At 54.1% G+C, this 138,966-nt stretch overlaps 5 protein-coding genes and 2 long non-coding RNA genes across 11 annotated transcripts; 5 read left to right on the top strand and 2 right to left on the bottom strand.

Moving 5' to 3' along the window:
* Positions 1-16,821: 16,821 nt before the first annotated feature.
* On the top strand, positions 16,822-17,867 carry TEX19 (testis expressed 19; the record flags this gene model as incomplete). Its single annotated transcript, XM_081219929.1, is given in 4 exon segments — positions 16,822-17,340; positions 17,342-17,452; positions 17,456-17,548; positions 17,550-17,867. Coding segments are annotated over 4 exon segments (1,041 nt in total).
* A 17,645-nt stretch (positions 17,868-35,512) lies between these two features.
* On the top strand, positions 35,513-37,704 carry SECTM1 (secreted and transmembrane 1). Its single transcript, XM_081219946.1, has 5 exons — positions 35,513-35,663; positions 35,848-36,162; positions 36,739-36,771; positions 37,024-37,187; positions 37,583-37,704. The coding sequence occupies exons 1-5, from the start codon at positions 35,576-35,578 to the stop codon at positions 37,595-37,597; spliced, it is 615 nt and encodes a 204-aa protein (XP_081076072.1). The 5' UTR covers positions 35,513-35,575; the 3' UTR covers positions 37,598-37,704.
* Positions 37,705-40,932: 3,228 nt separating this feature from the next.
* Positions 40,933-44,289, top strand: CD7 (CD7 molecule). Its single transcript, XM_081219943.1, has 4 exons — positions 40,933-41,117; positions 42,369-42,683; positions 42,926-43,059; positions 43,855-44,289. The coding sequence occupies exons 1-4, from the start codon at positions 41,048-41,050 to the stop codon at positions 43,960-43,962; spliced, it is 627 nt and encodes a 208-aa protein (XP_081076069.1). The 5' UTR covers positions 40,933-41,047; the 3' UTR covers positions 43,963-44,289.
* Positions 44,290-74,450: 30,161 nt separating this feature from the next.
* Positions 74,451-77,381, bottom strand: LOC308607745. The gene is made up of 3 exons (XR_014014039.1): positions 77,203-77,381; positions 75,950-76,074; positions 74,451-74,561 (listed from the first exon to the last, which is right to left on the bottom strand). It is a non-coding gene; the product is annotated as an uncharacterized lncRNA (long non-coding RNA).
* A 521-nt stretch (positions 77,382-77,902) lies between these two features.
* CSNK1D (casein kinase 1 delta) lies at positions 77,903-112,822 on the top strand. Of its 4 annotated transcripts, none has more exons than XR_014014033.1 (10): positions 77,903-78,295; positions 84,781-84,891; positions 101,479-101,627; positions 101,899-102,127; positions 102,450-102,620; positions 103,424-103,572; positions 105,561-105,732; positions 106,319-106,458; positions 110,683-111,358; positions 111,469-112,822. XR_014014033.1 is itself a non-coding variant. In XM_081219913.1 (10 exons), the coding sequence occupies exons 1-9, from the start codon at positions 78,220-78,222 to the stop codon at positions 109,514-109,516; spliced, it is 1,230 nt and encodes a 409-aa protein (XP_081076039.1). In that variant the 5' UTR covers positions 77,905-78,219; the 3' UTR covers positions 109,517-109,548; positions 111,187-112,822. The 4 variants fall into 4 exon arrangements, 3 of the variants coding, with proteins under 3 accessions (XP_081076037.1, XP_081076039.1, XP_081076038.1); XM_081219913.1 differs by adding an exon at positions 109,484-109,548 and having other exon boundaries at positions 77,905-78,295; positions 111,187-112,822; XM_081219912.1 differs by adding an exon at positions 109,484-109,548 and having other exon boundaries at positions 77,905-78,295; positions 110,683-112,822.
* Positions 112,823-115,787: 2,965 nt separating this feature from the next.
* On the bottom strand, positions 115,788-127,669 carry SLC16A3 (solute carrier family 16 member 3). 2 transcript variants are annotated; one of them, XM_081219907.1, is made up of 6 exons: positions 127,535-127,669; positions 120,817-120,951; positions 119,462-119,765; positions 118,849-118,992; positions 117,787-118,551; positions 115,788-116,879 (listed from the first exon to the last, which is right to left on the bottom strand). In XM_081219907.1, the coding sequence occupies exons 3-6, from the start codon at positions 119,682-119,684 to the stop codon at positions 116,626-116,628; spliced, it is 1,386 nt and encodes a 461-aa protein (XP_081076033.1). In that variant the 5' UTR covers positions 119,685-119,765; positions 120,817-120,951; positions 127,535-127,669; the 3' UTR covers positions 115,788-116,625. The 2 variants fall into 2 exon arrangements, with proteins under 2 accessions (XP_081076033.1, XP_081076032.1); XM_081219906.1 differs by having other exon boundaries at positions 119,462-119,709.
* Positions 123,851-131,285, top strand: LOC308607743. Its single transcript, XR_014014036.1, has 3 exons — positions 123,851-126,136; positions 126,798-126,834; positions 128,806-131,285. It is a non-coding gene; the product is annotated as an uncharacterized lncRNA (long non-coding RNA).
* Positions 131,286-138,966: the final 7,681 nt, after the last annotated feature.

Below are 138,966 nucleotides of genomic sequence, written 5' to 3'. Positions count from 1 at the left end.
ACAAATGTGACTTTAAAGCTTCGCTCTGCATATAATGGGTTCATTATGTCTTGAAATAATAATTTTTCTGCAAGAACTCTTTCCCAACTGTATTACAAAATTACTGGGCAAATGAGTTTCCATAGGCAGAATCTGGCTTCATCGGGTCTCTTCACAGGTGCCCATCCACCCTGACCACAGACTTGTCAGAGACATATCCTGTCACTGCCCTGTCCCACCCCCCTCAAAAAAAATGCCTGGGAAAGAGAAAGGGGAGGGAGCAGGAATGGGGGTGGGAGGCGCACAGGCCTCGATGCACCCCTGAGAGCCTAGGCCAGCCCCTCCCAGGAGAGCAAAGACTAGGGGGAGGCTGGAGCTGGGCAGAAATGGCTGGCGTAACCCCACCTAGGGCTCAGTCTAGGGCTCAGTCGCGGGCAGAGGCTCCCTGGGGCTCAGCTGGGGGCACCTGCCCCAGAAGGAGGTTCCAGCAGGGACGCACCTGCTCGGCCAGCCCCCACCTCCACACCAGCCCAGGGCCCCTCTGCAATCAATAGCTAACTGTGCTTTTCCAGGAGACCCTTCCCTTGGTGCTGCTGCTAACGTTATTACTTGATTTCAGTTTCAAAAACAACATTTTCCCCAATCCTTGTCTCAAATACACAAGATCTGAGACCCAGCTGGAGGAATGAGGATCTCAATCAAACCAATTAAAACATGCCCAGGTCTCCAGCTGGAGGCGGGCCCCTATAAATTAACGGAGAGTCTCCAGCATCTGAGCTATCCACGTGACTGAAGTGCAAAGCTGGCATGAAACAGCACGGAGTTCGGAGAGGTCCCGACTGAAAATGCCCGAGCTCAGGAAAGCTGGATGCAAGGGAGAGGGAGGAGAAATGTCAAGTACACACAACGCTGTCTCTCTCAGAATCGACGTTGGGGTCCCTAGGGAAGCCACGTGGGCCTTCTGCCTTTTAGAGAGGTGCTGCAGGTCCAACACTGCCGTCTCCCAGGTCTCAGGGGCCCACTCAGGCTGGGTGACCTGCAGAAAAGGGCCCCAATTCAGGATCCATGAAACTGCACATTATGAGTGAAGAGGCTGGATGCAGAGGCCCTGAGAGCCCTTCCGGGGATGGCAAAGGTGGGAATCAATGCAGGAGTGAAGATGGAAACCCCAGGGGCTCCAGATTTCTCCTGAAAGCAGTACAGCCGAGGCCAGATGTCTTCACTGTGTCGGTGAACTCTAACTCCTGATTCTGTCCAAGTAACAGACTGTAGAAGCACCTCTCCCCTCAGCGTGGCCATCACTCTCCTCCCTGCCTCCCTGGGAAAGGAGGTCAGGACACCACCTTCTTCCTGAGGCCCTTCAGCCCCATCCATGAAAACAGCAGTGAGGTGCCTGAGCCCCCAGACTAATGGAGGGGTCTCTGCAGCAGCCAAAATCCAAGAGTGGGGGTCTCTGTTGCTACAGAAGAACAGAGGTGAAGTCTCTCCTGGGGACTTTCTTTGCCACCACCATCATCACCATCAACTTCATCACCATCTCCATCACCACCACCATCATCACCATCAACTTCATCACCATCTCCGTCACCACCACCACCACCAGCAGCAACAGCAGCATTTTTACCTTCAGTCAGTACATAATACACACCTGGGCACCCCCATCTAGCTCAAGCGACAGTATTTTTTCATATTTGCTTCAGATGGTTGTTTAAGGAAATAATGCATCCTCAGTCCTCCACATTCCCATTGTCCTCTCTCCCTAGAGGCACTGTTGGCCTGACCTGCAGAGGTTGGGAGGGACAAACTTCTGGAATTACCTTCAGCTGATGCAAGCGTTCTGTCCTCTGGGAACTGCAAAGGAAAGCAGTGAGGTTAGGGCCCCCCAGCAGGCAGGTGGGAGCAGGTCACGCAGGGACGAGTTGGGTGCCAGGACCTTTGGGGTCAGACCCGGCCCTTGCGCTCTGCCTCTGCTCAGTGTAGCTGATCTGGGGCCAGTGGGCCACACAGCCTCTCCCCCAGCCAACTCCCTACCCTCCCACCTCAGGGATCCCAAAACCCAGTCCGCCTTGCCTGATGGAACTGAAGGAAACTGAGGCAACCTGTCACAACCTGAGGGAACCCGAGAGAACCTGAATGAACCTGACAAAACCTCAGGGAAACTGTTGGAACCTGATGCAAGCTGTCAGAACCTGATGCAAGCTGTCAGAACCTGAACAAATCTGACCGAATCTGACAGAACCTGAGAGAGCCTGACCAAATCTCACTGAATTTGACAGAAGCTGACAGAACCTGACTGAATCTGAGAGAAGCCGTTGGAAACTGACCGAACCTGGGAACCTGAAGAAACCTATCAGAACATGACAGAACCTGAGAGAAACTGTCAGAACCTAAGGGAAGCTGTCAGAACCTGAGAGAATCTGTCAGAACCTGATGGAACCTGAGGGAACCTGTGAGAACTTGACGGAACCTTACTGAACCTGTCAGAAACTGATGGAACCTGAGGGAACCTGTCAGAACCTGACAGAACCTGAGGGATCCTCACAGAACCTGAGAGAATCTGTCAGAACCAGTCAGAGCCTGACCAAATCTAACAGAATCTGACAGAACCTGAAGGACCCTGACAGAACCACCCCTACCTGAGCTAACCCGTCTGGCCTGAGGCCACGCTGGACCACGTGAACTCTTCAGCCTCCAAGCCCCACACTCCACCAGCCCGCAGGCCCCAGACCCTCTCCTCAGTCCGAGGGGCTCTCTCCTGGCCGGGTAGCTCCCTCCTGTGGGCACCTGGGGGGAAAGGAGGGGACACAGCCTGCCTGGGTATATAAAGGGCCATTTCCCATAGTGCTCTGAGCTCATCTGCATATCTCCCATGAGCCTCAGCCCACCAGGAAATGAAACTGCTGAGTCATCCCCCTCCCCTGCAGGAGAGCCTGTGCAGCCCCCAGGGGAGGGCATGCCTGTTCCCCCAACCCTGTCCCTAGGGTGATTGTGCCTGTGATATTTGCTCCTCTGAGGGCTGAGAAGACTGTTCCCATCAGTGTTTCATTCTGCAGGTTTCTGAAATTGTGTGGGCAAGCGTATCTCTTATGGTCATTGTCCCTTCATGGGTCTCTTGGGTGACCTGCCTGGTCACGGGTCCTATCCTTCTGTGGTTAAAATGGATTCCTTCTTCGTATCCCTTGATTAAAGTTTCTTTATGAATTTCAGAAACTGATCAGTTGCCAATTATTTACATTTTAAGCACATTTCTGTCTCTTTGGCTTTTCACTTTTAAAATAAAGGCTCTTTATCTACAAATAATAATACAAGTAATAAATAAACGCTGGAGAGAGTGTGGAGAAAAGGGAAACCTCTTACATTGTTGGTGGGAATGTAAATTGGTGCAGCAATTATGGAGAAAATGTGGAGGTTCCTCAAAAAACTAAAAACAGAGTTGCCATATGATCCAGCAATCCCACTCCTGGGCATATATCCAGAGAAAACTATAATTCAAAAATATACATACACCCCAGTGTTCATAGCAGCACTATTCACAATAGCCAAGATATGGAAACAACCTAAATGTCCATTGACAGGTGAATGGATAAAGAAGATGTGGTATATATATATATACACACACACACACAATGGATTATTACTCGGCCATAAAAAAAGAACGAAATAATGCCATTTGCAGCAACATGGATGCAACTAGAGATTATCACACTAAGCGAAGTCAGAAAGAGAAAGACAAGTACCATATGATATCACTTATATGTGGAACCTAAAACACAACACAAATGAACATATCTACGAAACAGAAACAGGTTCACAGACATAGGGAACAGAATTGTGGTTGCCAAGGGGGATGGCGGATGTGGGAGCGAAGGATTGGGAGTTTGGGATTAGCAGATGCAAACTATTATATATACAATTTTTACAAATTGTAAAGTTTTTTGTTCCAATTCTGTGAAGAATGCCATTGGTAGTCTGATAGGGATTGCACTGAATCTATATTGCTTTGGGTAGTCTAGTCATTTTCACAATATTGATTCTTCCAATCCAAGAACATGGTATATCTCTCCATCTGTTTGTGTCATCTTTGATTTCTTTCATCAGTAACTTATAGTTGTCTTTTGCCCCCTTAGGTAGGTTTATTCCTAGGTATTTTATTCTTTTTGTTGCAATGGTAAATGGGATTGTTTCCTTAATTTCTCTTTCTGATATTTCATTGCTAGTGTATTGGAATGCAAGAGATTTCTGTGTATTAATTTTGTATCCTGCAACTTTACCAAATTCACTGATTCGCACCAGTAGTTTTCTGGTGGCATCTTACCATTTGTATACCTTCTTTGGTGAGGTGTCTGTTCAGGTCTTTTGCCTATTTTTAAATCAGGTTGTTTATTTTCTTATTGTTAAGTTTTAAGAATTCTTTGTATATTTTGGATACCAGTTCTTCATCAAATGTGTCTTTTGGAAATATTTTCTCCCAGTCTTTGGTTTGTCTTCTCATTCTCTTGACTGTCTTTTGCAGAGTCGAAGTTTTTATTTTTAGTTAAATCCAGCTGATCGATTATCTCTTTGATAAATTGAGACTTTGATGTTACATCTAAAAAGTCATTGCCGGGCTTCCCTGGTGGCGCAGTGGTTGAGAGTCCGCCTGCCGATGCAGGGGACACGGGTTCGTGCCCCGGTCTGGGAAGATCCCACATGCCGCGGAGCGGCTGGGCCCGTGAGCCATGGCCACTGAGCCTGTGCGTCCGGAGCCTGTGCTCCACAACGGGAGAGGCCACAACAGTGAGAGGCCTGCGTACCGCAAAAAATAAATAAATAAATAAATAAAAAGTCATTGCCGGACTTCCCTGGTGGCCCAGTGGTTAAGAATCCGCCTGCCAATGCAGGGGACACGGGTCCGAGCCCTGGTCCGGGAAGATCCCACATGCCACGGAGCAACTAAAACCATGTGCCACAACTACTGAGCCTGTGCTCTAGAGCCTGTGAGCCACAACTACTGAAGCCCACACACCTAGAGCCTGTGCTCTGGAACAAAGACAAGCCACTGCAGTGAAAAGCCCACGCACTGCAATGAAAAGTAGCCCCCACTCACCGCAACTAGAGAAAGCCCGTGTGCAGCAATGAAGACCCAACACAGCCATAAATAAATAAATAAATAAATAAATAAATAAATAAAATCAAAAGTCATTGACGTATCCAAAGTCATCTAGATTTTATCCTGTTATCTATTAGGAGTTTCACAGTTTTGCATTTTACATTTAGGTCTATGATCTATTTTGCGTTGGTTTTTTGTGTAGGATCTGTGAATAGACTCATATTTTTACGTGTGGATGTTCACTGTTTGCAGCACCATTCATTGAACAGACTATCTTTTCTCTACTGTATTGCCTTTGCTTCTTTGTCAAAGATCAGTTGACTATATTTATGTAGGTAACAGACACTTTTTTTTAACAGACACTTTTTAAAACAAAGACTTGTTTAGAGTCTTTTAGATATAATCAAATGTTAATCTTTAAAAAAAAATTTTTTTTTGTCTTTTAAAGTATATCCTACAGTTCCAAGGTCATGATATTAGTTTATTTCATCTAATTCTTACTCTCTAATATTTTTGTTTGCTTCTTGTATTAGTCAGCCAAGGCTGCCATCAGAAAATACCAGAGTGAGTAGCTTAAACAACAAAAACTTATTTTCTCACGGTTCTGGAGACTGTAAATCCTAGATTAGGGTGCAGGATGGTGGGGTTCTGGTGAGAGCTCTCTTCCTGACTTTCCAGATGGCTACCTTCTCACTGTGTCATCACATAACACAGAGAGGGAGATCTCTCTCTCTCTCCCTCTTATAAGGCCACAGTCCTATCTGATTAGGGCGCCACCCTTATGACTCTATTTAACCCTAATTATCTCCTAAAGATCCTATTCCAGATGTAGTCATATTGTGGATTAGGGCTTCAACATATGAATTTTGGAGGGACCAATTCAGTCTACAGCCCTTCTCTTTGCATTTTTATACAAAATGCAATTTAAGTCACACCCTCCCTGTGAATGGGGGTGGAGCCTGTGATTTGCTTCCAACAAAAAGCAGTGGTCAAGGTGATGGATGTCACTGCCTTGATGAGGTTACATTATGTGGCAAAGTGTCCCTTCTGCGATGACATTACATAAGACTCCTACACAGCTCTTGCTCTCTCCTGCTGGCCTTGGAGAGGGACACAGCCATGTTGTGAACTGTGGATGGGAACTGTGAGTGGCCTCTGGGACCAGCTGACAGCCAGGAAAGCCAAAGCCATCAGCCCTACAAGCACAAGGAAGTGAATTCTGCCAGCTAAGAGCACAGCCTGGCCAATACCTTGGTTGCAGCTGTGTGAGACCCTGAGCAGGGGGCCCAGCCAGGGCATGTCCCAACTCCTAACCCATGGAAACTGAGAAAATAAATGTGTGCTCTTTTAAGCCACTAAGTTTGCTAATTTGTTACGAAGCAAAAGAAAACTTACATTCACCCTTTACCAATGATAGCAGAATTCACACATGGGACACAGGCATCAGTGTCTTTTAAAACTCTGCAGGTGCTTCCAAAGTGTACACTTCAAGAACTAGTGCCTAGATCACTGGGTGAGGTTAGAACTTTTCACAGATATTGGGTCCTTTGATCCCTCCTCCCTCTCTGGTAAACGTGGTCTGAGTTCAGTCGATACCCAATCAAATCTCCACAGGGACCCCTCAGTAGCCATGGTCCTCTGACCACCTGATTGCCCCACCCTGTGACTCATACACCCCACCATGACCTGCCACAAACTGAATAATTGGTCCTGCCTCGAGTTCCTGACCCACATGGCCCTCACGGGGCCAGAGTCACGGTCGGGAGGCCAGCAGGGCCCAGAATCTGGCACCCAGACCTGTCCACTGCCCAAAGCCCACTCCTATGGGCCCGGGACACATGAGTTCTCACAATGGAGAAGGGGGAGAGAGAAGATGAGGGTCAGTGGGGCTGACAGACCAGAAGGGCACCAGGATGACTGCCCTGGTCAGTTTAGGGCCCCATTGCCCGGGGGGCTGGGCGCAAACACTGGTTGAAACCCGTGGAAGGAAGGAGACCGAAACCCTACCATGTGCCCCCAGAGCACCAGCGCCTTCGAGCTGCAGCAGAAGTTAGCAGTCTCACCCACTTGGCCTTCTGCAGCTCCTGAGGCTCAGAGAACATTCCAGAGAGGTTTGTGGGGTAGACACATTCCTGCTCCTTCTCTGGCTTGGTGACCTCCATCCTCAGGATAGCCAGCCATCACAGCGTTCCCAACCTGCTGTGTTCCCGGGCATGGCCCCTGCATCCCTGGATGGGTTCAGAGCCAGCCTGGGTCGGTGCCTTTCCCAGGCACAGGCTCTGCCAGCACGTCCGGGAATCTGACCTCAACATGGCCAGTCGTGCCCAGAGAAACCACCCAACCCACGAAGCCCTCAAGGCCCCACGGGCTTGGATGTGTGGGCAGGTGACCCAGCTGGAGTCAAGCCCTGACAAGGAAGAAAAGTGTGTTTAGACAATCAAGTGACTCACCAAATAAAACCTTCTTGAAAACTGTTGTAATAATCAAGATGAGGAAGGGATCACTGCCTATTCCAGTGAAGTCCAAGTACTTGGATCTTAAACATTTACGTCGTTGCTCTTATATTACAAAGCAAAGTCCAGCCCTTACCTCCAGTCTCCATATTTGCGCCAAGCATTTCAGTAGATTTTTATTGGCTTTTCCCTCTCATTCCTCCTCACAGGCAATAAAGGAGGAGATGAACAGTTTAACACTTTCTTGCCTCAATTCACTACAGAGAGTTCTTCAGAGGGACACTGCCTGTTGATGCAAAGGAAGATCTCTGCTTCCACGGGGAGCAGATACCCGGTGAGGCCCAGAGGCCGTGAGACACCCCCATTGCCGTGGAGAACAGATGTGCTCTGAAAAGTTGCCTGTCTGTTGATTTTCTATTTTTTTACTGACTTGCCCATAAAATTAGAGTTGTGTTTCCAAAAGGAACGGAAAGCCACAAAGACAAGGACGAATAATAATTCTCTGACCAACTTATGCTAATAAGACTCAAAGTCAGCCATAGTAATGAGTAAGGTTCATGAGTTTACTGTAAAATAATGTACAGAGCCACTGGTTTCTGTCTCTGCAATCCCCTGGGGTATAATTGGGGTCTCACACGAGTGGGGGCCTCTAGCACCATGCTCCAGTTTCCCTTAGAGGCACATACTTCTATAGGGACATTAAATTTTGAATGCCATGATAAATCTGAAGAAATAGCAAGAATCTTGGATTCCCATTTTCATATCATTTGCACCTAAGCGTGTGAGAGTCATTTTCATTTGTTTCCCTCTTACCATTAGAATTTTTTTTTTTTTTTTTTTTTTAAAAAGGCTCCTGGTAAAGCATTTCTTTATTTTTTAAATTAATTAATTAATTAATTTTTATTTTTGGCTGCTTTGGGTCTTTGTTGCTGCGCGCGGGCTTTCTCTAGTAGCGGCGAGCGGGGGCTACTCTTCGTTGCAGAGCGCAGGCTTCTCATTGCAGTGGCTTCTCTTCTTGCGGAGCACGGGATCTAGGTGCGCGGGCTTCAGTAGTTGTGGCGCACGGGCTTAGTTGCTCCGCAGCATGTGGGATCTTCCCAGACGAGGGATCGAACCTGTGTCCCCTGCATTGGCAGGCAGATTCTTAACCACTGTGCCACCAGGGAAGTCCCTACCATTAGAATTTTATAGAATCAAAGAGTTCAGCGGCTTCTGTTCTCCTTCTGTGCTGACTGGTCTTTGTCTCACATCCAGTCACAGCCCCATTGTCCTTTCTGCCTCCAGCTGCCACCAATTAGAGGTCTGACCTCAAAGGATACCTTCCCCCAACAGGCCTTTTGCCTTTTCCAGTCTCCAGGCAGCACAAGCTTCCCCAGGAGGGGGGATAACATATTGCAGATTGAGCCTCCTTACGCAGGGCTTGCCACGTGTCACACTGCAGGGACATGCCCTGTGTGTGGCCACACTCTCCACGACATCGCCCCCGACTTCTACCATCTGAAATTAAGGTGTTTCTCTGCTGAGGAGATTATTGTTAGCTCCCCCTCACTAAAATGGAGGCTGCAGAGCAAGAAATGGCACGGTTTTTTTACCCCCTGAATTCCTCAACCCAGGACAGGCCCTCAGCAGGCATCTGTCCCATGGGTGGGCAGGTGGGCTGTCAGTCCCAGCAGCAGGAGTCCCAGTGGGCTCCAGAATCCAGCTGCACTATGTCACTGCAGCTGGACCTCCACGTAGGGGGAGACATGCCCAGCCCTCCATACCATGTTGACCTGCCAGACTCAGATTTGGGGCTGAAAGTTCTGTGTTTCACCAGAATGAGGTAAATGATATTGTCAAACGATACTAACAGGCCATGTCTTATAGCAGGAACTTGGGCTGCAGGGTTTCCAGGGAAGGGCCGCCGTGGACACAGTGGGGCCACTGCAGGAGTTGATGCTACGATCCCAGCTAGGAAGAGGGCACATGCGGGAGGGGAATGCTCGTGGGAGACTCAACATCCCGGGCAGACGCGGGAAATCAGTTTAATTCTTCCTTCTCTCTTCTGCTACTGCTTCTCACAGCAAATGTGTATTTCGAGTCTCTGTGGCACCAACCATCTGTAACTGGATGAATTCATTTTCTTCTCAAGGGTTGTAGGAATGCCCTTTAGAAACATGGATGGTTTGTGCAGGTATTTCATTTTGGGAACATCTGGGCAGCAGAACCCTCTTCATATCTGACACTGAAGGGAGATTTTTTTTATCATTGTTTAAGCTTGTTCTGTCAGGTGTGGGGCATGAAAAGGGCCAGAACAATAGGGAAAGGAGGTGTGTGCTCCGAGAGCCTGGCTTTTCTCAGTCCCTTGGGAAGATGCTTGTGACAAGTTGTCCCAGAACTCGGAGCAGAGGGCGGCCTTGAGCCTCCACTTCTGACTCATGTGAGCTTCTAGGTCGGCCCCGTATGAGAAGTCGGCTTCTGAGAGCCAGGGCACTTCCCATGTGTCCTGAGAGGAAAGATGTTTCCAGAATTCCAGAGCTGGACGGGAACAACTGAGAGCACAGGATGGCTGAACAACATCCCCAAAAATGTCCACTAATCCTGGGACCTGTGAGTATGTCACCGCACACAGCAGAGGCTTTGCAGGTGTGATTAAGTTAGGGACCTTGACATGCGGTGGGGGTGGGGGTGGCCTGGACGCCAGTGGGACCAATGCATCACCAGCATCCTTACAAGGGGAGGGGGAGGGGGGCAGAGTCAGAGAGAGAAGGCATGAGGACGGAAGAAGAGGCCACAGATGATGCTGCACTGCTGACCTGGAGATGGAAGAAGGGGCCGTGAGCCAAGAAGTGTGGCTCCTCTAGAAGCTGGGACAGGGGAGGGAGGGATTTTCCCCTGGAGCCTCTAGAAAGAACCAGCCCTGGACCCACTGAAGACATCAGACCTACAGACTCTAAGAGAAGAAATTGTGTGGTTTTAAGCCACTGAGTTGTGGCAGCCACTGCAAACTCACAGGATGAACGTGCTTCTGCCTGGATGGTTCTGGGGACTCTGGAGTAGGGGACATTGAGACGTCCCATGTCCAATGAGCTCCCTGAGGTGGAGGCAGCCACATCGAGGGTGGCATCCAGAGCAGAGATGGGTGCCTCCCAGCAGAGTGTGACCAGAGCTAGGCTGGGCTGCTGGTCACTGCATGTGGGGACACGGGGAACACATGATGATCACTTGCTGGGGGATGTTCACCCTGAATCTGGCTCTTCTCACGGCTGCTGCAGCTGCTGGAGCCTCTGCTGCCTGGAAGTAACCATGGCAATGGCACGGCTGATGGATGTGTGTACAGCCGTTCAGGGTCTGAGTGCATGTGGAGGCTGTGGCTATGGGGGAGCTTCAGACACTCACGAGGATTGAAATAAAAGAACCTGAGGGTGGTTCCAGGGGCTCCGGAGTCATCCCCCTAAGGGCTCTGGGCAGCGGAAGACCCTGGGAAGGAGGTCCAGCCTTGCCATGGTCTCGCGGGACAGCACTCACCCCGCCATCCTATCCATTCACCGAGCGCCAGTCCCTGGCTGGAGTCTGGAGGTGTGAGGGTCCACAGTCCATGGCAGCGTAACAGGCAGGTGCTGGAGGGCGGCTGGGGGAGGTGAGCAGTGGGGAGAGCTGTGCTCAGGACTCCAGCCAGGAGGGGCTGGTCTAGACCCCACCATCACCCACAAAGCACTTCCAAGGGCTTTCAGTGGCTTCCAGAGGTGTGGTCATAGCACATATTTATTCTAGAAAATTAGGTGAATATGGAAATCTATGAAGAAAATTCAATAACTCACAATACCACCACCCAGAGGTAATCATGCTGATATTGTGTTTCCATTCTTTATATGCTTGCAGACATGTGATACCCAACATGTGTGCACAGGGCACCGATGTGCCCAGACGCATGGCACTTATGTGTGCACAGGGGCAGGAATCCACCGGCACGTATCACACCTGACATTTGCACACGTGGCCACAGATTTTTTTCTTCTACAAAATCAAGGCAATACTATGTACACACATAGGGACTTCCCTGGCGGTCCAGTGGTTAAGACTTTGCCTTCCAATGCAGGGGGTGTGGGTTTGATCCCTGGTCGGGGAGCTAAGATCCCACATGCCCCTCAGCCAAAAAAACAAAACATAAAAACAGGAGCAATATTGTAACAAATTCAATAAAGACCTTAAAAATGGCCCACATTTAAAAAATATTTTTAAAAATACTATGTATACAACTTACAACCTGCTCTTTTCTTTTCACTGGACAGATGCTGATCACTTCACAGCAGATCTTCTTTGAAGTTTGTTGTCTGTGGCTGTGTGTGTTCCATGGTGTGGCCGTATCCTGTGCATTCCTACCGGTGGACACTGATATTGTTTCCCAATTTCCACTCTTCACGTCGTTCCAAAATGGACCTCCAGTTATGCAGTTTTAAATTTATTCCTGTAGATATCAGCATCTTTGCTGACCTCTCGTGGGAATGCGTTGCAACCTTCCTGTTGTGCAGGATCATTCCCTTCTGTCTGTCTCATGATGTTCATTATTGTCTCTGTCCTTGGCCACTGCCTTTGGTTTCTGAAGAGACCTGCTGGGAGAATCCACGGGTCTGAGGCTCCCCAGGCTGTCCTAAGTTCTAGATCGCTCCTTCCGTGGACCCATCCGAGCATTCTGAAGGGTGCGTGGATGTTGGGAAGCCTGTGCCCATGTCTCCATGACACCGAGAACAAGTCGCTGTCTCTCCCAGCTTGGGAACTGCTCCAGAAGACTTGCCGGCCCCCAGTGTGGGAAACTGCTTCCAGAACCTCGCTCACGTCGTCCTAGCACTATGCTGGCCATTTGTTCCGGCCTGTCTTTGGACGATTGTGCGTCCTGCGAGGACAAGCGCTCAGCGCAGGGCAGGGGCAGTTAGAGCCTGTTGAATAGATGTGTGGATGGATCAATGAAAAGCCAATGACCAGAATTTTACAGATGTAAAAATAAAAACAAATAATCTAAAAAATGACATTTAAAAAACGAGTCCTCATAAAGAGAGATCTTAGTTAATCATGTCTGAATTCACTGAAGAAAAATTGATCGAAATATTGAGGATATTGTTTCTCTTGAGTAACCCTAACTCTGTTGTCAGGAATGATAAGATTTTTATAACAAACATATTTAAATTGTTATTGAATTCACACAGATTAAGAGCAAGTTTAATCATTTTCATCTAAGAAGTGATTATTCTTTGAAGAAGTTATAACATTAAAGCACTGGGTTTAATATATGAACACATGATTAACCTTTTTACAATTTTGAAAAAAAAAAATCAAGGACCAGATCCACAGGAAGCGAGACTGTCCTCTGATCCTCTGTGCTGATCTGGAGTAGATCCGGAGTGGATCCCTAATGCCGGGAGGGGGAGGGAATGGGAGGATGGGGGCTGCCCCCGCCAGGTGTCTAAGTGCCTTCACTCCCCTAGGTCTCACACACACACACACACACACACACACACAGCCAGGAGAGCCAAGGTGGGCAGTCCATTCCCACCCAGGCTCAGGGTCCACGAGCCAAGACTGTCACCTTGAATGCTGGAGTCCATGAGAGCTCATGGCTGAGGGCAGGCCCCTCGATGGTGAGCCCGTGTCGGGTGGCAGGAGAAGGTTCAACAGGCCAGGGTTCAGATGCCCACTCTTGGCCTCCTTGCTGTGGGGGCATCGCCCCCCAGGCCTCAGAACTATTCATCTGCTGGAGGGGACAGCGGGGGTCAGGTAAGGGGTTGGGGGCACAGGCTCTGCCACAGAGATATCCTGGGTGGAGTCAAAGCCTGACAACCCTGGGCATTGAGAAGGGAATGGGACAATATCTCTCCAAATGATCACGTTTTATGTTCTGAGTTTCCTCTCTGAATACAAATACAGAGACCTGAGTCAAAGTCAGTCCTCTGCTCTGGGTGCTTGGCCCAGAGGTGGTGATAAAGGCACGTATAGAGGACAGACTAATGCTGGGGAGGCAATGGCTTGCCAGGGTCAGCAGACAAGTGAGAAGTCACCAGGAGGGTCACTGCTATTTGTTAGTGTCCCAGCCCTGGGAGGGGCCAGAGAGGGGGCACCTCGTGTCCCTGCAGGTCACAGAATGTCCCTCTACCTCCAAGTCCACAGCTCTTCCAAACCACCAGAGGCAGCCACCTGTCCCTCACAGTCCCTGCCCAGCAGGCGAAGGCCAGGGGCCCCAGAGTTCCAGCCTCTAGCCAGTCACAGCACAGAGCTTTCCTTCCTTAAGACCATGGGAGAGCAAGTGCGCATCTGAACACGTACATGTGTATATGTGTACATGTAGATGATGTACATGTGTATAAAGATATAAATATTTGATAGTGTATGCATGTATAGAAAATAATGTGTAATATATAATATATGCAATAATGTACATATATATATAATAATGTAATCAAGAGGGCAACATCCATCACCTTGTCACTTTTGTTGGTTAGAAGCAACTCACATTTTCCCCTCCAATCATGAGGAGGGCATGACTGCCTGGGGGTCATCTCAGGGTGTCTGCCACATGCTGTGACATGGGATTTTTCAAACTCCTAAGACAATTTCAACATGCAGCAAAACTGGGGAACCACTGATCCAAGGAACTTTATTGTCATCTAATTCCAGAGTCAGGTGGTCTTCTCCTGCAGACCCAGATGCTGACCAGGAGCCTAGATGCAAACTTGTTCACTTGGGAACACTCGTCAGATGTCCTTGGGTAGATGTGGCAGATGCAGTTGGATGCACTGGTTGGAAATTTGCAAGGAAGGACTGAATGATGTGATTAATTTAGCAAATTATTAAAAAACCCATCTACAGGTGTCCCTCACTATCCAAGTAGAGCCTACCTATGAAATCTTTCATAAGCTGAAATGGCATAAAGCGATGAAACAATCACCTTTTTCGTAAAAGCAAAAATCCTCTTGGGATTTCTTTTGGCTAGCAAAAACAGGTATTAATGTAGGTCTTTCATAAAAAAGAAGTGGCGTAAAGAGAACTTTTGAAAAGCGAGGGATACCTGTACCTATTCTCTTGTATTACATTCTTTTTTTTTACAAAAGCAAATTACATTTAAATTAAAAATTAAGAAGCAAAAGAAACAAAAAAATGTGAAAGAATAATTTGAAGATACAAGAAACTAACATTGTTGTCTTGGAGAACTGAAGATGTTCTTTACAAAGACCAAAAAAATATTTTCTCAAAAGAGAGATTGATACATTCGACCATACCTACAGACTTTAAACAGAGTGAAAAGGTGAACCACAGAAGTGTAAGACGTGGGGCTTCCCTGATGGCGCAGTGGTTGAGAGTCCGCCTGCCGGTGCAGAAGACGCGGGTTCGTGCCCCGGTCCGGGAGGATCCCGCATGTCGCAGAGCGGCTGGGCCCGTGAGCCATGGCCGCTGAGCCTACGCATCCGGGGCCTGTGCTCCGCAACGGGAGAGGCCGCAGCAGTGAGAGGCCCGCATACCGCAAAAAAAAAAAAAAAAAGTGTATAAAATGTGGTTAAAACGTATTTTCAAAAAAGTGAAAGAGGCTTAAAGGCTCATTTAAAGAGCCTTTATTTTAAAAGTGAGAAGAGCCAAAGAGACAGAAATGTGCTTAAAATGTAAATAGCTGGCAATCGATCAGTTTCTGAAATTCATAAAGAAACTTTAACCAAGAGGTACAAAGAAGGAATCTATTATAACCACAGAAGGCTAGGACCCTTGACCAAGTAGGTCACCCAGGGTACCCAGGGATAGAACAATGACCATAAGAGAGACGCTTGCCCACAGAATTTCAGAAACCTGCAGATTGAAAGACGGATGGAAACAGTCTTCTCAGCCCTCAAAAGAGCAAATATCACAGGCACAATCACCCTGCGGACAGTGTTGGAGAAACTGGCCTGCCCTCCATGGGGGCTGCACAGGCTCTCCGGGGCGGGGCGGGGTTGGGGGGGAGGGGAGGAGACGAATGACTCAGCAGTTTCATTTCCTGGTGGGCTGAGGCTCATGGGAGATATGCAGATGAGCTCAGAGCACTATGGGAAATGGCCCTTTATATCCCCAGGCAGGCTGTGTCCCCTCCTTTCCCCCCAGGTGCCCACAGGAGGGAGCTACCCGGCCAGGAGAGAGCCCCTCGGACTGAGGAGAGGGTCTGGGGCCTGCGGGCTGGTGGAGTGTGGGGCTTGGACGCTGAAGAGTTCACGTGGTCCAGCGTGGCCTCAGGCCAGACGGGTTAGCTCAGGTAGGGGTGGTTCTGTCAGGGTCCTTCAGGTTCTGTCAGATTCTGTTAGATTTGGTCAGGCTCTGACTGGTTCTGACAGATTCTCTCAGGTTCTGTGAGGATCCCTCAGGTTCTGTCAGGTTCTGACAGGTTCCCTCAGGTTCCATCAGTTTCTGACAGGTTCAGTAAGGTTCCGTCAAGTTCTCACAGGTTCCCTCAGGTTCCATCAGGTTCTGACAGATTCTCTCAGGTTCTGACAGCTTCCCTTAGGTTCTGACAGTTTCTCTCAGGTTCTGTCATGTTCTGATAGGTTTCTTCAGGTTCCCAGGTTCGGTCAGTTTCCAACGGCTTCTCTCAGATTCAGTCAGGTTCTGTCAGCTTCTGTCAAATTCAGTGAGATTTGGTCAGGCTCTCTCAGGTTCTGTCAGATTCGGTCAGATTTGTTCAGGTTCTGACAGTTTCCCTCAGGTTCTGACAGCTTGCATCAGGTTCCAACAGTTTCCCTGAGGTTTTGTCAGGTTCATTCAGGTTCTCTCGGGTTCCCTCAGGTTGTGACAGGTTGCCTCAGTTTCCTTCAGTTCCATCAGGCAAGGCGGACTGGGTTTTGGGATCCCTGAGGTGGGAGGGTAGGGAGTTGGCTGGGGGAGAGGCTGTGTGGCCCACTGGCCCCAGATCAGCTACACTGAGCAGAGGCAGAGCGCAAGGGCCGGGTCTGACCCCAAAGGTCCTGGCACCCAACTCGTCCCTGCGTGACCTGCTCCCACCTGCCTGCTGGGGGGCCCTAACCTCACTGCTTTCCTTTGCAGTTCCCAGAGGACAGAACGCTTGCATCAGCTGAAGGTAATTCCAGAAGTTTGTCCCTCCCAACCTCTGCAGGTCCCTGTTGGATTAGGACCCAGTTCATCCCCCCCCGCAAATCCCCACGCCGGAAACACCTTTGTCCTCCTCCTGATCCTCCCCGTTCTCCTCCTCATTCTCACGCCCCTTCCTCCCTGCCCCCCAGCATTTCACTGTGGCCCCACCTGTGGGCCAGACTCCCAAAGATCCCAGCAAGTCCTGTAGGCGGCGTGGCCATGTGCCCCCCAGTCAGCATGCGGTGTGAGGCGGAGGGCATGTCCTACCTCCACACGTCCTGGAGGTATCAGCTTCAACATGGCAGCCAGCTAAGGGTCTGCTTCGCTTGCTTCAAGTCTGCCTTTCTGGTCCTGAGACAGTTGCTGGAGTTGCAAGACTGGGAAGATGAAGATTGGGACCCCGAGCTGATGGACCACACTGAGGCAGGGTCTGAGCAGGGGGCATCCCTGGGGATGGGACCAAGCTGGGGGCAGGGCCAAGGGCAGCCTGCACAGGGTGGGTCTGTGGACTGGGGGTTGGGCACCCTGGCGTCAGGCCCCGTGGAGTCAGAAGAGGGGGACCTGGGCGATCACTTTGTGCCCACCGAGCTGGATCCTCAGGATGCCACACCCCTGGGCCTGGGTGCTGAGGATGCTGACTGGACCCAAAGCCTTCCCTGGAGATTTGGTGGACTCCTTTCCTGCCCACACTGGCCAAGCCCTTCTCCTCCATGGCAGAGGTTTTTCAAAGTGGACCTGCTCCCGGCGGGAGCCCATGGTATTGGAGCTGGGCAGCACCCGGGCCACGGACCCTGTTGAGGCCAAGGCCTCATTACTGGACCTGCAGTTCATCTTTACCTGCATCTTTACCTAGCTCCGGAAGATGAAGCCAGGATGGGCCCCGAGGACCCCAGACCAGTGTTGGAAACTGCTGCTGAAGCCTGATGAGGTGAGGGTGGTGAGACTCCCAAGATGCACCCCAGAAGCAGGACCTGCACCAGTGGAGGCTAAGCATTCTGGAATCCTCTCCAGGCCAGAATGAAGAGCTGGTCCCTGCAGAGTCAGCCCTGCTTAAGAGGGGGTTCACCATCCTCTCTTATTCACCCTGGACCAAGAGGGAGGCAGAGGAGGGGGACTCGGCCTCTAGGCCACAGTCCTCCACCCAAGGATGGGATCCCAGCACCAGTGGGCCCAGAGGGCCTGGGGAGAGCCTGGCTGTCATGGGAGCCTCAGCCCTGGGGGAGCTGCCATGTTTCCAGACCCTCAGCCCAGGGCCCCTAAACTGAGGAACTGAGGCCCAAGTAGTCACCATTGTCCTGGCTTCCTCAGGACACCAGAAGCTGGGAAGGACTGACCCCTCCACAACAGCCAGGGTTGTTATTAGCAATTAGCAAAGGTTGGAGACTTGGGCCTGGGGAGGAAGAATGGTGAGTGGCCCAGAGACTGAGAAATGGGACCCACCACAGCATCAGGTGGAAGGGACCCAAACACCTGTAACTGGGAGAGAAGTTCTCTGTCAAATGTCATGGAGTTAGGAATTTGAGGCTCTTCAGGATGTGCTGGGTGAATGGTTGCCGGCAGTGTGTGAAGTGGGGAACAGCACACAGATCTGTGCACCAGCCCCACCCTGGCTGTGGGGAGGGACGTCTCAAGTGTGACACACTCCCAGGAACAAGCTGGAGTTTGGGGACCATAGGGACATGTGCTTGCCTTTACCCATTGGCCTCTGGGTTCCACAGGACCCAGTTATCAGCACTGGGGACTGTGCGGTGGGAGAAACCTTGTTTCAAATATTGGCAGTTTTATGCAGTTTGCCTATTTAGTTCCTGTTTCTTTGTGTGTCATTTTTAACTAAATAAAGTCATAGAGTTTTGCATCAAGTGTTGTCCAGAGCTCTTCCTCAGAAAGTCTTGGTTGGTTCTCCTTTCCTCTCCCTCTCAGGAACAGGTCAATCCTGGCAACTCCCACTTCACCAGTCACAGTTGACCAGGGTGACTAAGAAAATCTATAGCTTCCAGGTTAGTGATGGTTAGAAAGCCTGAAGGTGACCCTGTCTGGGTCTTTCCTATTTCAATTCCTGGGAAGGACAGAGGATTGGCCCAGAGAAAGTATTCCTGGAAGAGTGGAAGCAATGGTGAGCAGTGTCTGTTTTCCCTTTTTCCCCCAGATGGTCTGATAACCAACTGAATATCCAGTCAAAATCCCAGGCATGGTTTATGGAACTTTGGATCCAACACACACGAACACATTCACATTCACAGTAACTCACACCAATGACCTTGTGACATAGGCACGTGCCATACAGACCTTTGGGTGAATAGAATGTCAGTAAATTCTGGGGTCAACATTTCACATCTGTGTGATGACTGTTCTGTGATTGGTACTGGAAACCATCAGTCTCTAAACATTTAATGAGGCCTACTGTGCACCATGCACTGTTATAGGCACAAGGGGTATGTCAGTACAGAAAACAGATGGAGGAGGGTTCCATGGGATGGAGTTTCCACTCTAGGAAGGAAATGGGTGATAAAAAGACGTACCTGAGAAAGAGAATGTGGTGAATGAGGAGAGTCAGATGTGCCAAGGGAGGCACTGTGCGGGGAGCCTCCTATCCCTTCCAGCCACCTCTCCTTGTCTTATTTGCTTTGCCCACCTACTGACCTCTTGTTGCATCTCTCGTTCCAGGGGACCAGGACACTGCAGTGTGGAAGCATATCCACATGCCCTGGTCACATCTCTCACCAGAGCTCTAGGAGACCGGGAACCTCCGTAGTCCATCTTCTCACGCTCTGGTCATCATGCACTGAGAGACTGTCCTTTAAAAAATAACCTCCAGTATTGTTTGCTTATTTCAAAATAATGCATATCCACCGCCCAAAATTTAGGAAACGGGCTTCCCTGGTGGCGCAGTGGTTAAGAGTCCGCCTGCCCATGCAGGGGACACGGGTTTGTGCCCCGGTCCGGGAGGATCCCACATGCCATGGAGCGGCTGGGCCCGTGAGCCAGGGCCGCTGGGCCTGCGCATCCGGAGCCTGTGCTCCGCAACAGTGAGAGGCCCGCGTACCGCAAAAAAAAAAAAAATTTAGGAAACAAGTAAGAGGAAAATTAACATCACCGGTAACACAACTCTCAGAGTGCTATCGATGTTTGGTACGTATTGTATTATTCATTTTTCTGTAGATATTTAGAATTTTTTGTCTAAAAAATATATATTTTTTAGGGCTTCCCTGGTGGCGCAGTGGTTGAGAGTCCGCCTGCCGATGCAGAGAACACGGGTTCGTGCCCCGGTCCGGGAAGATCCCACATGCCGTGGAGCGGCTGGGCCCGTGAGCCATGGCCGCTGAGCCTGCGCGTCCGGAGCCTGTGCTCCGCAACGGGAGAGGCCACAACAGTGAGAGGCCCACGTACCACAAAAAAAAAAAATATATATATATATATATATATATATATATATATATATTTTTTTTTTTTTAAAGTGTGGTGTCTGCATGTTACTCTTAAGTAGGAAGAATGGCTTTGGGAGGTGCAGGAAGAGAGGGCCCGGGCACCGACATCCAGCTGTGGCCAGCACTGTTCTGAACCCTTCTGGGGTGGGATCTAGGTGGGGTGGGTATTATCATCTGCCCTGGGCAGGTCCAAAGCCTGGTTGAGGCTCAGAGTCCACTATTTTCCCTCATGGCCAGGGCTTCACCTTCTGAATCCAGAGTCTGTGACTGATCCAGAAGCCCCAGCGGGTTGTGTAGACCATAGTCCCTGAGCAGGAAAGGAGCAAATGTGTGTGAGCCCTTTGCCTGAAGGGGCACGGGGGTTTCCTCACCATATGCATGTCCTTGCCACTGTAGCCGGACACATTAGCAGATAACCTGTCGCCATTTAAAGGTGGGTTTCCGGGCAGCTGGGGACCAAGTTAGGGGGTGGGGGAGGTGGAAGCAGAGCCCCCTCCACCCCGGAGGGGGGGTTTCACCAGCAACAGCAAGGGCAGAGGCTGCCCTGTGGAGTCAGCAGAGACCTGCTTGGGAAGGTCTTTGACACAGCTTTGAGCAGCCCCGTGAGTGGGAGGCACTGGTGTTTCTTGGGGAGAGGTCAGGGAAAGGCCCGACAAGGTGCTCCGGAGGCTCAGACCTCTGGAAATGTTGCCCCCAGACAGGCCAGACCCCAAGCCAGTGACCAGGTCGGGCCCAGGGCGGGGTCTGAGGGCGCAGGGCGTCCCTCAAAAATGCCTTTGCATCTGGCTGACACTCCTCCAGCCTTTGGGGTTCCCAGCCCCATCTCACGGCCACACAGACCACCTGGGTTTACTGTGTTTGTTTCCCTGGAATGTAGCAATATTGTTTTTTTCTTTCAGAAAGTTTACGTGGGAGGCTAGCAGCCGAAACCTGATACCTCAAAACGTGCATCTCACCTCACACCTAAAAGCCGCCTCTTCTTGCAGAGGGTTCTGTTTTCAGACCACCTGCCCTCCAAATTCATGGTGAGCACAGCCACCTGCACGTGTGGGGAAAGGGTGGCCGTGGGTTCACCCCCTTGTCTCGTGGGTGTCTGAGGCAGGCGGGGTCACTGCAGGCTGAGTGGGGGGTGGCAAGTGAGGGGGCGGAAAGGACTCGGCTGAGTGGTGCTGATCTGGACAAAGACTCCCGCTCTGGCCCCACCTGAGAATTGGAGAGGCGGCCCCATGGATGTGCAACCCGTGAGCCAGAGACCCCTTTGCTTAAATACACCAAACATGAAAGACATAAACCTGGGATGCTCCTGGTAGATTTTCTTTTTTTCCCTCTCATCACCCTATAAAAATGTCATCTCCTTAAAAACACACATTAAAGGAAACTAAGGAAAAATGCTGAGGATTAAAAATTCTGGGCAAATCATAACAATGTGGCCTCAGCGACTGCTGGCCTGCCCTCATGGAGACCAGGCTCATCACTGTCTGTCATCGGAGTGAAAGGCTGAGGCTCTCCATGAATAGCACATTTTTCAGTTAAAAACAGTTTTCATATTCATTTCAGTTTAATCTGTTCATGTTGAAGTCAGAGCAAAACCAAACTTGTACAGAGAGAGAGCTGGGAGGGTCAGACATTTGACACAGGCACAGGCCACGTTGACTCAACTTCTGCTCCATGAGGATCCCATCCACAGGCCGTGGAGTGTCCTGCACTGGAGAAGCCACCGAACATACGTGGGCAGCTGTCGTCACCACCATGGATCCCACTGCTGGACACAGTGGGGGATGCCATGAGGGGCTATCCTGAAGGGATGCCAGGAAGGGAATCATGAGGGGACACAAAGAGGACACTATGAGGGGATAATCATGAGGGGGCCAGGAGGAGACACCATGAGGGTCACATCATCAGGGGATGTCATGAGGGAACATCATGAGATGCCGTGAGGGGGCAGCCATGAGGGGACTCCTTGAGGGGAGCCGTGACAGGACGCTCAGAGGGGATACCAGGAGGGGATGCCATGAGGGGACACCACCAGGCACACAAACGGCCCCAGGGGGGCAGCACAGCCATGCCTCCTGCTTTACCACCCTGGCCCAGCTCCTAGCTCCAGGTGGGTGGGCTTGCTCCTGGGCTCCTGCCAAGGCAGTGGGCTCTGAGCTGCCTCCCTTCTCCAGTGAAGGTGGGGGGAACATGCCCACCTCTTGCCAAATGAGGACCTCACCTGGAAGCAGGAGTGTGGATATGACAGCCCCTTGTGTGCAAGGACCCTTCTCAGGCGCCCCTGTCCCTGCTGTGCATTGCACTTTTATTTTTTTATTTTTTTTTATTTATTTTTGGCTGCGTTGGGTCTTCGTTGCTGCACGCGGGCTTTCTCTACTTACAGCGAGCGGGGCTACTCTTCCTTGTGGTGCGTGGGCTTCTCATTGTGGTGGCTTCTCTTGTTGCAAAGCACAGGCTCCAGAGCGCAGGCTCAGTAGTTGTGGCGCACGGGCTTAGTTGCTCCGTGGCATGTGGGATCTTCCAGGACCAGGGCTCGAACCCGTGTTCCCTGCACTGGCAGGCGGATTCTTAACCACTGCGCCACCAGGGAAGCCCTATCAGGAATATTTTAACCAAAGACAGTTGGTGTTGCTGTACTGATATCAAACAAAAGAGACTAAAATAAATTGGATGATTAGTGTGAAAAGGGTCATTATCTGATAACAAAGGCTCAACTTACCAAGAAGATACAGCAACTTAAATATTTTTACATCTAATAAAATAGCTTTCAAATATATGATAAGATTGCTAGAACTACAGGGAGAAATTGATGATTCCCCATCATCTGAGCCATTCCAACCCACCTCTCCCAATCATTGACAAATCAGCTTAAGCTGATAAAATTCGGCAAGTATATAAAAGATCTGTACTACCCCACCGATCACCTTGACGGGAGGGACCACAGAGGATACAAGGATGTCTCAAGGACCCCGAGGCATTTATGACAATTGACGTGCATGCGTGTGTGTGTGTGTGTGTCTCTCAACCGAGGCACAAAATGGCAAGGTGTCAAAGTAAGGGAGCCCAGAGAATGAGGGACAGAAGTTAGAACAAAGTTACAACTTGGCAACAAAAAGATAAACATCACAGCACTTCTGGAATATGAAGAACATGCTGCTGAATGTTCTTTTTTTAGTTAGATAGGAAATCAGAACTGAAATCTACAAATTCCTAGAACTGAGGGAAAATGAAACTCCACCTCTCAGCAGAGGCTGAGATTCTAGTGTGAAACTTCTGAGAGAAGAGAAGGGAAGACAACGAGGGAGCCCAGTGCCCTCCAAAGACGGGGTCCCAGGATGGTCTAAAAACGTGAAAGATGCACACCTTGGACAACAAGCATGTGTGTTTGTACAGACACAGAAAACTTCTAAAACGTTATATGAGGAAGTGTCCACAAGCGTTGCCTCTGGGAAGTAAACAGGAGTCCCAGGGAGATGACACCACAGTTCGTTTTAGCTTATCTTCTTTTTTTTTTTTTTTGCCGTTTGCGGGCCTCTCACTGCTGTGGCCTCTCCCGCTGCGGAGCACGGGCTCCGGACGCGCAGGCTCAGCGGCCGTGGCTCACGGCCCAGCCGCTCCGCGGCATGTGGGATCCTCCCAGACCGGGGCACGAACCCGCGTCCCCTGCATCGGCAGGCGGACTCTCAACCACTGCGCCACCAGGGAAGCGCTTAGCTTATCTTCTTATGACATATGACTGGTTTACTTTCGATACAAACTGTTTCATTTCAAAAGTGTAAATGCTTTATCAGGACACCCATGTTCATCAAAGTCCCAGTGGATCTCATTTTGTAGGGACGAGACTAAGCCCTCAGCTGATGCTCAAGGCCCCTCAGTGTGTAGGACCCTTCTCCCCTCCTCCTCAAACAGCCCCTGCCCAGGACCCCCCGTTGATCTGAGAGACCCTAGGCAGGGCTGGATGGGAGGGGAAGGAAGGACTGATTTGGGAGGTGGCTTTAGGGATCAGATGCTCCTTCCAGCCCAGGTGGGCATGATGGGCAAGGGGATGGCATGTGGTACTTTGGTCCCCAGGCCAGGTTATTTGTGAGGCCTTTCTCTAGTGCCTCGTTGGCCCTCGGGATGGGGCTGGGGACCCCAATCTCGGTGCCCCTCTGTGGAGGGGCTGAATTTCACACTGACCTCGGTGCCACCTTCCCATGAGGATGACTGGCTTTAAGGTTTATCTGCCCACTAGACAAAGGTTACTCCTTTGGCACGTCCAGGACTTTGTCCTGTTCTGCCTAGCTCAGATGCCAGGTTGTTGGTCAACCTTCAGGCCCAAGTCCAGCTGAAGAGGTGGCCCTTTTGCCCTCTGACCTCCTTGAAGGCTGAGATGCTCCACCTGTGGGACAGCTGGAATGTTCTGTCCTGTCCAGTCTGGGGCCCTCCTCTGCCACCCGCAAAATTCAAGGGTCCCCCAGAACTCAGCTCTGCATCCTCCTCTCTTTTCATGAAAGTGGGGCATCACCTACTCTGGCACCTCTCACTGCCTGCCTGACAAGGACTTTCCCACCCATGGGTCCACAGCCTGTGGGACCTCTCCCCTGGTGGCCTAGAAACATGTCTTTGTCCCTTACTCCACCCTGCCACCAGGTCACCTTGGGTTCTAGTGGAAGAGGGCAGTCCACGTGCCACCCAGCTGGCACTGAGCACTCCCAGGCTTCCTCACCCCACCTCCAAACCAGCAATATCTGTGGGCTCTCCCTTCTCCATACACCTCCGAGCCTTCCCCACCCCCATGGAACCACTGCAAGCACCTCCAGACTCGCTGCCTCCACCCCACCCCTGCCTTCCAGGCGGCTTTTGGAAGCTCAGGTCTGATGAGGGACGTCCCACTCTGGATAGAGACAAACCCCTTCTCCTGCCTCCCATCCCCTGACACAGCCCTGCACACGCCCCCTTATTTCTCATAGCCATTGACTCATGACTCCACTGCCCCAGGTGTAAGTTCACAGGACCCAGACTGCCTGCAGCTGCATCTGTACACCTGCCCCTCTGTCACAAGGAAGATGACGCTTGGCGAGTTTAAGCAGGTTGGTCAGTGGGGAGTGACAACGAGTGGATGAAGGGTCAGCAGCTGCCTCCTGGTCTGCAGTAAAGCTGGGCCTTGCTGATGAGCCCCCCAAGCTGGCAAAGCTGGACATGGACCAAGGATTCTGGATTCAAGTCCACAACACCTGCTTCCCTCCAGCAATTTGAAAAATGGAGACTAGAGTGAACAAAGAATGACTCAAACACCTCCGCCCTTCCCCACCCATGTAACGCTCACATATTCCCCTTATTCCCCACTTTCAGAGTCTCAAAGAGAAACTTTTATCTTAGTGATTTTTATAATAAGCACCAAAATCATCTGTACATGAGAAATGTACAAACCCCTGTAATGAACCCCTAGCTTCCAATGTTTCTCCAAGGTCAGCACCTATCGGCCTTCACCCTCTGGGAACGATCTCACACAGGTACGCCCCTAGGTCACCTTCGTTTGCCCACGATGTGTCTCCACACCCACCCTGGGTATGACCCTCAGTGCAGAGAGAGCTGGGAGGAGGAGCTCCTTCTGCTCGAGGGCTAATAAAGGGCAGTCTAACCTTTTAACTTTGACCACTGCGCCTCTTTATTGTGGTTCCTTATCCCTGTCTGCACCCCCAGTCCTACTTCCAAGTGGACCCAACTTGCATTTCCGACAAGTTGGAATCAGGCTCTGAGGAGTCTCAACAGGCAGTGCTCTGACCCTTGGGTGCGAGCCTGTGTGTGGGGGTGGTGCACACAGGAGGGGACTGGCAGGTCCCCTGATCCACGAAGGGCAGTGAACCCACCCAGCTCCCCAAAGAAGCATCTGTTCTGAGGAAGCTTGAGGATGGAGAACTCCAGGGATTGGCTCTCCAGAAAAACAACCACCTGCTGTTATCTTTAGAATGATCATCTAATGCAGTGTAGGAAATCACTACCAAGAAAATCATCAACTTTTCCCGTGAACTCCGGGCAGTTCCTGAAACTCGAGTGATTTCTCATTACTTGGGTTTCCTTCCTGAATATAGGACCTGGGTGCCCAGCCAACCTCAAGCGGATCCTGGATCCTCCTTCCCGCCTCCTCGCCTGGCTCCGCCCCGGGATCGCTCAGTTTTATCCGGCCCACAGCGCACAGACGAGCTGTAGCTGCGGGCGTGGAGGAGCCGGGCGCACCGGGACACTGGCCTCAGGTGAGGGGCTCGCGGGCCGAGAGAGGAGGCCCAGAGGGGCGGGGGCGGGGCTCCGGGTGTCGGACAGCTTGGTGCACTCAGGCACGCGCTGGGATGCAGACAACGGGGGCGCGGAGCTCCCTACCTTCAGTCACGCCGGCTGCCTCTTGCCACAGAGATGCGCCCAGAGCTCCGGGCCGGGGTCCGCGAGCCAGCGACCGGGGGCGCAGGTTGCACGCCGTGGGAGGGGACAGGGACTTCGCGTCGAGGTGGGGAACTGCGTCTCTGCAGGGCGTCCCCAGGCTCGGCTCTTGGAGGGGCAGAGAGGTGGCATCTCGGGCTCCCAGGCATCCACCCATCCGGACAGAGCCCCTCCTGCCCCCGACCACGTCTGTGGCGAAACGCATTCACGTCCAGGCCCAGCACGGCGGCTCTCCCACTCGCGCACACACGCTCACTTTCGTGCACACACTCACACTTGTGTGCACTCCCAGGGGCGCACACGCACACTCGTGGACTCTCACACTCACAGGCACTCAGCTCATTCACTCACAAACACTCGTAAAACAGAATGAAACCCCCCAGAGACTTCCCCTAAGGTGGTGTGGTGTGCTCAACTTCCCCTTTCCACGCTTCCCTTTCATTTTTGGTTTAACTGCAGCAGCAATCACTAAATTCAATTCACCACCCACTACTGATTAATGAGCTACAGTTTGAAAACCACTTTCCATGCCTGTGGTGCCAGAGCCCCTGGGAGACCTTCATCCCCAGGGACATAGTGATAGTGATAGTGAAGGTGGTGGGGAGGCGCTGAGGTCCCAGGAGGATACGACCAGCAGGTGCAGGGGGAGGAGGGTCCTCAGAGGAAGTGCCTTGTGGGGTTTTTTTATTATTATTTTATAAAGTCTTATGGGATATCCAAATGTATTTGTTTATTTAAAATATTTATTTGTTTATTATTTATTTTTGGCTCACACCGTGTCTTTAGTTGCGGCATACAGGATCCTTAGTTGCGGCATGCCTGTGGGATCTAGTTCCCCAACCAGAGATAGAACCCGGGCCCCCTGCAGTGGAAGCACAGAGTCTTACCCACTGGACCACCAGGGAAGTCCTCAGGAAGTACCTTGTGAACGAGTGAGAAGCAGCCAGGCAGAAAGGCAGAAGGGAAGGCATGTGCTGAGGCGGGAAAGGTTTTCAGGCTCGGCCCCTAGGCCTGGAGGACTTTCATGCCCAGTGGGGATTCCCTCCAGGCCACAGAAGCAGGGACAGGACATGGGCAGTGGCGCCCTGGACTGGGGCATTTCCTCCCTCTGAGCCAGGATTGGGACTCTGCGCCTTTTCAGCTATCTTCTGGAGGTGGTTGGTCGCCTCCCTCCACAGTGTTGGTGAAAAGCCGGCCGGGGCAGCATTGCGCTCACCTTCCCATGTAAACATCCAAGTACATACAAGTGGGTGTTACCGGAGCCTCTGCGGTAGGTGGGAAAGCTGTTCCCGCTGCTCACAGGTGCTGTGGGAATGGAGATCCCCGCTGACCGAGGACCCCTGTGCACCTGGCCAACCGACACCCTTGATTCCACAAACCTGCTGCCTCAGTTTCCCCAAGATCCTGTGGCAGGACAAGGTGCTGGCAATGGCATGCACTTCCCAAGGTGTTTCCCTGACCCCCAAATGTGAAGAGCTCCCAAGTGACTGCACAAATCCCAGCTGTGTTGCCCCATCTTGATATGTGCAGATGCCAGCACCCGTGCCCATGATTTGAGAGAAATCTGAATTGTTGCCTCGCTTTTCCCGATCCCAGAAGTCTTGGGGCCCCTCCAGTCCTTGCCCCATGCATGCAGTCTTCCTGTGCCACACCTGAGCCTCTGCCTTCCCACCCCTCACTTTCCCTGTTGTGCCCTGGCCTCCCTCTCTCCCATTTTTCTGTCCTTTGCAGCATTGGAGAAAAGAGGGGAGACTCAAGCAGAGGAGTGGAGCTGCCAAACTTAAAAACCCATCTGAATTTCAGATAATGAATCACTTTGAAATACAAGTATGTCGCAAATGTTGCATAGAATATACCTAGGTTTAAAAATAAGACAGCAGTGGAGCCCCAGACAGATCAAGGCAGCAGAATGTTCCTGAGGACATGGGGATGTCCCTCCATGCCCAGTCCAGCTCCGCCATCTCCAGTATAGCTCTTTGCAGACAGCCCTTCTGTGCTCTATAAGGTGGAAGTTTGTGTCTCCATTTTATAGATCTTGTTCAGTTGAGTTAAGACTTGTCCACAGTTTTGGGGGTCTGCCCCGAGCTGGAGGTCTGCCCAGCTCTTAGGCTGTATCCTCTGATGGTGAAGAGCCAGGCCCAAGGTGGCTGTGCTTTGGGGGCAGAGATGGGTGCGACCCAGGTGTTCTCTTATCTGGATTCTGGAATCATCCAGGGGCTTTCCCAGTGAGGAGAACCTCAGGGAGCACATGAAGTTTGACTGAGAGGTCCCCGTGAGGGCAGAGCCCTCCCATGGCCCGAGGAAGGCTCAGAGGAGACTGGAGGCTTTGGGCAGTGGGAAAAAGAGCCTGGAGTCCCAACCAGGGCCTGTCTGGGGAGCCCACAACTTCAGCAGCCTCTGGCTTCCCTCAGACAACATGACAGAGCATGGCCAGGGGTCATCTTTACACAGGTCATACCCCCTCAGGAGGACACCAGGCGTCGGTAGGAGGTCTGTGACACTTCCTGGTTTAATAGTCTTCTGGTCATTTCATTGTGTGTGACAACATACCTATAAATAGCACATCTAATGACTACAGATGGGTGTTTCTTAAGGTGAGGCTAAAATAGATACTAATGTTTAAACAATGAGTCAATGTAAAAAAAAATGGTACTGATGAACCTAGTGGCAGGGCAGGAACAAAGACACAGACATAGAGAATAGACTTGAGGACACGGGGGGTGGGGAAAGGGGAAGCTGGGGCGAAGTGAGAGTGGCATCGACATATATACACTATATATACATATAGACACGACCGAATGTAAACTGGATGGCTGGCGGGAAGCAGCCGCATAGCACAGGGAGATCAGCTCGGTGCTTTGCGATGACCTAGAGGGGTGGGATAGGGAGGGTGGGAAGGAGGCTCAAGGGGGAGGGGATATGGGGACATATGTATGCATATGGCTGATTCACTTTGTTGTACGACAGAAACTAGCACAACACTGTGAAGCAATTATACACCAATGAAGACGTATAAAAAAATAAATAAAATAATTGTTAGGATAATGGGGTATGTAGTGTGGTGAAAACCGCAGAGGTTGGGGCGGGAGGCTGGTGGGATTGGGAGACTGGTGGGCTGGCCTCACTAGGGTGTTTCCCTGGCAGGCAGGTGAAGTAGGACATACCAACACTGAGGGCAGAGGGTGGCAGGCTCGGGGAATCCCCGCACGCCTCTCTCAGAGGGCCCCCTCCTCATTGCTGGAGGTCCCCGGCTGTCCTCCCAGCCAACCTCTGGACCTCAGCCTGCTGCTTCCTTTTGCTTTCCTTTTACTTGGCAACGTACATGCTCCCTCCCAAAGTCCAGCCAGGCAGGTCAGCCTCTGTTATGTAAACACACTTTTGCTGAGGTCACCCCCTCTCCATGTCACCTGATCCAGGTGAGAACCAAGGCTGACCTTTACCCTCCCAGCTCATCTGAGGCCCCTGCTCAGGGCCCACCATGGGGGACTGACTGCACCCTTCATGGGAACGGCCCTGCAGGGGAGGCTGAGCAGGTCTGCAGGGATTAAGTACCTACTGTATGCAGAGCAAGTGGAAGGCCCTGAGGGGCCCTCCCCCCAGCACTGTATGTGTGTGTGTGTGTGTGTGTGTGCGTGCGCGCGCGCCCTGTGTGCTTGCTTGCAGTAGAGGGGTGGGCCTTGCAGGGAGTGGGAGTGGGATCAAGGAAGCCTCTGAAGAGGAGGTGGTTTCTCCCAGCTGTTGAGTCCCTGCACGGTCCAGGATTGTGAACTAACCCACCCATTCATTTATTCTCAAGCAACATCTCAGAAAGTGTACTTGGAACTTGAAACACCACTCTTAAATTTATAGGAAAGATGAACGCCGGACAACAGTCAGGAAAACATGTGATGAGGAAAGGTTTTGAGGGGGAGGGTTTCCTTCTGGATACTACAGACCCCTGGGTATCTCCCTCCCAGAAAGAACACGCCTGCTAAGTCTCGAGGTTGCACAGAAGGAACGTGGTAGAAATAAATTCGCGTTCAGAGGACTCCGGGTGTCAAGTCTGTGCACTGGGCATTCGGTGGATATGCCGGGCCACCAGCAGGGGGCTCCACCACTCATGCTGCTGAAGGGCCAGGCTCCCAGAGCATGGGCTTAGTTGGCGTTCATGTTTTGGTCCCCTGGGAGTGAATCCTTCATGTGGCCCTGAGGACACCTGCCCGCTCCAGCCTTGGGGGTCAGCGGGCAAGCCTCCCTGGGAGCGTGTCCTCCCGCATCTCCGGCCTGGGGAGGCTTGGCCTGCCTCCCCGTCGATGGGGCACCCAGACCCACGTTGGATGGCCGGGGAAGTGTGGGGACCAAAGACTGTTCTGAGGTCGGTGGAGGCAGCAGAGTGGCAGGGGTCGGGGGGAGACCTTGAGGAGACTGGAAATGCTGGGGGTCCTGCCCAAGGCTTCCTCTAGGGAGGGCCAGTGGCCAGAGATGACCACACAAGATGAGTTTCCTGTCTGCTCAGCCAGGCTCGGGGTAGGACACACCTGTGCAGGGGTCTCCCTCCAGGTAGCCCTGAGGGCTCTGGCCAGGGGACCAGGGGTCACTGTGTACCACCATCAAGGATGCCTTTGGGCCCCATGTGTTGCTCGGCACCATTCTGTGTATTCCAATTTAAGAAAACTTGTTTTTCAAAAATACTCAGGAAAAGGACTGAGCAGATCTTATCTGAGGTGCCAGGAAAAGCCCCAGCACAGAAAGTTGCAAAACCTCTTTCTAGAACCTTCTATCACAAGGCTCTCAGCAACATGTAATGGCGATGAGCTATTTATACCCATCCTGGCAATTGCTGACTGGCAGTAAAATCAGAAAGGTAGCCACTGGATTGTGTCCAACTGTGAAATCTCAGCCTCTTTTGTGTTATGCTGAGCAGGTTCAGGCAGGATCGGGACAACGGCCCCTCTCCACTCAATCATCAAAAACTTGGTTCTAAAAAAAAAAATTGATTAAAATTATGTTGATGTTCTCATGGAAGACAAAAGTCCAAGGAAAGATAAACAGAGCAGTAGAGAGAGCCTGCCATCCCAGGGGTGAAAACACACGATGGACAACAGCGGCTTGGACCGCATGGCTTGGCAGGCTCTGAGTGGCCCCGCTTGGTGGGGGTTCCTCGGCCAGAGGGGACAGGGTGCTTCACTCTTCAGTGCCTTGGGCACCACTTGCCCTCCTGGAAGGGAGCAAAATTAGACCCTGTCACATGCCACTTGCAAAAAGACCTTGAGGTGGATTTAAGATTTGAACATAAAAATAGACAAAATTTGGCTATGATGGATTCTCAACGGTCTGGGAGGCCTTTTTATTTTTATTTTCTTTTAATTTTTTTTTTTTTTTTTGGCTGCGTTGGGTCTTCATTGCTGCACACGCAGGCTTTCACTAGTTGGGGCGAGCGGGGGCTACTCTTCGTTGCGGTGCGCGGGCTTCTCATCATGGTGGCTTCTCTCGTTGCGGAGCACAGGCTCTAGAGCGCGGGCTCAGTAGTTGTGGCACACGGGCTTAGTTGCTCCACAGCATGTGGGATCTTCCTGGACCAGGGCTCAAACCTGTGTCCCCTGCATTGGCAGGTGGATTCTTAACCACTGTGCCACCAGGGAAGTCCTGGGAGGCCTTTTTAAAAGGATACTTTAAACAAACAAAAACCACTTTAAAACAAAATCTTGAAACTTTCAAGGAAAAGACAGACAGGACGACATAAACATGTGGAGTCTTTATTTCAGAAACAAGCAGGGGAGAAATGATGATGGGGAGGCACTTGCCGTGGATGGTGGTTTGTTTCTGTAAGGCGTGAAAGTCTTATAAACCTGTAAGGAGAAGACAGACAATCCCAGGAAAATGGGCAAAGGGTTTGCAAAGGCAGTGGCAATGCAGAAACTCAAAGGGCCAAAAACAGGATGAGCCGGTCTGCCCCCTGTACTCCCCGACCTCATCTTTAATTATAGCTGCAAAGGCCCTATTTCCAAGTAAGGCCACCTTCACAGGTTCTGGATGGACATGTGTTTTGGGGGTCACCATTCACCCCACTACATACAGTATGAAGGGAGAAAGGAGAGAGGACGTGCAGTGGGCATCTCTGCTGAAGCTCGTCTAATATGATTCCACATATGTAAAATTACTCGCGTGTGTGTGCACACGTGTGCACAAGAATACGTGTCTCTCAGTTGACATCTTTCAGTGCTGCTTTCTTCCTCAGCTACATACATGGTACATATATGAGAAAAGAAGGCTGTCCTTCTGATGGTGAATTAGTAATAGAAACAAGTTTAGAAAGTCAAACAAAGGAAGCTGGGAAACAGCAGCACCGGTCACACGAGTTCAGACTCTGGCCCACTGACCACTCTGGAACTCGACCCCGACCCCACGAAGCTCAGAACCGCTGGAAGGGACCACACCTGGTGGGGCCTGGTGACTCAGCTTCCAGGGTGGCCTACACCTCCGCTGCCTCAGGACCTGTCACTGCCTCCTGGCAACCGGGTCCACCAGCTAAGCCTGGAAGGATGGCAAAAGGAGGCTCCCCAGCGGAAACTGGCCAGTAGCCTATCATACTATTAAAGACAGCCAAAAGAAAGCTTCTCTATTTTTTATGAATGCAGAGGCGCAAAACAATGCATAAAAAAGCAAGGGAGTGATGTGGAGGGTTGGGAGGGGGAGGCAGCGGGTGGGCCGGTGGGGCCGCCTGGTGGGTGCAGGTTAGGGGCAAGGTCAGCCAGAGCCTGATGTGGGAGGTGGGCTCATGGGTGCTGATTATTGTGAGTGAATGAATGAATGAACTGGACCAGTGGTGGGAAGACACACACCAGGAATCCCAGTAACGCAGCTCTGGGCCATGTGTGCTCTTAGATTAAACAGGTATCCATGCATAGATGGAAAACTGGCATCCAGGGTCTAGCAATTGCCTCTGATTTATGAAGTTTAGGGACAGTGCTGCTAGCACTGTCATCAGATGCCTGGGCACATGCAGCGCAGCAATTAATCAAACCTCAGGGAGATTCAGGGTCCCTGTTCTTAGGAGAATAGGCACATACCATGTAGAGTCCATTCTCGGTTTGCCATGGGGTCTCATCCAGGATGCACCCAGGGTCAGCACCGTCTACTAGAGACCAGAGCACCAAGACTCCTAAGGGCAGGGGGATGCGTTGTCACCGGTACACCATACCCTGTACACACCCCACCCCGGGACTCCAGAATCCCATGTGGATTGAGTGAGAAAGAAAGCACCACCCATCCATCAGCCTGGCCATCTGTCTGTCTGCTCTGCCTGGTCCATCCCCTTGGAGGGTGAGCCGGCTGGGACCAGCCCTGGGCCCATGGGCACACCCATGCTAGGGTCCACCCCCACCCTCCCCAGGAGTGTGGCCGCCAACCCAGAGCCCCTGCAGACCCAGCCATTCAGGAGGAGGACAGGAGAGCCTGGGTTGGTTTGCATTGTACGTTCTTGAAACCCTTCCTGACTCAAATTCGATGTTTCTTTCAAAAGCTGGATATAGCCATTTTCCTTCCAGGGTAGAGTGGGCCTCCCTCTCCTGCTGCTCCGAGGCCCCCAGATCAGCAGGGCTGTGCACCCTGTCCCACTCTTGCCAGGAACTCACAGGGCCACCAGTACACTGGCCAGGACCTGCCGGTCCAACAGGAGTCCCAGGGGCGAGGCAGGTCGAGGGGGCAAGACTACAGGCTAGTCAGCTGTCAGCTCGGCTCTGAGGCAGGAACCCAGTGAGGGTTGGGGCGGAATGGGGAGGTGGGACAACAGGGAGGACCACAGGCCCCACCTGGTCAAAGTCCCATGGATTTGACGAGTTTCCACACATGCAGTGCTTGGAATGGGGGTGCATTGTGGCCACAGTGGCGGGGGACTGAGATTGTCCCTCCCATCGTCATTCTCCTTGCTCGGCCCAGAGCCTCCTGAGGTCAGGACCGAGCCTGTTCACCGACGGCCCCAAGCTCCTGGAAGCGATTGCGTTCACAGTTCCCTTTGCTCCTGGCCCTTCTGCCCAATTCCCCCCAAAGTGGAAAAAAATCAGAAAGGCTGAATTCAAAACGGAAGGGTCCCAACTCTGTGACGTTCTGGGAAAGGCAAAACTATGGACACAGTAAAAAGATCAGTGGTTGCCAAGAGTTGGGGGGAAGGAGGGATGAATAGATGGAGCACAGAGGATGTTTAGGGCAGTGAAACTACTCTGTATGTTACCTAAAGGTGGATGCATGTAATTATACATTTGTCCAAACCCATGAAATGTCCAACACCGAGAGTGAACCCTGATGTAAAGCGTAGGCTTCAGTCAGTGAGGACAAAGCACTATAGGCTCATCAGATGTAATGAATGCCCCACTGACTAGAGACGCCAGTAATGGAGGGTGTGGGAGTTATCTGCACTTCCTGCCCAATTGTTGTGTAAGCCTAAAACTGCTCAAAGACAAACCCAAAAAGTTTATTATTATTATTATTATTATTATTATTATTATTATTATTATTGTAATCAAAGGGTCAATAGTTTAAATAGCTTAAACTAATCAGGATAAATGTCCCTTTTACTGGAGGCTGAAGCCTGAGATGGACCGTTGTTTCAGAGGACGTGAAAGTTCAGTCTTCCAGCTCAGAGCTCACGAGTTCCACAGGAAGACTCTTCGTTAATAAAGCTGGCAAGCGGGCCAGATGTCCCCAAATGCCCAGCTGTGGAATGCAAAAGCGGGAGAGGGGCTGGGGGCTTCCAAGGTGGTCTTAGGTCGGCTACGCGAGACTGTGTGTCACAACCCAGCTCTACAGGACACACGGCTCAGGCAGTGTTGTATGTTTTATATAAAATTGAAGGATAACCCCTGTGATGTAAATGGGTTTGTCTCCCAGGGACTTGTTTCCTGTCTCATCCATGTTTTTCATCTGTCTGACAGTGGCCCCACTGCACACATCATAAAGGTACAGAGAAGGGTCAAGGCACAGCGGTCAGGCAGGAGCTTGGGGACCCCCACCCGCCCTGGCCAGGCTGTGGCCGCTCCCACTGGCTTCTGAAGGAGGCCAGGGGGCCTCTGACTCATCGGCTTTCCTTCCTCCAGGGAGTGTCCCAAAAACCACTAAGGAAGACGAGGGACCCCTGAGGCCTGCTCCCCGTCCTGCCGGCCATGTTGACCTCGGCATCTCCCCTTCCCGCTCCCAGGATGCTCTGGGCCCTCCTGCTCTTGGCCACCTTTGGGAGTGCTCAGAGTGGAGGTACACTCCGTGGTCCCACTCTGCGAGGGGGCCCCCCCAGGGGTGAGACAGGGGTGGAAGGAGAGACCTAGGTCAGGCCAGGAGGGCCCAGGCCCCAGGTAGTGTCAGTGACCCCAGGGAGGGCAATCAGTGGAAGTCCGGAGGCCCAGCCATGACCCACACGTTGGACTGTATCCCCACACAGACTGGGACAGCCCCAGCTGCACCGAGGACGTGGTTTCTGTGCTCAGGGGCGAGCCAGCCATGATGGCCTGCAACATCAGCAACCTCTTCTCCCACATCAACATCTCCCGGCGAACCCACCACGGGGAGAGCTGGCAGCTCGTCTTCAGTGTAAAGGCCCCAGGAAACTTCCGCCGGGATGGTTGGCAGCTCTGGGTTCGAGGGGGCGAGGCGCACCTGGTGATTGAAAAAGCCCAGGACGCCCAGGCAGGGCAGTACAGGTGGAGTCTTGTGGGGCTCCAGAGAAACTTCAAAACCACCACCCTGAACGTCTCAGGTGAGGGGAGGAGCGCCTTGACCGCCACGTGCTTTCCTGTTTGAGAGGGGCAGCAACCAGGGAGGAGCAATTCCTGCTCACCTGAGGTGCCCAGAGCCACAGGGGTGGGGCCTAAAGAGGGCTTCCATCTGCTCCGCCCACCCCACTTCTGTGCCCCCTCCGAGCTTCTCCCCAGGGCAGCCCGTGCACGCATGCCCTGGGCACCATCCCCTGTCTGCACAGGGAGCTGGGCCCTTCCCTCCCTGAAAACCTCCTACGCCCTCCCCCTTCCTTTGCTGCAAAACTCCCCAAGTCACCACCCCTCACTCTCACCCCCCCTACACCTGGTTGTAATGCAGTCACGGTCACCCCGAGCTCTGGGGACAGGGAGCAGGGGTTCAGCTTTGCCCCTGACCAGGTACAGTGGGACGGCTGAGAATGGCACCCCCAGCCTAGCCGGGCCCTGGGAGGGGAAGCCAGTGAGGCCCTCATGGACTCCTGTATCCAGAGCTCATCTGATACCTGGGGTGGAGGGGCTGCATAAGGGCTGGCCCAGGGCAGGTCCCCACCAACCTATCTGGGATCTCTCTTTGGCAGAGCCCCAGGACACACTCTTCACACCTTCCTGGGGTAGGTGTTTCTATCTTCATCCTGGGGTACAGGAGGGGAGCCTCAAGGAAGCCCCCTTGGGTCTCCCCCCATCAGACACCCCCACCCTCTGTGCCTGGCACCCTGCCCATCCCATGCACCCCATCTCCCTGCCACTCTCCCACCTATGGGCTTCCTGGCTGGAGGTGATGTCCCCCTCGAGGGTGCCCCCAAGGCAGGCAGTGGCTCCTGCACCAGTGAACGCAGGGTGGAGGTCCTGCCCACTCCCCACAGGCCCGGAGATGCTGCTCCCCAATCTCAAGCCTGACCCCGAAGACAAGAGCCAGGTCCAGGTGGTCCTCCCCATCCTCGCCCTGGTCGCCTTCTCTGTCCTGCTGGTCTGCTTGCTGGCCTGGTGCAGAAGGTCTGGCTCCCCAAAGTTCTCCAAGCTCTGGCAGGTATGGGCCCCTGTGCCTGGTCTGTGGGCCGGGCAGGGGGTCTTGGACGGGGTCTTCTGAGACTCAGCATGGACACTCGGCCCTATGGCCTTGTACCCACCGGGGCTAGTGGGAGAGTGGGGAGCGTGCAGGGTCCCAGAGAGCTGGTACCCCTCCCCCAGAGGACCCCAGCCCACTATGGCAGTTCCAGGCCCAGAACACAGATGCCTCACTCCCAGCCGGGCCACCAGGTCCCCACTGTCCCCAGGACACCCTGGAGGATGGCATGGGGGGAGCTGGACTTCCTGCTCCTTCCAGGAGACCTACGATGTGTGGGCAGTTGGTGTGTCCTCAGGTGTGCCGGTAGGCACAGGTGTCTGCTGATGGCTCTCATCCCTCCCTCCCTCTCTCCCCAGATAAGGAGGCTCTGAGCCAGAGTGGGGAGCTGTGTGCACCACGCACTGCACTACACAGAGGGAAAGTGAGGGGAGGACCAGGCCGAGGACTAGGAAGCCTGGCAGCGTCCTGGCCTCTCCCTGGCATGCAAGCCAGGGAGGGCTCTTCAGCAGCTCCTCTGGCCCAAAGTGCAAACGTCTCAAGTTCCAAAGCGCTTGACCCCGCAGGACCCTCCCCCTCCTCTGCTCCGTCGGGGCCTCTTGGCCTGGGCTCCTCCCTGGGGCGGGAGGGCCCCGCTGCCGTCACCTCGGAGACACCCCTGTCTGGGGTCCTGTGTGGATCGTGGACACCCTCCTGTCTTTGGCCTATGAACAAGAACAAGTTTTGGGGACCCTCCTGCCAGCAGGTGTGGCGCCAGGAGGCGGGGATCAGGGGCCTGAGGTGGCGCGTGGGCCCCTCCTCCACCACCAGGGGGTAGAGCGGCCCCTCTGGAAGGGAAGCAGGACAGGTGGCTGCTGGGGACCTGTGTCCAACCCCTTGGTCTCCCCTAGCCCTGGGGCTCCCGTCCCCAACATCTGCCCCACCTGCTGGCTCTTCTAGGTCCCCAACCCATTTATGCCAGATGTCTTCATGATCAAAACTGTGTAACTCCACTGAGTGTGTTCTTTTTTTGGCGGCGGGGGGGTGGGGGGTAGGTCTTTTTTCTTCCTTTCCTCTTTTGTTCTTTTATGATTTGATGCCTGTCTTTAGTGTTGTGTTTGAATTCCTTTTTCTTTTTTGTGTGTATATCTATTATAGGGGCTTCCCTGATGGCGCAGTGGTTGAGAGTCCGCCTGCCGATGCAGGGGACACGGGTTCGTGCCCCGGTCTGGGAAGATCCCACATGCCGCAGAGCGGCTAGGCCCGTGAGCCATGGCCGCTGAGCCTGTGCGTCCGGAGCCTGTGCTCCGCAAGGGGAGAGGCCACAACGGTGAGAGGCCCGCCTACCGCAAAAAAAAAAAAAAAAAAAAAAAAAAAAAAATCTATTATAGATTTTTGGTTTGTGGTTACCATGAGGTTTTGATATAGGAGTCTATACATATGCATGGTTGTTTTAAGTTGCTGATCTCTTAATTTCAAACGCATTTCAAATATCCTGCATTTGTTCTCTCCTCCTCTCATGATTACTGGTTTTGATATCATATTTGTGTGTGGATGATTTGCTACCTTTACTGTGTGTTTGCCTTCACTGGTGAGCTTTCCCGTTTCATAATTTTCTTGTTTCTAGTTGTGGCTTTTTCTTTTCCGCCTAAAGAAGTTCCTTTAGTATTTGTTGTAGAGCTGGTTTGGTGATGCGTTTAGTGTATTCTTAAAAGGTACATATAAGGTGATAAAAGAAGGTTTTTCTAGAAGTACTGCATTCAGTGCTTTGCAAAACATCCGTATTGCTAACCCTCAAGATGAATAAACTAAACCAAATAGCAAATCATCAAATGAGCTGAGAAGCACATTTTTAAGTGGAGAAAATAAAAATCTGAAACAAGCTGCTTCGAGTCTCAAAAACTAAAAAGTCGCAAGGCATCCAAAAGACCAGACATCTGGGAGTCCTCACTCACCATGAAGAATCCAAAACCGGAGACCCTGCGCGGTGCCTGACAACTGTGGCCTTGCAGGAGGATGATGATCCCAGAGCAGCTTTGCTGGCACCCAGAGTCCAGGTCTAGAATGGGCTGCATTTTCATCTCTCAGGTTAAAGTAAGGTTCACACGAGAAATACTGGGTTTGTGCCACCACAGGGCCAAGCCCACGGGACACGGTGTGCACGGCACCTGGGACCTCCATGCTTTGGGGGCCGTGGACATCTGTTCCATTTTGCCTGAAACAGACAAAAAGTGTTGATGCATTTGAAGTAATTCAAAGGTTATTTTAACTTTGGTGTTATGGTGGGAAGGGCTCACTAAGTCATTCAGCCCCTGCACACCCAAGGCAGGAAATCTAGAAGGAAATACTGCATCTCGGTCTTGGACTAATTTTCATTTTCTACTTGTTGCTTGTCTGTATTTTCAAGGATTTCTCTAAAGGAAGTTTAGTTCTGAGTCCTTGCAGTGCCCTAGAAGCCCTTCCTCCTGATTCCCCCTCCCCCTCTGCAGCCACACTGGCCCTCTTGCAGACTCTCAGACACACCAGGCACTTTCTGGCCTCAGGGATCATGCACCCACAGATCCTTCTGCTTGGAATGCTCTACCCAGGCACCACATGACCCTCCCTCATCTCCTCAGTGCTTTACTCCTATGGCCCCTTGAGGTTTGGCCCCCTCTCCCGACACAGGCTGTGTGTCCTGCTGCAGGTCTGCTTGTCCATCCCTGGAGGTCAGCTCTGGGCCACAGGCCTCTTGTCCATTTTGCCCTCTGCTCTTGGCAGGCATGGGCACATACGGGCGCCCAGTGAGGGTTGGTGATAAACAAAGGCAGAATGAGATTAGGAAGGGTCTTGTTTTGCCAGGCCCTATGCTTTCATGACCCCCTGCAAACAACTTGCTAGGTTCCTAGGGGCCTTTGGCAAGATTCTGCCCCCGAAATAGATACCCCTCGTGCAAGGAGCGTCTGTGGGTCAGCCCAGCAGACTTAATCTGCCCCCACCACCAAACCCCACTCAGGACCCTGAGCCATCAACAGACAGGAGCATCTGGCCAGTGGAGGGGGCTTCCAGGAAGGAAACAGCTTAAGGCTATCAGACCACATGTGAGCCATGCACACATACCTGTGTACATGCACACGTGGCTTTGGGCCCAACACTTGAGGCGTGGCCATCTGGCCCGTGGCCCACAGAAAAATGACCTCCTGGTTGCCTAGAGTCTTCCTCCGTGTCCTCGGGGTCAGGGGCCAGGCATGGGTCTCCCTCTGCCCTGGGGGCTGATCACCAGGGCCTGGTGCACCAACATAGGATGTTAGTCCAGCTGAGATGCCTCCAGCCCCTGCACCCACAGGAAGCAGAATCGCAAGCCACCAGGGCAGCCACAGCCTTGGGCACATGCCCTGGCCCCGTCCCTACAGCCACACCAAGCCTCCACGCTGCGGGTATGACTGACAAAATACTCCAAGTTTCTGGGCATAAATCAGGTCCCCACGTGGGGACCCCCTTTCTCCTGGGCCTGCCCCTGCCGCACCCTCCTTTCTCCTCTCCTGTTGTGAAGCAGGGGCAGAGGACCAGGACCATGGGTCTACCTGGGGGCACTCAGCAGTTTAGAGGCGGGGATGAGGGCTGCCCCTCCCAGCCTCGCCCACAGCACCTCCCCTCACTCATGGCACTGCCTCCAGGAAGCCCTCCTGGAGTGTCCAACCTACAGTCACTGTGTGCAGTCCCCCTGCCTACCTCCCGCTCCATCCTGCCCCGACTGCCCCTGGAAGTGGCTGTCTGTGAGGTGGTGGCACGCAGTTAGGTGCTGCAGAGAGGAAGTCTCGACAGACCTGTAAGCGGGGCCCTGTTCTTCCCCCACTGCAGTGAGAATGGCTGGGCTCCTGGGGCTCCAGCTGCTCCCCATGCTCCTTGTGCTCCCCTGCAACCTGGCTGCCCAAGGTAAGCACTTCCCAACCATCCGTCCCCCCGTCCCCCACTGCACCCATCAGCGGGCCCAGTGCTCCCACCCAGCCACCCTTGCACCCCTCCCCTCCCCGCCCCAGACTCTCCTTCTGGGAAGGGGGTGCTCCCCCTTCCCGGGGATGCTGGGGATGCTGAGTGTGACCTTCCCCTGAAGCCTTGGCATCCCCTCCAGAGGGTAAGGTCCAACTTTGGACACTTAGACAAAAAACAATGGGCACCAAGACGCTGATATCTGGGTGCAGAATCACTATGGTTGAATCTCTTCTTTCTCTTTACCTGAATGTCTGGGGACTTCCTCTCCTACAACCAGCAAGGCTGCCTTTGTCCTGAGAGAACATTGTCCTTCGGTTTACCTTTTGTGCGAAGTTCTGCAGTAAGAAGGAGAGATTAGTTCCACAAGGTGGGATGGGGACCGGCAGGTGAAATTCTTGTGTTCTCTCTCCCCAAAACAGCTGCAGAATTTAGTTTGTGGACAGCTGGTATTTGGATTATGTTTGCACCTAGAAGTGGGTCCTGCTGGCCCTTGCTGGGCAGATGAGGGAACTTTCTGGGTGTCCCACGGACAAGCCAGGATATGCCCACCCCATGGAGCCACTGGCTTCAGGTGCCTGAAAATGGTGGAGAAACTGAGGCAGTAGACATTGGAAAGAGACAGGGAGACAGACAGCTGCCCCCAGCCCTCGGGAGCTTCATTTAAGAGAGGGGGAAGGTGTAGCGCCTGGGAGAGTGGTTGGAGGTCTCAGCGGACGGCCTGCCGCTGTGGAAGGAAGAGGCCCCAGCTCCGACGTGCCCCGACCCTCAGGGTGGGGAGAGGTCACAGGCTGCCCAGCCCCCTGGAGCCCCTTTGGAACTTGAGTACAGCCCAGGGTGCTGGCGCCATGAGCTGCTTCAAGGCTTCCGAAAGTTGCCTCATCCTTGACAACAGCCGGCTGTCCAGGACTTCCCTGGTGGTCCAGTGATTAAGAATCCACGCTTCCACTGCAGGGGGCATGGGTTCGATCCCTGGTCAAGGAACTAAGATTCTGTATGCCACGCGGTGTGGCCAAAAAAAAAAAAAGAGATTAAAGCCTTCTTTAAATTAAAAAACAAAAACAAAATAAAATAAAAACAGAAAAAACCCAGCGGGCTGACCCAGGGCACCTCTGCCCTGCCACCATCCCCGGCAGAGAGGTGGGTCCCTGCCTCTCTGGCCAGGCTGGTGGTGACAGTGGCAGGTCCTCCTTGCAGAGGTGTGGCAGTCCCCCGCCTACACGATCGCTTTAGAGGGGGACTCTGTCAACATCACCTGCTCCAGCCGGGGGCCCCTGCTTGGCATCTACCTGAAGCAAAGGTGGCCGAAGCTCAGCAACGTGATTTACTTTGAAAACGGGAAGGAGCCCACCGTGGACCAGCGGTTCCAGGGCCGCGTCACCTTCTCAGGGCTGCAGTACAACCTGACCATCAGCATGCACCACCTGCAGCTGGCTGACACCGGTGACTACGCCTGCCAGGCCATCATGAATAACGAGGTCTGGGGCCCCGGGACATTGGTCGTGGTGACAGGTAAGGAGTGTGCCACCCCGGGGACCACTCCACCTGCCTGCTGGCCAGCCCAGGCTCCATCGGCCCGTGTCTGAGGATCTTCCCTCTACCCTTGCTTGAGTTACCATGAGCCCACCTCCTACAGGAAGCCTCCTGGATTCCCACATGCACACACACTCCAGAGCCCCGACCTCGCCCTGAACCCAGAGGCTCTCGTGGACTCCCTCACCTGCCAAATGCCTCTCTCTGTTCCTTCTTCCCAGAAGAACTGCCCCAAACAGTGAACACGTGCCCGGAGACTCAGCTGATACTCTTTGCCCTCCCCACAGCCCTGGCTGTGGGCTTCTTCCTCGTCGGGCTGGGGCTGGGAGCAGTGTGTGTGCTGAGAAGGACAGAGGTCAGTGTGGACCCTCAGATATCATCTGCATCCCTATAAGCCCGCTTCTCCCAGAGAGCAGGGAGGGAAGGAGAGTGGTTAAGCCCCAGGGAGTTGGCCACATGGGAAACCTCAGCACCCAGCCACTCCCTCTGTCAGGGTCTCCTGGAGCTCAGAGGGTTTGGACGGCAAGGTCCAAGGTGGGAGGAAACCCAAGAACTGGAGCCCCCAGCAAGGACGGGCGTGGGGCCAGGAAGACACGTCCTGGTCAGACGTTTACGGGGGAGCGAGAGGAGGGTCCAGAGGGACCCTTTCGGAGAGCATGGGGATGCCGCGCGTGACTGTGAGAGTGTGCACACGTGTGCGCACGTGTGCATGGGTGTACATATGCGAGTGTCAGGCTTGTGGGTGTGTGAAATCCATGTGCGATCATGGGCTGGAGGCAGGAGGGGAGGGGGCAAGAGAGACGGGCCAGGAAGTGGTCAGCTTGTCCCTGGTCCATCAGCTTTTGCCCCCACTTTCACCTAGCGCCTCCAACTCCATGTCCCCTGCAATAGCCAGACCCCTCCCTGTCCAGGGCCAGGGAGCAAGGTCACTTCCACCTCCACCTCCCTGCCGCTGCCCGATGGCCCTGCCTCGCCCACCCTTGCCCAGGCCTGGGCAGCTCTGGAGAACTGGGGGTCTGGCCGAGGACCCGCCTAAAAAGGGTTCATGCAGGCCCCCAAATCTAAAAGCTTCCTGAGGAGAGATGCCTTGAAGATAGAAGGTGGCCCTGAGCGAGCTGCCCCCAGTGGTAGATGACAGGCTTCCTTTCAGATCCAGAAACTTTGCTGTGCGAAGGATAAGAATTTGGTGTGCGTGATCTACGAGGACATGTCCCACAGCCGCTGTAACACCATCTCCATCCCCAACCAGTACCAGTGAGCCTGGCAGGACCCCAGGCCTCCCTCTGTCCAGCAGAGCTCTGGGCAGACCATCCAACCCAGCACGGACACACAGGCAGCTCCCCACAGCAGTCAGGCTCCTGCTGCCTCCTCCAGGCAGCCCTCCTTGCCTGCCTCCCACCCTTGAGGCTGCTCCTGGCACCTTGGAGCCACCGGGAAGGAAGCTTTTCTGTCGTCCTGCTGCCCTGACCCTTCCATGGCAGAAGAGGCTGCTCTGAAGGAGGGACTTGGGCCTGGGGCAACGGGCAGCTGGGGGTGCTGGGGAGGCTGGGGACTGAGCGCTGACCCCAGCCCAGCCTTGCCAGAAATAAAGGGCTTCTCTTCTCCCCTTTCCAACTCCAGTGTCTATTTCTCAGCCAGCTTAGAGTCAAGGAGGCTCGGAGGCTTGCCTGACACCCTCCCTAGAGTCTCCAAGGACTTTGACAGCCTAAGGGACTATGTGTGAGACTTTCAGAAAGGAGGGAGGGGCACGGGGACACACACTCACTCCAGCCCCTGTTCAGGCTGGAGAAGGGACGAATCAACCAGAGTCCTCCTGGCCTCACTAGCCTCCACCACGGGGTGACGTGGGAATGGAGGAAGGGGAGCTAGCGGCAGTGGTCTGGGGTTCTTAATAGAGGGCCACTCCCGGTGTGTGCTCATGTTGGGGTGCGATGGGACCTTGGGGAACCGACCTTGGGGAAACAGGCGCGCCCAGAGTGGATGTGGACCGTGGCTGCGTCCTCCTGGACTCAGGGCCAAGAAACAGCAGACCATGCTGCCCACCAACTGAGATGAGATAACCCTTCATCCACGGGGTTTGCAAAGATTAAAGTGTCATTAGCCAATGATGTTCGTTTTAGCTGGAATTCTATCTTTGGGAAATGATCTTTGGGCATAGAAACAAGATTGCAGTGATATCCATGGCAGTGTTGCTTTCAATACAAAAATCAACAACTGAGAAATTACCTAAATGTCCAAATGAGAGAAGCGCTATATCGATTACGGTTTGCACATGCAGCAGGCATTAAAAGGGCACCACGAAGAATCTGAAACATCACACTAGGACCTTTGCAAGATGCCATAACGATACAAGCTGGTGCACAGTGTGTGTATGACCCCACATTTATAAAGCACAGATGGGTGTATGTAGTTGTTTAAACACATAACAGTACTTTTATGTCTACACGGATGACATAATGGAAGAACAAATGGGGTGTTGACACTGGTTCTGTCGCTGTGAGGTGTGTGTCACCGGGGCAGGGAGTCACTGGGACACCCTGGGCTTGGGTTGGGCAGCTCAGGATGTGATCTCAGCTGTTCTTGTGGAGGGTACCGGGATCCAAACGGGTACCAGGGGCAAAGGCAAGGAACACAGCGCCCCTGTACCCCCCACCTCCTAGGGCCCTGAGGAAAGGCAGGCCACCTTACAGAGCCAAGTATACAGCAGGTGTCCACCTGTTGCCTGCTGACTTCTGGTCTCCACTCTTGTGGCCTTGGGCAAGTCCTGCCTCTCTGGGCCTCAGTTTCCCCATCTGTAAATTAGAGGAGTGGGATCCACGCTGTCTTCAAGGGCTAGACTCTGTGGTTTCCCAGTCACACTGGCCACCCTTCCCACTGCCCCGACCCTCAGCTGTCACCCTGACCCTCAGCTGTCACCGTAGCTCTGCCCTCTTCCCACCACCTGAGACGTAAGCAGACAGCGCCATCGGCCCGCCTCCAGAGGCCCTTGTCATCGGAGGCATCTCTCCACCCGACTCCATCCCAGCGACCAGAGGCTGTGCCCCTCGGTCCTCCTCCCCTCCTTGTGATCTGTGCTCGGGGCTGTGCTCCCTACTGTCCTCCCCTCTCATGATAACCCCTTAATCATCTGCTTCTCTGTCCTTTGCCAGGACGGTGATGACATGAAGGGCAGGGCTGGGTCCCTCCTCCATGTGCCCCCTGCCCCACATTGAGCACCACTGCATGCTGGGCATGTTACATACATGTAAGCACAGTGGCATTTAAATACTCCTGGCTTTGTTTCCGTTGTGACAGAGAACCTGAGTGTGGCCTGAGTCCTGGTTCTCACATGTCTGTGTCTGGGTCTGAGCCTCTTGGGCCTCGATTTCCTCAGTGTAAAATGGGGGCAGGGAAGTGGTCCAGTGGTTAGGACTTGGTGCTTTCACTGCCAAGGGCCCGGGTTCGATCCCTGGTCGGGGAACTAGGATCCTGCAAGCCGCATGGCATGGACAAAAAAAAAAAAAAATGGGGGCAGCAGCTTCCCTACCTGGGGGGGCCATGAGGACCGAGATACCTCGGTTAGCCCTCAGGGTGGCTTCCGCAGAGCAAGTGCTTCACAATCTTTGCGGGTGTGGACTGAGCCTACGGCAGCTAGAGGCAAAGGCCTTGCCTGTGGCGGCAGCCTCCATCCTCAGACCGAAGCTTTGGGGGTTCCAGTGGGGGGCTTGGAGAAACAGAGTCAGCTTGGCCCAGCTGGCCAAGCACTGGGAGCAGCAGTGGAAACATGGGCCTCTGGGCATTGGCTCCTCCTCACTCTGGCCCCCAAAGCATGGCACTGACCCTCCTGACACAGGGGCTGTCCAGGGACAGCAGCCAATGAGGAGGGGCCGGCACAGTGGGCAGAGGGGTCGGAGGGTGGGGTCTCAGCTGGCCCAGGGGTGCACCCCTCCCACTCCAGGTTGGCCTGCCCCAAATCCTGGGGCTAAACTCACTAATTAAAAGATAGTCTCAAACTGTATTTAAAAGAAAAGATTCAACACTATATTGTCTGCAAAGAACAATAGGAACGATAGGACACCACGGTTGGAAGGAAAAGAACGGAAAACATATAAAAAGCAAACATGAACCACAAGAAAGCTGGAGTTATCAATCCTACCTTCTGGCAAAGTAGTAATACTGGAAAAGCAACAATAGGACAAAAACATATAACCAGTGTGAACCCATGAATCTAAAAACAGCAAAATACATAAGAACAGGAAGGACGTAACCACTGTGATAAATAGATAAATCAACCAATTAAGCCTGAGATTTCAATTTGCTCCTTCAGATCTGAATCATGCTGTTAGTTAATGTGAAATCCCACACTCATCGAACAGAAAATAGACATGACTGTACACCATATGTGAAACTTTAAAAAATGATCACTTACTATCAAGAGGAGCTGAGCAAAAATAGAAGCAGGGCTTCCCTGGTGGCGCAGTGGTTGAGAGTCCGCCTGCCAACGCAGGGGACATGGGTTCATGCTCCAGTCCGGGAAGATCCCACATGCCGTGGAGTGGCTGGGCCCGTGAGCCATGGCCGCTGAGCCTGCGCGTCCGGAGCCTGTGCTCCGCAACGGGAGAGGCCACAACAGTGAGAGGCCCAGATACCGCAAAAAAAAAAAAAAAAAGAAGTAACAACAGAAACGGGGTAAATAGCCAGGACACTTTAAGATAACAGTCACGGCAGGAACAGAGAGGGGCTAAACCCTGTTTAAGTAAAAGATCAAGAGGTCATATATTTCCCATCCTTGGGGCAAGGGAGACATTGCATATGCGCAGAAAGGCTCCTTGGGGGTCAAAAAGGAGGGGGCAGCACCCCAGAATAGGTGATGCCAAGGCCCCCCATAGGCCTCTGGGCTGGAATCCATCTTGGAAAAATGTTGCACACGTATGCTGGGGAGAATCCTGGGGCATCAGGTGTGGAAAAGGCAACCAGATGATTGGTCAAAGGTAAACAAAGACCAGGGGGAACTGCCCTATGTAAATGATTTAACCGCCTCTTTACTGTGCTCCTCTTCATTAGGGGGGACGCCCATACCCTTCTTCTCTGGGTGTGTATCTCTGCCTTGCTTCTGTCTTAACTAAACAAACTGCTTCTCTGTGTGCTCTCCCACTTGTTGTACTGTCTTTAATAGTAAACTTTGTACCTGTTTGTATAGTTTTTGCCTCCTTGAGAAATGCATTTTCTCAATGGGGGCAAGGGCCGGGGGAGTTTTGCTTCTTAGCCTCTAGCCCCTGGTGGTATAGTGGCTAGGGTTTTCATACAGGTTACCCAGGTTCAATTCCTGGGCAGGGAACTAAGATCTCGCTTCAAGCCACCTCTCACCTGCTGCCTCTCCCAGATCATTACCACATGGCCTTCTCCCTGTACCCAAATTTCTCTCTTCTTATAAGGACACCAGTCATAACGGGATTAAGGCCATTCAGGATGGTCTCCTTCTAACTTGACTACATCTGCAAAGACCCTGTCTCCATATAAGGTCCCATTCACAGGTCCTGGGTGGACATGAATTTTGGGGGGTACCATTCACCCTCAGTGCACCATCCCTCTCCCAGATAGATAGCAAAATCTTCATAGATCTTGAAGCCACTGCACACTCATAAGTAGATCCACTAACCAGCTAAATGTATCCCAAGCCCAACTTCCTCTTAGCCGGGCCCCAGAGATGCTCTGGGCCAGCCTGAGGCCACCTGACACAGAAGCACACTGGAAGGAGACAGGGGTCTGAACCACCGTGGTTACACACCTTTACCAAGTTTTACATCACACCTGACCCTCCAGGCCTCGGGAGGGGCTGGGCCTGAGTGTCAGAACCGCATAGCAAACCTGCCTGGGCCCACCGGCCAGGGTGGTTCTGGGAGATATGTCCACCCTGAGCTCCAGCTCAAGCCACCTATGCACAGCTTCTAGATGCCACAGAGTGGGTGGTCATTTCTGTACGGCAGGCGGGATGGGGCCCAGGTACTTGAGGCGCAGCACCAATCCCAGGTCGCAGGCCCGACTCAGCCCCACATCCTGAAGCTTCCCTGAGGGCCTTCTGTGGACCTCTTGGACCATCAGGCCTGAGGCCACCCCAAGCCCCTACCCCACTGAGGAACTTTCCAGCCCTGCCATACACCACATTGCTGTGGGGTCAGCTCTTGGCTCCCCAAGTAGGGGACACGCAATTAAGGGGCAGTGGGTGCTCAGCCCCTGAAGAACACGCTGGCTGTGCCCTATTGATGTCCGTGTGATGTAACCAGGTTGGGGTCCAAAGGTGGAGCCAGGGACAGTTCTTGTTCTTCTAAGTGAATAACTTTTATGTCCATCCAACAAATACTGACCGAGAGTGGCCATACTGCACAGAGCACAGGTCTAGGTGCTGTGGGTACAGCGGTAAACAAACTAGGGGCCCTTCCCCCAAGGAGCCAGCACTCCTAGGTGGCAGGAGAGAGATCTGGCAAGAGGCACCTGGGTGCTGGTGAGAAATACTGCAGGAGGGGGATGCGGGGAGCCAGGGGCGGGAGAGGGCGGCAATGCTCCATGGGGCCAGCCTGGGGACACCAGGGGAGGGCCTCAGCCGAGGGTCAGGGCTGTAGATAAGTCCATCTGCTGCCCTCACTGCCCCTATGGAGGACTCTCAGGTCTGCAGGCCTGGGCGAGGGGGAAGGGTAAACACGAGGAGACCCTCCCCGACAGGCGCAGAGGTGAGCAGCCACAGAAATGTCAGTCTGTTCACAGGCACCTGTCAGCCTGGCCAGCAGAGGCTGTGGTTGCCGTGACGGGAGCTGCTGTCTGGGTGCAGGAAGGAGAGGCGAGGCCTGCGGTGCCCCCCACCAAATTCTCACTCCCCCGCTGGCCTCACATCCGCCCCCAGCCCTGCTCAGTCCTGCAGCCCCCCATCCTCCCCAGCCCCCAACACCCACAAGGGCAATAGCACAAGTGGTGCCCGTATCCAGGCAACTGTCTTTCACACCTAAACCAAGGAACCAGCAGCTAATAAAATGTACCCCCTTCACCACCTTGGCAAATGAAAACCCAGAGCCCCAACATGGGCCAAGGATGCTCGTGCACCTTGCCCTGACCCCCTGCCCCTACCCAGCCACCGGGGCAGCCACAGTCCTGGTGGGTCCAGCCCTCCCCCCGGCTGGGCACTGCTCCCACCTCCTCTGGAGCCCTTGGCCAGCCCTCCCCACCTGTCCCCAGCTCCTGGAGGCTCCTTCCACCCTCCTGCTCTCCCCTCTTCCTCCTCCCCCTTCTCAGTCCTCTGGCTGAGGGATGTCACCCCTTTGCAGACTCTGAGCATTCTGCTCTCTACTGGATGGCGTTCAGGGCCTCCTGAGCCACCCTGGTCTCCCTGGGGATGGACAGCCATGGGCAGGTGGCCTGTCTCCTCAGCCTGGAGCTCCCACAGTTCCTTGGACCTGACCCCCGACACATGCATGGCACCTGCCTCTCTCAGACTCAAGCCCTGGGCTTCAGGCATTCAGTCCTCACAAGGCCATGCCCTGCCCCACCCCCCGGGGACAAAACCAAGCCAGGGTGGGTGACTGGCCCCCACCTCAGCCCCACCCTGATGGATGGCCCAGGAAGGAGGGCTCCTTCAGGTTATTACCGAACTCAGGCTCAGCTGCTCGCCGCTCAAAAGCCAATAATTCAAGAGGCAAGTATCACTAGAAAGGAAAGTTGCTTTAATCACAAAAGCCAGCAATCTGGGGAGAAGTGGATTCATGTCCCAAGACCAACTCTGAAGATTCTGCTCAGCCATGACAGTTTTTAAAGGGGAAAAAAGGGAAAGAATCTCAGTGAAGCACTGAGGGAGGATGTTGGGTTCTGCATCATATTCTCCATTGTGTGCACGCTTCAGGCATTATCTTGCCTTCGTGATCTGCTTTTAGGATTGTTAGGGGGACTATTGCAGGTAGAGAGCTAGTCATTTTTTAACTGCTCAATTCTTTTTTTTCCCCCCTTAAGATTATTTATTATTTATTTATTTTATTTTATTTTTGGCTGCATTGGGTCTCAGTCGTGGCACGTGGGATCTTTGTTGGGGCATGTGGGATATTTCGTTGCGGCGCACGGGCTCCTCTCTAGTTATGGCGGGCAGGCTCCAGGGTGCGTGGGCTCTATAGTTTGCGGCACACGGACTGTCCAGTCGAGGCACATGAGCTCAGTAGTTGTGGCGCACGGGCTTATTTGCCCCGCAGCATGTGGTATCTTAGTTCCCTGACCAGGGATCGAACCCGTGCCCCCTGCATTGTAAGGCAGATTCTTTACCACTGGACCACCAGGGAAGTCCCTCACTTCATTCTTTTTATCTAGGAAACAAATCAACAGATTAGGCAAGGCATGGTGTGCATTCAGGAGAGCATAAGTCAGGAGTTTGGTTAAATTGCCTAGTGATCTTGTTCCTATAATTAGGTTCTTTTAAGGTTGGAGGGGAACAGGAATGGGCAGACAGGAAAGGGGCAAAAGATCTGCTTTGAATTCCCCACTGTCAAACATCGCTCCACTTCTATGAGATCGTGGGTGAAGGTCCATCTTCTGTAACTTCTTCATGCTGATATAAGGCACTGTATTCTTAGAGTGGAAGATGTCAACATGGGCCTGTAGTATATCTTTACTGACAATTTTTTTTTCTTTTTTCTTTTGTGCGGTACGCAGGCCTCTCACTGTTGTGGCCTCTCCCGTTGCGGAGCACAGGCTTCAGACGTGCAGGCTCAGCGGCCATGGCTCACGGGCCCAGCCGCTCCACGGCATGTGGGATCTTCCCGGACCGGGGCACGAACCCGTGTCCCCTGCATCAGCAGGCGGACTCTCAACCACTGCGCCACGAGGGAAGCCCCTTTACTGACAATTTTAATTGCCTGCTTTCATGTATGGGCAGAGCAAGCTACAGGTATTTTGATGCCCTCAAAGATATAGATTATTATGAGCAATAATATTAATCCCATTCTCTTGAGGCCCGTTCTTGGAATTCTGCCAGCCGTAGATTCAGTCCTGCTCAAGTTGGAGCAGCTTCTGTCATGGCTGCAGTCTGGTCATCATAGCAAGAAGTTCCAGGCTATTCTCAGCACGTCCAGAGAACGACTACCTTGACCTCAGAGTCTTCTACCTGCCTTCCCCCCCACACACACACCTTCTGCCCGAGTGGGTCTCTCTTCACCTGGGCTTGAGGCTTTGGTCTTCACACACCAGAGGTGGGGGGTCTCCTGGGAGACCAGGCAGAGGCTGGGAAGATCCCCTGCCCAGCCTCCCATCTCTTTGTGTCCCTGCCAAGGGGCTGTCACTTGCCAAGCTACAGGGCTGGAGAACAGTGGTCAGCCCCCCAAATTGGCTGTGGTCCTATGATCCTCTAGCCATGGTGTCCTGGGGACTCACTGATGCCCCTCCCTCAGACCTCATCCGCATCCTCAGAAAGAACATCTGGTCCTGGTCACTGAGCTTGGGAGGGCTCTCTTGTGACATGGTCGGTCACATCTTCTTGTCTGTAGCCGGGCCACTTAGAAGGGGGGCTCCCTCTCTCATCCCCTCCCAGGACATTGTATGTCCCCAGGTCAACCTCAAGCATGCTGGGCCCCTGCCTGGACCCCTTTGTCCGTCCCAGCGCCAGGGCTCCAAGACCCGCCAGCTTGCGCTGCCCCCCACCCCCGACTCATCCGTTTCTCTTCTGGTTCCCTGCTGCTGCCATCTCCTCCCTCTCCACCCAGAGAGCCTGCTCTGAGCTCAGATCCGCCCCCAAGATGTCCCCATTTCTGCCCCCTGGTGTCTGAGCCGAACCCTGATGGCCCCACCCAGTCCATTCTGTGTGCCTGTAGCTGGGAGGTCCAGCTGGGCCTGCATGTCCTGGCCCCTCCCTTCCCATCATCTCAGCTGGCTATCCTCCCATTGCCCCCAGAACCCCTTGCTGGTTCTGGGAGACCTAAGCCTTCTCCATCCAGTTCCTCTGGAGCCAAAGGCAGAGTCTGAGCAAGGAATGGGGCCCTGAGGAGCTGCTGTGTCCATGGTACAGCCTGCACACACACACACACACACCTTCACCGGCCCCTGGCCTGCCTGCGACCCACCCTCTTCGCTGCCTGCTGGAATCCTCAGAGCTGGCCCCTGGCTGCCTTCAAGGGCCCTTACTGCCTGCAGGTGACGAGCTCCCAGATGGTGTCCCAGCACCCAGCCTGGCACAGCATGGTGGTCAGGCAGGTTCTAAGCGGGGTCCCCAACCCCTGTGGGCGCTGTGGAGCCCGTGGAGCCCTAACCGATCTGGGTCCAAGCAGTGTCAGCTGCCACCCCTCGGAGTGATGCAGAGAGCAGAGCCTCCTGCCCTCTGGTGGCAGGACGGGGACAGGGCAGGGAGCCCGCCCAGCTAGTGTTCCTGGCTTGACACACCAGGTCTGGAAGGGAGCACCAGGTTCCTAGAGTTCAGCTCCTCATTGACAGATGGGGAAACTGAGGCCCAGAGGTGGCAGGGGCCTTTGACAAGAGATGGAGCCCCCCAGCCTCAAGACGACTTCCCGAGTGGACTAGGCGCTGGTCACGAAGCAGTCTGTTCTCACCAGACTGTCCCCCTGTCCCCAAGAAATGAGCATCCCCACAACGTTCCTGATGGTTTGGGGGTCTAGGGTTTAGGAACTTTAACAATCAACCCGAGAGGCTGGGGTTATCCGGACCAGCAGGGCTCACACCCCAAGTCAATGATTTGGGGAGCTAGAGGGACAGAGGGCACGGAGCCTATTTTCTTCGTGGGAAAGAGCTCTCCGGAAATGGGTAAGAACGAGAGGAAGGAGCAGGCCGGTCGCAAACAAGGTAACAGCTGACGTAGACACACATGAAAACGCTCACCCACAATTAAAGAAAAGCAAAGGGAAGCTGTCAAGTGCAATTTTCACCTGCGATTTAGCAAGTCTCAGAAATCTGTAATACAGGGTTGGCAATGCTGTGCGGATCAGACCCCTCACACTCGACGTCTTGTTTACAGAGATGAACTCAGCAAGAAAAACAGGCAAGGGGGACCACAGCTCCCAGCAGCCGAGACCCGTGGCCGTCAGCACAGGACCTGTGGCCACCACCGCCTACCAGGAGAGGCGTGAGGAGGCAGCCAGCCAGGTGGAGGGCACCTCACCCCTCAGACTGGCTGGACGGTCCAACCGCAGCCGATGTCGAGGTCTGGGGGTGTGGGGTACGGGTAACACTGTTTGTTCGTTTCACCAAAATCTCTGCAGGGACCCGAGCCTAGCCTGGACCGGTCTCCGGGCTCCAGGCTCAGGGACGGCGCCACAATTTGTGACTGCAGCTTTGCCGACTGGTGGCCCCCAGACCAGCCTGAAAGGAGGGACCGGCAAGGTGTGTTTGGCTCCATGATGAGGGGCGTCTGCTTCTTTCCCAGGACACCTACGTCATCCAGGCTAGAGGCTGCTCTCATGGAATCCAGCTGGTCCTGCCCCCTTGACCTCTACCTGCCCTTCTGCCGGCCCGCCCTTTGGGCCCCTCCTTTCCTCTAAACCTCTAACTGCCCCCTCCTGGAGCATCTGCTCCTCTGAACCACCCCTCAGCTTTTGCCCTCAGCTTGGTTCCTTGAATGGCATTTGGGGATTTTAATGTCCCCGAAGTTGAGAGGGTCTGAGGTTGCCCAGGGCTTCCTTGCCGCCCTGGGGACGGGTCTAGGCATGAAAACTTCTATAATTGTGAAGTACTGAGCTAAGGCCTGTCACAATGTCAAGGGTCTTACAACAGCGTGGGGAGGCCTCTCTCTTTCAGTGCCAACTCCCAGACCTCTAGGTCCACCACCCTTCACGAGTGAAATAGAGACCTTTTTCCACGGTGGCTGCAGGAGGTGTTCTGCAGAATGGACTTTTCACTGTTCCTTCCCAGACACCCTGCTCCAGGGCTCCAGACCCTTGCCTTTGACCTCTCCTCCTCATCGACCGTGGAGGGGGCTTCTGGCCAACACCTTAAGACAGAGCCCCATCTCCCAGCATCTGTGGGAGGGCAGGAGTCTAGCTCTGATAAGCACCAGTTAGCAAGCCCAGATAGGCTTCACATGGACCAAGCCCCTTCCCACTTTTGCAATTTTTCACTTCTCTCACTCTACTGAGCCATCCCCCTCCCTACTTCCTCATTTTCCCTTTAAAACATCCCATCATCTCTGCACAGATCTGGAATGGAGCTCAGCTCCTCCCCTACTGGCAGAGTTACAGAATCAAATCTTTTCCCACCACTTTGACTAGCGTCCAGGAGCCTCTGCCACGCTCACAGGGCCTCAAAGGTACCTCTCATTCCACGCCCTTCACTCTTGCCCCCAGGCCAGTCTACACACTGCTCCCTGCCCTGGGGGTGGTGGTGCACAGCGCCCTGTTATCTGGGGATAACAGCTGGGGGCACACTCACAGAAGCTCCCCACCCCCCCTTCCTGGTGGATGCTGGCCTGGCTTACGAACACAGATCCGCTGAGTCAGGTATTTCATGGGAAGCTACTTGTCAAAATAAGCATACTGGGATGATGATTCAGAACACACTGGAAATATAGGAAAGGAAGCTCTTGTGGAGACAGGAGCCCCACATCCCAGCATACATGCTGGTTCCTGAAACGGTCTCAGGCCCAGGGACGCCTGCCCAGTCTGCCCCCAAACAAAAACACACAGTGTGCTCCTCCCCCGCCACACACACACACGTGCACACACGTGCTACACACGTGCTACACACGTGCACCTGGTCCCCCTCCTATGATGCCCCCCCACCCCGGCCCTGGACTCTTCCCCCCAACCTCACCCCTCTCAGCTTTTTCAGGCAAACACCTCCTCCCCATCCTCCTCACCACTCTCTCATCCTCCTGTCCCCCACCTCCATTTCCCACCCCGTGGTCTCAGAGGGAAAGGGCCTGGAGGGCTGGGATTCCACCCACCCAGCACAGCCCTGGGAGCTGAGGGCAGTCCTCACCCCAGTATGACAGGAAACAGAGAATGGTCCCCTTTTACTTTTTGTATTTTAATTCAGATTACAAATGATAAATGGAACATTACCTGTCATATCAGTAAACAAAGGATGTCACAGTCATCAGCAATTGCAGCCCTCCAACGTGAGCCGGTGAGCCCTAAGGAAACCCAGGTTGTGAAAACACAGGATACTGGCCCCCATAGCTGAGATGCATATCAAAGAAATGAGTTCAGTGAGCCCAGACTCCTGCATCTTCCCATACATAGAAAAGCGTTAAATTCCTGAACTTGAGGTATCTAGTTTTCTTTAATTAATAGTAATCTTTTGTTCCTACTACCTGCCCTTGGTTGAAAAACTTCTATATATAACCCGGCTGCCCCCCTTGCCTCTTCGGAGCAATTCTCTCAGGGTTACTTGAGATGCTGCCTCCGGGCTTGAAGTCCTAAAAATTCCCATAGAATAAAACATAACTCTCAACTTTTAGGTTGTGAATAATTTTTTAGTCAACACAAATAATTCACAAAAGTAAAAATAAAAGGATAATAAAATTCTTTTTTAGAAATTTTAATAGGAATTTAAACATAGAAAACCTCTTTGTACTTTTATCAAGTGGTTTTAAAGCACAGACATCAGAACTTCCCTGGCAGTCCAGTGGGTAAGACTCTGCACTTCCAATGCAGGTGGCTCAGGTTTGATCCCTGGTTGGGAAACTAGATCCCGCATGCATGCCTCAACTAAGAGCTCACATGCTGCAACGAAGATCCTGCGGGTTGCAGCCAAGACCCAGTGCGGCCAAAATAAATAAATTTTTTTTTTTTAAAGGCACAGACATCACTAAAGATGAAACAGTACTGTCCTGGGTCCTTTCGGTCGTGTGAGATGGTCCAGGTGCTGGTGGCAAAATACTGGGATGTGGTCACCTGATGACCATTCCTCCCACCATCGCTGGGGCCCAGGACCGCTCTATCCCTTTTCATCTTCTGATGCGCTTGCTTCCCCTGTTTCTTCTCTTTGCACTGAGGGCAGCAAATGGGAGATTCCAGACCCTCCACTGTGTTCAGTAGAGCAAACTGAAGCCACAGAGCCGTGTCTGCAGCAAGAGGCTGATACTTCCGAGGCCCCGTGGGAAACTGAAGAAGCAGCGTCATCCTTCCAGGTGATGCCGTCATTCTTCCGTTTTCTTCCTAGTTCAGCCATTGTGGGCATAGCTGCTAATAGTCGATGAGTCATGACGAAATAATTCCTGTAACCAAGCAGGACCCTATGGTGCCTCCCGCACATCCTCTGCTTTAGCTCCTCTCTGAAGTACCCAGATAACAGTATCTGACACACATTTCCAGAGTAGTCTTACAGATGCTAAACCCCCCACCAATAAGGCAGACGTTAACTCCTTGATGACCATGAGCCCCAGGACTCCTGGAGCCTAAGGATACTGTTAACTCCTGTGACACCACCCTGTTACCTCACCATCAACCAGTCAGAGAACTGTGCATGAGCTGATCACACACCCTGGGACTCCCCTCCCTCACCTGGCCTCTAAAAAGGCTTCCCTGAAGCCCGCTGGGAGTTCGGGCTCTTTCAGCACTCGCTGTCCCAGACTCCTTGTCTGGCGCCTGACAATACATGCTGCACTTTTCCTTCACCACCGGGTGTCAGTAGATTGTCTTTACTACGAGCCTGCCAGCGGACCCAAGCTTGGTTGGGTAACGTTCTTAGGATGATGAAGTAGCAAAATGCCTCAAGATACAGGAAAAACAAGACAGGGGTCAGTGGGCCACAGTGGTTAAGTGCAAGCCAGGAGGCGCTTTACTCTATTTAGAAACAAAAGTAACCTTGTGTTCCCTTTGTGCTTTGAAGACCTGTAAAAATTAAAGTCTCACAAGAGTTAGAACTGCCCACTACCTGGGGTGCTTAAGAGGCAACCGAGACCGAAGTTGGCCCCGGGCCGGGAAGGGGGAGCAGGGGTGCGTCGGGGCGCGGCCCGGAGGGGCGGGGAGAGGGTGCAGGAAGGGGAGGAGGGCGAGACGAGGGTCGCTAGACGCGGAGGGGTCGGCGTCGGGGAGGGAAATCGCGGGGAGGGAAATCGCGGGGAGGGAAATCGCGGGGAGGGGGAAGGGGCTAGGCAGGGAGGAGGACGGGAAGGGAAGGGTGGGGGCGGGAAAGGGTGGGGCAGGGAGGGGGAGGGGCGCAGGCTCGGAGCCCAATAGCAGCCCACCTGCGGGTGCTCAGGAGACGGAGGTGGTGGGGAGGGCCAAGTGCCCGGACCACTCCGGACCGGAGGGTTCGGGGGGCGCCCCTGAAGTGGGGGAGCCTGCTGAGCTGGGGGCTTCCGCTCCGCGCCTCGGAGACCACTGAGGATCGCGGGAGGGCCAGGAGGCCGGCTGGGGACCAGGCCTGATCCTCCGGCCGGGTTTGTCAGCGCGGCCTCAGGTGGACAGCGACCCAGGCAGCTAAGCATACCTGGCGGGAGACCCCCGGCCGGAGGCCCTTCCTTGTCTTCGTCTGAATGCGAAGACCCAGGAGTGCCGGGCCGCGGCGCAGCCCCGCCTTGGTGGGCCAGAGCCCAGGAGTCAGTCCTGGGGTGAAGGGGCTCCTTGCACGGCCCATTGCCAAACCCCCACCGAGGGTCTGCGCCAACGCTGCTTTCTCCGAGAGAGGCACAAGTCAGCTACGCACTTTATATGCCATCTGACTTTTTACAAAGTTGCCAAAGCAACTCAACAAAGGAAAGTCTTTTCAACAAATGATGCTATAATAACAAGACATCCACGTGGCAAAAATGAATCCTATGTTACATCATGTACAAAAATTAATTTACAATGCACAATAGATTTAAATGTGAAAACTAAAACCGTGAAGTTTTAGAGGAAAACAAAGGAAAATATCTTCTGACCTAGGGACAGGCAAAGGCTTCTTAGTTCTAAGAAAATAAATAGAGAAATTCGACTTCATTGAAATTCGAAATGTCTGTTTTTGAAAAGACACTGTTAAGACAATCAGCAATCCAGAGGATGGGAGAAAATATTTGCAAAACTAATACCTGGCAAAGACTGGTCTCCAGACTATATAAAGAACTCCCACTGCTCCAAGTACAAACAACCCACTTGGAAAACTCCATCCTATCTCACTTTTGCTTTTTTGACCACATTTGAAAAAGGGCCAGCCAAAGAGTGGACATGAATACAACTGTCTTTTATGGAATCAAGTCCATGGTTTGGGGTTTATTTCCATTGCACCTTGAGGAGGAGAGCCAGCCAGCCCAAGAAAGTAAATTGGGAGCTGTCATTAACTGAAGGACACAAAACAAAAGTGCCCAGATGTAAGTTAATGTGTTATATCACAGGAAGAAATTGAAATATGTGCTTTTTCAGATGTAACAATTTAACTGCCTACATGATAGAAAGTTAAATGTACACTAACCTTGTTACTCTTCAGTTATCAAATACCCTCCCTGCAATGTGACTGAAGCTGGCAGAATGAGGTGTGCCAGCCCAGAACTACCAGAGGCCTGAAAGTCCTCTTTTGCAACACTATTTGCAACACAGAAGTTTAAGTGGTCCCATTGGACTAACTACACTTTTGCTATCTTAAACGGGTTTAAACACAGGGAGGGGTGTTTGAAAATTCCTTTTCCGTATAATAATCCCTTTTAAATGCCCTCCTGGAAGTTACCTGTGATAGTACATTTCTAATAAAATGCCACTGTTGGAAAACAAATTATTTTAAGTTAAACAACCCAATTTTTTAAATAAATGGACAAAAGATTTGTTCTTCTCAAAAGAAGAAAAAAGTGCTTAGTGTCATTCATCATCAGAACAATGCAAATTAAAACCACACTGAGGGGGCTTCCCTGGTGGCGTGTAGTGGTTAAGAATCCTCCTGCCAATGCAGGGAACATGGGTTCGAGCCCTGGTCCGGGAAGATACCACATGCCACGGAGCAACTAAGCCCGTGTGCCACAACTACTGAGCCCTCATGCCACAACTACTGGAGCCCGTGCGCCTAGGGCCCGTGCTCCGCAACAAGAGAAGCCACTGCAATGAGAAGCCCGCACACCGCAACAAAGAGTAGCCCCACTCGCTGCAACTAGAGAAAGCCCACACACAGCAACGAAGACCCAACGCAGCCAAAGATAAATAAATATTTTAAAAAACAACAACAAAAAAAAACCTCACTGAGATACCATTTCAGATCTATTAGAATGGCTACAATTTTTTTAAAAGTGCTGATGAGGATGTAGAGAAATTGGAACCCTGTTAGTGGCGTGCAAATTGAAAGCCATGATGGAAGAAGATCTGTCAGCTTCTGGTGAAAATAAACAAACTCCTATCCTTTGACCCAGTCCTGGGTATCTGCCCAGAGAAATAGAAACATATGTCCATGCGAAGACTGCAAAAAGAATGTTTGCAGCAGCTTTATTCACAATAGCCAAAAACTGGAGCCAGCCTAAGGGTCCATCAACAGGATGTTTACAATGGGGCACTACTCAGCAATCAAAATGACAAATGATCAATGCATGAAACAACATGGATGGATCTCAAAAACATTATGCTAAGTGAAGGAGCCTTACACAAGAGTGTGTACTCTGTGCTTCGTTTATGTTACTCTTTGAACAGGCAAAACTGTGGTGGAAAAAATCAGAATCATGGGTGCCTCTGCACAGTAGGGGAGGACATGGAATGGGAAAGGCCGGAGGGAACTTTCTGGGAGTGATGAACATGTGTTTGTCTGGATAGCAACTTGGCTCACACAGTGGTGTGTATTTGCTAAAGCTCAGCAAACGTTTGATTAGGATTTATGTACTTCATTGTAAATTTAACGTTAAAAATCTATAAACAAATACTACATGTTAATGGTATGTGTGCTGCAGTATGTGGGGGGAATTCTGCTTATATCTGCAATCTAATAATATATATAGTTTTTACTATAATGGTTTAATAACATAACGAGCACTTGCAAATCTACCTCCAGCACCAAAACTAGAGCATTTCCAGTAACTTGCATCTATCTATTCGTGTGCTTCCCCTTCCCTCTCCCCAAGATATTTAGCATTTTCTTGCTTTAAAGGGTTCCCCCCAACGTTCGTATGCTATTATATGTTTTACGTGCTTATAACACGTTTATATGCCTAACAGTAGACGGACTGCTGGATGTAAATGCTAATGGCAGAATTTGGGTGGTGGTTCACTGGAAAATAGACTTTGCTGAGTTTGAAATTATCCATTGAACAAAACCCTGAAGTGCAGGTTGGCGTGAGGCAATGGTCTCATCTTTGGGCTGTCCACCCTGGACGAGCACTTTGCCTGGGGAGAGGGGCCCGGGGGGCTGTGCTTCGAGCGCTCGGAGCTGGCCCGCAGGACCAAGTCTCCGGAAACTGCTGGGAACCCCGCCCCCGCGACCCCGGCCCCGTAACCCCGGTCCCCCTAACGGTCCCGCCGGCCTGGCCCTCCCGGCGTCGTAGCTGCGACTACCAGCCACAGCCCAACACCGCCTCCCCGCCACATGACCGAGCCTGACCAATCACAGTACAACAAGCCGTGGCCTCTATGATTGGGCCAGGGGTGGGCACATGATCCTAAGTGACCAATCAGAGTCCAAGGATGTCTCTTTAAGGCGGAGTAGTCCTCGTTCTTTCAGCCCGGCCCCCTGGCATTTGCAGTGCTGTGGTGCGCCTACGACTGTCGCGGGCGCTTGGAGGGATTCGCCGGCGACCCTAGAGAGCTGCCGAGACGCGAGAGGCGCCCGCTTGGACGACGGGGCCTCCTGCTGCATCTCCCAGAAGGGCGACGTGGGATGAGTCTCCCGGGGTCGGGACCGGAGCGGGGTCTAAGGCGTGGTCAGCCCCGGGCTGCTTGGTCACATGTGGTTCTGAGGTCCTGACTCGCCAGTTCCGAAAGCCTGGCCCAGGGGACCCGCCCATAGACAGGCGGTGTGGACGCCAGGCCTCTTCCGCAGGCCCACCGCGCTGGGGTCCCCACAACGTGACAAGGACGCGCCGCTGGAAGCAGCACGGGGGCTCCGGATTAAATGCCGGGCCTTTATTGAGTTAACAGTACACTTACTGTAAAATTCACTTATTTAAAGTTCGAGGTTCAGTGGTTGTCAGTATATTCGGAGTTGTGCAACCGTCCCCTCTATCGAATTTCCATTTACATCACCCCAGATGGAAACCCTGTACCGGTCTAGCAGTCATTCTCCGTCCCAGTCCCTCCAGCCCTAGGTAACCACTCATCTACACCTATATTGCATATACTAAAGAATTAATTCCTTGTTCATCTGAAGTACAAGTTTAACTGGGTGTCTTGTATTTTTGTTTGCTAAATTTGGCCCCCAAAGGGGGGAGTACTCAAGCACCCTCACCTGAGGAGGGGGACCAAGGCACTGACTGGAGTGTAAGATCTGCCCATAGGACATACTTCCACAGAGTATGGTTTCCAAGAAAATGGAACTCCAAAGAAGCAGGCAGACATCAAGCCAATCCCTAGCTCTGCATGGGTCCCCTGGGGCTATCCCTGGTACACCCTGCATGGAAGGTACAGGGGCTCATGGAGAGGAACAGTTAGTGAGGGTGATTTCAGGTCTCACAGGCTTAAAGGTCTTTCATGAATATATTTTTTCTGCAATGACCGTCCTTCCATATTTTCTAGTTCTTCCTATATTTAAAAATAGGCCTGGTTGTGTGCTTCTTAAATCACGTTTCAATTTTGTTGTTGTTTTTGACCATTTCCCACAATTTTGCGATGCAACATTGGTCACTCTGAGCAGCTCAGTGACCCTTCCTTTCATCTGGAAGGCCCTGCTGGTGGGGACTGTGGCTGGTGCCTCCCATCCCTGCCCCCCTTCATAGCAGAGTAAACTGAGGCTGGGAGCCCTCACCAAGCTCACCAGAAAGTAAAGGAGGCTCTGCAGCTTGCAGGCTAGCCTTCCAATTTCACAGCCAATTTCCTTCTTCCTCTGAGGGTCAAGTTCATCACATACCTCAGGTCATGGAATATGATAGTGTTTCCTGAGTGCAAGGCCCTCTCTTGTTTCATCTATTTATATTTTACTCATTCGTTCCCTGCTCTCATTTGCCTGACCCCATAGGCAGCCCTTCAGATGTGTTACGTGTGCATGCAGTTTTTTCATCTCAAGAGATAATAGATTTAAATATTAATTCTTACTACAATTATTAGCAAGCTAGGAATAATGGGGAAGATTTTTAAGTTGCTATGGTAACAATCAGGAGCCTACAGCAAATACCTTTTTTTTTTTTAACTTTTTTTTAACTTTTTTTAACTTTTAAATAAACTTGCAGGATCGCAGTTCCCCGGCCAGGGATGAACCCAGGCCACAGTAATGAAAGACTAGAATCCTAACCACTAGGCAACCAGGGAACTCCCTAAACTTTTTATTTTAGTACACATGTATGCTTATAGAAAAGCTGTGAAAATAGTACAGAGTTCCCATATACCCCACAACCAGTTTTCACCTATTGTTAACATCTTACATGACTGTGATGTGTTTCTCACAATTCATGAGCCACTATTGATACGTTTTTTTCTCTTTAACTAAGGTCCACGCTATTCAGGTTTCCTCAGTTTTAACCCCATGCCCTCCTGCTGCTCCAGGACCGTCCAGGACCCCACATGGCATTTAGTCATCACGTCTCCTCTGGCTGCTCTCGGCTGGGAGGGTCTCTCAGACTTTCCTGGTTTGAATGACCCTGACGGTTTAGAGGAGGGCTGGGCAGGGATGTGCAGACTGTCCCTCTGCTGATGTTTTCAGCAGATGTTCCTCTGTCTGATGTTTTCCTCATTGTTACTCTGGGGTTGTGGGTTTGGGGGAGGGAGACCACAGAGGGAAAGTGCCCAGCCCACCACATCCTGTCAGGGCCTGTGCTCTCAACATGACTCCTCACTGTGGCTGTGCCCTTGGTCACCTGGCTGAGGTGTCACCGCTGGGGACTTCCTCTTTCTTCCCTTTCCATCCTGTTTTCTCTGGGGGGACGTCACCACGTGCAGCCCACACTTAAGGGGGAGTTTGTTCTCCCTCCCGGAGGGCACAGCCATCTATACGTATGACTTGGAATGCTTCCACACAGATTTGTCTCTTCTCCCCGTTCATGTATTTATTTAATCATTTTTATATCAGTATGGACTCACAGATACCTATTTTTATACTTTGTGTTTTAATCTAATACTTTGTTGCTCAAGTTATTCCAGCCTTAGCCTTGGGAACTCTTTTACTTTGTGTCCCTTAACAGAACCCCTTTGTTGTGGGTTGTTGTTTTGTTTTTGAGCACTTCTTTCCTTTCTAGCTATATTTGTCTGCTAGGGATACCATAACAAAGCACTGAAGACTGGGAGGCTTAAACAACAGAAGTTTGTTTTCTCACAGATCTGGAGGCTGGAAGTTCGAGATCAAGGTGCCTGCAGCTTGGTTTCTCCTGAGGCCTCTCTCCTTGGCACTTAGATGGCCATCTCCTCTCAATTCCTCACACAGCCCTTCCTCTATGCGTTTATTCAGTCTTTATGTCTCTTTCTCTTCTTGTAAGGACACCAGTCCTGTAGGATTAGGGACCCACCCTTATATCCTAATTTAACCTTAATTACCTATTTAAAGGCCCCGTCTCCAAATATAATTGCATGGGAGGTGAGGGCTGCAACCTATGATTTTCTTGGGTGGGGGGGAGGTGGCAACAATTCAGTGTACTAACCTGTGTATATACACGTATCTATAAATATTTCTACATGTTTCCACAAGTATCCATAATAAGCATGAATTCCTATTGGTGTCTCTAATTCTATTATCTCATGGATCATTCTAGCCTTTTCCCTTGCTTATCTGTAAACTCCCACTCCAACAGAGAGAAGTGGCTCACAGCATCCACCATCATGCACTCAGTTGTTCAATTCCAGTGTGCCTGCACAGTGGTTTCAGAATTAACCGGTCCCAGTGGGAAGCAACATTACCAACTACAGTATGGGTCTGTGTGCTGTTATTTTGCCTTTAGTCTTAGGGACCCACTCATTCCTAAAGTTACTTAAGTCAGCACCTTCCCCCCACCCCCTCTATTTGTAATGCAGCTGGATTCTTTTGTCATTCCATCTGGAGATCCCCATCTCTTAAATGATTCTCTTACATTTGCATACATTAAGCTTCATACAGTCTCTGGGGGTTTTTTGGGGGTTTTTTTGTTTGTTTTGTCTCTTGCGGTACACGGGCCTCTCACGGTTGTGGCCTCTCCCGTTGCGGTGCACAGACTCCGGACGCGCAGGCTCAGCGGCCATGGCTCACGGGCCCAGCCGCTCCGTGGCATGTGGGATCTTCCCGGACTGGGTCACGAACGCGTGTCCCCTGCATCGGCAGGTGGACTCTCAACCACTGCGCCACCAGGGAAGCCCAGTCTCTGGGTCTTAACAAACGTGTACTTTCATGTGTCCACCATTACAGTACCATACAGAGTAGCTTCACTGCCCCCAAAATCTTCTGTGCTTCACCTACTCCTCCTTCCCCCCACCCCCACCCCTGGTAACCATTAATCTATTTACTGTCCCCATAGTTTTACTTTTTCCAGAATGCCTTGTAAATGGAATCCTACAGTATGTAGCCTTTTCACACTGGCTTCTTTCAATGTAGTATGCATTTATGATTCATTCGTGCTTTGTGTGGCTTGACAGCTTTTTATTGCTTAATAATATTCCATTGTATGGATGTTCCAGTTTGTTATCCTCTCACATACTGAAAGATATCTTGGTTACTTCCAGTTTGGGGCAACTATAAACAAACCTGCTATAAATATTTGCATGAAGGTTTTTGTGTGGATATAAGTTGTTAACTCAGTGGGGTAAATACCTAGAAGCATGCCTTAGTTCAGGCTGCTATAACAGAACACATAGACTGGGTGGCTTAAATAACAAACATGTATTTCTCATAGCCTGGAGGCTGGACATCCAAGATCAAGGTGCCCGCAGATCTGGCACCTGGTGGGAGCTGCTTCCTGACTTGCCGAGATGTCTTCTTGTGTCATCATAGAGCGGAGAGTGGAGAGCGAGAGTGAGAGTGAGCTCTCAGGCCTCTTCTCAGAAGAGCCCATCAGGGCCTCTGCTCCCATGGCCTAATCACCTCCCAAAGGCCCCACCTCCTCACACCATCACACTGGGGGTTTCAACAGAGGAAATGGGGGGGACCAACATTCAGTCGATAGCCAAGCACGATTACTGGATCTTGTAGCCTCTGGGACTATGGGGAACGTGGGTGTCACCCAGCAGCTCATCCTGGTCTTGGTCTGAGCCACTGACTGCACATTCTCCTTTGCACCCACCAGTGCTGTAGGCTTGGGGGTGTAACCCCCAGCAGGTGAAGGAAACGCTCTTCTGTTTCTACTGTGCTGAGAGCTTTTTAATCAGTAACAAAATAGACTAAATTGAATCCGTTGCATTCAAAACACGCGTCAAACGCTTTTCTGTACCTATCGACTTAATCATAGGATCTTTCTCCTTTACTCTATGTATGGGATGAATTGCATTGCTGTGTTTGATGTTAAACTAGAGAAACCCAGACCATGAGGTCTATTTCTCACTTGTAATGGGTCTTTTTTTTTTTTGGCCACACCTCGTGGCCTGTGGGAACCTAGTTCCCCGACCAGGGATCGAACCTGTGCCCCCTGCAGAGGAAGCATGGACTCTTAACCACTGGACTGCCAGGGAAGTCCCCTATGATTGGGTTTTATTTCAGATGTTTTGTACCCAAGTTCCTGAGTGAAATGGGCCTCTCATATTCTCTTCCCATTTGTCTGCTTCGGAGCCAAACGCAATGAGCTGGACACATCCCACTCTCTTCCACTTTCTGGAACATTTTGTCCAAGACAGGAATTAACTGGTCCCTGGAATCAGGGTGGGACTCACTCATAAAGCCTGGGCTCCAGGCTGGGGGAGGAGAGGGCTTGGACAACCACTTTGTAGTCTATTCCTGTTCATTACTTCATTTTGACCTTCTTTTTGTCATTTTATATTTTTCCAGGAATTTATCTACTTCATTTAGGTTTTCAGTTTTATTAGTTTATAAGTGTTCCTAATTCTATTATTTAAAATCTGTGCTGTGTCTGCAGTTATTTCCTCTTTGTTTATGTTTTATTTGCAGTGACTTGCTTTTTCCTTCTTCCTTGCCAGAGTGTTTTCATGTGATTGTTCTTCCAATGAACCAGCTTTGGGTTTTGTTCATCTCCGCTCTTCCCTCTCTCTCCCTCCTCCATTGATCTCTGCCCTTTTAAATTTCTTTTTGTATTTTCTCCTTCTTGTTTCTTTGGGTTGGCTTGGAATTAAACTGCATTTCCGGAATCCATGCTTAGTTGGAGCACAGCTGGTCTTGAGTCAGCTGCCTTTGCCAGCCCATCCCTCTCTCGATGTCACCGAGATTGTTTTCAACAACGGTGACGGCTGACCTTTCCCAGTGTTTGTGTGTCCTGGGCACTGCAAGACCCTGTAGCACAGCCCCCCTCCACCCCTGCCCCACGCTCCCAGGCAGGTGTCATGAGCCCCATTTGAGAGCATTCCAAGTCTAGCCTTGATCTGACCCCGGAATCCTCAGCTCCTGCCCCAGCACCCAGGGCACCCCGCCTGGAGGCCTCCGGAGGGAACAGGCTTCGGGCTGGGCAGGGCTGGGTCACTCATCCAGATGCCTTCTGCCGGCTGAGATGGTGGGGTGGCCTGGCTGGAGCAGGCTGCTGCAGGGTCTCTCTGCTGTCAGAGGCCCCAGCCCCCTCCCTGTCAGGGACTTTACCACAGGACCTTCCAGGTGTGTGAGGCCCCCAGGGGAAGGGGTGTTATGGAAGTGCCCATGGCTGCCAGCTCACTGGGCGGCACCTGTAAAGGCCCTGCCCACCTGGGGCGGAAGCTTGGCCCGGTGACTCACTGCCCAGTCACACAGCATAACTGGAGATGCAGAGGTCAGCGGGCGAGGGGTCTGGGCTCTCCCAGCTGGCCTGGCTGCAGGGCACACAGGGTAGCCATGAGAAAGGGGAGACCACCCGAGGCCAGAGACAGGCCAACAGCTGCAGCCCATCAGAGAGGGGGATGTGGCGGTCACCCCAACTTCCTTCTGGCCGGGCCAGAACCACAGGTGCCCCTGCCGTGTGGGCATCACTCCCTGCCCACAGGCTACCGTCTCTGGCTCCTGGGATGGCATCTATATCCCTGCCCATCCCCAGGGCCAGGAGAAGGGGCTCTCTAGGGAGCTCTGCGGGCGAGGAGGGGCAGGAGCAGGTCTAGACCCTGACTAGAGGATAGCCCCACCACCCTGCCTGCAGGGGATGATGGTGGACAGAGAGGGGTGGGGCTCGGGCTCGAGGCCAGAGGCAGAGGTGAGAGGCCAGGAGAAAGGCGTCCTGCGGGAGGGGCTACCACCAGAGATCCCTCCACTCATGCCAGGGCAGGGTTGGGGGGGCCAAAGGGGTGCTGCCCACAGACTCCAAAAGAGGCTGCAGGGATCTGCTTCCTGTCCAGGAATAGGGCTTGGGACCACTTTGGGGCCCTCTTGCATCCACTGACCATAGGTGACACTAGGGCAAGCTCCAGAAAGCACCTGCTCTTTTTTTCGTTTTTTTTTTTAAATTAATTTATTTTTTGGCTGTGTTGGGTCTTCATTGCTGAATGTGGGCTTTCTCTAGTTGCGGCGAGCGGGGGCTACTCTTCATTGCAGTGTGTGGACTTCCCATTGCGCTGGCTTCTCTTGCTGAGGAGCATGGGCTCTAAGCACACGTGCTTCAGTAGCTGTGGCACACAAGCTCAGTAGCTGTGGCTCGCAGGCTTTGTTGCTCTGTGGCATGTGGGATCTTCCCAGACCAGGGCTCGAACCCATGTTCCCTGCATTGGCAGGCGTATTCTTAACCACTGAACCACCAGGGAAGTCCCAAGCATCTGCTCTTTACCGGTCCTTCCTGAGCCAGGGATTCAGGCTGGAAACTGGCTCCCTGAGGCTGGAAAGTAAACAGGGAACCACAAAGAGGGGGTGGGGAGTTTGGGCTCAAAGTTCAGTGTTGACTTGCTTTCAGAGCGAGACTGCCTCAGCCCCTGCTGGCCCTCTGTCAGTCCAGTCTAAGTACTGAGGACCTCCTGGGGCTGTGCAACAGAGCCTCTGCCCTCCTGGGGGGCTGCGGCAGGGTGGGGCGCTCCTGAGCTGGGCCTGGTAACACAAAGACCAAAGACCTGACTTGTACCTAGCCCAGGTGGCCAGTAGCCTCTCGAGTGGGCCCCGGCCCCCTGCCCCTGCAGCTCTGAGGCTCAGGACTCCAAATGTCAGATCCCCTGCCTTACAGAGGGGCAGGCAACACTCACACTTGTGGATGTTCTTTAGCACTGCCCTGGGGGCTGGCACAGCAGAGCATCCATCTACCTGGCCTCCTCCAAGCTCACACCCTCACCTGACGGAGGTAAAAGACCTGTCTGGATATCAGGCTCACCAAAGCCTCTATCCAGTAGGCAGAGACGCTAATCACGCACCGGGCTCCATCTAAGGCAAGGGGGTCTCCACCTTGGCCCCAACGACACTGGGGGCTGGATCCTTCTCTGTGTGGGGGGGGGCACCCTGTGCACTGTAGGATGTTGAGAGCATCCCTGCCCTCCACCCACGAGATGCCAGTGACCCCCTGATTGTGATAACCCAACATTGCCAAATGCCCCTCCACACCCCCACCCCAGTTGAGACCCCTGGTCTTCAGCAGCTCTGCCCAAGAGAGCTCTCTGGGATGATGGAAATACTCTGTTCTGTGCTGTGCAATCCAGGCATCACTGAGCATGTAGAACGTGTCTAGTGAGACAGAGGAAGTAGGTCTTTACTTTTACTTCATTTTAATTAAGCTAAAGAGCCATGCATGGCTAGTGGCTGCCTTCGCAGCAAACGCCTGTCAGTGCTGGAATCCTAGCCCAACTCTGGCCTCCACCCCAGTCTGGCCTGTGCCTGGGAATTTGGTTCGGGGCATGAACTCACTTCCATTTCCCTCCTGGCATGGGTCGGGGCTGCATGCCTCTACCCGATGAGTCATGGGGTTGGCACGGAGCACCCAGAGCCTAGAAGGCTGCTCGGCCCAGTCCCATGGGTGCTCTGTCTGGCCAGGGCCCTGGGTGTCCCCAGCATTTCCTGGAGTTTTCCTCGGCCAGTGGCTGGGTACTAGCTGTGTGGGAAACACTCACATGCACATACAAGCTGCCAGAGCTGCAGACCAGAGCCCCACGGCCCCCTGTGTCCACCTGGAGCCTGTCCGGGAGCTCCACAGTCCTTGTTCACTTCCCGATGGTTGGCTCATGCATTCTCAATCCCCCAGAAAAGGATTCACTGGGTGAATTTTGTTAATTAAGTGGGGATGATCATTAGTACTGGTGGCAAGGGGTGGGCACGGTCCTGACTGCCCCTGGATGGGAGCTGAAGGCTCCTGAGGGGTGGCCGGCCCTGGGCTGAGGTGAGAAAAGAATCCCGGTGCACAGCCTGGAGGGCACTGTGCTTCCAGAGCTGCCCCTGGAAGGTCAGGAGCTGAGGACGCAGCTGGAGGACTCAGGCCCAAAGCGCAAGCGGAGTGGGCCTGGTCTGTGTCCCCTGAGGCAGGCCCTGCTGTGGTCCCCGCAGGCCCTGTGCTGGCCCTGGAATCACTCCCTAACCCCAGAGTCTCTTCCTGCTTCCACAGGGAGGCTGTTGGGAGAGAAGACATGCCTTTCAGTAACAGAAAGCAAAGTTCTAAAAGTGGGTGGGGGGTGCTGAGAGCAGGCTCTGGGCCTCACCCCGGGGACAGTGGGAGGCTAGTGGACTTGGAGCAGAGAGTGAGAGGGCTGATGTGTGGGGCTGCTGTTTAAAGGTCAAAGGTGGTTTCCATCAGCCAAGGGCATTTGCTCCTCATGAAGGAAGCGGAGCCTCACCTTTGGCTGAGGGAGGGGTAAGGGAGTGAGCACTTCCTGTGGGATGGTCTGTGTGGGCTGATCTCCCCCTCCCCCTCTACCCTGGGAGCAAAAGGAAGGTTGGTTGTGTTTGTCCTGATGGCAGTGGAACCCCGGACCCGTTATGCCCCCACCCAGCCCAAGGGGACCTTAATGGGGTGTTTCTCCTCCCCACTCAAAAGACCAACAAGAGTCTCTGCTCTTCCACTTGCTCAGAGGCCCCAGAGAGAGTTCCCAGCTCTCAGTCCACATGTCAGGCCCCTGGGTGGGGAGGGGTCACAGTGAATTGTGTGCAGAAGTGCATTCCCACCCCTGCCAACCCACAGAAGCCCCTCCAGGTGCTCTCTCTTCCTTCAACATCTGAGGGGCCAGCTGCTTCATCTCTCTGGGCCCGTGAGTGACCAATAAGCAGAGTCCCCTCCCAGCCACGATGGATGTGGGGCATAAGCAAGACAAAAACTCTTGTTTTCAGTCCTTGGGTTCTAGGAGCTATTTGTTACCCATCCCAGCCTGACTGAGACAGTCTGTACCTATTTGATCCCAAAGTATCCAGGGCTGAACATGGGCACCTGGAAGGTGTGGGGCTGGGGACTCCAGGGTGCCCCGCTCCAGGGTGGGCACCTGCTGGGCAAGAAGCACTGGCTGCCTGCAGGGGCTTAGGAGAAGGTCGGTCGGGGGGGGCTCCCCATGGGAGAGCCCCACAGATGGCGCTGAGGGTCCAGAAGTTTGCCCACTTTCCTTATCCTTCCTCCGGCTCCGACACTAGGGTAAAAAAGCAGGATCAGGAGATGAAGGGACCGTCCCCTCCAGCCCCTGGGAGCTGCATGCGACCTGGGCTAGTGAGAGGCTGGACCCAGGATCTCTGGAAGCTACCCACCAGGGACTTGGATTTTAATAAATGAAGAGACCAGAAACCATGGACCGCCCAGGAAACCCATCAGGCCTGGAAGGGCAGTTTTCTCAGGGCAGGCTCAGGATGGTGGGGAGAAAGCTGTAACTGCTCCCTGCCCAGGCCCCCAGGTTCAGGCTGCCCAGCCACGGCCCAGCCCTCCCTGCTCCTTCCTCTCCCTACATGCCATCTCCACCCCTCGTGCTCTGCTGCTGCCCTGGAAGCCCCGCAGCACTTTGCATTCATCCCTGATGTTCCCTCCCCTTCCTGATGTTAATAAGCAATTTTTTTCTGCTGTTATTTTTTTTAAAACATTTTATTTTATTTTATTTTATTTATTTTTGTGGTACGCAGGCCTCTCACTGTTGTGGCCTCTCCCCTTGAGGAGCACAGGCTCCAGACACACAGGCTCCGGATGCGCAGGCTCAGCGGCCATGGCTCACAGGCCCAGCCGCTCCGCGGCAAGTGGGTTCCTCCGGGACCGGGGCACGAACGCGTGTCCCCTGCATCGGCAGGCGGACTCTCAACCACTGCGCCACCAGGGAAGCCCCTTCTGCTGTTATTTGAAAACAAGACACAAACTATTTTTCCCACCAAGATGCTCTACTCCTCACCTTCCCCCCATAACAAGATGAAATCTATGGAAAATTTATTCCTGTTTCCTTGCCTCCTGACCACCTATCATGAGACCTCAGGAAGGATTCTATCCCCTGACTTCCTACCCCCAACTTCCGAACTTTTAGAGCTAGCCTACTGATAGACTTCCTGGCAGCATCCATATCAAGGATCTTTATTCAACACTTACTTCCCCCAGTTCCAGAGAGATTATCACTACCTATTTTTCACTACATGTCAGCATGCATGCAAGTATATGCACACAAACCACATGTATGTGCACGTGTTTCTGGGCACACATCTGCATGTGTGTCTGTGCACAGATATGCATGCATGTTGCACATGAACTCACAAGTGCATCCGTGCATGTGGTGTGCATATACGCACATGTGAGTGCACACATACATATGTACACGTGCACACATGCAGGCATGCACATTGTACACATCTCTGTGTGTGGGCGTGTACACATGCATACACACAGATAGGAGGTGGGGGAAGACAGCTCACCACTGCTCTCCTGGTCCCTTTACTTCTCTGCCCTGAGAACTGGGTTCTGTCTCATTCTTGTTTACTAGGGGGCCTCTCTGGTCCCCTTCCTGGCTGGGCTCAGCGTGTCCAACTCAGGTGCTGGCACATGAGTCCAGCGAGCAGTCTAGGCTCTCCGAAGATGCTTTTCCCCAGCCTCTGCAGGCTTCGGGTCACACAAGGAGCCCAATGTCAGTCTGAATCTTTTTCCTTTGTCAGCAACCGCTTTCTCAATGAAGCTTTGAAAATCTCTTCCTTACCCTTGGGGTTTAGATTTATCAGGATGGGCCTGGGCGGGGCCTGTCTTGGTCTCCTGCCTGGAGCTCTCTGGGCCTCGCATGCCTACATCCCAGGATCTTCCTAGAGATGTTCTATTATATCTGTCCAATGGTCCTGGTCACACTAACCACCTGTCGCTTTTGCTCCTCTGGGACTCCATCCACAACTGAGGTCTAAGCCTCTCATTTTTTCTGTGTGCTCCCTGCATTGGGAGCGCAGTAAAACTTTTTTTTATCAAAGTATAGTTGATGTACAATATTATATTTTACAAGTGTAAAATATAGTGATTCACAACTTTTAAAGTTATACTCCGTTTGTAGTTATTATAAAACATTGCCTATATTCCCTGTGTTGTATAATATAACCTTATAGCTTATTTTATACATAAGTTTTTACTTCTTACTCCCTTACCCCTACATTTTTATTCCCCCCACACACACTGGTAACCACTAGTTCACTCTCTATTTCTGTGAGTCTGTTTCTTTTTTGTTGTATTCACTAGTTTGTTGTATCTTTTAGATTCCACATATTAGTGATATCATAGAGTATTTGTCTTTCTCTGTCTGACTTATTTCACTTAGCATGATACTCTCCAAATCATCCATGCTGTTGCAAATGGCAAGATTTAATTTTTTTATGGCTGAGTAATATTCCATTTTATATATATATATATATATACCACATCTTCTTTGTCCATTCATCTGTTGATGGACACTTAGGTTACTTCCATATCTTGGCAATTGTAAATAATGCTATGAACATTGGGGTCCATGTATCTTTTTGAATGTGTTTTTGTATTCTTTGAATATATACTCAGGAGTGGAACTGCTGGGTCATATGGTAGTTCTATTTTTAGCTTTTTGAGAAACCTCCATACTGTTCTCCACAGTGGCTGCACCAATTTACATTCCCACCAACAGTGTACAGGGGTTCCCTTTTCTCCACATCTTCATCATTTGTTTTTTTGTTTTTTAAATTTTTTATTTATTTAACTTTTAAATTTTATTTATTTTTTGGCTGTGTTGGGTCTTTGTTGCTGCGTCAAGGCTTTCTCTAGTTCCGGTGAGCAGGGGCTACTACTCTTTGTTGCGGTGCGCAGGCTTCTCATTGCGGTGGCTTCTCGTGTTGCAGAGCACAGGCTCTAGGCACGCGGGCTCAGTAGTTGTGGCTTGTGGGCTCTAGAGTGCAGTCTCAGTAGTTGTGGCGCAAGGGCTTAGTTGCTCTGTGGCATGTGGGATCTTCCTGGATCAGGGATTGAACCCGTGTCCCCTGCATTGACAGGTGGCTTCTTAACCACTGCGCCACCAGGGAAGTCCCTGTTGGCTTTTGCTAAAATCATAGAGTATTTGAAATTGCGGGTGCCCTGGAAAATCTAGAATCGGATAGCCTCTCTGGGCCTGTTCCTGCATCTCACAAGGATGTACTGATGATCTCTAAGGGAACAATACAAGTTAGCATTCCTATGGTTTGTCAACATGTAGCAGGAGCAGAAAGGAGGAGACTCACCCCCTGGGTGCTCACGTGGGAGTCAGCTGAGGATGGTAGTCACGGGGGGCGAGCTTCCCTCCAGGGTGTGAGCCTGGGCCACAAAGCCCCTCCTTGGTGACCCTGAGCTGCCCCAAGCTCTGGTCAAGGGGAAGCCACAGGTAGACACAATTTGCAAATGACCCTGGCCCCTGACCCATTAATTGGCTCTTGCCGGTGACCTGTGACCTGGGGCAGAAAAAGAACAAGTGACCAGGACCAGCCAGTAGCTGAAGGAGGCACAGCAGGGAGGTCAGGGGAGCTCAGGGGCAGAAACTACTGGAAGCCAGAGTAGCCAGCCAGAGGAAGTGGCTGGGAGGTGTGGGGTCACCATGAGAGACTGCAGCCAGGGGACCCAGAGCAGCTCCCACCCCCTGCCCAGCCCCAGGTCAGGTGTCCTTCCAAGGACATGGGCACATGCACATGCCTCTTGTTTCTGGAGATTGGAGTGTGTATCTATCCCTCTCCCCCAAAGAGTCTGACAACCCTTGGAGGGTTGAGGTGAGGTCGGGATGGGAGAAGGGAGGTGTGTGCTCTCAGGGGACAGGAAAATGCAAAACTCTGCAGCCTGATGCCAGCCCTGGCCTGACCTCAGAAAGCACAAGGGCTTCGTTCATGCATGGGGCGTTTGGGCATAAGTGTGGGGTACGGGCTTCTTTTTGGGGTGATGAGAATGTAAAATTGACTGTGACAATGGTTGTTATATACTAAAAACCATTGAACTGTACACTTTAAATGGGTGAATTGTGTGGTTTGTGAACTCTGTCTTGATAAAGCCACTCACACAGGCACACAGTCACACACAGCACAAGCCCAGGAATCTTCTGCACACCAGGACACACACGGTCTCAGCTTGCTTCCTTTGCGCTCTGCTTTCACATGAGGGCAGAGGACAGGCTGGGCATCCCCTCCCCTCCAAAGCTTCCTCACCTGCCCAGGAGGTCAGAGGGGGTTTGGGTTGAAGCAAAGGGGACCATGTATTTGGAACTGCATTAAAACCGCGATGCCAGGTGGAGTGGGGATGGTCTGTGGAGAGACGTGGGACCCTGACAGCAATGCACAGGGGATGGAAAGAGGTAGCAGGGACCGGCTGGGAGTCCAGACAATGGGGAGGGGCCTGCAGGGACGGGATTCGGTGAAAGGCCTTCAGCCCTCCAGCCCCCACCCCACAGGCTTTTGGGTAAGACTTACCTTCTGTGGTTTCAGATTAAAATAAAAAGACCCCGGGCAGGGGTGTATAGGCCCCCAGCCCAGTTGGGAACACACCTGGGGCATCCTAAGTGTGAGTGAGTTTTGAGGGGGGAGCTGGCACAAGCCAGTGTCCCTGCTGGAGGCAGAATCATGAGCCTTGGAGGGGGCGGTGAAACCCACCCTGGCTGCAAAGGCGGGGGTCTGAGCCTGGCAGTTCTGCTTGGAAACGGCCTGGGCTAGGAGCTGGGAGTTCATCCATGTGAGTCATCCATGAAGCCAGCGTTTACTGAGTGCCTACTATGTGCCAGGCGCAGGCTGGGTGTCAGCTTGGAGTCAATGTGAGCTGGGACACTAATGAGGCCATTTCCAACAAAAAGAACACTCACCTATGTGGGAGACTTCATGCCACATGCCAGCCTTCTGGCCGTGTTATTCCTGGTCCTAACACCATGCTCCAAGGGCGGGTCTAAGACACTGACTTTCTCCTTCTCAAGGTCACACAAGAGCAGGGCTAGGGAGCAGAACATGAGCACAGTGAGGATTGCAGTTCTGGAGAGTGTACCAGGCTCCCACTCCGGTGGCCAGAAGTGGGGAAGCAGCTGTCATAGTACAAGCCCTAGCCCTGCAAGGGTGCTTCACAAATGGGAAACTGAGGCACACACAAGGGACGACTATGTGATTATCCTGACCAATTCTGAGAAAAAAAAGAAGCAGGCAGAACCCTGGGACCTGGGGGTAGCCCCAAGAGTTGCAGCTTCTTTCTGAGAAAGGACATCGAGGCCCCAGTAGGGGACTGCTGACCAGCGATCAGCCCAGGGCAGCTAAGGAAGTCGCCAGTCCAGTATTTTCAGGGAGCTGGTGCCAAGCCCCTTTCTGTTTCCAGTCTCCACTCATGGCTTTCTCTCGTGGGGAAACTGGACACTTAGTATATCCTGCCAGCAAGGCTAGTTTTACTAGTTTGGCAAAAATCTTCCCAACACCCTAAGACTGAGAAACTAGGCTAACCACTGTGCATGGACATGGGGTGTTCCTAATTGCCCGCCACTCATTAGCAGCTGATCACGGTTTGCCTTTCAGCCTCTCCTTCTGTCTTCGCACTGCTATGTAATGCTCAGGAATTGATGCCCGCTCCCCCAAATTGACCTCCAACTATTTTCAAACAGGGGCTGCACTACTGAGGCTGAGTGGTGGAGAGGGAAGACTTGTGAATGGAGAGACCAGGCACTTTCCTTCTCTGCAACCAGGGAAGATGATCCTGAATGGCGGCCCTGGCAGCTATCTCACCCACACCTCTATGTAACCCCTGTGCTCAGAGTAGTATGTTTGTTAGCTGTCCAAAAATATGTATTAACAGCCTGTTTTATGGTTCTTTCTTTTTGGCTGGGGTGGGAGATAGGCCTAGAGAAGCATCGACACGAAAGTCATCCCTTCTTGGTTCAGGCACCTCTCTGAAGACCCAAGGCAGACTAGATGAAAACATTGATCCAGTCTCCAGGCAATGGAACTGGAGAGGCAGGCAATGCAGGCCTCACCCTCTAAAAGGTGGTAGTGTCACCCTCACCCTTCAGTCTGACACCAGGCCCTAGGACGGCTCCTCCTTCAGTCCTAGGCTTGAGAGTGCTGTAGGCCTGGGACTTACCTCATAGGGTGGGAAGGGAACCGCACAGTGCAGGCCCCGGCCAGCCCAAGAGACCTGTGCACACTTGTGTCCCCTGTAGCCTGGCCTGTGTCACTTCCCACAGGCGCCGGTGCAGGGAGGACGGCCCCCTCCTGGAGAGTCCCGAATGTGCGGGTCTGGGGCCTGGAGGGACAAGCTCTCTCTCCTCTCTCCCTCCAGCAAAGGGCACTGCCTGTGTGCTTGTCCCAGGCCTGTCGCGAGGAGACGCTGGCTTCCCAGACACCTGCGGGAACAAACGAAGACCCTGCGAGAGCACGTGGGTCCTGCATGCGGAAGGGGGCCAGGCAGGGGGCTATCGGCCCGGGACTGCTGCGGGGAACAGGGGGTAAGGAGAAGAATGAGGTCTGGCCTGGCCTGGACGTCCGAGGGTCGCGAGGATGAAAGAGAACGCTGGGCTGCGGGGCGGGGGCCGGGGGGCGGGGGCCGAGCCCCACCTGCTCCGCCCCGTCCCGCCCCGCCCTGCCCTGCCCTGCCCTGCTCGGCCCCGCCCCTCCCGCCCCGCCCCTCCCCAGCTTGTCTTCCGAGGCCCCGGCCCCGCCCTAGCCCCGCCTCTAGAGCTGTGAGGTCCCGCCGCCGACCAGTTGCCGAAATCGCGGCCCCGCCCCTTGGTCAGTGCGGCCCCGCCCCACCGGGTTGCTAGGGGAAGTGACGTCACAGCGCGATGGCGGTGGCTCCTTCCGGCAGCTGAAGGGGGTTTAGGCCCGGGAGATCCGAGTCCATCCGCGGCGGGGAGAGGGCAAGCGGGGTGAACAGGGGCCGGAGCAGGGGCGGCGGCGCTCAGACTGTCCCATCCGTCCCGTATTGAGGCGTTGGGGGCGCCGGGGCGGCCGGAAAACGATGGTGAAAGCGGGGCCGTGAGGGGGGCGGAGCCGGCAACCGGACCCGCAGTAGCGGCAGCAGCGGCGCCGCCTCCCCGAGCTCAGACCCAGGAAGCGGCCGGGAGGGCAGGAGTGAACCGGTCGCACCGCCGCCACCGCCATGGAGCTCAGAGTGGGGAACAGGTACCGGTTGGGCCGGAAGATCGGCAGCGGCTCCTTCGGAGACATCTATCTCGGTGAGGCGCCCTTCCCCGCGGATGGGCAGCCCCAAACTGGCGTCCCCCGGCCCCGGTTCCGCTCCGGCCCCCTCCCCGGCGACCCCGCCCCCGGCGCCCTCAACCCCAGCCCCGGGCATCCCCTCCGGCCCGTGGCGGTAAGCCGCGTCCCCGTCGATTCGCGCCTCCCAGTTCCCCAGGCAGGAACTTGCGGCCTTTCCGACCCGCGCCCTCGAGGGCACCTGACTGACGTGCGCTCGCGGCCTTCGGGGAGCGGCCGGGAGCCTCGGTTAGGCCCTCGCTACCCGCTCGGCCCGCCCGCCTTGTGTCCGCTCCCGGTGTCCCTCCATGCAGACAAAGGGCCGTCGGCGAGTGCGGCCCCCGCGTCCTGCGGGCGCGAGTAGAAACCGGGGCTGGCCGAGGGCTTCTTCGGCGCTCCTCGCGACGATGTAGCCCCGGCTGACCAGCCCCTCTGGCCCGGGGTCTGGGCCGTGGACCGCGGGTGGCGCGCAGGGTCGCCTGGGGGCCAGTAGAGTGGTTGTTGAGAACATGTTGCGCATCCAAGTTCTGTACTAAGTACCTCGGCTTAAACGAGAATGACATTCAGGTGATTCGGGACAAAGTCAGCGCTAGGGTGTTGGGAGAATTAGAGGCAAATAAAGTGGCAAAGGTCTGCTCATGAGCTTGTCCTTTTGCTATGAAAATTCTCCAGGTAGACTGGGAAAAAATGGGATTAGAATGTTCTGGATTGTTTCAGATTCACAGTGAAAGAATGCGCACATGCACGTGTGTGATAAAAGGTTGGCTTAAGTCTTAAAGTTGGAAGTTTTAAAAATGTAAGCGTTTCTCAGAGAAATTGTGTGTAAGTTACTCCTACCCCCCGCATCTGGGGACATCCAGCCTGGCCCGCGATGCATGTGCAGAGGGACTGTCATTGTGCAAGTTTGGGGGTGAACACGCTCTGCTTGCTCAGCCCGCTCTGGTGTTTCTGTTTGGCTGTTGTACTTGTCAGGGAGGGTCAGGAATAGATTTGTATGTCAGTAATGCTTCTGGTTATGCCTTTCAGATGGTCCCAAGTGTGTGTGCTCACCGCCCCATCCTTGCCTCTTGTTACCTGGAGAGGACGCACGACCTCCTGGGCTAACAGCGTAAGAGGATCCCACACTTAGGGTAGTTTATAACTGCTTTTGGTACCCTTACCCTACAGTGTAATCCTGTCACGTCAGCATGTGCTCTACTGCCCTGCTGAGTAAAAACACACTTTAGAGATACTTGCATTTTACTATTTAAATATGTATGTCCAGTAGTCAGCAGTTGCCTTCTCAGCAGTGTTTTGGGAGGCGAAGTGCTGGGTAAATGCAAGCTGTTTGCCTTATTTATAGAACAATAGATTTTGGCAAAAGTTTTAACTCAGGATCTAGGAGCTGCACTGAAAAACCAATCTATTAGCCACCCTTACACAGATATGAAAAAGTAGATATTTTGAACCTTTTTGTTCTGTGGTCTGAAACCTTGCCCAGACAGTTTTCTGCTTTCCGAAGCTGCGTTCAGACAATCAAATCGTGGAACGTTGTCACCAAGTCGTTCACAAAGAAGTTGAGAGTTTTGTGGGAGACCCTGAAAGCTTATTCACAACTGTGTCCTTTGGGCCTCACCTTGTGCTGGGCACACCCGTGGTGCTTGATCCAGCCAGACATGGGCTGACCGGTCCCAGAGGGGTCTGTCCTCAGTTTCCTCCTTCATGTTTATCCTAAAATGGATAGACTCTGGCTCTCGCGCCCTAGTTATGAGTACCCACATGGCCCACCCACTGGAGTACACTTAGAGTTACTTGTGTGGGGTTGGGTACGACCGATTCGGCGTTGACTCTTGGCCCATGTGGTGGTCCCTTCAGGCTACAGGCTCCCCCACTGAGGAAATGTGAAGTGGTCTTGTTAGATGGAGATGTGACTGGAAAGGTGGGTCAGAGGAAGCTCACTATCTACTGAAGTTAAGGGTCACAGATGACCGATCCAAAGGCCATGGGATGGATGGGGTCTTCTTTACCATGTGTGTTTTTCTATTTGTTAGGCAGCTGGTCGTCAGTTGAGGAATTCGGTCCTCGTCGTAAAGCTCGTGAGGTTCTGTGTATTCTAGTTCCTACTGCTGTCGTTTTGCTACAGGTCAGAATGCCCTGAACTCCTCCTCCTTCACCTCGGTGTAAATGTGGGGTTTGCGGTCTTGGATTCCCACCTGTGACTTTCTAGTGCTTTCAGACGTTTGGAGCCGGGGGGAAGAGAGAGCTGTCCTTCAGCTTGCCGAGTACCTCATGGACCAAGAAGGCCCGGTGCTAGCCTCCCTTTCCAGCAGCCTGCTGTGCTGACACGAGCATGTGGCAGTGTGCCCTGCAGGTGATTCCAGTCCTTCCCAAACAGCGTGAGCCCCCTGTTCTCATGGAGTTCTGTTCTTGTCCCACGTCTGTCTTCTATAGGTGGTGGCAGTACCTCGGACCCTCCTCCCTGCCCCCCATTCATGATTGGTAGAATGGAGGTTTTCTTCCTGCCAGCTGTTGGCATTTGTACTTGATCCTGTTGCTCTGTCAGTTTTTCGGAGGATGGCCTCGTCTGTCCAGCTGTTACCCAAGTGGACTGTGTGGTTTGGCTTCATCACATACACAGATGCTTTTGGGGAGCTAAAGCTTAGTAACCTCTTCATTGTTTTGATTTTCATGTTTTTCCCCTCGCTGACTTTCATTTCTCTTCAGTGGCACCTAGCAGGGTGTCTGGCACACAGTAGGGGTTCCAAAATGGTGGCTGGCTGGCCAGGAGAGGAAAGCAGTTGCCTGTACGCAGCTTTCATAGTCACGTGCCTGTGTCCTTTAGGGTGATGGCTTGAGTGTTTATAGATACCGCATCAGCTGCCTTCTCAGTGGTTGCCCTGCGAGAGTGCCCTTTGCCCTGCTGTTCAGAGGCCTCTCCCTATTTCTTTGTCGATAAGGCAGTCATCAGTGGGAGTTACCTTTTCGTACCAGGACAGGGTCAATCTTGGGGTTAAGTTCATTTATCATCTGCCTTTGCTCAACTTGAGGGGCATAATTTTGTTTTCCTAGGACCAGCATTAATCTGTGTCTAAACATAGACTAACATCTTCGTCTAGTGAGGGGGAGCTCCTGTCTGGCACTGGAGCTGCACAAAAGAACTGAGGTTGTTGGGTGATAAAAGACCTCACTATAAACAGACACTGAGTAAACATGATGTGCCACTTGGTTTTGACTTGCTCTGAATCTGGAACCCAGAGCTCAATAGTATCTTTCAGATTTTTGTTCCCCATCTAGAAGTACTTCTAAAAGTTACCTGTTGTGAAGGACCAGATTTTGTAATTTCCATTCTGTGGCAGATCAGCACTTTTGTAAAATAGGATTAAAATGTTGCAGCAATGTCATGTTGCTATCAGAGCTCCTGGGTGCTTCCTCGCTGTCCTGTATTTGTCCCCTTGTGGACTGGTGGTAGTTTGAGGACAAGACTTGGAGCAGCACTGCCAGTAGAACACAGGGGCTGCTGTCAGCCAGGGGAGGTGGGACAGGACTGCAGGGCTACAGTGGTGGACCACCTCAGTTTTGCTCAGTGGTCTCTTATGTTTGGTTCCCATGGAATACCCAGAACTTGAAGCGCTGCTGCTTCACCCAGTGTTGAGGACCTCTCAGAGGAGGCAGCCTGCGTGTGTGCTGCCCTCAAGGCTGTTTGGCAAAGAACCCAGGCTCTCCTCTTTGAGTCATCAGACTCAGGAAAACCTTCACAACTGTGATGCTGTAGAGGGCTGTTTCTCTTTCCAGGTGTGATCCTGGGGGGGGCTGGCTCTGTTGCTGGTGTGATCCTGGGGGAAGTGGGCTCTGTTTCCAGGTGTGATCCTGGGGGAGGTGGGCTCTGTTTCCAGGAGTGATCCTGGGGGAGGTGGGCTCTGTTTCCAGGTGTGATCCTGGGGGAGTTTGGCTCTGTTGCTGGTGTGATCTTAGGAGAAGTGGTCTGTGTTTCCAGGTGTGATCTTAGGGGAAGTTGGCTCTGTTGCTGGTGTCATCCTGGGGGAAGTGGGCTCCTTTGCTGGTGTGATCTTAGGGAAGGTTGGCTCTGTTGCTGGTGTGATCTTAGGGAAGGTTGGCTCTGTTGCTGGTGTGATCCTGGGGGAGGCTGGCTCCATCTGCTGGTGTGATCCGGGGGGGAGAAGCTGGAATTCATATTGTGTTCCAGAGTTGCCTGTGGTCATTTGTCCCCAAGACTGTCCGTGTTGCAGGGTGACTCAGGTGTTAGCTTTACCAGCCACAGTACAGTGGAACCAGAAGTGTCCTCAGCCTTCTTGAAGGTGCTAGTTCAGTAGGTAGCCTGTGTGGGCCCAGGCTGTGTTGTCACTGAGAACCTGCCTCCTGGCAAAGGTGACAGGGCTGACATAGTTGGAGGAGCGAGAGTGCTACCATCAGAGGCTTCTCTGCTCCTGCTTTGGGGTGGGGGGAGTTGCTGATGTAACTAGTAAGGTGAGTCATCCGTTCCTCATGGGCTGGTGAGTTCAGTTCAGAGTGCCAGGTCCTCACAGGAACTCAGAGTTCATTTTTCGTTTGCACAGTACGTTTTACAATGAAGTAATTTCTCTTGTAGCTAGATAGATTATCCCAGCCTCAGGGAGGAAGAACAAAATGTATTACCTGTCTTTCTTCTGAATGCCCAGGAGTCTTTGTGGAATGGTAAATGGAGTTCTTAAATTTAGAATGGTCACTGGGAGTTATCAGATAGTGGTTATTCCCATGGAACCCCAGCATTGGTGACCGGGTTTGGATCCAGGCCCGCTAGAAGCAGCCGCATCTCAAGCAGCTGTCTGAGCAGACTAGAGGAGAAAGTTTCTCTGTCCTTCTTGGCCAGTTACTGGGTTCATGAATATCAGCAGACAGCTCTCCTGCAGGTCATCATTGTTCTAATGCTTGCTGACCTTACTCTGCCTTTTATCCGGGAGTCTTAACATTCTCTCTAACCAGTAACCCATTCATCCCACAACTCCCTCATGAAACAGACTGCTGGTCTCCCTGCTGAACTCAAATGGTGAGGGAAACTGAGTCGCCAGGGACTGGCAACATTGCTCTGCCCAGCAGGATGGGTCTGGGTTCTGTCTGGGCTGCTGGAGCCAGTGTTAATTCCTTCACGGATAACCATAGTCCTGGGAAGGATTAAAGTGCTTTATACTTAGAAGGAGCTGGTGAGGAGAGCAGGGGGTAGCTAGGTGTGTGCTTTCTAAAGACTGCTTTTCCCATTCTCCCCAGTGAATGCTCCTTGAGGGAGGGCTTGTAGCATAGCTTTGGGTCAGATTGGAACTCAGGAGCATTCGTGTGTGAAGCCTGGAGGGGTAGTGGTTGTCACATTTGCAGGTCCATCTTGTAGTAAAGAAGAGGACGGCATCTTGAGGTTAAAACTCTAATCTTTAATCACGATCTGGTAACCAGGAGGTGTGAGCAGATGTATTGCTGGTTTTAGCACAAAACTAGCAAAAGGCGGGGCTTTCCTGGTGGTGCAACGGTTGAGAGTCCGCCTGCCGATGCAGGGGACACGGGTTCATGCCCCGGTCCGGGAGGATCCCATATGCCGCGGAGCGGCTGGGCCCGTGAGCCATGGCCGCTGAGCCTGCGCGTCCGGAGCCTGTGCTCCGCAACGGGAGAGGCCACAACAGTGAGAGAGGCCCGCGTACCGCAAAAAAAAAAAAAAAAACTAGCAAAAGGTGAGTGACAAGTACACGTTGCATAGATGTGATTAGGGCTTTGAAAACAGAGCCCAGTCCTGTTCCAGTGTCCATAGGAGACGCACAGTATGTCCTGGTCCCTGGGAGGGGAGAGGTGTGCTGGGCCTCCCTGGGCCTGGCCTGGCCTGTGATAGCTGAGTGATGGCTCCTGCCGTGTCGTGGGAACCGAGTCCCCTTGAGAAGCGCCCTGCTGTATGCGGCTTGGTACCTGGGCCACACGGACTGGGATGGGCTGAGGCCATGTGGGAGTTCAGTGGAAACCCAGCCACCCCTCTGGAGAGAGGCTCGCGCACACCGAGACCTGTCAAGGCAGCATGGAGAAATGGGGCCTACATGGAATGTGTTGCCCTGGGACTCCCCACGGTCTGGCTTTGGGTGGGTGAATACAGGGCTGAGCAGCAGGCTGGATGAGAAGGTTCAGACCAGATGGGGGTCCTATGGAGAGAACTGCATACCCTCTCGGTCCCCTGGTGATCAGAGTAGAGCCGTATGGAAGTGGGTGATGTAATACCAAATAAGACTTTTCTATACGTGTCAAATATTCCTGTTTTAAAAAGTGAAAATAGGGGTATTTTCCCACAGGGGTTATTTACCACTGACACCATCTTGTAGTAGAAAGTGGAGTGCATCCATCACCTGGTCCTCCTTGGAAGATTCAGATAGCACTCATTGTTTCTCCAGCATGTTGTAACATTGGGTGAGGTGGTAGACACCAGACGATTAACGTTTGTGATTTTCTTTTCTTTGCCAAGGTACGGACATTGCTGCAGGAGAAGAAGTTGCCATCAAGCTTGAATGTGTCAAAACCAAACACCCTCAGCTCCATATTGAGAGCAAAATCTACAAAATGATGCAGGGAGGAGGTATGGTCTTTACCTGTTAAGAAAACCAAGGTGGTGTTTGATGAGGGAGAATGCAGATGTTATGAATCACAGTCTGGTTAATTAGGAAAAGGGGCAGAAGCGTTCATACCCTTGACCCCATCCTGTGGCTTCCCTTCAGATACTGCCTGTAGAGGGCCTCACTCGACAAAAAGAAACATCATTTTATGCTTTTTGCATAAATATTCTCTTCCTTAGTTTCATATTACGTACTGGTGTCTTTGAATGCAGACTTGTATGAACGCTGACCTGGAGCTTGCTGCTGGTCCTCCTGTGCCGCCTTGGTCATGCCTGCAGCTCTGCAGGTCGTCCCTGCAGACTCTCCTGAGTGAGACCCCTTCTAGCTCAGTTACTGTCCCCATTCTGTGAAACCTCCCCTTGGGCCTGAGGGTACCTGATATCAGAGTGCCCATCCTGATTTCAGAGTCTACCTTTTAGAATTCTCTGGACTTTGAGATTGTTTGGCTAATGGAGCAGGAGGGGGTTTTACTGGGGGTCTCAGAGTCCTGAAGACATTGCAGCGTTTTGAAGGGTGTGCCTGTGCTGCTCCCCAAGGAGCTCAGGAAGCCCAGGCACAGCCCTGAATGTCTTGAGCTTTCTCTGGGGACAGGGCTTCGTGTGTGAAGAATAGCTGTGTTATTTCCTTTTGGATACCCTTCGAAGCAGAAGCCCCCATGATACTTTCATAGTTGGGGGGGTGGGGGGTGGGGAAGGCTCTTGGCACCTTGCCAAAAGAAAGCTTGTCTTCAGAGTGTGTGTTGGTCCTTTGGTCGGGTGGAAAGGGAGGACTGGTGATGTGACTTCTTGACATCTTTGCCTCACAAAGCAGTTTAATCTGTGCTGCTTACTACCAGAAACCAGCATATCTCCGCTGACGTAGCACAGGGTGTCTCTTTAACAGCAGACATATCTTAAAGCAACACAAACAGTCCTATGAGACAACTGCAGAAGGGGGTGTCCAGTGCCGCTCGTCCCGGGCATTATGGGACCAGAGCAGGCTGTGGGTTCTCAGATGGCACATAGGGAGGAAACTCCCTGGCCCCTCCTGTGCCCAGGGAGACGTTGGCAGAGGACCCTGCCAGTGTGTCTGTCCTCTGGCGGCCCTCAGCAGGGTTCTCAGGTATCAGGGATGGTCTACACAGCTTTTAAGGTGGTGATGAGTAGGAAGAGGTGACTTGGTTTATGGCCTTCGTGGTGGGAGGAGCTTGGTGCTGGGGGTTGGATGAAACCTTCTGACTGAAAAGCTTGTGTCTTTGAGGAGCAGCATCTCTGAGAACTTGGAAGCTGGGCCCCCAGGGATGGAGGGAAGAAGAGCTGACACCCAGGGAGGAGCTGGTATAGTAGATTGAGACTCAGCAGAGGGGAACTTCCCTGGTGGTGCAGTGGTTAAGAATCCACCTGCCAACGCAGGGGACACAGGTTCGAGCCCTCGTCCGGGAAGATCCCACACGCTGCGGAGCAACTAAGCCTGAGCGCCACAACTACTGAGCCTGCACTCTAGAGCCCGCGAGCTACAACTACTGAGCCCGTGTGCCACAACTACTGAAGCCCACGTGCCTAGAGCCCATGCTCCGCAACAAGAGAATCCACCACAACGAGAAGCCTGAGGACTGCAACGAAGAGTAGTAGCCCCTGCTCGCCGCAACTAGAGAAAGCCTGCACACAGCAACGAAGACCCAACACAGCCAAAAAGAAATGAATGAATAATTTTTTTTAAAGACTCAACAGAGGGAATTCCCTGGCAGTCCAGTGGTTAGGACTCTGTGCTTTCACTACCAGGGGCATGGGTTCAGTCCCTGGTCAGGGAACTAAGATCCTGCAAGCCCTGTGGCGCAGCCAAAGAAAAAAAAAACAGAAAGGAGTTTGTTTGGTTTAGAACAAGGTCTCTCCTCAGAAGCATAGCCGTTTGTTGTGGAAGCTGTCTTCTGCATGGAGGACAGGGAGCAGCATCCTAGGTGCCAGTAGCCCCCTGCCCCCAAGTTAAGATGGTCAGAAATGTCTCCAGACGCTGCTCAATGCCCTTGGGTGCACCGTCGCTTCCTGTTTTGACCCCCTGCTTTAGTTTAGGACGTAAAGGATCACTTGCTCTCCTGGTCTTCCCATGCCCCTTCTCTAGGATCCTGGAAACCCACTGGGATTCCAGAAATAGATCTTCTCCTGTCTGGCCCTTCCCCACGCATAGGTCAGGTTTTACTCCTGTTTCAGATACACACTTGGTGAATACTATCAGGGTGTAAATTTCTGTTTTAGAAAACAAGATTCTGTCCAGGAGAGCAGAGAGCACCATCTTGCTGCTGTTCTGTGAGCTCGTCCTAGCCAAGATAAAGCTGGGACGGCAGAGGAGATAGAGGTCAGCTCTGCCCAGAAACCTCACAGCTGTGCTGTTGACCAGCCTTCTACAACCATCTCATGTGGGTGCATCTCTGATCGTGGCTCTTTTTATGTTAAGTTCTGGGCTTCGTTGCAGGTGGTTGATACTGACGGCATCGTAGGAGACAGCTCGAAGCCCAGGGCCTGCCTTGCCCTCTCTAGCTCGTAGTACAGGGTTGCCCGGGGTGCTGCCTCGTGATGGTGGCCTTGCAGTGCTTGGCTAGGGACTCAGGTCCCCTAGGGGAGGGGTTAGCATTAAAAACAAAAACATGTTTTGGGGGTGGATGAAATGGGTGAAGGGGTTCAGTTGTATGGTGACATTTGATAACCAGACTTATTGTGGTGATCACCTTTTATTAGTGTATACAAAGATTGAATTGTGTCGTACACTTGAAACTAATAGGTTATATACCAGTTTTACCTGAATAAAAACAAGAAACACACGCTAGTGTCAGGTATTGTTAAGAGCGTTTTTAAACATGTGGGCACGTTCTCCACCACACAGTCATGTGCAGTGGGTATCATCAGCCTCGTGTAACAAATGAGGAAACTGAGGCTGTGTCCAAAGGACACAGATTTGAACTTGAGCATTGTAGGTCCCAGGCCACTCCTGCACAGCGGCCCTCCATGGCGGTCAAGGATCACAAAAGTGCCCCAGGGCTTCCCTGGTGGAGCAGTGTTTAAGAATCCGCCTGCCAGTACAGGGGACCCAGGTTTGAGCCCTGGTCCGGGAAGATCCCACGTGCCGCGGAGCAACTAAGCCCGTGTACCACAAATACTGAGCCTGCGCTCCACAGCCCGCGAGCCACAGCTCCTGAAGCCCGGGTGCCTAGAGCCTGTGCTCTGGAACAAGAGAAGCCACCGCAATGAGAAGCCCGCGCACAGCAACGAAGACCCAACACAGCCATAAATAAATAAATAAATAAATAAATAAATAAAATAAATTTTTTTTTTCTTTTAAAAAAAGAAGAAGAAGAAAGTGCCCCAGGTCTAATTGGAGCAATAGATTAAAAACCTGAAATAACAGAAATAATTTTAAGTTAATTACGTTAGTGAAGGACATGGGTGGACACCAAGTTTTTATCAAAACAGAGTGGACTGCCGGGCAGAACCTAGAGGCTAAGGCTAAGGCTATGGCTGCGCTTCCCCATCCTGATAACCCCACAAAATGTCTTTAGACCGTGTCCTCCTCCGGGAAACTCCAAGTGGAGAACCTTTGTTTAGTTCACAGCTGCTTCTGGTCAAGGTTCTTGGCGGGTGTGGGACAGGAGTGTGGGCCCTTTGTATCAGAGAATCCAGGCCAGGGGTGAGGGTGGGAGCTCTGCGCTGAGGGTGGGTGGATGCCACCAGCAGCGTGGCTCTGGTGCCACCAGTGAGTAGAGACAGGCAGCTTCACCCGAGTTCACTCTCTCTCATCTCACGTGCCTGTCCGGTTCCCGCAGTGTATTTCAGACAATCATGGTCTTTTTGCTATGAAATGTTTTACAGTACTTAAGAACATATGTAGCTCGTGGCTATCAAGAATGCTAAAGTGAACCCCCAGGACTCCCACCTTCTTGAAAGAGGGAGCAGGACGGCCCTCAGCACCTGTGTGCCCACCCCAGGTCGCCCTCTCTGCAGCTGCCCAAAGCCTGTCTCCGCATGCCCTTGCCTAGTTTGTTTTTATTTATTTTTTTTAAATATTTATTTATTATTTGGTTGCGCTGAGTTTTAGTTGCGGCAGGTGGGATCTTTGTTGCAGTACGTGAGATCTTTTAGTTTCGGTATGTGAGGTCTTTAGTTGTGGTGTGTGGGATCTAGTTCCCTGACCAGGGATCAGACCCGGGCCCCCTGCATTGGGAACACAGAGTCTTAGCCACTGGACCACCAGGGAAGTCCCGCCTAGTTTGTTTTTTTTTTTTTTTTTTTTTTTACGTGGGCCTCTCACTGTTGTGGCCTCTCCTGTTGCAGAGCACAGGCTCCGGACGCGCAGGCTCAGCGGCCATGGCTCACGGGCCCAGCCGCTCCGCGGCATGTGGGATCATCCCCGCGGCATGTGGGATCATCCCGGACCAGGGCACGAACCCATGTCCCCTGCATCAGCAGGCAGACTCTCAACCACTGTGCCACCAGGGAAGCCCTAGTTTGTTTTTAAAGTTTTGATTCCTCGTCATCCTGCAAGAAATTGGTTTTTAAAAATCTAATGACGGGGCTTCCCTGGCGCAGTGGTTGAGGGTCTGCCTGCCGATGCAGGGGACGCGGGTTCGTGCCCCGGTCCGGGAAGATCCCACATACCACGGAGCGGCTAGGCCCATGAGCCATGGCTGCTGAGCCTGCGCGTCCGGAGCCTGTGCTCCGCAACAGGAGAGGCCACAGCAGTGAGAGGCCCGCGTACCGCAAAAAAAAAAAAAAAAAAAAAAAAAAAATCTAATGACATTGTCCAGAAACATTTGGCCGTTGTATTTACAATTGTTTTAAGGTTGAATTGCCAAACGCTTCATGAAAAATTGTATTTGTGTTCATACTGAGTCCCCATATTTATATTGAAACTTCCCGCAAATCAAATGGAAAGCATTTAGCTAGCACTCTCCCTCATTTTTCACCCCCAAGCATATGTTTTGGTATCTTTGGACTCGATGAGGGAAAAAGTATCAAGTGTTCAGAGCTGCACATAAGAGTCCAAGTGACCCATTTCCCATATTAAGGGCATGTGGGCAGGGGCAGCTGGGTGTCCCTGGCATGACTGCTCGCCTGGGCACAGGGCAGCACTCTGGTGGCTGTGTGTCTGACCTACAGCCTCGCATGTCCTTCCCCAGCCCCAGGAGCAGCACTCTGGCGGCACAGGTGCATTTTTAGCTTCCTGGTCTCACTGCATCAGATGTCTGAGGTTACAGAGCAGCAGTCTCTGCACAGGCGGCGGGATTATTCTTGTGAATGGCTTTTGAGCTGATTTCTGCCTGGGGCCTCAGCACTTAGTTTACAGACAGTCTGCTTAGGATGAAGCAGGCTACACAGCATCCTCTTCTGGCCAGAGAACTGAGAATAGGAGGACCCTGCTTCTGTTGTGTCTTATCTTAGGGTGATGAGGGGCGTTGGTGTTGCCAGTAAGAAGGAAGGTGCTGCCGGTGAAATAGACCGTCAGAGCAGACGAGTGGCAGGTCCGCGCCCCGTGTCGTCCCAATTCATACGCTTTTGAATATGAGTAATACAGTCTTGCCGTGTGTGTTTACGACTTTCTTTTTTGATCCACTGTGTTCCTGAGGTTCTTCCATGTTTGACACAGTTGTGGTTTGATGGGTTTCATTGTTGTTTATAGACTCTTGTGTCTCCATAAACAGTCCTCCCTGTGTTGAAGAGCCCTGGCTGGCTTCTAGTGTTTTGCTCTTAAGGATGGTGCCTCAGCGACTCCCTCGCCACATCTGGTGCAAAGCCTGTTAGTGGAATTGCTTTCCATGAAGCAGGCAGGTGCTCGGCCTGCAGGGTGGCACCCGGGCCACAGGGATGTGTTCCCAGGTGGTATGACACATTTACCTTCCTGCCTGCACGGCCTCAGAGCTCCTGTTGGATCCACACCATCTTCAGCCTCGCCATTACCATTCCTCTCCAGTGTGTCATGGGGTGTCTCAGCTAGCACAGAAGCTAGCACAGAAGGGAGAAATTTTAAAATTTTTTTAAATTTAAAGGATGGAGAAGGAAGAAATAAAACTTAATTGTGCGTGATTTAACTTCCTACATAGGAAACCCACAAGACAAGTTAGAGCGTTGAGCCAGATAGCTTAAGATCAAAGGATAAAATCAGTTCCTTTCATTACACCGATAACGGTCAGTTAGGAAATGTAATTCTTTTTCCCCTCAGTATGAGTAAGTCTTTATTCATTGCATTTGACAGGGAAAAGGGAGGGAAAGGGCCAAGATGTGTGACAGGACTTGGCGAGTGGGAAAGGAAGTGCTGGCATGGCAGAGTCAGCCACTGAGTCTTTGTTCTCCAGGCCCCAGGGCTTAGTCTCCTGTAGTTCGGGAGCAAGGGGAGGGGAACAGGAGAGGACAGACTCCTCCTTCCTCGTACATTCAACATTTCAGACCAAGCTTTGGTGTCTGGCCGTGAGCATGGAGTTATATTTCTGTTTCCTGTTGAACAATCATGTGGCCACTTTGACAGAAATTTCTTGCACTTGCACAAAAGCTCCTGAGTGACTTCGAGATTCATCTTTCCCTGCTTGGTCTCCCAACCTCACTTTCTACATAGAAGGCCCCCCTTGCTTTTCTCTACCCAGGGATTTTTTTTTTAATACTTATTTTATTTATTTATTTGGCTCCTCTGGGTCTTAGTTGTGGCACGTGGGATCCTTATTGCCGCATGCGGGATCATTTAGTTGCGGCGTGTGGGACCTTTTAGTTGTGGCATGCGGGATCTAGTTCCCTAACCAGGGATAGAGCCCGGGTCCCCTGCACTGGGAGCACGGATTCTTAACCACTGGACCACGAGGGAAGTCCCTACCCTGGGATTTGAGATTAAAGTAGGTTTGATCCATCCAGTTACAGCAGTGTGTTTGTCATGAATCATGTCAAGGAACAGTCTTGACTTGGAGTTGGGAACAAGGCATGGAGTGTTTCTAGCTGCTTCAGCACTTTTGCACAAATCACTTAAGAGTTGTAGAGACACCACACAAGCTAAATGTACAGGTGTGTGGGCTTCTGGGGGGTTGGGGGTGGAGGAGGGAGTAGAGTAGGAGTCAAGTTTTAGGACAGATTTGGTCTGAAATGGGGGAAGGGGGCACGAAAGAAAGGATGGCTCAGGACCCCTGTTTTGAGTGGGGCCCTCCCCAAGTTTATGTTTCACATTCTTTGCCTGGTGCACAACCTTTTGTCTGGCTGTTCTTTGAATACAGTAGGAAGTTTGTAAACAGTGAAACCCCAGAAGAACGTGGAAAAAGACCAACACATTATATTTACACCAACTAGGCTACCTAGCGTTCATTTTCAGATCAGTGGCTCGTGAAGTCCTATGAAGCCTCCAGTAACTAGAAGGGCAGCAGCTGGGGTGACAGAACCCGGCATCAGACATACGTCCCCCCAACCCATGTGCTCCAGTGCGTCCACCCCATTCCAACGCCACGAGTCCCAGCCTGTGAACTGAGCCCTTTGTCCTTCACCTGCTGCAACACTGACCGTTGCTACTGCGGGCAGGATGCTGGCACCAGGCACTAGAGAGAAGCCCTTGCCTGTGGTCTCGAGAAGCCGAGGCAAGAAACCCCCTGTTAAAGCTTAAGGATTTTGGTCTTTGCTTCATCTGGCCGGTTGGCAGCTTGGTGGGTGCAGAGGTACCCTTTGAACCCTTTTTTTATGGATACACAGGAACCCTAATGAAGGATCGGGGAAATGAAGTGAGTCTATGCCTGGGGTTGGAGATCCGGCACTGGAATCCCTCACCCAGCCGTGCCTTCCTCTTGGCGCCGGCACCTGGGTCTGCCTGTCCTGACCTGTCCACACCATGTTTCCTGTTGAGGCTGATTTCCAGCCTTCCAGTAGGAGGAGATCAAGTCATGGGGCAGCAGTTAAAACCTCGTCTCCTGTGGAACATTGAAGGTGGAGGGGTTCAAGAGGACACACACACAAGCCACCTCTGATCAGGAAAAAAAGTGAGGTGATTCAGTAGGCTCTGCCCTCCAAAACATTGTTCTCCTTGGTAACAGAACATCAAAAGATATTCCTGCTGTGCAGTCCTGGAGCTGCTGCCTTCTGCCTGGGATTGCTCAAGGGCTTGAGAGTGCACTTCCTGAGACTAAAACACACAGAACGTTTCTATCAAGGAGAAAGTTAAAATGCAGAAGATGGGTCACTTGCACACAGCTAGTGCAGCTGGCATCCTGAGAAAGTGGGACCCCAAGGAGCAGTAAACAAGTGGTGCTGGCTGCAGGGGGGAGGGGGGTTGGTAGCAGGTCCGCAGCTGTCGCCAGCCACCCCTTTGCCTGTGCTCTCAGCCTGGCGTCCTGTCCCAAGAATGGGTCAGGAGGAGGGGAAGCCCTGCCTCAGCCCTGAGAGACTCTCCCAGAGAGCAGTGATTTGTGCTTTGGTCTTGTGCTCAGTCTTCTCACGCCGACACAGGAAGTGTTATTATTACATAGCCTTTGAAAGGAAAACACTTCCCTATCCTGGCCACTTTGAAAAGCTGGAAATTTGGGGGTGGAGACCAATAAGTATGCAGGTTCTGGAGGGATTTCCCCCATGCCCTCGAGCACTTGCATGGAGCATGGTTGGCGTTCCTCTGTCTCACCCCTCCCCCTGGCAAGAGGGAAGTGGGTGGATGCCGTGGTAGGGGTGGCAGTGCCCCTACCCACCCTTTCCCTGCTTTTGCCACTATGTTCCTCAAACCTTGTGATCGTGAAAAGCGCCACCCACTGTGGCTCAATTCTGCCCTCTGGTGCTTCTCACTCCCCGCACAGAACACCCACCAGGACTGGTAACTGGAGAGACTCCAGGCCCTTGGGGGACTTCTGAAAGGTCAACTCCACTGCTTCTCCCTCCTTCAAGCTCTGGAAGCCCTCTGTGTGCAGCTGACTCTGGGGCTCAAAGACATCCACTTGGAGGCCAAGTGTGACCCCAGTGGTTGTGGATAGGAAGCTGAACCAGGTGCATGGTGACCCACTTTGAGGTGCCAGTACCTCACAGCAGCTCTGCTGGCTCCTTGGAACAGCTGCCTGCAAGCAGCTGTTGGACACAGAGCCCGCAGTAGCGGAGCCCAGATCCCTGGTCAGGTGGCTGCTGGCCCCAGAGGAGTCCAGAGGCCAAAGTTTCATTCTTAAATACTGTAAGTATAGAGGAATAAATCCTAAGCCAGGTGTGACCTGCATGCAGAAAAATTTTAAACTTCATTGGAGGGGCTTCCCTGGTGGCGCAGTGGTTGAGAGCCCGCCTGCCGATGCAGGGGACGCGGGTTCGTGCCCCGGTCTGGGAAGATCCCACATGCCGCGGAGCGGCTGGGTCCGTGCGCCATGGCCGCTGAGCCTGTGCATCCGGAGCCTGTGCTCCGCAACGGGAGAGGCCACAGCAGTGAGAAGCCCGCGTAACGCAAAAAAAAAAAAAATTGTCATTACATGCAGATGACACGATACTATATACATACATATATATATAAAACCCTATATATGGACTCCACACAAAGACTACTAGAAATGATAACGAATTCAGCAAGGTAGCAGGATGTAAGAGTAACATACAGAAATCTGTTGCATTTCTTTACACCAACAATGAAATATCAGAAAGGGAAGGTAAAAAGACAATCCCTTTTAAAATTTCATCAAAAAGTATAAAATACTTAGGAATAAACCTAACCAAGGAGAGTGAAAGACTTATGTGCTGAGAACTGTAAAATGTTGATAGAGGAAATTGAAGATGATTTAAGAAATGGAAAGATATACCATGCTCTTGGATTGGAAGAATGAATGAATATCATTAAAATGGCCATACTACCCAAAGCAATCTACAGAGTGAATGTGGTTGCTATCAAATTACCTGTGACATTTTTCACAGAACTAAAACAAATAATCCTTAAATTTACATAACACATGGAGGAGGGGAGGAGAATTCATGAGTCCACGATGACACACGCGCGCACACACACACACACACACACACACACACACACACGTTAAGCTTCACAGAGGCAGAAGGAACAATCAAATGGAAAGTCACCACTTTGTGGGCACTTATTATTGATTGGTTTAGACCGTAATCAAAGGTGGATGCAAACATACAACTTCAAGTATTGACACTACCCTCAAAGCTTCATCCACAGGTTACTTATTAATAACAAAGACGGGAATTCCCTGGCGGTCTAGTGGTTAGGACTCTGCTCTTTCACTGCTGAGGGCCCAGGTTCAATCCCTGGTTGAGGAACTGAGATCCCATGTGCCCCGCATTGCGACCAAAAAAACCTTACAATAACAAAGAGAAAAGTACCTTTTGGTGGAGAAATCTGGCAGATTTCCATCTGACAGGTGATCAGAACCAGCCATCAGGCAAATCAAATTTAGGACCGTTCAAAATTGACCTGAACTCTTCAAATATGTCTCTGTGATGAAAGATTTAAAAACTGTTCTAGACTTAAACACGGCAGTGCATGGTCCTAGATTGTACCCTGGGCAGGAGGACTAGCCTGAAGGACGTTACTGGACATGCAGTTGGGGAAGTGTGAGTGTGGACTGTGTCCATCTTTGGAGTGTCAGGTGTGGTCACCTGCAGTGTTGTGCCACCCACACTCCAGACACAGAAAGACCCTCGTGGGCACAGAATTCTGACTTCAATGGAAGAGGTGTTACGGTCAGTGAGGGGGGCCTTGTGAACACACAGTGCTGAGGTCTCTGGGAGTCCTGCCTCCCCTCACCCCAAACTCCACTTTTCAGGTGGATCAGGTGACTTCAGTGTGAAGAGGAAGACTAAAACATTTTGATTTGTTTAAATCAGCGTTATTGGGGTGAATCAAACTGCATGTGTTTTGAGTGTGTGATTTGAGAAGTTTTGCCTGTGTCCTCTCATGAAACCATTGCCATAAGGCGGCGAACACATCCATCGCCCTTCAAAGTTTGTTGGGTCCTTTTGTGGTTCCTCTACCCCCGCCCTCTGTCATCTGCTTCTGTCGCTGTAGGCTAGTTTGCATCTCCCAAAGTTTCCTGTGCAGGGAGTAGTACTGTGTGTTCTTTCCTTGAGATTTTGTGTGTGTGTCAATGGCTACTCCCTTTTATTGCTGAGAAGTACTCCCTTGTGTGGGTAGTTTCTTTGTCCCTGCACCTGTTCATTTGGGTTGGTTCCAGGTTTCAGGTACTCCAAACAAAGCTGCTAGGAACTTTTGTGTAGATATTCATATGGACGTTCATTTCTTTTTCTCCTGAGTAAGTGACTTGGAGTGGAATGGCTGAACCAAAAGTAAGCGAATGTTTTTCCTCTTTAAGAAACTGCCAGACTGCTTGTACTTAGTTGCCACCAGCAGCATACAAGGGCTTTGGTGGTTTGAGTCTTTCAAATAACTTGTTTGTTTTATCTAAGTTATTGAATGTATTGGCATAAAGCTGTTTATAATATTTCCCTACTAGACTTCTAATATTTGTAGAATCCAGTGATGTTACCTCTCATTCCTCTTTTTTTTTTTTTTTTCTGGCCGTGCCATGCGGCTTGTGGGATCTTAGTTCCCCCGACCAGTGATCGAACCGGGCCCTCAGCAGTGAAAGCTCAGAGTCCTAACCATGGGACTGCCAGGGAATTCCCTCTCATTCTTTTCTTTTTTTTTTGCGGTATGTGGGCCTCTCACTGTTGTGGCCTCTCCCGTTGCAGAGCACAGGCTCCGGACACGCAAGCTCAGCGGCCATGGCTCACATGCACAGCCGCTCCGCAGCATGTGGGATCTTCCCGGACCGGGGCACAAACCCGTGTCCCCTGCATCGGCAGGCGGACTCTCAATCACTGCGCCACCAGGGAAGCCCTCCCTCTCATTCTTGATGTTGGTAACTTGTGCCTTCTCTATTTTTTCCCTGATCAGTCTGATTAGAGATTTATCAACAATCTTCTCAAAGAAACAGCTTTGGTCTCAGTCATTTTCTCTGTTGTTTCTCTGTTTTCTGTTTCATTGGTTTCTGCTGTGATCTTTTATTTCACTTCTGTTTGCTTAGGGTTTAATTAAGTATTTTCTTAAGGTGGAAGCTGAAATCATTGATGTGTTTTCTGTAGTATAGACATTTCGTGGCTATAAATTTTCCCCCTACCATAGCAGCATCTCAAATCCTGATGAGTTTTCATTTTCATGTAGTTCAAATGCTGATTCCCCTTTTGATTCTTCCTTGATCCATGGGTTATTTTGAACTGTATTATTTAGCTTCCAGATATTTGGGGATTTTGCGGAGAGCTGTTGTTTATTTCTAATTGAATTCCACTGTCTTCTGAGAACATACATTGTATAACTTGAATCCTTTTTAGCTTTATTGTTTTATGTCAAGACTGTGGTTTGTCTTGATAAATGCCCCCGGAGAAAAAAAGTGTGATCTACTGAGAGGGATGATTGACATCTCTAGTAAGATTGTGGATTTGTCTCTGTCTCCTTGCACTATTGCCTCATATATTTTGAACCTGTCTTGTTAGCTGTGTGAATGTTTAGAATTATGTTTTCTTGATCAGTCAATGCCTTTATCACTGTGAGATGACTGGTAATATCCCTGGAAATATTCTTCTACACGTTCTACTGTGTCTGATGCTGACATAGCCCTTCTCTCTTATCTGATGTTGGTGTGATATACTGTCCTCCTTGTGACCTAGTTGTATCTGAAGGGTGTTTGGTGTGGGCAGGGCAGTACATCTGGTCCTTTCTTTTCTGTCTAATCTGAGAAAGTGTGCCTTACCTGTGGTGTTTACATTTAGTGTGATTAATGACAGGATTGGGTTTGCTGTTAGTTTTTGTCTCATCTGGTCTTTGTTTCATTTCCCTCCTTTTTTACCTTATTTTGGATTAGTCAAGTATTTTTTATATTTCTTAATGATTTTTCTTGTGATGATCTCCTTTTTTGAATTCTGTCACTATCTCTGTGTTGTTACTTTAGTGGTTGAGTTAGGGTCTATCATCTCTTTAGCAGGATGCAGAGGAACCTGACCTTGCGGGCTTCCACCTGCCCACCTGCCTGCGTGATAGTGTCATGTGTTTATATTTACATGTTGTAAATATTGCAGTGCGTTGTTATTTTTGTTTAAGCAGTCACATCTTTTAAATTTAAATAATTTTTTATGTACTTACGTTGTTATTTTCATTGCTTTTCATTCCTTTTTATAGGCCCAGACTTCCATGTGGCATCATTTGCCTCCTGCCTGAAGGACATCCTTTTACATATGTCACAGTGCTGGTGATTGATTCGTCACACTTTTTGTATCTGAAACTGTCTTCATTTTGTCTCTGCTGAGGTGTTTTTCGGCAGGTTGCCTGTTCTTTTCTCAGCACTTGGAAGATGTTCCTCCACTGTGCTCTAACATGTCTTTTTTCTCTGGCTGCTTTCAAGGTGTTCTCTTTATCACTAGTGAGCGATTTGCCTGTCAGCTATGTCAGTGTTGTGTTCTTTATGGTCCTTGTGCTTGGGGCCTGTTGAGTTTCCTGAATCTGTGGGTCGTTTTCCTCAGCTCTTTCTTTCAGTGTGTTCTCTGTCCCCCTCCTCCCCTCTCTCCTCCAGTTACAGACGGCGGGTACCTTGATGTTGTCCCACAGCTCTGAAGCTCGTGTTGGCTTTTCCAGTAGTGTCTACTGCTGTGCCTTCAAGTTCACGAGTCTTTTCTCCTACAGTGTCTGGTCTGCTGTTAATCACACACCCAGTGTAGTTTTCCTCTTAGACTTTGTAGTTTTCATCTTTGAAAGTTAAATTTGGGTCTTTTCTCCTTTTTTTGGCTGCACCACACAGCATGTGGAATTTTAGTTCTCCGACCAGGGATCAAACCCGCACCCCCTGCGTTGGAAGCGTGGAGTCTTAACCACTGGACTGCCAGGGAAATCCCTAGATATGGGTCTTTTTTTTTTTTTTTTTTTTTTTTTTGCGGTATGCGGGCCTCTCACTGTTGTGGCCTCTCCCGTTGTGGAGCACAGGCTCCGGATGCGCAGGCTCAGTGGCCATGGCTCACGGGCCCAGCCGCTCCGCGGCATGTGGGATCCTCCTATACTGGGGCACGAACCGATGTCCCCTGCATCGGCAGACGGACTCTCAACCACTGCACCACCAGGGAAGCCCGATTTGGGTCTTTTATATCTCTGTCATGTTGTGCCTTTGTTTAACTTCTTTTGACATGGAATACAGTTATAGTTTATAGTAACTTTTATTGCCCTTCTCTAATGATTCTAACTCAGTTTCTGTTGATCTCAGTGTGGATCACGTTTTCTGCTTCCTGGCATATCTGGTAATCTTTGGATGCCAGACACTGAATTTTACCCTCTTGTGTGCTGGGTATTTTAATGTTCCTCAAATTCTTCCTCAGCTTAGTTATGAGACGATGGTACTTTCATCTGCTCAGTTCTTGCTTCTCTGCTCACACTCTCAGGCAGGACTTGGGCAGTCTGGGCTCATCCTGTCTCAGGTGTCGGTGTCATTCATTGCCTCATGTTCAGCGTCTTAGAAAACCTATGTCTTTCTGTATGTTCTTTGTTCTCTTTTCTCTTCTTAGTTATTGTGGATGTGAGGGGAAATTGGGTCCCCATTACGCCATCTTGGCTGGAAGCAGAAGTACTTTTAAAATAATAAGCATCTCTTTCTGACTCTGAGTTCGGGAAGGGTGTCTTATGTAAGATACCAAAAACATTACTCATAAAGGAAAAGATTGATAAATTCATGTTTGTTAAAATTTAGCATCTCTTCTCATCAAAAGACTCCACAAGAAAATAGAAAACATGCCATTAACTGAGAAAAGGTATTTTCCTCACATAAAAAAGATAATAGTTTAATATCCAGAATTTATAAAAGAACTGCTATAAATAGGAAAAAAACACCCTGATAGAAAAACAATGACAAAGATACGCATAGACATTTTAGAGAAGAGGAAACATGTAATGCCAATAAATAATGAAAAAAGATCCAAATTGAGAGTTCGGTGAGACACTATTTTACATCTGCCACTTGATTGATAGAAATGAAGAGCTCTGACGAGACCCTGCATCCAGCAGGAACTAATGCATTTGTGGTGGGGTTGTAAAGTGGGTTATTTATTTTGGAAAGCAGTCTGACATTACCTTGTATCGTCAGATAATTTGTACCCTGTGTTTCTAGGTCTCTACCTGGGGAAACTAGCTAAGAACAAGAATTTCACATGTGAGAGTTTCCCCCGGCGGACATACATAAGAATGTATTTAGCAGCACTGTTTATAGTGGGGAAAGCAACCCCAAACAGTGCAGACGAGGGAAGAATAGACGAAGTGTGCTCTCCCCTCCAAGTGGAGCATTTCTTAGCTCACACTCTCACTTTACTAAAAGCAAGGAAGGGGTACAGTCCTGTGCATTTGTTGTCTGGGGGGCGCAGGTGTGGGAGGCAAGGGGAGTAAAAGTAGATGCAATTACTGGGAATGTCCCTGGTCTGTGTGGTGGGCCACAGGCTTTTGTTACATTATGCCTTATAACCTATGGATTTGTTAAATTTGTTCTCATGTAATGTACAAATGTATTTTTAAAATATTCAATTGTAAAAATGAAAAGTTGCCCCGTTGATATCAAAACTAAAACTGTTAAGGATCTTATAGTGCCAGAAAGGAAGACAGTGCTCAAAACAAACAGAGCCTGCAGTGATGGGGGTGTTAAAGGGCCACAGGAGTCACGGAGGAGCCACGAAGGCTGGGATGCTTGGAGCAACAGAATAAGTGACATAGTGTTGGAGTACAGACCAAAGTATAAAATAGACACTCATGGGTCCGTACTGATAGGAGAAAACACCGAATAAGTAAATGGGGAGAAGAGACAAATCTGTGTGGAAGCATTCCAAGTCATATGTATAGATGGCTGTGCCCTCCGGGAGGGGGCCCGAACAACCCCCTTAAGTGTGGACTGCACGTGGTGACGTCCCCGCAGAGAGAACAGGATGGAAAGGGGAGAAGGAGGAACTCCCCAGCAGAGACACCTGACAGGCACACCTCGGCCAGGTGACCAAGGGCACAGCCACGGTGAGGAGTCATGCTGAGAGCACAGGCCCTGACAGCATGTGGTGGGCAGGGCACTTTCCCTCTGTGGTCTCCCTCCCCCAAGCCCAGAGTAATAATGAGAAAAAATCAGGCAAACCAGCAGACGGACAGTCTGCACATCCCTGCCCAGCCCTCCTCCAAACCACTGGGGTCGTTCAAACCAGGAAAGTCTGAGAGACCGTCCCGGCCAAGAGCAGCCGGAGGAGATGTGGTGAGTAAATGTCATGTGGGGTCCGAGACAGGTCCTGGAGCAGCAGGAGGTTAAAACTGAGGAAACCTGAATAGTGTGGACCTTAGTTAATGACGGTGTATCAGCACTGATTAAGCATTAAGCATCGCACTGGTGCAGGATGTCAGTTACGGGAAGACTGGGGGTATGGGAGGGAGCATGCCTCCTCCTCCTCAGCCCCTCGTCCCACCCCTTCCGTGAAGTTGGCCTCCCACCCTCTCCGCACGTCACTTCTGACTGCTCCTGCCCGGTCCTCTGCTGGCGTCGTGGGCGGTGCACGGGAGGCAGACTGACGCTGGCTCTCTTGCAGTGGGCATCCCCACCATCCGGTGGTGCGGGGCTGAGGGGGACTACAACGTCATGGTGATGGAGCTGTTGGGACCCAGCCTGGAAGACCTCTTCAACTTTTGCTCTAGAAAGTTCAGTCTCAAAACCGTCCTGCTCCTTGCTGACCAAATGGTAAGACTTCATTTTTCTCAAGTGAAGGGCAGCCTGCGTGCTCAGCACAAGCTCAGTTTGATTCATCAGAGTCTGATGAGGCCTTCAGGGCTGTTTGCTTCCTTATTGTGCGGTTAGTGCACAGGGAGAAAATGGAAGCTCGTTAACTCTGTGAAAGATAGTGACCCTTGGCGGGCAGGGTGCGTCTGCGTGTGGGCCTGAGTTCCCTGGGTTCCCTCCGCCAGGCTACTGCCTGGGGTTCAACCTCTCACCCCTGCTTCTCCACCTGCAGATTAGTCGTATTGAGTACATTCACTCGAAGAACTTCATCCACCGAGACGTGAAGCCGGACAACTTCCTCATGGGGCTGGGCAAGAAGGGCAACCTGGTCTACATCATCGACTTCGGGCTGGCCAAGAAGTACCGGGACGCCCGCACCCACCAGCACATCCCCTACCGCGAGAACAAGAACCTCACCGGGACGGCACGCTACGCCTCCATCAACACGCACCTCGGCATCGGTGAGCCCTCCCGCCCCAGCCACAGGCCCAGCTGTCCTACAGCCTCCTGGGGGCCCTGAGGGGGGTCAGCATGTTGGGTGTGGAGGCTGGCGTCAAACCTTTGTAGCAGAGGCTGGTGTCCGGGCCTGGAGACCTTACCTTGTGGGGAGTGGGGAGACAGGCACGTGCTGGGGCTTCCTGACGGGTGGCAGTGCGTCTCTGAACAGCACAGCAGGGGCACTTGTGCTGAAACAAGGAATCCAGGTGTCCTTCCCTGTGGCTCTGAGTTCATCCCCAGGAAGCGGGGTGTTTGCTGCTTTGACCCGCTGTCCTCTCTCCCCAGAACAATCTCGAAGGGACGACCTGGAGTCTCTGGGCTACGTGCTCATGTACTTCAACCTGGGCTCGCTGCCCTGGCAGGGCCTGAAGGCTGCTACCAAGAGGCAGAAGTATGAGAGGATCAGTGAGAAGAAGATGTCCACTCCCATTGAGGTGTTGTGTAAAGGCTACCCTTGTGAGTGTCCTCAGGTGGACAGCGAGCCAGCCCTGTGGTTCTGTGGGAGGATGGGGGCCTGTGAGGCTCCGGGAAAGGGACCAGGGAAGCCCCCCAGAGGCTGGCTGCCGAGGCCCCACTGATGTCCTGCATGGTTGGGGGGTGAAGAGTGAGCAGGCGGCCTGCCCTTTAGCTGGCCTCAGCCTTCTGTCCCTGGCGCTCCTCTACCTTCTTCTTTTTTTTTTTTTTTTTAATTTATTATTTATTTATTTATTTATTTATTTATGGCTGTGTTGGGTCTTCGTTTCTGTGCGAGGGCTTTCTCTAGTTGCGGCGAGCGGGGGCCACTCTTCATCGTGGTGCGCGGGCCTCTCACTGTCGCGGCCTCTCCTGTTGCGGAGCACAGGCTCCAGATGCGCAGGCTCAGTAGTTGTGGCGCACGGGCTTAGTTGCTCCGCGGCATGTGGGATCTTCCCAGACCAGGGCTCGAACCCGTGTCCCCTGCATTGGCAGGCAGATTCTTAACCACTGCGCCACCAGGGAAGCCCCTCCTCTACCTTCTTGAGCCGTAAAACTCAGGGAGTTTTCCTTTTGTTTTTGTGGGACTGCCCTTGTGATAAATGCCTCAGGTGAAACTCTGTTATGCTCTGTGTGCTCAGTTTTCTCAGCCTCTTTCCTCAAAGCATGCTCGGTGTTTCAAGTTCCAGCTTTCACACCCTCTGTTTGGGTGGCTGGGAGTGGTCAAGGGTTTTGTGGACAGACACCATGCTGGCTTCCAGTCAGGGGTACTGCTGGTTACCTCTGAGTTTCATGGTGTTTTACAGCTGAATTCGCCACGTACCTGAATTTCTGCCGTTCCTTGCGTTTTGACGATAAGCCTGACTACTCATACCTGAGACAGCTCTTCAGGAACCTTTTCCATCGCCAGGGTTTCTCCTACGACTACGTGTTCGACTGGAACATGCTCAAATTCGTAAGTGCGCCCCCAGCTTACCGACTGCTCAGCGTGGAAGGGGCATGCCGGTCAGCAGAAGGCCACTAGCTGCTGCCGTCCCTTCCTGGTAGCTACACGGGGTGGGGCTTCAGGAGGCATGGCTGCCACACGGGGAGCACGAGGGGTTCTGAGAAGCCAGATGCCTGTTGGCAAGTGAAGAAGGCACCTCAAGGCTGCAGCGGGGCTGTGGGGTTCCTGGGCCTGAGATATGTCTGCAGTGCAGGTCTGCCCAGACCAAGGCTCTTACTTGGAATGCTGAGGTCATTTTATCATCATCATCATCCATCCTAAGGACATTGAGGCTGCTCTGGCCTGTGAGTTCCTTGTCACTGGGGTGTGGCTGCCGCCGGGTTGGGTGAAGACTTCCCTACTCCTCCCCCTACCAGGCCGTGCCGAGGCTCGGCCTCTGAGGGGGTGGGTGGCCTGGGAGGCGCTGTGTGTTAGGTCTGCGTTTGGCCTTGTGATGAGCTAGACTTACATTTGATTTCCTTTGTTACCCAGTTCGTTCATTAAGTGTGAGCCTGTGTTGTGCGCACGCATGCTCCCGGGGCTGGGGGTGGGGGGGCTTGAACTTTAATTTGTTTTCCTCTCTAAAACAGGCTGCCTGTCCCTGAATCTGTTGTATGAGTTTGTTTAATCTCCAACACTACGGCCAGAATTCCAGTTTTTTTTTAATTTCCACTTTCTCTTTCATTAAAAATGTGTTCTATGAGCTTAATACAAAAATGGGCTCGTTTCTAGGGTGACAAAATCTGATGGAGGAACAGAACCTCCTCTTCAGAGGGTGCAAAACAGGAAGCCTTATCCCATGGTCTCACAGGTGCAGGGGTGTTCACACAGGGACCAGGTACGGGTGGGGGGCTGCAGCCTCCCAGAGCGGGGGCCAGCCCGCAGAGCCAGCCTGCCCTGGACCTCGCCCATGCCATCCGGGTGCCAGGCCCCTCTGTTAGGGTGGCCTTCGAAGGGCAGCCTTTGGGAGTGGTGCCTCAGGTTACCTGGAGTCTGGACATCAGAGTGGGCCTCCTGCCAGAGCCACTTTAATAAGTTCTTTGTTCTAACATTGTCATCCCTCCCAGGGGCTCAGCAAACCTCTTCTGTAAAGGACCAGGCAGTCAATAATTTTAACTTTGCTGTCAGCACAGTGGTGTGACCACTCAACTCTGTGTTGTAACTGGAGAGCCGCCCAAGCAGTGCGGCAGTGAGTGGGCGTGGCTGTGCCAAGATAACTGTATTTGCAGGAACGGGTGTGGCTGCATTTGGCCTGTGGGCTGCAGTTTTCAGACTCTTGCCTTACAGCGCTGGTAATTAGGATGTGACCTCTACTAGGGCAGGTATCTTAGCATCACCACTTAAAATCAAATGTCCCCGTGTTTCTGGTGTGATGTTCACTGAAAGTGTAACTAGCTGTTTGTTCTGGGAGCAACTAGCTTAGCTTAGGTGGTGCCCACCGCATGGCCCCCTGGGATGAGCCTGGCTGCTGGCCTCCTTATTTCAAGTGCACCAACAGGACATGGGCCTGGCCCGGGCGTCTGGGCTCTAGTTGGACCCCTCAGCCAACCAAATGCTGTCCCTCCCACCTGCCTTGCGGACTCCCCCAACTGTCGCCGCATTGGGCCACCTCTGACCTGGGCTGTTTCCCATCCCCGTGTGAATGGTCGCAGAGAAGAGGGCCGCCAGGTGCCGTTGGTGTCTGGGTTCTGAGGAGGTGCTGAGGCGATGGGGTGGGGGTTTCCTCTGCTGTGCTGGGAAGAGGAGACTGAGAAGCCTGGTTCTGCTCGCCCACGGTCGTGGGACGGGCCATGCGTGGACCCAGAGGGAGGAGTGCCTGGCTTGCCGTGAGGCTGTGGACGGCTTTGCGGGCAGACTGTCCCACACGCCCTGGTGTTTTCTCGAGTAGCAGCCAAGGGCCTCAGGTGGTTTTTCACCAAACCCAGTTCAGTTCTGGTCTCGCCCTCTTTCCTCTGTAGGGAGCCAGCCGGGCAGCTGACGATGCTGAGCGGGAACGCCGGGACCGAGAGGAGCGGTTGAGACACTCCCGAAATCCAGCCACACGCGGCCTCCCTTCCACGGCCTCGGGCCGGCTGAGGGGGACACAGGAGGTGGCTCCTCCCACCCCCCTCACCCCTACCTCACACACTGGTGAGTGGTCCCGGGGCTGCAGCTTGCACCCCGGCCCCTGCTCTGCAGGCAGTAGGGGTTCTATTTTGAGTGTCACTTGCTCTGGACACTCCAGTGTGTGACCTCGTGGGGCCTGGGCAGGAGTGCCTGGTGGGTGAAGACATGTGCATCCTTATTCTGATCAGTTCTTATTTCCGAAGTTAGGTCAGGGAACGCCCTGGGACAGTGCCTTCGGGAATGTGTTTCCCAGACGTTGGCCTCTTGAAGGGTTGTGTTCCCTGCGAGCTCTGTTGCTTTGCCTCTTGTTCTTCTCATGGCACGACATCCTCCATCACAAACCTCTCCAGCCTCTTCCTTGCTTGTCGAGACAAGCATTGTAGGCAGAGGCTCCGGCTGCCCTCCCACTGGACACCTGGTGCTTCGCTCCCGGGGCATCAGCAGAGCCTGTGGTGCCGGCCTAGTCTTGGGGTGCAATAGCCTGTCCTGGGCCCGACACCGAGGCAGCCGAGGGTCCTTGTTAGATGTGGTTCCCGAGGAGAGACCCCGTGCTGGAGCGTGGGGCCGCATTCCGAGGCCTCACGCTCACCCCTGTCTCCCTCTCCTCCAGCGAACACCTCTCCTAGGCCCGTGTCCGGCATGGAAAGAGAGCGGAAAGTGAGTATGCGGCTGCACCGCGGTGCCCCAGTCAACATCTCCTCGTCCGACCTCACGGGCCGGCAAGATACCTCCCGCATGTCCACCTCACAGGTACGCGCCGCCGGTGCCTGATCTCAACCCAGACTGGGCGCTGCAGGCCTCTGGCTTCTCCATGTTTGGTCTGGTCTTACGGGCTCCAAACAGAGTGGGATGATAGTTTCGAAGGCTTTCCTTCTTTCCTGCCTTCCCTTTCTCCCCATTTTTGGGTGTTTTAACCATTGGGGGAATGTTGTGCCCCTCGCAGTTTGGCCCGTTGGTTGAGAGCCTCTGTGACAAGCTTTGTGGGGTAAGGGCTCTACACCCAGCCCCCCCCCCCCGCCACCCCCGCAGTTGTGCTGGGATGTGCCACGGGACCTTTTCTCTCCGGCTGCCCTCCGTGTGGCCCCCAGCCCCCGGCCAGCTTTGGAGGCTTGGCCGTCTTCCCTGGGCAGACTGGAAGCGCCAGCCTGCCTGCTCATGCCGTTTGTCGTGGGCACCTCCAGCCTTTGGGACTCTGTCCTTGTTCTTGTTGACCAGGTGCTCCCCCAGCAGAGAACCCGGGGGGGTGGGGGGTGGCGTATTGCCGGCGGTCACTCTGCAGTGTCATGCCCAGCGCTTGGCGACATGCTGTGGGGCTGAGGGTTCCTGTCTTCTGACGCCCCTTCTGACGTTTGTCTTCTCTCTGGCGAGGCGAGTGTGCTCAGAGGTGCAGGGCCTGGACCCAGGGCCTCCTCCACCCATGTCGTCTTCCCCATCTGGCTTTCCTTGCTGTTTTTCTGTTCTCACTAACGTGCCTCCCTCAGCAGAGCAGCTCTTTACCTGCTTGCGGACGTTATTCCTCAGCTAGCTTTCAGGGTCTCCTCCCGTGGGCAGTGGCGGTGGGCAGGGGTCCTGTGGGGGCCGGGACTACCCGATGGTGTCTGCTGGGTGGGCAGGTGGTGAGTTCAGGAATGACTGAAGCCCAGGTCCTGGCCGTGTACTGGGGTAGCATCCGTTTGCTTCACCACGATGCCTCAGGTTTACATTTAGCGCCCTGCCCTCCCCCTGTGCTTGCTGGGCATTAGGTGTAGCTTGTTGCTGAATGTGGTGGATTGAGCACGTTGATCAGGAGGGCACAGAGTCTGTGAGAATTGCCCAGAACCTCGGTCCTGTGGTGTCCAGCTGGTCTTCTGGCAGAGGAACAAGGTGTGCCCAGGCAGAGGAAATGCTCCTGACCATTTTTCTTTAATCAAGTGAAATAGTATTTTTACCAAACACTTCTAAATTACTAGTAATTCTACTAGAAATGGGTTCTTATATGGTAATTTTCTCTCAAAGAGGCTGAAGACGCAGGTCGTTTGAACTGTGGGGCTCAGCGGGTCTGGCCAGAGTGATGAGATTGGGCCTCTTAGGGCTCCCGGCCCCACACCCCTCCTCTGTGACCACAAGACACGGAAAGGGCTTAACACGTTTCTTCCACGAGCCCTGGAACGCATGAGCCAGCAGCTGGGAGCAGGTCCTGGGAGGTGTTTTGCCGCCCCTGGCCAAGTGGGCCTGGCTGAGGGCCCTGGAACACCTCAGCCATCAAGGACCAAGGAAGGGACAGGCTTAACTTTTTTTTAACACAAGAAAACGTATTTTGCTTTGAGGATCGTTGAGGGAAACGGAAGAGGCAGAGGGTTCTGAGGGTGCCAGGTGGTTACGGGTCTTAGTCCAGCTGCTTCTCCAGCTTGTGTCCACCCCTCAGGCCACCAACCCGTGAGCGCTGACCACACGTAGCTCCAGGGTCTGTCCTCACAATCACGTGTCTTTGTTCTCTGGTTCTCTGCTTTCCATACAAAGAAGTGTCATGTGGGCCTGAGCACTGGGGGGAGTCTCTGCAGAGATTCCATTTGGGGGTATCCTCTCCCAAAAGAAGCACCCTAGTCACCCTGGGGGTTTCCTTAGGATCTTCATGTTGAGGACAAAGCCCCTGAGGGCGTGTCCCCGGTGGCCTCCATCCTGGGGACAGCTCGGTCCTTTGGGTTTTTCTGGTCATCCCCCAGGCGCTCTTCCTAAGAGACTCTCAAAGGCTCTTGTCCACCAAGGGCGTGGTCAGAGTTGCTCCAGCTTTTACAACTCTATGGCCTCCATTCATCGCCCTCCCCCGCAAAGATACGAGCCGGGGTAGGGGCAGTGACACACCAGTCCAGGGGGTGGCACCGCGTGTGCACAGACCCTGGCCTCTCTGTGGCCCGGCGGGGGCTGCTTCCTACCAGCTTCCTCTTTGCCCCTCAAAGAGGAGAGGTTGCGTCCTGTGCCAATGCACCGAGTGCAAAGGAGTGCTCATCCTCAGCACAGAAGTGCCCAGAGCCGCCCGCCTGCTTGGGGGAGGGCCCTGCTGACCCTCTCCAGCTGGAGGTGGGAGGGTGTGACATATGTGTCGCTTGTCCTGGCCGTTCCTCCTCACCCCCACGTGCTTCTCCCGGGACCACAGTCCCCACATCCCTGACCCCGGCCTGTGAATCTGGCCTCTCCAGCTGGAATAATGTGGAGACTGAAGGGCTCCTGGTGGATGAACCTGTTTGTCATGTCTCTCTTTGTGAGGAGGGCCTCCTCCATCCGGTGCTATTGGCAGAACGTGATGCTGGTCCGTGGTGCCAGTTTCTCCTTCAGGCTTACTCGTTTTAATCCCTGCGCCCCAAGTAAGGTCCACAACCGTGTCCTCTTCCTTGTGTCAGTGAGGAAATGTGTCCAGTCCTTTTGTCACAGGGAGGTGGTGTTCTCTCCACCTGCCAAGCACAGGCCTTGGGGAGCCGCTGGTCCCAAGAGCTGATGGAGGGGCTGCCATCTGGGCATCCAGTTTTCTTACTCCGTGAGAGTTGGGAAGGGTCTCCCTTGTTGGCCCCATTGCCAGATCCATCCTCAAGGAGCAGCAGCGGCTGCATGTCCAGGGGCCACTCTCGAGAGGCGAGACTGAGCTCCTGTGTGGTCCTTGGGTCCCCTCGAGCGGCCCTGGCCAGTGGTCATGGACCTGGTTGAGGCAAGGCGAGGCAGTGCTTGCGGAAACAGGAGGGCCTCACGTGCTGGTCCGGCCAGCGTAACCCTTACCAACAGCTGTCTTTTCCCCCCACCTCAGAATAGCATTCCTTTCGAACATCACGGCAAGTAGCTGCACGTCTCCCCGTCGGAAGGCAGCACTGGGTGAGTGTGCTCACGGCGGGGCTCCTCAGCAGGCGCCGGGCGGGGTGGGAGCTGCCGCCCGCTCGCCGACCCGAGGGAGCACGCAGGGGGTCGGGCTTGCATGCCAGGTGCTCCAGGTAGAGCAAGGCCCCTAGCCCAGGTCCTCTCCTCACGTGGATTCTAGAGCAGCTGTGGTGGGCTGTCCAGTCTGGGGTGACCCCAGAATCCTGTCTGTTGGCCTTTGGCCTTTGCTGTGGTCTCCAGTTGGGAGCCGGTGTGGGGAGCAGGAGCCCAGTCTCGGCTCCAGTGGCCCCAGGGGCCTCAGAAGGTTCGGGGCCGCGTGGTTCCAGGTCGGTCGCTGGACGTGTGCCGTGTCATGCTGGCTGTGGGGGCCGCGCTTGGCAGGGGCTCTTGCACTCTTGCTGCGTGAGACACTCCTGATGGTCCCTGCTGTCCCGGCTTTGTCATCTCTCTTCCTTTAGCACTGATTTCTGTCCTCCTCGTTTGTTTTTCTTTTTGAACTTGGTCTCTGCCTGGCATCTTGTCCACCACGCTCTCATCTGTATTCACCCATCAGCCACAGCCACCCGCTCCCTGCCGTTGGTGCATGGCTGGGCATCCAAGCCAGGCTCCCCTCTTGGTGGCAACTCTTGTGGCTCCTCCCGGCCGAGGGCTTGCAGCTTCTGTCCACTCGGCGCTGCGGTGGGAGACCAGCTGCAGTTGTAACGTGACTGCACTCTTGGGGACATCTTGATGGGAAATGCTTTTCACGTCTTGCCCCACGTGGAGTCCCAGTGCCCGCTTGGGGCCTGGTCCCTGTTTTTGGAACACCAGGCTACTTTCCAGGAAGAGGGGCTGGGAGCAAGCATCTCTTGCCCGCTTGGACTCTGGTCTGACTGATCATGAGCTCGCAGCCCCACAGCCTCCTTGCCTGCATGGCTCTTCCTTCCCCGTCTTCCTGTCACTCTTTCTGCTGCACGTATCCTGGACTCGAGGGACCTTCCAGAGCAGCTGGGGGTGCACGTGTCCAGAGGGGCTAGGCGGCATCTGTCCCCTCCCCACCAGGGCACTGTCACTGGTGTTTTCTGCCCAAGCCCGACCGGCTCCGTTCCTCTGGCCTCACGCTGACCTTCTCCTGTGCTTTGGCTCCGACAGATTCCCGGTCGGGTGGCGTCCAGTGGTCTGCAGTCTGTCGTGCACCGATGAGAACTCTCCTTTTTGCTGAGGGCAGACAATGCATGGCTGATCTACTCTGTTACTAGTGACACGCCCCCGGTCTAGAACCGAAATGTTAACACCGGGACCTCTCCAGGCCACCCACCCAGCGACGCCCATGGGGGAAACAAAACACAAACCCAGCTGGACAGACTCCAAGCGCTGCCATCGCCAGGGGCTGCACTGAGCCCCCATGAACTTGGTTCTAGCGGGGCTGGGACGAAAGCAGTGAGATGGTTGCAGAGAGAATCAAACTCCCATTCAAGAGCCTTTCAGTCCCCTCCGTGGTGGCGCACCCATGTCCCTGCCGAGTCTACTGTAACTACCGATCTTCTACTTGGTTAAGACAGTTTTGTATCATTTTGCTAAAAATTATTGGCTTAAATCTGTGTGAAGAAATCTGTCTTTATTGTTTCTTTCATATCTGTTTTTGCGGTCTTGAAGATGCTGACTTTAAAGAATTCTAAAGCAGGCAGTGGTGTGGAGTTCGTGTGGAAGGAGCGAGGCAGGGAGCGGAGCACGTGGGTCTCCGTGGTCTGCGTCTCGTGGCTTGATGTGTGGTCACTGTGCAGAAGGGATTTTCTCATCAGAAATCCTATCACGTGTACATGTGTGTGTAAGTAACGTGTGTGTCCGTGTGTGCCGTGTGTCTCGTGACCTCATTAACCTGGTTTTGGCTGTCATGCTCCTTTCCCCACCGTAAACTGAAATGCCTGCTCACTGCAGACCCGCTGGGATTCTTGAATCATCAGAGCAGTTAGAAAGTGCTGGCTACACGCATGGGCGCAGCGGGTGCTTCCCCACAGAGCAGCCCGCCGATCTGACCTTCCCAGACGCAGCGAGAAGGAAACTGAGCCTGAAGACTGCAGAAGCTGTGGCTTCGCGTCGTGTCGCTGATCCCTCGGGAGAGGAATTCATACTGAGAGACTTGGGCCCTCCGTGGAGTCGTGTGTGATTATTTTGGTGGTGGTTGCCTCAATGCTTTTGAATCTGGGAAATTTTCTAAATAGGCTGTCAATATTACCAGTGGAGATTGGCCCTTAATCTGTGTTAATATCTCTGTGCTCAAAACCAAGGGCCATGGTATCTGCCCTGGGTGCCAGCGTTGCCCAGAAAGGCCAGCGAGCCCAAGGAAATCCACTCTGAAGTGCCAAGAAGCAGGTGACTCTGATGACCTGATTGTCCAGGAGGGTGAAGGGTCACCCGCTTTTGTGACTTTCCCTGGGACATAGTGACCCCACAGAGGCCAAGAGTCAGAGCAGGGCTGAATCTCCCCAGAAGGACCTTCTGGGGCAGCCCAGCTCCAGGTGGTTTCCTGAGATGCTCTCCCTCACTTTGCAGTAGCAGAGGCACCAGGTAGTAATGGTGGCCGGTAGACAGGAGCCCCCATCTCTGGAAACGAGGTGCAATATATATGTTGATAGGTACTTTCACATTTCTTTGCATCATCCCCCTGCAGTGTGTTCTGTTTGGAAACTGGGACACTCGTAGGAAGATAGGGACCTAAAAGGTGTCCACGTCTGTGTTTTCCCTTCCTGCCCCCAAAGTCTCAGCACAGGGATGCTGGTCCTAGGATGCCCTGACTGCTGTATTGATGGCACAGAATGCAGCTGTTTACTTTTTTCTGATTCCTGAGCTGGCTACTCTGTAAATGTTTTGGGGTGTGGGCACTTGGCCAGATCGGGCTGTGTTTCTGGGAGTGCAGAGGGAGCTCGCGTGGGTCAGAGTGAGTTGGGGGCTTTCATTGTGGCCCAGTGCCTTCTGCAGAGGTGGGCTTCCCCTTCCCAGCAAGGTGTTAGCAGCCGCAGCCCCAACATTCTGCATCCAGGTTTCCACCTGAAATTGCCAGGTGGCATTTGAGAAGTGGACTCTGACCCCGAGTCCTCAGCAGTGTGGTTGTGGACAGTTGTGTCCCCCCCTTATTTAACTCCCCATCCTGACTTGCAGGAAACATAGTTGGAATGTCTGTATCAACCTGTGTATCCGTTGCCAAGTCTCTGAACTGCGCTTTTGTATGACCACTGTATTTGTGTCCTTAACTACCGTGTAAATAATAAATTCATGACGACTTCTACCTTTATTCCCTGCCCCTGCCATGTGGTCTTTATTTCATCAGTTTGAGTTTTGGTTTGTTTAGATTAACTGTTTGAAACTAATTTTCTGAGACTGGGCGTTCGTGTCTGTCCTTTAGAAGCCTGTTGGTGTACTTTGTAAGCTGATCAGGAGTAGGTGGAATGAGCCTGTGGGACGTGGCATGGATGTGGCTGAGTTGTCGCCGGGTGCAGGCCATGTGCACATACCAGTCCCCTGCCTTAACCACCTTTATGGGAAGGAAGTGCTTCCACCCACCTTGGGTTTTCTGGGGAGTGAAGAGCACGGTAGCTGACACATAGCCATGTTCCTGCTGCCTGGGGTGGGTGCTCGAAGTGGCTGCTGAGTGGGCCCCTGCTGGGACCCAGGGGCTTGGACCTGGCAGTCGCCATCCCAGTGAGAACACCACCCTGCATGCCCCATGCCCCGGGTGTTGTCCTTTCTAATCAAGGCACCGTCTGCAAGGGGACATCATCCATCCATCCGTTGGGCTCATGGCCCCCAGCAGGCTCTCCTGCCCATGGTGACTTGCAGGGCTGGCCGGGTGGGAAGGTCCGTCCCTCTTGAACTGGGACCACAGATGTGCTCCCACGGATGTGTGGTAATCAGCCACTTCCTGGTCCACACCCACTTGTCCTGGAGCTGAGCATGCTGGCCTTGCGTGCGTTGCAGGGAAAGCTTGGCGGCCCCACCCACATGCATGGGGAACAGGTGGGGCAGGTGGATCTCCCACCTGCTGCTGGCTTGCTTTTGCTCCTCCTAAGCCACCATGGCTATGCCAGTGGTCCCTGAAGTTCCGAAAGGGCCTGAGCTCTTCTTTGCGGGTTCCCCACCCCAGCCTGCTGACATGCGGACCCAGCTGAAATGGTGACGAGGCAAGCCCTGAGCCACCTCTTGTTTTCCTGCCAGGAGGTGGACCACAGGCAGGACAGGGGCCCTGTCATCTTGTGCTCGGAGCCTGCTTGTCCTGCTCCCCAGCCCCCTCGCCACCTCTGTCTGCCTGACACAGAGAGCTTCGCCCCCTGACCCGCGTGGCAGGCTCCATGCTCAGGAGAGCAAGCTCCGGGCCCATGCCTCCACCTCCCACCCTCCCCCAGGCCCCATCACCACTGAGAGTGGTGCTTGGAGCCCCTCCTGGAAACCCCTGTGTTGGGGGAGGGGACCCCTCCTGCCCTTCCCGCTGCCTGCCCTGCCCCCCGCCCCGCCTCCTTCTGCTGGGAGCTCTGGAAACAGTACGCCTCTCATTACCTGTAAGGGTGTTTAGGGTTACAGGGAGTGTCCTTTAGGGAACCATGAGGGGGCCCTGCGGGTCTAGGCGGCTGCCTTCCAGAACGCCACTGGCAGGACCCTTAGGCAGCCACTGACGGTGGGGTCTGCCCTCCTGCCAGGCTCTCCTAGCGTGGGGCCTGCACATGTGTCCTGAGGTGTTCTCTGCACAGGGTGACAGGTGCCCCGAGGTCTGGCCTGGGTGGGGGTAGCAGCCCAGGGTGCCTGGCTCGTGTACCCCACCCCCCCACCCCCCAATTTAGGTTGATTGTGTATGTGTCCCCCAAGGAGATGCTGAAGGGCCCATGAGAGTGGGCTTAGCACGGGCATCTGGGTCTTCACAGGATGCTGGGTGTGAGTCTCCTTTAGTGGGACGTCTAGAGGGTTAGGGGCAGCCCTGTCCACGCCAGAGCACTGATAACAACTGTTGTCAACTGCTCTTAGGGCTCTTGGCAGCCACAACTTTGAGGACAGGAAGTTTTTTTCTCTGTGTCTTGGGCACAGTTGGAAACGTCTGGAACCAGAAAACTAGGCAGTCAAGATGGTCTGGTCACCTTCTCCCGCAGGGCCCCTGCGGATCAGTCTCTAATCTTGGCAGAGCCCCTGGATGCTTTAACCAGCTGGTGTCGCTGCTGTGCGGGCATGGGGCCTCAGGTCCACCCTGGCGTGCATGGGTCCAGCCCCAGACCAGCTGTGGGTACCACCCCCAGCGGAGCAACTCCCACACGTTGACCATCTCAGAATCACTGAACAGCATCCCCAGAGCATGCCTGTAGAGAGTCGCCAGTCCTCGAGTAGGGAGCGGGGAACGCATGAGGCAGCTTTGGGTGAGAGTGAGGGGGTACTAGCGCGGGATACTGGGGCCCTGGTCACTACCACGGCTGGTTCCAGGAGACCCAGGGTAACTGAATGACTGGCGACAGCCAGGCCAAGCTCATATCAGGAGAGAAGGGGGCGGTGTGATGAGGGCTGGGAGGTGGCTGGGGGAGGGGCACAAGCAGGCCGCCCACTTGCATCCTTTTCCCTGCCTCCCTCCGGCTCAGGTGGTTGCAGAGACCACAGGTGGAGCTCGCCCTCTAAGACCTGACAAGTGGGGCGCTTATGGCTCAGCTTTGCCCAGGGGCTGGCCTGGGGGCCCTGCCTGGCTCACCTTATTACGGGGTGAGGTCAGCGGATACAGGGCTACCACTTGACCCCTGTGACTGCTAGCACCGCCCACAGCCCAGGCCCCTGGCAGAGGGGGATGGAAGGACAGAAAGGATGACAGACGGGGCAGGGGGCTGCGGGCAGGTGCCTGGCTCCCTCATAGAGCTCAAGGGGCAGATGGGGGAGGGAGACAGCAGCCGCTTTGGGGCGGCATCTCTGGGGCGGACCCAAGACGTGAGCTCTCGCTTGCTTTTCGTTGCAGAGGAGCAGGGACGTGGCATCTCTCCGGCTGCACGCGGCCCTCCAGGGTGCCTGCTGCCGTCCCCAGCGCCCTCGACGCACCACCTACTGAGGCGGCCCCAGCGGCCTCTGACCGGGCTCCCAGCCACACAGGCCACCGCTGGCCACAAGGGCAGGTGGGTGTGAAGTACCCGGGGTGAGGCTGAGTGGGGCTGTTCGAGGAGGATGGGGGGCAGATACCAGCCCACGGCGCTTACCACACGCGGTGACTGTCAGCTAACTGAGGGGCGAATAAACAAAAGGCAGGCAGATCATTTTCTTTAAACACACACCAGTGAACAGAAACCACACGTATATCTCAGCTTCAGTGGACACACCCCTGCAGCGTGGCCCCTTCCCTGCCAGCCACCAGGGTGCTGTGTGAACACTCCGAGCCGTTTGGGGTCCATCAGGGCAGGGTCCAGGACCAGCAGTGCTTAGAAGGCCGACATGGCTGACAAGGACCAAAACCACTTTGTAAAAATAACCAGGCTATTTGTTGAGAGTGAGATTTGGGGTGAACAGTTAGAATACTGCCCCTATGTAGAGCAAAACTCCTGAAGCTCCTGGAAGATATTCCTTCTGAGACGGCGCCTCCCACGTGCAGGTTTATCTCAGACCTTCAGAGGTGAAGGAGGGAGCTTTGTCCACTGGACGCTCAAAGAGGGGTGGGCTGGGGCGCATGGGGAGACCCGGCAGGATGGGGCGTTCACGGTCACGCAGGGAGGCCTGTCGTGGCAGTGCCCGCTCCGCAGCTGTCCCCGGCCCCGCCCCCTGATTAAAATCGTGTTGTCTCCAAAGCGTGGGTCTCTGGGTCCTTGAGCCCAGCGGCGGGCACCGGGCTCCCTGGGGTGAGCAGGTGGGGTCCCTGGTGCAGACCGCTCATAACCTCACGGCTTGGCTTCACCACAGATCCACCTTGGAATGACACGTTTCCACCCTGCCACCTACCCTGAAAAACACTAATCAGGCGATGATCCGCTGCCCGGGTGGCTGGCGTGGAGCCAACGGCCCCACCCAAGCTAGTCCTGTTTGTGAAATAAATACGAGCGTTGATGGTTTCTGTCCAGTTCCCTGCCACCCCTGCTGGCCTCCCCCGGCTCAGACGCTCGTTTCTGGGGTGTGAACGACCTCCCCGTTCTTCTCAGGCTCTGTCTTCAGGAAGTGCTCCACCTCCCGAGAGTCCACCCTCACGTCCTCGGGGGGCTTGTGATGCTCCTCCTCCGTGGCCGCCTCGGGCCTCTTCCCAATGCAGAAGAAGTTGCCCAGCACCAGCACAATGGAGGAGGCCAGCACCTCAACCCCCGCCAGGACAAACACATACTGGTACACGTGCGTCGCATCCAGGAGCTTGCCTGCAGTGCAGGGGGACAGGGTCAGCCCAGGGCTGAAGCTTCCACCGGATCCCCCCAGTCACCAGTGCCCTGCCGGGGACAGCCCAGGGCCCTTGAGGCAGCCACCCTCACCCCCACCACCTTCCCCAGGGCCGCGCAGACCCAGAGGCTAAAGCAGAGTGGCTTTGATGAGGGTTTGGAGCAGGGCCTCATCCCCCGCCAGGTGGAGGCACCTGGATCTGGCCCCGCTGCCTGTCACTGTGGCGGCCCTCATAGGAACCACCTGGGCCCCAGAAGGGACCCTGGGACCCCAAGACAGTGACGATTCAGGCACCTCCTCACCCTCGCCCCAGACCTCTCCAGGCAGGAAGAGTCAGAGGCCCAAGGCCAAGTGGGAGGCAGGGGGACTACAAGGTTGGCTGGAGAGACCCAAACCCAGGTGCAGAGGCTTGGTGGGGACTTGGCCACACCGCTCCCACCGTCCACACCATTTTAATCGCACACCATTATTTTCTCAGTTATCAAAAAATAAAGCAAAAGCCCAACATAACAGAAGCCGGCCCGACCTTCAGCTCTGAGCCTCCCCGGCGTGTGGGGACAGCCAGAAAGGAGGACCAGCACTCCACCCTGGAGCCATCACCTGTCCCCACGACTCAAGCCCATGGCCTCCTCCCACAGTGAACCAAGGGGGACCCAGGGTATGTGAGAGGCCATGTTCTCTCCTGATACCAGCTGGCCATGTGCTGAGGTACACGGTGGCGTGGCTAGACAAGGCTGGGAGCGGTGGGGGAGGGGGTGTCCCTCCAGCTAAGAGCCCCCCATGGTGAGTACCCTCCCCAGGAAGAGCAGGTGTGGGAACTGCCTAGAGGCCTGGCCAGGCCTCAGGGAGGGGAGGCACTTCGCTCCCCACCCTGCCCCTAGCACTCACCTCCCGACGGGGGCCCAACGAGCACAGCTATGGCCTCCAGCAGCAGCACGAGGCCAATGGCACTGGAGAACTTCTGGGTGCCCACAATGGCCATGAGGACCTCGAACTGCAGGGCCCCCACCATGCCGTAGGAGATGCCGAAGAAGATGCAGAAGACCACCAGGCCACCGTAGTCACTGGCTGTGGATCCCGTGAGGTCGGTGAAGCCGTTGAAGAACATGGCGAAGCTGAAGAGGTACACGGAGTAGGGCCGCACCTTCTTGAGCCCTGTGATGAGGCCGGCGGTGGGCCTTGCGAAGATGTCGACGAAGCCCAGGATGGTGAGCAGGAAGGCCGCCTGGGTGTCGGGCACACCCAGGTCCTTGGCGTAGCTCACCACGAACACGGGCGGCACAAAGAGCCCCAGCACCATGATGGAGGCGGCCAGGGCATAGATGACAAAGCCGCGGTCCCTGAAGACGCTCAGGTCCAGGAGCTTCCGGGACGGCCGCTGGGGCCCAGGCCCCGAACCTGAACCCAGCTGGGGCGCCTCCAGGGGCCGCATGAGTGCAGCACACACGCAGCAGTTGAGCAGCAGGCCACCCAGGATGAGGAAGCCACCCCGCCAGCCATAGTGGTCCTGCAGTACCTGCCCCAGCGGGGACAGGGCACACAGGAACACCGGGCTGCCTGCTGCCGCCAACCCATTGGCCATGGGGCGCCGCTTGTTGAAGTAGCGGTTGAGCATGATGAGTGAGGGCTGGAAGTTGAGCGCCAAACCCAAGCCTGGAGGGGAGTGGGCGGGTGAGCGCAGGTGGCACGGCCCCAGTTCTCCCCAGCGCGGGCTCCCGCCTGAATGATTCTATGTGTGGGCCTGACAGGCGTCGACATGAGGAGACTCGGCATGTGTTCAGAGCCCCTGTTGCCAACCCACGTGCCCGGGAGAGACAGATGGGGAACGAGGGACAGGATGGCGCCCGGTGGGTACATTCCACAGCTGCCCACCCCTGGGAGGTCCTTTCTCTTCCGTCAACATGAGCCATCGCCACCCGGCCGCCCCACTTCTGGCAGGGCCTCACTCACCGGTAATGACCCCGGTGGTGAGGTAGAGCTGGATGATGCTCCCACAGAAGGATGCAGACACCATGCCCAGGGACGCCAAGAGGCCACCTGCGAACATGACAGGACGGCAGCCAAAGCGATTCACACACACACTGCAGAGCGGGCCTGGGGGGTGGGGGACAGCAGCTGAGGGGCGGGACCGAGGCTCTCCATGCCCAGAGAGACCTGCCCTTCCCTGATGCCCCCTTGCCCCTGGCTCAGGTTACACGGGGGCACCAGGTGCCCAGCGTGCAGGTCACGCTTGCCCGTCTTTTAAGCAAAGCATGGCTCACAAGGACCGGTCCCCGTTAGAGGGGTCTTTTCTGGTTGGTCAGTGCAGGCAGCAAGAACAGCTCCGGGATCCAGCACAGCTGTGCAGACACAGCCCTTTGGACAGGGTCCCAGACAGCCTTGGCCTGTGCCCGTCTGCACTCTGGAGACCACGGCATCCTCGAGGGCTTCCCACCAGGGGCCCCTGGGGACCGGGGCTGAAGACACTGGGCACTCTACCCAACCCCTGACCCCCAGACCTTTTTGTCCAGAACTGAACTTGCTGAACTCCCAGAGGCAGTCACCTGGCATGACGGCCCCTCACCTGTCCCGTACAGCATGGCCAACAGGATGGAGGAGATCCAGGCTGTGTCACTGTAGCCTATCCCAAACTCTCGTATGAGCTCTTTGAAGAAGACGCTGACCGCCTTGGGGAAGGCGTAGGAGAAGCCTGTGATGACAAAACAGCCCCAAAGGATGGCCCAGCCCCAGCCCCCATCTGGGGCCTTGACGCCTGTCGGGCCCTCTTCGACCACGGCCCCTCCCATGGCCAGGAGGGCTGGTTCCGCGTCCCTGAGAAAGAGGAAGCCAGGCTGACTCGGTTGTCAGGCAGTCACCCAGCTGCAGCCCTGCAGTGTGGGGACAGAGACGCACCTGAGGGCTGGCACCCGGGCCGGCCACCCCTCCCTTCAGGCCTCAGCCCCCAGCGGGAGCTCAGCTCTGGGCCAGGCCACCTGCCCGATGTGACCTGAGAGTCCTACCTCTGACCCTCACCTGTGCTGGGTGCAGGGCAGGAAGGTCTGGGGTGACCAGCAGCTGCAGCTCCTCCTCCCTCCCCCGCTCAGGCCTGGCCTGCTCCCATACAGCTGGCTCTAAAGGGCAGTGGCTTTTTTGGGCTCAGCCAGGTCTCAAGTTACCTCCTGAGGAGGGCAGACCCCAGTGGGGAAGTCAGCCGTGCTCTGACCTCCCGCCTGACCCTGTGTTGGGAAGCAGTGTGGTTTTAGCAGCCAGCGCCTCGGGCAGTGAAGCCAGCCCTGGTGAGGACCTTGGGGCCCGATCTCTGCTGCAGTCCCTTGAGACCTCAATCTAGATGTGGCCAGCCTTGCTCTCCCACCCCCAGGGGGACAGGGCTCCCCGATCCTTTCCACCCACTCTGATCACACTGCACAAGAAGTGAGAGTCTGAAGAAGAGGCTCACACAGGCTGTGCTGTGCAGGGAAGAGCAGGCGGGGAGGGCGGGGGTCCCTGTGCTGGCCCGGACTCGTTATCATCCACCTGCCGCAGCTCTTTTGGGAGCCCGAGGGCAGCAGGGCCAGCCCAGGTGGAAGGTGCCTGTCGGCCGCTGGAGTTTAACCCTTCGGGCGAGGGAAGGGCAGGAGGGACACGCTTCCATCCAGCCTACCAGAGCAAACCATTCTAGCCCCCAAGGGCTGCCAAGCAGGGAGCTGGCTGCACCCACTGCTGGCCCAAAACCCGAAAAAGCTCAGGGTCAACTTTCCTCTTTTAAACCCCAGGAACTAAGCTCGTTTGAGGCCCAGTAACTTGAAACACCGCAGCCAGATTTCCACCTGGAGATCCTCCCGTCCCCTCCCATCTTCATCCCCTACCCCTCCCTGATCCTTGCTCCAGAAACCCCCTAATCCCAGAGATCAGCCTGGTGGCCTAGTCCCCGCACCTCACCTGACAGAAGCTGTTCCAAGGACAGAGTAGGCCTTGCTGCAGGCGTGGGGAAGGGAGGGCGTGTTGGATCCAGCCGCTTGCTGCCCACTGAAGCTCTCGTGTCTCCCCACCAGCGGCGAGCTATAAACCAGCTCCCTGGTGGGGGAAGCGCTGAAGTGTAGTATCTGCCGACTTAGTGGTGTAAACACTCCACCTGCACGATGCCCGAGCACTTCCTGCACGAGCTGCACACGCAGCACCACAGCCCCCTTCCTATCAGCCCCCCTTCCTGGGTTTCATAATCTGTCCGGACTCCACCCCTTGCCCCTTTTCCTTGAATCCTTCTTGACCTGGCACAGCCCGCCGGTGGCCACTCTTTCATCTGAGGCTACACAGAACCTGGGACCGGACTCTGGAATGAGGACAAGGGCTTCTATGCCCGGACAGTCTGAGCACAGCTTCAGTGTGGCGGGAAAGGAATGTGGAAAATAAGACACACTCCCTGCTCCCCGCAACCCCACCCCACCCCGCCTCCAGCCTGCCCACCAGCACCCCAGCCACAGGTGCTGTGCCCTCTGGGGGCTCTGATTCAGTAGTCTGCAGGGATCTGGGCTCTGATTTAGCAGTGGTGGGGCGTCTTGAGATCTGATTCAGTGCGGGGGGTGGTCTCTGATTCAGTGGACGGGTGGGTATCCAGGTTCTGATTCAGCAGTGGAGGGAGGTCCTGGGCTTTGATTCAAAGGGTGTTGGGGGGGGATTGTTTTTTAAGGGCATCCTAGGTGATTCTAAGAAGTAGCTGCTGTCCATGGGCACCACCCTTTGATGACCAGACCTCCAGGAGCCAGCTGGCTGTCAGGGTGATGACAAGGCAGGCACAGCCCACCAGAGCAGAACAACGGCCCTGCCCCCCACCCCAGACTGGGCCAGAGGTCCACCTTCAGAGCCTCTGCTGGTTCTCAGCTGGGCCAGGGCCACAGGTGCCACTTTTGGGAAACCTAGGAGAAGCCCTCAACTCTCCTGGCACTCAGACCCCAGTGCTCTTTCAAGCACTTTGCCCCGGTGCTTGGAAGGCTCCTGGGCTTCAGTGAGCAGGATGAAGGGTGCGTCCAAGGCCAAGGGCTGCACAGCCATCCGGGGATACAGCTGAAGGGTGCATGGGGGCACCCCAGCCAAGGGAGCTCCCCATCCTCCTGCAAATGTGTGCACAGACCCGTAACCTGGCATAGCCCCCTGGGTGGCCACCTCCACGTCTGAGGCTACATAGAACCTGGGACGGGACAGTCTGAGCACAGCTTCGGTGTGGCCCGCCCCTAGGTTCTCCTCCAGAGCCCTGCCTTTGACAACACAGCCGGGTGCCTGAGCCTGGAACAGGACAGCTGGACAAAGGTCATCCACAGCCAAACTTCCCGGGTTTGGGTACCGAGCTGCTGTCCCTCCCCCTTGATAGCGTTAAGTTTAAAAGGTCTCTAAGGTACGTGCATCTGAATGATATTAAAAAAACCAAAAAACTAATAAGTATATCTTAGGAATGGGAACATTCCTAAGATATACTTACCTTAAGCAATACTTATTGATGCAGTGATACTATTTAAGGCAGAAAGCACAGGAACCCCAGACCCAGGACTCAGGACAGTGGTCATGGTCATGGGGGCACTGAGGGGCTGGTTGTCCTCAGAATCCTGGCATGTTTGGGGTTGTGGGCTTTTTAAAGTAAATCAAGTGGGCCATGTAGAGGCCAAGGAGGGGAGTGTGTCTGGGCCGAGCAATTAGGAATAGCCCAACTCTTATAAACCCAAGGTTCCAAAACAGAACAAAGGAGGGCCTCCCTCTGAGATTTCCGTGGTTCCACCAGCCATGCCTGGTGCCCCATGGGGATCATGGGCACCCCGACCTTTGAGGCCCCATTCTCTGCCCGCCAGGGCTGGGTCCTCCCTGGAGGCTCCCAGGATCCTCAGGAGACTAGCATCTGGGAGAGTGAGGAGGCAGAGGGGTGGGTGCCAAGGCCCAGAGGCAGGAGGGTTCAGCGTGTTCTGGGACCTGCGTGGGCCAAGGGGCTGCCATGTGAAGCTCACGTGGGGAGGGGGCCATCTTTTGTGCCTGGACCAAGGCCCAGTATGGTCATCTCTCCCACCAACCCCTGAATGCCCCAGAAGCTCTTCAGACACTACTTTCTCGCAGCTAACCCCCCAGCCCAGGGTGCCAGCCACACTGAAATTACCCCCGCCCTGTTCCCCACACCAGATGGTCCTCAAACTGAGGTTTCTAGTGAATTTCAATTTGCCAACGGCGGCGGAGGTGGTGGTGAGCAAGCAGGGAAGATGATGGAGGGCTGGGGGGCTCTAGGTTGGGGGCAAAGGGATTTCGCTCCGCAGTGCTCTGTGTATTTATGGGGTGGGTGGAGAAGGGGCTGGGGTTTCCAAGAGCAAAATGTCCTCATCAGCCCAGCCCGTCATGTTGAAGAGGCAGGCTTGGGTACGGGCTGGCTGATGTTCCAAGGAAAACCCAGGGTGAGAGGAGCAGCCCCCTTGGGGGCCAGTTGGAGACCCTCAGTGCAGCACAGAGGGAGGTGGCACCAGCACATCTGTGAGCACATGCCGGCTGGCTGTCCTTTCAGTGACATTTAGTCTCCCAGAGAAGCATGCAAACCACGTACGCAGCCCAGAAATAACCCGCCCTCTGGGCCTCAGAAAGCTGATCTCCCAGGTGGGGTGTATGTGCCCGCTTCTGGGTCAGGTGAGGCTCCAGGGGCTGCCCCCAGGTCCCGGCCCAAAGAGGAATGTACACAGAGGTCCCTCAGAATGACCCGTCCATTGTGCACTCCCAAATCAAGGGCTCCCACCAGCTGCTCCCTCAGGGGCGCACTGGCTATCTGGGTGAGGGTCCCAGCTGGGGTCCGGCTCCAGCTTCTGCATTACCCCTCTCCCCAGTGCCCCCCTTCCCTGCCTATGCCCACCGGCTTTGAATGCCATCTTGGTGGTGACAGTGCCCAGCCTCACCCCCACCCCCGCACATGAGATAGTGCAAACCTCATACCATGTGTTCCCAACCCGACCCCACACGCCTACCTCAGAGCCAGCCCTGAACTCACATCCTGTTGGCCTCACCACCTCCCAGACTCCTTCTACCACTCCAATCCAGCCACAGCTTGCCGCTGCTCCTTAGGCCTCTGTACTGGCAGTCCCCTCACCCACCTTGGGTCCTGGGTCTGTGGCCCATCAGTCCCCAGGGCAGGCCATGAACCCAGGGAGCGGGGTTCAGTGCGGGGGGCCCCCAGCCCTAGAGCCTGCGGCCTGTCCCAGGGGCTTAGTCGGTGCACTTCCTAGGCTGGCCAGTTACCTAACTGGACTTCTAGTCCTTGGAGACTAGCTCCAGGTGGGCAGGGCAGGAAAGGGGCAATTACGTTTCTTCCTGACTCTTCCCGCACCAGGAGGCTTGGGAGACATGCCTGAGCAACAGGGAAGCAGGCCAGTGTGGCTAGCACCTGGCTCCTCGAGCCCCAAGGTCCCTGAAGCCCATGGGGGTAGCTGACAGGCAAGAGAGTGCTGCACCTAAGGAGGGAGGACCTCCACTTCTTCCTTCCCCCACTGCCCCTGTTGTGCAGACAGGTAACCAGAAGATCCAGGACACTCTCACCCATCCATCACTGGTCAGAGTGCCTGTCTCCCTCCCAAGAGGGGGGAAAGGACCCCAGATGTGCACTGGAGGGTGGTGACTGGGGCTTTTTCTGGGGAGGTGGGAGCCGGGCAGTGGGTGAAGGTCTGATCCAGGCCTCTTCAGCTTGGCCTGGGCCCTCCACCCCACCTCCACTGACCACACAGCTCCCCACCGCATGCCCAGTGCCCCTGCAAACTCTCAGGTGGGCTCACGTCCTCTTGGCAGGGGCCGGTGGGGTGGAAACAGTGGCCTCATTCACCAGATTGGACACTGCGCCCCAGGCCAGCCCCTAGCTCTGAGTCATTCTCCGCTCCACCACCATCACCCCGTTATGACAGGAGGAGGCCGTTCGAGAGTGGCCCTGGGGATGTTTTTGTGCTTACCCTGTTGGAGCCCCCTCCTCTAGAGAGCTCAGTGGGCAATGAGGAGGGGCCAGGAGGTAGTTGAGCAGGCCCAAGCTGCCCGCCTCCAGGCCTGGACCCAACCCTGTCCAGCCTGGGAGTGCCTGGCCTGCCCATCCACGTGGCCACCTTGTCCCATTCCTCAACTCCCTACAGCCCCCCAACCCGAAAGCCTGTAACCTAAGGCCAAGGCCCAGAAGGTGGTCTCTGTGTCGGCAAGCTTCACCAGCCAAGAGGGGCCCCTTCCACCAAAACTGGGTTCCCAGCTCCCACCACCACCACATAGGGCCTTTGGAACAAGTAGGAGAGGGGAGGTGGCTGAGGAGGGGAGAACGGCTGGGGAGGGGGATGTGGAGGGACCTTGAGCTCCACCCACCACCACCACCACCGGACCCGAGGGAGCAGGACGGACAACGGACGCTCCTTCCTGTTCCTGCTTCTGGCTGGGCAGGTGGGGGTCAGGCCGACCTCGCCTGCAGCGGGGGGCTGCGGGGGAGGGAGAGAGGATGCTCCGCACGGCCCCGCCCCAGCCCCGCCGCTTGGCCGTGCGCGGGACGTGGGGGACGTGACCGCGCCAAGGGAGGAGCCGCCGCCGTATTGCCTGGAGTAGGCGCCCTCCCAACCGCTACCGTATTGGCCAGAGCGCACAGCCAAGGAGCGGGGCTGCCCGGGTCAGCGAGCCCCGGAGCCACACTGGGCGTCCCCGAGCGCCGAAGGGGACCCCGCGGCTCCCACAGAGCGGGGCCCGCTTCACTGTCCCCCCGTTGGGCCTGGGCCAGGTGGGCGCGAGTTGGAGCTAGCAACATTGACTGAGAACTCCGGGTGTCCGGGACCCACTTCCCCGCACAGCCCGTTTCACAGATGGAGACAAGCCGGGAGGTCTGCACTCGCCGAGGCGAAGCCATGAGGAGCCCCATGCCTTGTCCACTCCCGCCCCGCCCCTGTGTTGGGGCCCAGTGCACCCGAGGCCTGATCCTGCCTGATCCGGAGGTGTCTCTAATGGACTGATCGCTCTGTGTGGCTGTCTTTTCCACTGGTCACCTCCCAGAAGGGCCAGCCCGGGGCCCTGGGGTCGCTCTGCTGGGCTCCTCACCTCGAGGGGGCTGAACTGGCCCCCTCCACACCTGCCAGGTCTCTGCGAGGACCGCCCTGGAGCAAGTCAGCCTTGTCATAAGGACACCACCAGCCAGTGAGTGGGACCCCACAGACCCTGCTCCACACACTGTCCCTGGCCAGTGTCCTGAGGAGCATGAACACCTCCCGCTCCTTCTGCCCTTCAAACTGAGGTATCCAGCTGGAGTGGGTGAGAGCTGGGTTGCCTCCTGGGTATCAGGCCCTGCCCAAGGTCACATGGGGTTGTTACAGAGCCTGTCTTGGGATCAGGCCTCCCGAAGTCCACCCCAGGCACTGTCTACACCACAGACTGCTGGGCAGGAAGGCTCCACACCTGTCTGGGCACTGCCACCCATGCCCTCAGAGCCCCTTGGGGGCAGACCTCCCACCATGGGAGCAACTCCTTAACAGCTGAGCCCAAAGGGCCCAGTCCATCCTCCAGGACACACTCCTGCATCTGTCTCTGTCCCTCCCAGCGCCCATCTGACCCCTGAAGACTTTTGGGCCTTCAGAATGAGGCAGTGGACCCCTGAACCCACTAACCCACACAGCACCCACACCTGCCCTTGGCTTTGGACAAGCCCCTCTGACCTCGGCTGCATGAAGGCCGTTGGTCCAGCTGCTATCTCCTGTCCCTCAGACCATTCAGCCTGGCCATGGTCATCACACAGAGTGATCCTGTCAGCCCAGGCACCTCTGGGTGTGCAGCTTAGTGCATCTGGGACAGAGAAGCACTCTGGGCCCTGGGCTGCCCCTTTGTCCCTCACCCAGAATCCAGGCACACACCCCCCCACCAGCGGCCATGACCCCAACTGCTTCGCCTTCCACTCACAGGCCTGCCAGCCACGGGCCTGGGCCAGCATCCATGTAGGTAAGTTGTCAACCCACTTTTCAGGTAAGTAAACCAAGGCCCCTAAGGCCCCACCTGGTTTTCCCATGGCTAGGGGCCTGGGAGGGGGGTGAGGCGAGCTCAGGGACTCCAGTCTGATCCTGGAAGGGGGGTCCCCGTCTCTCTGCCCAGGGTCTGGATCAGAAGCCTTTGCCTGAGGGCGGGTTTAGGTTGGTGAGTGTTTAGGGCGGCGGTGAGAACAGGGAGGAGGTGAGAGAGAGGACGGGCCCTCGGGCACCACCACCCGGGCGCCCCGGCCTGGAGCGCACGTGCTCCCCAATCTCCCCGGCAAGGGGGCACGGGCCGCGGCAAGGGGGCGTTAGCCCCACCAAATATAGCCGGCGAGCCCCGGCCGCTCGCCGCGAACCGAGCTATTTATACCGGAACCGGAGCTGCAGCCCGAGGGCTGCCCGACGGAGGGGCGCCCAGATGAGTCGGGGAAGTCGAGCTCGCGTGACTCGGGGTCCGAAGGCGCGGAGAGGTGCGGCTGGCTCCCCGGGGACCTCAAGGGGGGCCATCCGGGTGGGGGGGCTCTTTTGTGCCCGGGGCGCCCCGGGACCAGGAGGGCGAAAGGCAAAAGCGCGGACCCCGAGTCTGCTCCCACGCGGGGTGCAGACTCAGCGCCGGGGCGACTCAGAGGGTCCCAGTCCCGAAGCCGCGGAAGCACCCGGATCGTGCCTACCTGCTGCCGCTCGGCCGCCGCGCGCCTCTGCTCGCCTAGCTGCCGGGCGCGGTGCTGGGGGCGACTCAGTACTCAAGCCGCTCGCGCGGCACTTCCCCAGTGTACGTCACCGCCGCCTGGCGCCGCCCTGCTTGGACCCCGCGGGAGGGGCGCCCCAGTGCTCTCCGACGGCGCGGACACCGGCGCGGGTTGTGCCTTCTCGCCTGACCGGTCCCGCTCCCCCGCGCCCTCAGACCGGCCCCCCAGCCTCGCCATCCCCTGGCGCTGGGCTGGGAGCCCGGACGCGCAGCCCCCTTCCGCCCCTCCATCTCCCACTCTGTGCGCACTCGCTTCCCTCTGCCTGGGCTTGATGGGAGCCCGACTGGGTCCCGCAGTGACCCCCGTCGCCCCCCGCGCCCCGGGCCGCGCCCTCTGACAGGTGGGCGCGCGCATCCGGGCGCGCGCATCCAGGCGCACCCCACGCCGCGAAGTGCCCGCGGACCCCGTGGGGTTCCCGCCTCTCGGCTCAGCTTTGGGGCTTTGCAGGCCTCCCTGGCCAAGCCCCCTGAGGTCTGCGCCCCCATCCAAACCTCGGGGCCGACACCCGCCCCGGCCCCCCAACCCCCAGCCCGCGCTGCCTGGGTGATCTTGGGCAAGGCCTCCGTCCTCTCTGACTTCCGTTTCCCCCTGTGGCTTTGCGCGCTGCTGAGCCAAATAACAGCCGCTGTCCCTCCTCTCGCGCTCCCAGAGCTGGGCTGTGCTGGGGGTATGGCGGGGGCCCCAAGGCATACTCCACATCCCCACACCCCGCAGACACTCATCTAAGGGGAGCGTTGATCCTGGCTGGTCCTGGGCAAGGTGCTTCAAACCCCCGGTTTTCTCATCTGCAAGATGGAAAGAACTAAGGTTTGAGGAGGCACCAGGGAGTGTGGCCATTGGTGGCCTGGGCCCAGGACACCACTTGGTGGCTGCCCCCGAGCCACAGGACCACTTCCCATTGAACCTACTTCAAAATGACACCCGAGTCTTCTGGGACTACAAGAGGCCAGGCATTGGTGTCTCTGGGATTTATGGCAAAGATTCCAGCTCATCCTGGACAGGGTGACAGAGTGAGCATCCCTGGAGGATTATCCCCCTCCAGAGGCCTATGGGGTGGCCCACCCCCCTTGGCACAGTACAGAGGGGTGGGCAGAATGGTGGTGGCGTTGGCCTCCTGGCCCAGAGTTCACCCTCTGACCACCCCTTCTGAGACACCAAGTCCACTGAGGCCCTCTGCTTTTTTTTTTTTTCAGATGCTGGGAGACCACCCCACCACCACCACCCCCTGTCAGAAGAGCCCTAGCACTCAGAGAGGCTGAGCTGGGTCTAGCTGCCACCCCGGCCCGGGACCCGACCACCCTCACCCCCAAATGCTAAAGAAGTTGCCACATAGGCATGCACACACAAGAAAACAGGAAGCACAGCCCAAGCCTCCAGCAGCAACTTGGCCTAGGCCTCCCAGGTGAAGCCCTGCTGAGTTGGCCTGGACCCTGGGTGTCTATAGGGGCCCTTGGGAAGGAAGGGGGTCCCCATGGGGTATCAGATGGTACCCCCAACTGCCTGCACCAACAACACTCACTGGCTTCCTCACGGCTGGAGGTGGAAGGTACACCAGCATGGGAGGGCATCTGAGGGAGTGCAGGGCAGAGCTGCAGAAGGGAATCCCTCACCCGTGCTGGTAGTTCCAACCTCTGGGGTGGGGCACCTCCCTCCTCTGCCTCAGACCATTTAGACCCACACCCTGCCCTGCGTGGGCCCCTTCTGCCACCACCTGGATGCCCTACCCATCTTCATGAGGCTTGGGAGCTAGTGCCCCTCACCCCAGGGACCAAAGATTCCTGTTAGGTAGGAGCTGTGCAACCCTCGAGCCCCGACCCCCCCACTCCTGCCCCCACCCACCCCAAAATGGAAGAGCTCAGAGCGGCCCAAAAAGGGAGACAGATGTGGGTTGGCTGGGGTCTTCCGGCCTGCTCCCAGCCTCCCTCAGACTAGCGCTGGGTCTTCTCTGAGCTCTGCAACCGGGGAGAGCCCCCACCCAGTGATCTGAGGGAGTGCCTGGGATCCACCCTTGCTCCCCAAGAAGGAAAGGGACACCAAGGCTCCATCTGGGAGGGCTGGGGGTGTTTATCCAGAGATACTGTGGTCCTGCAGGAGCCCCGAGGAGGGAGAGGACAGTTCCCCAGACCCAGGGCCCCTCAGGCATGGTCTTCTATGGGTGTGGGCCCCAGGGCCAGCCTGGCTGCTCACCCAGAGCTAAAATGTGGACTCCCCCCTCCCAGGGACACTGGGGGCAGGCTGATCAGGCACCGGCTTGCCAGCCCCCGCCCCCACCCCAGCAGGGCTCCAGGGAGTGTGCTTTGACTGGGGAAGTGGAGGAAGACCAAAGCGGGGTGGCAGAGTGATGGCCTCTGTGTGTCACCCTGCGTGGGAAACCACCTGCTGACAGTCAGCGGAAGGGCAGAGCAGGCTCCCCCCAGGGCCTCCCGTGGACCAGGGCCCTGCAGGGGAGGGCCAGGAACCTCCACAACCTGAGACCCTCAGCCTTCCAGACCCCAGGCTCCCCCTGGGTGCTTCAGTCCACTTTCCAGGGCCAGGAGCCCTGAGCACAGCAGGGAAGGAGTGGGTGCAATTCTATGGTGCAGGGGAGGGGTGGAGAAGGCCAGGGACACCCACCCCAAGTCTGACTCCGATGGCTGGTCCCTGCAGTGGCCCTGGGCTAGCCCCCCAAGTGAAGCTCCCCTTTTCTGAAAGGGAGGGGGTGGGTGACCCGGGGAGGTGCAGCCACCCCTGGCGAGGTGGAGGGGATGCTCTCCCTCATGACCCAAACTGCTTCTGGCCCTGCCCTTCCCCACGGTCCACCACGCCCCTGCCGGTGCCCCCACCTGCTCCATCTCCTGGATTCTCATTCTTCCAGTTGTTCCAAATCACAGCTGCAGGTCCCATCAGGCCCTAGAACGTGCTCTGAGGGGCCTCCAGGCCTGCCTGCACCCTCTCCCCGGCTGCTGCAGCTCCTGCGTGGGGACTGTGCCCCACCCTTCCCAAGGAGAGAAGATGAGTATGGAGCAGGAGTGTCTACTGGACCCATCACCTTCTCAGAGTCTGATCTCCATTTTCCACCCAGATGGTGGATGGGAGCCAGGCTCCGCCGTGCCACTGTCTCTGAAAATGATCTTGGAAACCTGGAGAGACTTCAGAGGGTCTCAGTGGCAGCCCCCCGGGGAGGATGGTGGGACAGGCCTCCTGCTCCTATGCAGGGCCAGATCTTGGGCATCAGGGAACCTTCCAGGGTCTGATAGGGCCATGCAGAGGCCCCATCCTTGAGCCCTGGGCACCCCCACTGGGCTCCAGGCCCCAGCCGGGCCATTCATCCTGCCCCTGGACTGCCTGTGCCACCCAGCATCGGCTGCCAGCACCCTGTGGACGGGTTCGGGGCCAGCACAGGCTGGGTCGGTTGAAGAAAGCCGAGTCATGGGACGGACATTCTGGCTGAGCCTGGGCCCCCTGCCCTGGGGTCCGGCTCCTGACCCCACCGTCCTTAGGGACCTGGAGGCAGGCAGGACTGTCGCAGCCGGTCCTCACTCACACCACAGCTGGGCCACACCTCCCATGATTCAGGGTGGAGCGGCCGCCTTTCCGGAAGACTGAGGCCAGCGGTACACAGGCCTCTCCCCAAGGTAGGCCACTCCCCTTCCTCCCTGCTTGCCCCTCGGCTTTTCCTCCAAGTCAGTTCACGCGCCCTGAAAAATAAACATATTGACCACTTGGCTGGCTCAGGCTGTGGGCGGAGGTAGAAACAGGCGGCAGAGGCCAGACCCCTGCCCAGCCCAGCCTGATTTGCCTGCCCTCCCCACCCAAGGCTGGTGTTGGGCACGGGGCTGAGGGTATGGGTGGGGCTTGGGGGTGTCTGTGAGGGGTGGGGTTCTGTGCGGATATTGGGGTGTCTGTGGCAGGCGTTTGAGGTGTGGCTGGGATTGGGGGTGGGTGGGCTCTGGCTTGGGCCCTGGTGGGTGATCCCTCTGATAGCCGTTGGCTTTCCCTGTGGAACCCGGCTGGCTGCTGCCCCTCGGGCCAAGGTCAGTCACAAGGGGGGCCGCCCCAGCTGCCCACTCCTCCTGACCCTGCAGCAGTCCTGAAGGGAGGGTGTCACCCAGGAGGTGAGGAACAGCAACCCAGCATGGGAGGCTGGGTCCAGGTGGGGGCAGCAGACTTGGGCCAATGGCCCCTCTCCTCGGTGGCCGCAGTGACCTCACCCATGCCACTAAGAGACAGGACTGAGACAGGGTCGGTGCTGCTGCCGAAACATTCAGCACCCAAGGTCAGTGGGGCTGCTGGGCAGGCGTGCCCAAGACTCTTGTCGAGGTGGGGTGAAGGGGCCCAGCAGAGAGGAAGTTGTGCCGGCAGCCCAGGTCAACCCTGACGCGCTCTGGCCTCAGTGTCCTATCCGTGAAGTGGCAGTGAAGCCCTCCTGACCACTCTTGAGAGGGTTTGAAAGCTCACCCAGCTCACCTGTTAGGGGTGTCGCCCCTGCCCCATCGTCTAGCCAGACTGGTCGGGCGGCGGGGGGCTCCCATGTGGACAAGCCCCCCCGCCCCGCCCACGCCAACATCCGTCTGCCGGGCTTCAGATTGAGGCCTGCCCCAGCTCGGCATCGCCCTCCACCTTCCCAAAGTCACCCAGCACCCTGCACCCCTCACGCCCACCCCCGTCCTCAACTGAGCTCTGCTTGGACAGCCAGTGAGGGCATCGAGTGTGGGGCACCTGCAAGGCGCGAAAGGGGGAACTTCTTAGGGCCACAGGCTCTGAGGACAGGTAGCCTCTGTCCTGAGGCTGCTGCCACACCCTCTGGCACCCTGTGACGCCCTCGGGAGCTCTCCTCTACCCCCCCCCGCCCCCCACTCCGCCCATAGATGAAAAGGGCCTGACCTGGAGGAGGCGGGGCTCAAGTGCAGACCTGAGCTTAGATGTGGGAGGGCACAGGCAGAGGCAGGGCATGGGGAGCGGGCAGGAGGCCGCCGGCCTGGCCAGGTGTGGGTGACACGGCTGTGGAGGCTGGAGACTGGGGGTGCAGCGCCCGCCCCAACCCCACCAGGCTGAGAGGCTCCTGGGACTCCCGTCGGCTCTCCTCCAGGCCTCTGTGCCTTTGCACGTGCTATGCCCTCTTCCCGGGGGAGGCCAGTGAGCCTGTGCTGTGGCTTTGTTACCTGGATTGTGGCTCCTCCCCAGGTGAGACTGGGGGCCAGAGCTCAGGGGCCAGGTGAGTGCGGGAGGATCCCGGGCAGGTGGAGGCAGGCCTGGGCTGTCCGAAAGTGCCCGGTGCTTAGCCAGGATGTCCCTTCTGCAGGATCCTGTCAAAACACTGGTGTCCCAATGTCCTGCCTCCCCCTGCCCACATCTATAGACGTGGAGCCTTGGCTCCAGGGGATGCCCCACCAGGAGAAGACAAGGTGCCTGGTGTCGGGGCCCCCTCTCACCCACCACAGGCGAGAGAGGTATTCGTTCTCTATTGTTACACAAGAAATCACCCCCCAAACGTAGCCACTTAAAACAGTAAGCATTTATTACTCGCCCTGTGTCTGAGGGTCAGGAATCTGGGGGCGCCTGAGCTGGGTGGTCAGGGTTTCAGGAGGACCCGCTTCCAGGATGCGGCTGTTGGCAGGAGATCTCAGGTCCTCTGCAGATAGGCCTCTTGGGAGGGCTGCTGAGTGTCTCACACCATGGCAGCTGGCCTCCCCTGAGTGAGTGGTCCAAGAAAGCCAGGGGGCTTTGCGGACCCAGTCCTGGAAATCCAGCATCATCCCTCCTGCAGCTTCCACTGTTAAAGTCACTCTGTCCAGCCCACACTCAAAAGGTGGGGAGGGGCTTCCCTGGTGGCGCAGTGGTTGAGAGTCCGCCTGCCGATGCAGGGGACACGGGTTCGTGCCCCGGTCTGGGAAGATCCCACATGCCGCGGAGCGGCTGGGCCCGTGAGCCATGGCCGCTGAGCTTGTGCGTCCGCAGCCTGTGCTCCGCAACGGGAGAGGCCACAACAGTGAGAGACCCGCGTACCGCAAAAAAAAAAAAAAGGTGGGGAATTTGGCTCCACTTTTTGAAGGAAGATTAAAGAATTTAGAGGCCCCAGAGGACACCAACCCTTGACCCTGGAAGGAAGGGGTGGGGGGCAGGTGTGGAGCCAGACCAGAATTGCTGTCAGGGCTACGACCACTGATCCTCTGGGGAGGGGGCTGCTACTCCTCCCTCCCCGCCCCCAGCCCAGAAGTCTCCAGGTAGGGCCCTTTCCAGGTAGGTCTCAGCGGGGTGAGTGGACTTGATATTTGGACCTGAGGGCTATGTGGACTGCCCCCACCCCGCCACGCACCCCTCCAGCTGCTCAGCCCTGATTTTGGGGTACAGGATGCAGCTACATCTCTGCCCCTTCACCTCTTCTCCTGGGCCCTGGGGGCTCAGGTGTGACGGTTCTCCTACCCTCGGCCACTGAGAACAGCCTGAAGGATGAAGGACGCTGCAGTCATCCTCGTTTTACCTAGCCAGTCATGTTTCTGAAGGCGATGACTGCAGGTAAGGTTTCCGACAGACTCTGAGGTGGAAAGCAGTGTGCATAGTCGAATCAAAGTAGGTCACGTGTTTGCTCTTAGAAATACACACATGCCTCGGGAGAGGTACGCTCCCCAAGCGGGATCAGGTAAGGCTACATTCAATTTCTCCTTTACACTTTTCTAGAATTTCCCAGTTTTCCTGCAGGGAATATCTATTAGTTGACTTTTTTTTAATTTCAATTAAGGTGATATTCACATAACATGCAACGAATATGTAAAGTGTACATCTCAGTGGCATTTAGTTTATTCATAATATTGTGCAAACACCAGCTCTCTCTAGTTTCAAAACTTTTTCATCACCCCATAAAACCCCATAAAAATACCACCCTGTACTCATTAAGTCATCATTCCCCATTTCTTCCTCCCCCATCCTCTGGGAACTGCTAACCTGCATTGTGTCTCTGTGAATTTGCCTGTTCCGGGTATATCACATAAAAAGCATCACATGGTATGTGGCCTTTGTATCTGGCTGCTTTCACACAACACAGTGTTTTCAAGGTCCATCCATGTTGCTGTCTTTATAACTTCATTCCCTTTTATGACTGAATAATATCTCACATTTGGTTGTCCATTGATCTGTCAATGGACATTTGGGTCATTTTTACCTCTTAGAGATTGTGAGTAATGCCACTATGAACATTCCTATAAGGTCTCTCTGTGGACATAGTTTTTATTTATCTAGGTCATATACCAAGGAGTGGAATTGCTGGATCATGATAATTCTATGTTTAACTATTTAAGGAACTGCCAAACTGTTTTCTGTTTTCCACCTGCACCATTTTACATTCCCACCAGCAATGTATAAGAGTTCCTGTTTATCCACATCCTTGCCAGCACTTGTTAGTTTCTGGTTTTTTTTTTTGATTGGATCTCAGATCTTTAATTTGATCCTTTAATTGGTGATGGTGACCGTTGTTAGAGTTCTTTTTTTTTTTTACCCTTTTTAAATTTTTATTTAGTTTCTGTTTTTTAAAAATCAAAGTCATCCTCATAGGTGTGAAGTGATATCTTGTAGAAGTGGTATCATACTGTCATTTTGATTTGTATTTCCCTTATGACTAATGACAGTGAGCATCTTTTCTTGAGTTTATTAGCCATTTGTATATCTTCTTTAGAGAAATATCTGTTCAAGTCCTGTACCATTTTTAAAAGTGGATTCTCTTTTTTTGGTTGCGTTTTTTTTGTTTGTTTTTAGCTGTGCGGGGTCTTAGCTGCAGCATGCGGGCTCTTAGTTGTGGCATGTGGGATCTAGTTCCCTGACCAGGGATGGAACCCTGGCCCCCTGCAGTGGGAGCTTGGAGTCTTACCACTGGACCACCAGGACAGTCCCTTGGTTGAGTTTTAAGAGTTCTTTATGTGTTCCGGAGCCTAATCAGATATATGCTTCTCCTATTTCCCAGGTTGTCTTTTCACTTTCTTACATTGTCCTTTGATACAGAAAAGTTTTATATTTGTTTCTTTGGTTGCTGTGTTTTTGGTGTCATATCTAATAATCCATTGCCATGAAGATGTACCCCTATGTTTTATTCCAAGAATTTTATGGTTTTAGCTCCTACGTGTAGGCTGTTGAGGGTTTTTTGGGGGTTTTTTTTGGTGTTTTTTGCGGTACGCCGGCCTCTCTCTATCGTGGCCTCTCCCGTTGTGGAGCACAGGCTCGGGACACGTAGGCTCAGCGGCCATGGCTCACGGGCCCAGCCGCTCCGCGGCATGTGGGATCTTCCTGGACTGGGGCACAAACCCGCGTCCCCTGCATCGGCAGGCAGACTCGCAACCACTGCGCCACCAGGGAAGCCCGGCTGTTGAGTTTTGAGTGGATTTTTGTGTATGGTGTGAGGCAGGGATCAGACTTCATTCTTTTGCCCGTGAAGATCCAGTTGTCCCAGCACCACTTGTTGATCTATTACTTTCATAATTACAAAAATAGGTAAAATATAAGCCTGCTCCTGTGTTTACATTGAGGGAGGCATTGCTCAGCATGGGCCACCTTTTGGGTCTAGAGGCTGCCCTGGTCTCTCCTTCCTACTCCTGTGGCAGCAAAGCCCTGCCCTAGACCCTTGTCCCCTCCAACACTTGCACGTCAGTGGGCAGATCACCAGCCTCAAGCCAGAGGCCTTAGTGATGGGCATGGAGTAGGAGGCAGGCTCACCTGGGTGCTGGGGGAGAAGCAGCCCCCCTGACATAAAGGGCATGAGGTGTCTGGAGCCTTGGCTGCAGCAAAGGCCACAGGCTCTGCGGGGCTGACCTGGCCTGAGGAAGCCAGGCCAGGTCGGGTCAGGCCTTCAGAGAGACCCATCTCTCCCTGGGATCAGGCTAGGCAGGTGGGGACACAGCCCTCCCCTCTCAGCTCACCCTTTCAGCCTGGAGGCTGGATAGGGCATGGCCCCTAAGGTTTGGACTTTCCCTGCCCCCACCTGCTGCCCCAGGCCCTTTGGATCCAGTCCCCCCAAGTTTTCCTCCCATTTGCTTCATTCCACCTGCCCTTGGTCCCACAGGTGGCCACTTGGGGATCTGCCATCTCATCCCCCTCCTTGGAGCCAGTCTAGGTCCTGGGGTGGGACTGGGTCAGGGTTGGATTTGTCACTTCATGCTTTCCACTGGCTAGAGCCCCCCGACTCCCTCTTTGCTCCTTGTGTCCACACCCCCTCCTCTCCCTGGGTCCTCCCACACCTGTGCCCCCCAGGCCCCACAGGCAGCCCCTTCCAGCCTTGCTCCCTGTGGTCCCTACTACCCATTCCTCCCTCCCCTCGTTCTGGAGGCCACACAGTCCAGGCACCCAACATACGGCTCCTCTGTCTGCTGCCCACAGCTCTGTTCTCCCTCTGGGTCCTGCAGGCTTGGGGGCTGCTGCTGTGGGACGCTACCTCCCTGTGCCCCCCTCTGCCTTGCCTGTCGCTGTTTGCCCCCACCTGTGGCCTGAGTGAGGTGTCGCTGAGAGCAGTGGAGTGGCCAGCCAGGGAAGGACTGGTGGCCAGAAGACCACTGGGGGCTGGCGGTGGGAGCCTCCCTGCTGTTGGGTCTGGCACAGCCTCCTCAGATGGGGGCCTGGAACAGAGCTGGCGACCACACAACCTCTGCTGGCAGTGGCTGCTCCCATGGCCTGTGCACAGCCTGAGGGCGGCTGGGCTATACCGGCAACCTCACCTGCTCTTCAGGTGAGGCGAGGTGCCCCTTCACAGGTCAGGGCAGCTGAGGAGGCTGGCTGAGCCCAAGTTTCACAGACTCCCACTCAGTTAGGTACCTTTCCCAGGGGGCATCTGGCAAACGCTCACTGTCCCACACTCCCTGTCCAGGTCCCCAACCCCCAAGTGCAGTGGCCATTTCTCAGACCACAAGCCTCCAGGCCCCCTCTTCTCTCTCTGTCCATCTGGGGTGGGGGTAGCCTCTCCCCTCCTAGGGCCCTCAAGACAATCCTTGTGTTGGTGACCCCAAGGCACCCCTGCAGCCCAGACTCCCTGAGGACCCTCAGTTCCCTGGGCCAGTTGGAGCTCCCTGCTGCTGCCCCCTACACCGGGGGCCTTCCTCTGGGGTCCTCTCTTTCCCTCACGCCCACATCCAGGCCTGGGCAAGTCCTGCAATTCCTCATGCCCTAGGCCGTGGACCCCCAAGCCTGGGAGAGCCTTTGCCCACGCTGGTGCCTGGAACAGAGTAGGAACTCCAGGAATGCAGGTGAGTGAGGACATTCGGGAAAGGGCACCTTCACACACCATCCAGCCTCCTCTCCACCCCTGCAGCCCATTCCTCACTCGCGGCCAGAGGCAGACTCCCAAAGCACCCCTGGCCCAGGCCTCTGTCTCTCTTCCTTGGCTATCATTCAGGTCTCCCCTGCTCAGGTGGGCTGCCTGGTGGCCCAGGTAACTTAGCCCTAGGCACGCACTCTGCACCTGACCTTGCTTTGGCTGCTTCTCTCGACCTTACACTCACCGGGGATCTGCGTACCTTCTGGGAGGTGAGCTGGGTGTGGGCCCACCTCGTTACTTGATTTTGCTCTCTAGGGCTTGAACTCGGCTCACCTGGGCTGCCCCCTCCCAGGTGATACCCGGATTTACAGCTTCCCACTAATCCCCCTAATCTCAACTTGGAGCATCTCAGCCCCAGGGGACAGAGGTCATGACCCAGCCTGGCACACAGAGGCCCGGGAAAGTTCTCCTGAGGTGGAGGATGGAAGTCTCAGCCCGACCCTGCCCTTGGCCCTCACCAGGCCAGAATGGCTGGCTGGAGGACGCAGACAGGCCTTGGCAAGGAACCAGGCCCGGGAGCCACCGAGGGGGCTGAGAGAGTTGGGCTGGGCTGCGTGCCAAGCTCTAAGCATCCCTGCAGCTGCCGGGAGGGCGAGGCCTTGCCCAGCCTTCCTGTGCCGACCGCAGTCCTCCTCTGCCCGGTGACTCAGCACAGCTCGGCGGAACGTCTGGGGGCACTCAGGAGAGGGTGGAACGAAGCCAGTGCCTTGCCCCTTAAGCGCCAGCTCACGGGTGGTTTGCAGGGAAGCGTGAGGGTGGGTCCTGTCCCTGCTCTGCTTGGCCACTCGAGCCCCCGTCTCCCCTCACCTTGGTTTCCTCACTTTCACTCCAGAGGGCGGACCTCACGGTCTCTGGGGACTCGGTTACTGGAATCCCTCAGCCTCCCCGAATCCCCTCAGAGGCCGCAGTTGGCAACAAAGTGAGGTGGACATCAGCCCCCTGGGCAAGACGGCTGTGGGGGTCGGTTGACCTGGCGAGGTGCACCCCCCCTTGGTGCCCACTTGTCGGGCAGCTTGTCCTTTTGACCACGGCCTCACAGGGAACACCTCTCTCTGTCCTGCCCATGTCCATAGCCCTGCCTCTG

This window comes from Mesoplodon bidens (assembly GCF_964165515.1).
Source record: "Mesoplodon bidens genome assembly, chromosome: 19".
In the NCBI taxonomy this organism is placed as follows: Eukaryota; Metazoa; Chordata; class Mammalia; order Artiodactyla; family Ziphiidae; genus Mesoplodon; species Mesoplodon bidens.
Note: the sequence above shows the minus strand (reverse complement) of the source record. Positions and strands in the feature narration are given on the sequence as shown.

Excerpts from the sequence above, each read along its gene's own strand:
- SECTM1 (XM_081219946.1), top strand. The coding sequence starts at position 35,576 with ATGTTGACCTCGGCATCTCCCCTTCCCGCTCCCAGGATGCTCTGGGCC. Across the intron at positions 35,664-35,847 it reads TGGGAGTGCTCAGAGTGGAG|ACTGGGACAGCCCCAGCTGC; the intron begins GTACACTCCGTG and ends ATCCCCACACAG. Across the intron at positions 36,163-36,738 it reads CACCACCCTGAACGTCTCAG|AGCCCCAGGACACACTCTTC; the intron begins GTGAGGGGAGGA and ends TCTCTTTGGCAG.
- CD7 (XM_081219943.1), top strand. The coding sequence starts at position 41,048 with ATGGCTGGGCTCCTGGGGCTCCAGCTGCTCCCCATGCTCCTTGTGCTC. Across the intron at positions 41,118-42,368 it reads CTGCAACCTGGCTGCCCAAG|AGGTGTGGCAGTCCCCCGCC; the intron begins GTAAGCACTTCC and ends TCCTCCTTGCAG. Across the intron at positions 42,684-42,925 it reads GACATTGGTCGTGGTGACAG|AAGAACTGCCCCAAACAGTG; the intron begins GTAAGGAGTGTG and ends CCTTCTTCCCAG.
- CSNK1D (XM_081219911.1), top strand. The coding sequence starts at position 78,220 with ATGGAGCTCAGAGTGGGGAACAGGTACCGGTTGGGCCGGAAGATCGGC. Across the intron at positions 84,892-101,478 it reads CAAAATGATGCAGGGAGGAG|TGGGCATCCCCACCATCCGG; the intron begins GTATGGTCTTTA and ends GCTCTCTTGCAG. Across the intron at positions 103,573-105,560 it reads ACTGGAACATGCTCAAATTC|GGAGCCAGCCGGGCAGCTGA; the intron begins GTAAGTGCGCCC and ends TTTCCTCTGTAG.
- SLC16A3 (XM_081219907.1), bottom strand. The coding sequence starts at position 119,684 with ATGGGAGGGGCCGTGGTCGAAGAGGGCCCGACAGGCGTCAAGGCCCCA. Across the intron at positions 118,993-119,461 it reads GGCCATGCTGTACGGGACAG|GCCCGCTCTGCAGTGTGTGT; the intron begins GTGAGGGGCCGT and ends CCCACCCCCCAG. Across the intron at positions 116,880-117,786 it reads CGTTGGGCCCCCGTCGGGAG|GCAAGCTCCTGGATGCGACG; the intron begins GTGAGTGCTAGG and ends CCTGCACTGCAG.